Genomic DNA, 144,179 nt, shown 5'->3' with positions numbered 1-144,179 from the left:
CGCTCAATATGGCCCTGTTCATGGAGCTTCATGGCAATCCACGTTTAGGGACTGCAGAAGGGCCCTCAAGGCGGCCATTAGGGATAGCAAGCGCCAGTGCTTTCTCAAGCTATGCGACTCTGCGGAGCAGGACCCATGGGGAAGGGCGTACAAGTTGGTGACGAACAAACTTTGCGCCAAGAGGCAGGCACCCCCATCGGACCCCGACACGACAAGATCCATCGTGGAGGAACTCTTTCCGCACAGGGCTGACCACATCGGGGATGTCCGTTGCCTCACACTGCAACCGTACAGTCAGGCACACATCGAGTAGGTGTCACTCGAGGAAGTCGAACGCGCAGCCAGGAGCATCAGCCCGAACAAGGCTCCTGGGCCGGACTCTATCCCGAACAGAGCCCTCTTGCTCGCCCTCTCCACGCGTCCGGACATCTTTGCGAAGCTGCTAAATCAGTGCCTTCGGGAAGGAGTGTTCCCTGTGAGGTGGAAAATACAGAAGCTAGTGCTTATTCCCAAGCCAGGCAAGCCGCCGGGGACAGCGTCGTCGTATAGGCCTATCTGCCTGATCGACACCGCGGGTAAACTGCTTGAGAAGGTGGTTTGCGCGCGACTGAAACGCTCCATCGCGGAGGCTGGCGACCTCTCACCGCACCAATACGGCTTTCGCAAGGCCCGATCCACGATAGACGCCGTTCGCAAGGTGGTGGACATTGCCTCCGGTGCAATTGCCGGCACTCGGGGGAAAGGCGGCGGGAAAGAGTATTGCCTAGTAGTCACTCTAGACATTAAGAACGCGTTCAACACGGCGAGGTGGAGCTGCATCCTAAGGGCGCTGGAGAGTTTCGACACACCCAGGTACCTGCAGCGGATGGTACAAAGCTACTTTGAGAGAAGGCTGCTTTTGTACGACACGCAGTCTGGCACGGAGGAATACGAGGTATCGGCAGGCGTCCCGCAGGGTTCAGTGCTTGGCCCCACTCTGTGGAACGCAATTTATGACGGCATCTTGCGACTCAGCCTCCCCCACGGAGTACACATGGTGGGTTTTGCAGACGATGTGGCTGTCCTAGTGGTGGCAAAAGACCTGTCCGTCGTGGAAACGACCTGCAACCAAACGATAGCGCGCATTCAACAGTGGCTGGACCTGGTCGGGCTCGAGCTCGCACCCCACAAAACAGAGGCAGTGTTGGTATCCAGCTGGAAGAAAGTCGAGACGGCCAACATCTCAGTGGCAGGTACCCTGGTTTCGTCTAAGCGCGCTATCAAATACCTTGGTGTCCTGGTGGACACACGTCTCTGCTTTCGGGAGCACTTGGCCTACATGGGCACGAAGGCGGCGACCACCAACGGTGCGCTCTCGAGGCTAATGCTGAACACCCGAGGACCAAAGCAATGGCGGCGACAACTGCTAACGAGGGTCACGAGATCGGTGATGCTATATGCGGCGCCAATCTGGGCAAAGGCCCTTCGAACAGCGAGCTACGCACGGGGTCTGGCAGCCACGCACCGCCTCTCTTCGATTCGGATCACCAGTGCCTTCCGAACGGTCACGGACGAGGCAGCACACGTGATCGCGGGCATAGCACCCCTGGAATTCCTGGCGGAGGAACGGTCCACATACTACCAGGAAACACATGGCAGAGGAATGGACGCGGCGGCGAAAAGGCAGGTACGCAAACAGGAGAGTCTCAGAAGGTGGCAACAGCGGTGGGGGGGGACGACCACTAAGGGGCGTTGGACCCACCAGCTTATCCCGTCCATCGACGCGTGGGTAAGCAGGAAGCACGGGCAGGTCAACTTTTACCTGACTCAGCTCCTCAGTGGTCACGGCTGCTTCCGAAGCTACCTTCATCGCTTCGGGCACGCGGACTCCGCTGAATGCTCTTGGTGCGGGCACTACGTGGAGGAGGATGCCGAGCATGCGATATTTTCGTGTGGCAGGTTCGCAGCGCAGCGCCAGCGGCTAGAAGAAGCGCTGGGTGGAGCCATAGTCAAGCAGAGCTTGGTGCCGTGCATGCTCCTGTCCCCGGAAAACTGGGAGGCGACGAGCTACTTCGCGGCGACCATTAAGAAGGAACTGCGCGCTGTTGAGCACCAGACAAGAGTCCAGTTAGTCTAAACGAAGCCTGCACATGTGTGAAGCATTGCTTCACGGCCGTACCTTACATGTTGGGCTTGTATAGCCTAACCTTTAATATAGTTTGCTTTAAGTATAATTAAATGGAATTAAAAAAAAAAAACACACGTATACACATACACACGTACGGGAATGCAACAAGGGGGCAACGAGCGCAATTGACTGGCTACAAAGAAGCAACGCTAGATACAGACGCGCTTCTAACAGCAGCAGAGAACCTAGCTGCCGCCGGGGACGCCGAAACAAGCGCGAGATCCATCTCCAGGACCGTCGTAGCGGCATGTGATGCAGCTATGCAACGAAGGAAGCTAGGAGGAAGTAGACACCGCCCAGTACCATGGTGGAATGAGCACATCGCCCAAGCAAGGAGGGAGTGCTGCGCAGCGCGACGCGCGTACCAGCGATCCAGAGGTACACCACAGTTTGGGATCAAAGGGGCGGCAGTCAAGGCAAACCGGAGAGCCCTTAGAGACGCCATTAGAAGCAGCAAGGCCAAATGCTTCCAGCAGCTCTGTGAGGCGGCAGATTCAGAACCCTTCGGAGGGGCATACAAGTTGGTCATGGGAAAGCTCTGTAGGCAACCTACCCCCAAGTGCCCTGTCCTCCTGAGGGAAATAGTCTGCGCACTCTTTCCCCGGCAACCACCACTCCAGGAGGCAGACAGCGTCGAAGATCAGGCACAGGCGGCCACCACCACCTTCTCGGTGAAGGAGGTGCAGGAGGTCACTGCCAAACTGAAGAACGGCAAGGCGGCAGGACCCGACGGAATCCCCAACGCGGCCCTGAAATGCTTGGTCAGTGCCCACCCAGAGGTATTCACACGGATGTACAACCAGTGCATCCAGGAGTACGTACCACTAGCATGGAAACGCCAGAGACTTGCCCTGGTACCCAAGTCAGGCAAGGACCTAAGCGACCCATCGGCATACCGACCACTATGCATGCTAGATGGTGTGGGTAAGATCTTCGAGAGGCTGGTATGCAACCGACTCGAGGCCGAGCTGACGCAACGGAATGGCCTCTCCACCCTCCAGTTCCGATTCAGGAAGCAGAGGAGCACCATCGACGCCATCCAGATGGTTACGAGCTTGGCCAGAGAAGCCATTGCAGGAACGCGATGGGCAGGAGGCTCGAAGGAATACTGCCTAGTGTGCACGCTAGACGTGCGGAACGCCTTCAACTCGGCCAGCTGGAAGAGCATCCTCGATGCACTGGCGTGGAGAGGCACACCCCAATACCTCATCCGGACGCTCCGAAGTTATTTGACGGACCGCGTATTGCTGTACGACACGGAAGATGGAGCGAAGCAGCACATAATCACCGGTGGCGTTCCACAGGGTTCGGTCCTAGGGCCGATCCTGTGGAATGCGATGTACGACGACATCCTGCGTCTGGAACTACCGGAAGGCTGCACGCTAGTGGGCTTTGCGGACGACATCGTGCTAGTGACGGTAGCAAAGCACATCAGCGGAGCAGAGCAAAGATGCAACGCAGCAGTGGAAAAATAACATCATGGCTCACAGCCACCCACAAAACGGAGGCGGTGCTCATAAGCAGCAGGAAAGTAGTGGAGACGGCCACGATCCGAGTAGGAGACTGCACTATTAGATCCAGTCCAAGCCTGAAGTACCTGGGGGTCAAGATTGACCACAGACTCAGCTTCAAGCATCACATGGCGTATGCAAGCAGCAAAGCAGGAAAGACGGCAGTGGCCCTATCCCGCATCATGGCCAACACCGGAGGCCCGAAACAGCCAAGGCGAAAGCTACTAGCGAGCGTAGTTGGCTCAACGCTAATATACGCTGCACCAATATGGGTTGATGCAATGAAGCATAAAACATATGCCCGAGGACAGTCCGTCCCTAGCGGAGAAGAAAACGGAGGCTGTGCTCATAAGTAGCAGGAAGGTGGTCGAATAGGCGTGCGTGATGGTTGGCAGCACCGCCATCAGGACCAAGCCCGCCCTAAAATACTTAGGGGTAGTACTCAACCAGCGACTTACATTCAAGGCGCACCTGGAGTACGCAAGCGCGAAGGCAGCCACAGCAACAGCGGCCATCAGTAGGATGATGGCCAACACTGGAGGGCCAAGACAACGCAGCAGACAGCTCATCGCCGGAGTTGTCACCTCCATAATCCCATATGGATCGGTTGTGTGGGCACCAGCAATGAGGGTGCCGTCATACAGCAGGGACAGCAGAGGCGCATACAGACGCTGCGCCCTCAGGGTTGCATGCTGCTTCCGGACGGTGTCAGAGGACGCCGCACTTGTGGTGGCAGGCATGGTCCCGCTGGACCTCCTGGCGGACGAGCGGCAGAGCGGCATGGCAGTCGGTAGCGAACGCCGCGAGGGCACTATAGAACGCTGGCAACGGCGATGGGACCAAGCCGAGAATGGAAGATGGACGAGACGGCTAATCCCCCAGCTGAGACCATGGATGCAGCGGAAGAGAGGCCAGATTGACCACTACCTCGGACAACTGCTAACGGGGCATGGCTGCTTCAAAAAATACCTATACCGCTTCAAGCACGCCGATGACCCGTACTGCAGCTACTGCGGGCCAGGAGATGCAGGAGATGAAGACGCGGAGCACGTCTTCTTTTCCTGTCCCCGCTTTCGTCGGGAACGAGAGATGCTAGGAGAGGCGAGCCCAGGTGTAAGCGCAGACACCCTCACCGAGCGGATGGTAGCCGACGAGCAGACGTGGCACGCGGCTGCCAATATGGCAGCAAGCGTCATAAGGGAGCTGCGTAGGCTGGAGCGATGCCGAACCAACTAGACACCAAGCTCCGCACCGCGAAGTAATGCCTAGCGGCAGTCCCGCGGGAGCGGACCTACCCTCAACATTCCCATTCCAACAACCCATCCCCCCCCCACCACCCACTATTGTTAATTTTGTTTCCCCAATAAAAAAAAAAAAAAAAAAAAACATACACACGTATCTATCGATGGCACCCGATGGATGTACGGGACCAAAGAGTATTGCATAGAGGCAACACTCGATGTCCAAAATGCATTCAACTCTGCCAATTGGGATCACATACTAGAAGAATTGAGAAACTTTCAAGTACCGCCGTATCTGCAGAATGTCATCGCGGACTACCTAAGAGACCGAGTGCTCATATATGAGACGGATAAGGGGACACGTGAGCACCAAATCACTGGAGGAGTTCCCCAAGGATCGGTCCTCGGCCCGCTGCTGTGGAACATCATGTATGATGGAATCCTCAAGATGGATATGCCAATGGGCGCCACGGTGATAGGCTTTGCCGACGACATAGCAATAGTCGTAGTGGCGAAACAGAAAGAAGCGGCGGAAGAAATCTGCAACGACGCGGTAGAGAGAGCCAGAACATGGCTATCAGGGAGGGATCTCTCATTAGCCACCCACAAAACGGAGGTGGTGCTCATAAGCAGCAGGAAAGTAGTGGAGACGGCCACGATCCGAGTAGGAGACTGCACTATTAGCTCCAGTCCAAGCCTGAAGTACCTGGGGGTCAAGATTGACCACAGACTCAGCTTCAAGCATCACATGGCGTATGCAAGCAGCAAAGCAGGAAAGACGGCAGTGGCCCTATCCCGCATCATGGCCAACACCGGAGGCCCGAAACAGCCAAGGCGAAAGCTTCTAGCGAGCGTAGTTGGCTCAACGCTAATGTACGCTGCACCAATATGGGTTGATGCAATGAAGCATAAAACATATGCCCGAGAATGCAACGCAGTCCAGAGGCTGTGTGCCCTGAGGGTGCGTTGCGCATTCAGAACGGTATCCCAAGACGCCGCACTAGTGGTAGCAGAAACGATTCCCATCCATCTGCTGGCAAGAGAAGCCGCAGGAATCAGGGCACAGTGAACCCTGGGGACTACGGACCAGGACACCAGAGGTGCCTTAAGGCAGCGCACAATCCTGTAATGGCAAGATTCGTGGGATAACAGCAGCAAAGGGCGATGGACCCATAGGCTAATCCCAGACCTGAAGAGTTGGCTGAACCGTAGCCATGGACAAGTGGAGTATCACCTGACACAACTGCTGACAGGACACGGTTGCTTTAAAGCCTACCTGCATAGGTTTAAGCACGAGGACGACCCCTTCTGCGTGGTCTGCGCAGGGGTCATCGAAGACGCAGAGCACTGCTTCTTCGAATGTCCAAGATTTCGGCAAGATCGAGAGGATCTAAGCAACGAGCTTGGAAGAATGCCAGCGGTGACAAACCTGGCAGAATGCCTGCTGGAGTCGGAAGAAAACTGTGCTGCGATTAGATTCATGGCCGTAACTATGGCTACCAAACTGCGTCGCGAAGAAAGACCACGCAATGCAAGGAGATAAAGGATAAAGGAGATTATTAAGAGAAGAGCCCTACGGGCATCTCCCCCTGGCGAAGTAATATCTCGCGACAGTACCGCCGGGATCCGGGATAGGTGTGGTTGGCTTAAGAGCGGTTAGAGTCCCTCACTTCGGCTTCGGCTGAGTCGGCATGAAGCTTTCCTGTAGTCACACAAAAAAAAAAAAAAAAAAAAAAAAACACACACGTATACACACATATATTAACCATTCACGAACCGAAATCTGCAATCAGCTGTTTCAGTTGCAGAAGATTAACCCTTAGTGGGTGTTGAGAAATGAGCCTCGTAGTTTTGTAGTTCAATGTTCATGTATATTACAACTGCCCTATTCATACGCTCATGATTGTATTGCACCGCTTAAGCAACTTTTTTTACGCGCATAGCTGTGTTGTTATTGCTTGTGTCCAAAACATAGCTGTAATGTTCTCACGTATAGCTAAAGCCAGAAGCTGCACACGCATACAACGATGTGTACCGTTTTGAATTGGACCGTCGCATCGCCTGATATTTCGATTCCCTTTTGGATCGACTTCTTTTGTGGAGTGGAAGTCAATCGAAATCTCTAGATGGAACCAACCGCACGCATAGTTTATACCGCCGCATCATAGACAACCCCCGCTATTCATATACATGTGTAACATAACCGCCAATCTTAAATACTCAATATATGTAAATAAATAAGCTCAATATATTAAGTGATTATACAGTCCACTAGTTCATAACCATAGCAAATTTTGGTCCTTCGAGCCGGATCACCGCGTTTGAGTTTATTTATATACATATTGAGTGATATAGTTGATCGCTATTCGCCATGAAGGCCCTAGTGCATCGTCTAATTCAGCAACGTGGTGCCTGCAAATCCCAACTAAATCGCGTGGCTACGTAGGCTCAAGAGTTTGTACAGTCATGTACTTCTGTGCAAACATTAGAGCACAAGTTGAACCGACTGGTTGCAACTTTCAACCGCTTTATGGAGCTCTCTGAAGAGCTGGTCCAATATAATGATGAAGATGAATACGTGGATCCGGATTAGGATATCCCCGAATATGAGAAACGGTTCTTTAGTGCGCATAGTATTTTCACTGAAGCCATACGTGACCGGAGCAGTCACGATAATGAGCACGACAACTCAAATCTACTGCTGTCGAACACTGTGGAACGCTTATTTTAGGGACAAACTCAACTTCTGGAGAGGATTCGGGACTCATCGGGAACCACAGAGCTGCAGTTCGAGAAAATACGTATTCCGACGTTTTCGGGCAGATTCGAGGATTGGTGTCAGTTTAGTGACTTGTTCTTAGGCTCAGTCGACAAGAAGAGTAGTCTGTCCAAGTGCCAAAAGTTTCATTATTTGAAATCCTATCTGGATGGTGAAGCGTTGTCTCTGATAAAACATATTCCCGTATCGGATGAATTACCAGGACGCATGGGAGAGGCTCGAAAATCGCTATAACAAAAAGTCACTGATTGCTCGTTCGTTCATTCAAACCTTTCTTTCGTTGCCAACCGCAAAAGGTTCAAACATCGCCGAGTTGCGTAAAATAGTCGACACCGCCGACGAAAGTATACGTGGTCTACATGCACTGAGCTGCGACAGCCGCGATGTGTGGCTGATCCATATCTTGCTCTCAAAGCTAGACCCTGAATGCAAGGAAGCTTGGGCCACCTCCAGTGAAACGTGCAAGGAAAATGTGACCATAAATGACCTGTTCGGCTTTGTCTTCGCCCGTTGCGATGCACTTGAGTCTTGTCAAGATCCAAAGCTACTCCAGAATACACACACTGTGCTGGATAGAGGTCATGCAGTTTCTCATCATGTGGACGTGCCAAAGACGCATGTTCGCGATTGTGTATATTGTCACGGGCAACACATTATTTATGCGTGTACTCAATTCAAGGCTCTTGATGTTGTGGACCGCCGCACGTTCGCAATGGATAATAATTTTTGCTTCAATTGTCTAAGCCGATCTCATCAAGTAAAGCAGTGTAATTCCATAAACACGTGCCGTCTGTGTAAGTTGAGGCACCACACTCTTGTCCATCCAGAGGATATACGCTCTGTCCCGGTTTCCGCTGCTGTCAATACATCCGCTGACTCAACCTCCCGCTCGTCCAGTTTCCCTGCTGATGCTGATCCTGCCGTGGTCAGCCATCATACATTGGAGAGGAAATTCGTAGCCAAGAGTCAGGCCATATTGCCAACGATTTTGGCCACTATAGTCGACTCCTGGGGCAACGAGACAACCTGCAGGATACTGCTGGATACTGGTTCAACTATAACGATGGTCGCCGAATCATATATTCAACGAATTGGATTGCCGCGCACGCATGCTCATATACCAGTGGTTGGTCTAGGCGCAAACCCTGCTGGGGTTACTAGAGATCGCGCCACATTCACGTTGCTCTCCCGCACAAGCTCAGCCTCAGTGGTGGTCACAGGTCTGATTATGAACACTTTAACCTCCTCGATTCCAGCCCAGCGGATCGAGTCGAACACTCCGATGTGGGAAGAGATTCGTGATCTACCCTTAGCGGACCCTACATTTGGTAAACCAGGCGAAATCGACGTGATTTTAGGAGCTGATCAGCTTTGGAACATTTACACTGGATAACGCAAAGAGTTTGGCTTAGAATATCCTATTGCACTTCATACTAATTTTGGTTGGGTCATTACAGGCAGCTACCATCTCAGTAGTGATGCTTACACCCACGCATCAGCACATCACGCTCACGAGGATCTGGACACTTTGGTTCGATCGTTCATGGACATGGAACGAGTTCAACCAAGTGACGCTACCATTGACGCTAGTGATCCCGCTGAGCAACATTTCGTTCACACGCACGCCCGCTGAAACGATGGCGTGTACATCGTCCAATACCCGTTTAAGGAATCTGCCCCTCCGATAGGATCTACACTGCCAAAAGCACTACGCCGCTTTTCTTCTCTCGAGCGGAAGTTTCGAAAATTTCCTGCGCTCAAACAACAGTATGTCGACTTTATGGAGGATTTTATACAACGAGGACACATGGAGGTGATTCCTTCTACTACCGTCGAAAACGATCCCGCCAACCACAATTACTTAGCACACCACGCAGTATTGAAACCAGATAGCACCACCACGCAATGCCGAGTTGTATTCGATGGCTCTGGGGAGGACTGCAATGGATCTTCACTTAATTCACGACTACACATCGGACCACCTATTCAAAGGGATTTACTTGGAGTATGTCTACGTTTCCGTCAGCATCGCTATGTGTTTTGTACGGACATTGAGAAAATGTTTAGAGGCATCATGGTTTCAGAAGATCACACGCATTACCAACGGATTGTCTGGCGAAAGGAGGAGACGATCATTATCGACTGCTGACCGTGAAGTATGGTTTAGAGTCTTCACCGTTCTTGGCTGTTCGAGTTCTCAAGCAGATCGCGCAAGATCATGCCGATTTGTATCCGAAGGCTGCTGCTGTGCTTGTACGAGACGCGTACGTGGATGATATTCCTACTGGTTGCGATAATATCGACGATCTCATTGCACTCAAAGATGAATTAATTTTACTATTGAGCCAAGCTCAGTTTAAACTTCGAAAATGGAGTTAAAACTGTTGGTCACTACTCAATTCGCTGCCAAAGGACATTTGTGAGTATCCACTTGAAGCCCTAGAGGGAGATAGCCCAACTCAATATGTCAAGGTTCTTGGAATACGCTGGAACCCGGCTGTGGACGAGCTTTCCTTCAAGTTGACCATTCCTGACGCCACAAGGGTTCTGACAAAACGGATTTTGCTGTCTGAGCTTGCCAAGATCTACGATCCACTGGGGTTGCTTGCCCCCACAACTGTATTTCTAAAGGTTCTCTTTCAAGATAGTTGGCTGAGCTCGGTCGAATGGAACGAACCACTACCCGCGCAGCTATGCGCACGGTGGCAACAGTTTGTAGCTGAAGTTCATTTACTGGAACGCTGTCGCATACCTCGCTACCTCTCCTCGCCACGTCAAGCAACGGAGCTGCATGGATTCGCCGATGCTTCATCTCATGCATACGCCGCTGTCATCTACAGACGCGTGAGATTCAATAATGACTATGCTGTAACACTGATCGCCGCAAAAACCCGTGTGGCACCCATCAAACCTATCTCCATCCCACGGCTCGAATTGAATGCCGCCCATCTTCTGTCGAAATTGATGTCTCTGGTTAAGAAAGCTCTAACTATTCCTATTTCCAGTACTTCGTGTTGGTCAGACTCCGAAATTGTACTACATTGGCTCTCATCACCCCCACGGACTTGGAACACTTATGTTTGTAATCGCACTGCTGAGATCTTGGAAGCTTGCCCACGTAGCTGCTGGCAACACATTCGCAACGAGGACAATCCCGCGGACTGCGCATCACACGGACTTCTACCAAAGGATCTAGTAGAACATCAACTGTGGTGGAATGGACCACCGTGGCTTTCCCAATCACATCGTACTTGGCCACCTGCTAAGACAAAGTTCGCACTGTCGACTGAGGACGCTGAGCGGATGGAAGTAAAGGTCAAGCCCCAAGTTAATCTACACATTACCGATGAAGGGAATGATCCTAATTGTATGATCAAAAAGGCTTCCTCCTGGTCACATCTCTTGCGGACAATTAGCTATTGCTTTCGTTTTGTGCATCGACTTCGTTGCAAGGACCGCCTGTCATCGTTTTTATCGTCATGGGAGCTTGAATATGCCCGCTCTAGGGCAATCAAGCATGTCCAGATGGAGTTCTTCCAAATGGAGTACAAACAGCTGAGCACTGGACAAGCCCTTTCTCAAAAATCCAAGTTGATTCACTACACTCCATTTATTGACGACCAAGGAATTCTGCGCGTAGGAGGACGCATTGGAAATTCGATGGCAACCTATGATGCAAAACATCCCATACTTCTTACAAAGGAATCACCAGTCGCTGTTTTATTAGCTAGACACCAGCACGTCACATCCTTACACGCTGGAGTCGAATTTATGTTCCACACGTTGAGACAGAAGTATTGGATCCTTGGAGCCCGTAACATAGTCCGCAAAATTTTATTCAACTGCAAGCTATGTTTCCTCCAGCGCAAAGGAACAGGCACACAACTCATGGCTGATCTTCCCGCCTTTCGCGTTCAGCCCACCCGCTGCTTTCTACATTCTGGATTGGATTACGCTGGACCAGTTACCATCAAGACATCAGCAGGTCGGACACCGAAGTTTGGCAAAGCTTGGTTTGCCATCTTTGCTTGTCTGTCCACCAAAGCAATTTATATCGAGCTCGTCAGTGATTTGACGACTCCTGCATTTATCGCCGCCTTCAAACGGTTTTGGTCTCGACGTGGCCCCATATCCGATTTCTACTCAGACAATGGCACAACATTCCATGGAGTCAGAAAGGAACTAACGGAGATGCAACGGATAGCTGTATCTCAAAGTCAGGACGAGGAAATTGCTAATTTTCTGACGGGTCAGGAAATCAACTGGCACTTCATTCCGCCGTCTGCCCCGCATTTTGGAGGTCTTTGGGAGACAGGCGTACGATCTATCAAACTCCACCTTCGCCGAGTAATTGGTAGCAGTGCGCTGACTTTCGAGGAATATTCAACAATTTTAACTCAGATTGAAGGTTTACTCAACTCTCGCCCACTGTGCGCGCCCAGCGATCACAGCTTGGACCCCCTTACCCCCGCTCATTTTCTTACAGGTCAACCTCACATGTCGGTGCCGGAGCCGTCCTGGTTAGACGTCAACATTAATAGACTGTAGAGTTGGAGACAACTGCAAGCCAAGGTTCAAGGATTCTGGAATCGTTGGAGTCTGGAATACCTTACTTTCTTGCAACCTCGCACGAAATGGCAGCAGGAGTCCAACGACATAGCCGTGGACACTCTTGTGGTACTGAAGGAGCCGAATCAACCGCCTAGCAAGTGGCTGCTTGGGCGAATCACCGAAGTTCATCCTGGCCAAGACGAGAGGGTTCGAGTGGTCACCGTAAAAACAGCCCGAGGAGCTATTACCAAACTTGCTGTGCTTCCCTTGTTCTGAACAGTCGTTCAGGGGGGCCGGTATGTTGAGAAATGCGCCTCGTAGTTTTTAGTTCAATGTTCATGTATATTACAACTGCCCTATTCATACGCTCATGAGTGTATTGCACCGCTTAGGTAACTATTTTTACGCGCATAGCTGTGTTGTTATTGCTCGTGTCAAAAACATAGCTGTAATGTTCTCACACGTATAGCTAAAGCCCGCAGCTGCACACGCATACAACGATGTGTACCGTTTTGCATTGGACCGTCGCATCGCCTGATCTTTCAATTCCCTTTTGGCTCGACTTCTTTTGTGGAGTCGAAGTTAGTCGAAATCTCTAGATTAAACCAACCGCACGCATAGTTCATACCGCCGCATCATAGACAACCCCCGCTATTCATATACACGTTGTAACATAACCGCCAATCTTAAATACTCAATATATGTAAATAAATAAGCTCAATATATTAAAAGATTATACAGTCCACTAATTCATAACCAGCTAATAATGGTACTTATGTAGTTACAAAAGGAGGAAAGAAGAGAAGTTAAAAGTTTGTTAAATTTAAGTGATTATAAATATTACATTCTATTAGATTAAGGGATAGTTTAGGCGATAAGGTATGACAGAGGGAGTAATAGTTATGGCATATAACCCTAAAAGGTTAATGTTGGGCATAATTAGACCTTCATATGGGTAAGCGGATTGGAACGACGAAGTCAATCTGACCCAAGAGAGTTTTGGAGTCAACAATCCCGAGAAGGAGCTTGTGCACGCACATTACGCCATTGCATATTCTGCCTTGGTGCAACGACGACAGGTCAATTAGATTTAGTCTAGACCGGTAGTGTGGCAAGATTCTACCCGAGTCCCAGTTAAAGTTACGAAGGGAAAAAATTATAAATTGCTTTTGCCCGGATTCAACCTGCTGCTCTTTATACTTTAGAAAGGTTCAGAAAAAGAAGATTAGTTGAACACCACAATAGTAGTTCACTTAGATCCAGTTGAAGGCGTGTGTGCAAATACCAATCCGAGTGAGAAAGACAGATTTTAACATCATCAGCATACATTAGTGTAGTAGAGTATGTTATAACTTGAGGAAGGTCATTCACAAATAAAATAAACAGAAGCGGGCCCAGATGACTTCCCTGTGGCACACCTGAAGTAACATTAAGAGTATTTGACAACACGTTAGAAAACAAAACACGTTGAGTACGGCTAGAGAGTTCGAAAAAAATCCAATCTAGAAGATTCGTTGGGAACCCTAATAAAGAGAGATTGTGAATAAGCAGAGCATGGCTCACAGAATCGAATGCCTTGCTGAAGTCCGTAAACCACTTTGAAAACCACGGTGGATTAGGTTAGAAAACTCAAGAAGGTTAGTCGATGTTGAACGTTGTCTGAAAAAACCGTGTTGCGACGGAGATATCAAGCTGCAACAAAGATGTTGCAGTTGCCGGGTGACCAGGAACTCAAGAAGCTTCGGGATGGCGGAAAGCTTTGCGATACCACGATAGTTTTCAATGTTTGATCTTGAACCTTTTTTGTGAAGCGGAATGATGTAGGACTCATTCCAAATTACTGGGAGACAAGACTGTTCCAAGGAGAGGTTGAAGAGAAAGGTCAAGGGTTTGCAAAAGGACTGGGCACAGTGTTTTAAGATGCAACTTGGTACCTTATTTGGACCCGCAGAAAACGATATGTCCATAGATGACAAACCTTCCAGAACAACGCTTTCCTCGAAAAAGGGCAGAAAAATGCTGTTAGCTTGAGGTAGCTGGTACGGATACGGAGTGGATGCGTTGTAAATATGAGACGAGTACGTTGTTTGGAAAAAGGTAGCGAATAAATTTGCAATACCAACAGCAGAAGCTTCTGTTTTGTTCTGGTAATGAAGGGACGGAGGAAAAGCGTTGGACTTACGCTTAGAGTTAGAGAACGAATAGAATTTTTCAGGATCACTACGAAAGTTTCTACTACATTGTGAAAGGTAATGATTATAACACTGACTATTAACGGCAAGGAACAGAGAGCGAGCGGAGGAGTATAGAGCTAAGGCCGACGTGGAGCCCGACTTCTGGTGCTTTTTATAGAGCCGGGATTTATTGTTTTTTAAGTATGACAAATACTTGGAGAGCCAGGGAGGTTTGGACGATACGGGTACAGTGATATCTGGAACAAATGTATTAAGGGCGGAGTACATAGAGCTATAAAACGAGCTTACAGTTGCATCTATGTTCGGTAATGAATAAAGAAACGACCAATCAACACGCGATAGATGTAGATCTAAATCGATAAAGTTTGTTTTGCGAAAACACTTTATGTGACAAGGAGCCATGGAATTGTCAGCACCACCAGATCGGGTACACTCCAGGGATATCGACAAAGTTGGATGGTAAGGATCTTCAGGGAATGATATTGGCTTGCTCTGGATACCGTAGCAAGAGAAGCATCGTTAACAAACATGAGATCAAGAAGTCTGCCCCTAATGTTTTTAACGGCATTAATTTGGACAAGGGAAATATCCGTTAGCCCATTGATAAAGTCATCGTGGCAATTGGGAAACAACAGATTAGCGTCATCGCAAGGCAGCCAAGGAAGAAATGGGAGGTTAAAGTCCCCCATGACAATAATATGATCATTGTAACCTAATGCAGATACGACAGTATTAATTGCTGAGAGGTGGTGTAAGTAAAGCTCAGCATCAGACCTGGGAGGAATGTAGGAGTAGGTTAAATCGAAAAATACCGAACCAACACGAACTTTGACTGCAAAAAATTCAATTCCATGGATGTTATTGAATGGGAATAACTCAGATGAGAAATCAGATTTGACTGCAACCAGAACCCCACCAGCGAAAGATGGGCGGTCCATTCTATAAATAGGGTAATTGTCAATGAAAATTTGATGATCATTGACAGAAGAGTTAAGCCAGGTTTCGGTAAAAGCTATGGCGTCGAAATCAAAAAACCCACTATTAGTTTGAATTTGACGCAATTTGCCCAACAAACTGCGAACGTTCTGATAGTGAATAGAAAAATGGTACATCATTTTTTTGGAGCAGCAGGTTCAGTAATTCTGGGACTCGGGCTCGTATCTTTGTGAAGGAACTCATGCATAGTTGTATGCTTAGGCCATATTGACGGTTCAAGAGATTTAGATAGTAAAGAATCAGGGAGAAGAATTTTTAAGGATGATATGTTGCGCCTATGTTTAAATGTAAATTTAGTCACAACTATATCATCAGAAGCGTTAAGTTTAGAGGAAAGATGTTGTTTAACATCCTCCGTTGTAGCCTCAGGAATAAGACGGGAAACAAATATTGCTTTCCTAGGGACCACTGCTCTAAGTTGAAGTCCCGAGCGAGAGCGTGATGGTGGAGCTACTCCAAAAAGAGATCCCGGTCGTGAGGCAGAGGCATTGGCAGCAACGGGTGGAGCAGGAATTGGCAAGACATCACCAGCAACCAACACACCTGCACTAGGAGCACTCACCAGGTCGGTAGTGATGGGATTGATGCTGATGGGAACTTGGATGCTCGAAGAAATTGCCCGGTGTAAAAAACACCGGAGCTGCCGTTGGCGGATTTACTGCTAACGGCGAGGCATGACCACACGGATTAACAAATGGTTCCGATGGATGGAGGTGGGAAGCAGGCATACCAATCGGATTAGGTTGCAAGATCATTGGGCGTTTGAGCCCAAGAAACTGCGATTCTAGGGCTAGAAATTTCTCGTTGAGAGCCACGAATTGTTTCCGTTCATCCAGAAACCCAGTTCGAGTCTGTGTCATGGCCTCAATCTCCCGACAAGCCAGACATGACCAAGACAGGCCCATACGTTTCGAGTTCAGATCGCTTAGTCGGCCAAAATTTCCACCACCAGCACATTTTATGTGGGCAAAATTGTCGCACAGCCAACAGGTAAGGAATGAATCGACAATAATTACACCACCGATTTCACATTTCTTTGCACTGCAAACAATTGCAATTACTGATAGCAGTAGAATCACTGTGCACGAATAATAAAAGCACAGATTAAGAGCGCAGGCGAAATGGGAGAGCAGACAGCAGAGCGAGCCCGACAATAAGCAGCAGCGGCATTAATTCAGAGCAGACGATCCAACAAAGTGCAGGGAACGAGCAGTAGGCCCGCTTATGCTTTCGAGAGAGTGTAGGCGATGCAAACGCTGATGCGCGAGAACAGTGAACACCGATGAAACGATAACCAAAAGCAGACTGGGTAAAAGAAATAAAAAAATTGCTTGCACGAGTCCGTTATTACGTTGCGACATTGTATTTATATTAAACACTTGTTTACAAACGGAACACTGGTGATACTCAAAAAATATAATCAATATTAAAGAGATTCGATGATATACCAAAACAAAATGACAACAATGTTGTATGATATTTAAACAAAGGACAGAGAATGCAGGAGCAAGAAAAACACGACCGGCTTAAGCAAGAGCTAGAAGCGGTCAGGCGGTTACGGTCAAGCGCGGAACCAAAAAATATTCTCCCAACACCAACAACCCAAGCAAACGGTGGAGAAGTGAAAGTGAAAAGAAAAACGAAAAGAATGCACCGCTGCTGCTGCTTGTATTTACTTTTGGACGTTGACATGCAATGACTGCAACTTTCAAGAGGCGATGCAGTTACTGCACCGTCAAGTGGCCCGTGTGACACCAGCAGAAGGCTGTTACGCGCGGATCCCAGGCAAAACGCAGCCCTCCTCCCGCCCAACCGACCGAGGGGCGCTGCCGCATGACGCGCGGTGCGTAGCCGAACCAAACGCGAACATGCAAGAAAGATAGCTATTAGACTAACATTCGAGGAAAATTAGTACTAAATTTACTAAGAAACTAAGCATGCAATCAAAGTACAAATACCACTACAGTTACTAATTAATAGAAAGGTGTGTAAGGATTAATAAGGTGGTGGATATAATATGGTAGAGGGAATTATAATCCGAGCATAAGACCCTAAACGGTTCATGCAAGGAATAATTCGATCTACAAAGTGGAAGGAACAACGGTATAAAATTTCTAGTCAGTCTAATAGGAATCGTGAAGTTTATGCGGCTCAACAGATCAGGGCTGTCTATGTCACCCCTGATCAAGTTGTGCATAAATATCACACCAAGCATTTTTCTACGGTTAACTAAGGATGGGAGGTTTACTAATAGTAGTCTACTAGAGTAAGATGGGAGTCTTACACCCGCATCCCAGTTAAGGCCCCGCAGAGCAAAGAGTAAAAAGTTTTTCTGTACTGATTCTATACGGTCCTGGTGTACTTTGTACTGAGGGCACCATACACAGGAGCCGTATTCTAAGATCGGACGAACAAGCGAGGTATAGAGAGTCTTTGTTATATAGGGGTCGTCAAATTCCTTTGACCACCTCTTTATAAACCCAAGCACGCCCATGGCCTTATTTACCATGGTAGAAATGTGTTCGGAAAACTTTAACTTGGGGTCTAACATAACACCCAGATCATCCACCAGGGTAATTCTCTCAAGAGAACCACCAAATAGGGTGTAGGGAGCCAACAAAGGGCTAGAACGATGAAATGTCATAACTTTGCATTTCGAGGCATTAAGGTGTAACAAGTTTGCACAACACCATGACTGAAAGTTATTGAGATCGGATTGCAAGCGAGAATGAAATGAAATGTCCTTGTACTGGACACAGAGTTTAACATCATCCGCATACATAAGTACTCGAGAGTATGTTAATACTGAAGGTAAGTCAGTAATAAAGAGTGTGAAGAGTAAGGGGCCTAGATGGCTGCCTTGTGGTACTCCCGAAGAAACCTTTACTGGTAAAGTGAGGGAGTTTTTGAAGAGGACTCTTTGAGACCTAGAACAAAGATAGCTAGAAATCCATCTCAGGAGGTTGGGCGGAAACCCTAAAAGGTCAAGTTTATGCGCTAAAAGGGAATGGTTTACAGAGTCTAATGCTTTACTAAAGTCGGTGTAAATAACATCCGTCTGTAAGTTACATTGAAAGCCTTTAATAATGCAAGAGGTAAACTCTAACAAGTTCGTGGTGGTTGATCGCCGCCTTATAAATCCATACTGAGTTGGAGATATAAGTGACTTGCAGAGATGTTGCAAGTGCGGAGTTAAAACCTTCTCAAACATTTTAGGAATAGCGGATAACTTTGCTATACCTCTATAATTTTTTGCATCAGACTTGCTACCTTTTTTATGGAGAGGAATTATAAACGATTCCTTCCAGATCGGGGGGAAGCAAGAAGAATCAATGGACAGGGTGAATAGTTTAAGCAAAGGTCCACACAGAGCCTCGGCGCAGTACCTGAGTACACAACCTGGAACCCCGTCTGGACCCGGTGAAAACACCGGCTTAACTAGTCGAAGATCATGAAGTAGGGACCATTCATTTAACAAGGGACTGAAAATGCCGTTCGACCTCGGTAAACCGTATGGGTACGGATGACCAGAGTAGCTTTCCTCAGAATAGGTGGTTTGGAAAAATTGGGCAAAAAGATCGGCAATTGCCTGATCATTATTTGCCGACGTATTACAAAATGATAGCGAAGATGGGTGTGTGGACGTTCTACGCTTACTGTTTACGAAGCAGTAAAACTGTTTAGGGTCCTGAGAAAAACGTATCCTGCATCGAGATAGGTAGTTCTTATAGCATTGAGCATTAAGAACTGAAAAGTTTGACCGAGCTAATACATAGCGAGAGTGAGAAGGAAGGAAGGAGGTAGGAGAACCCACTTCTTGAAATTTTTTATAAGGTCTTGATTTTAAGTTTTTTAGACTGGATAACTCTTTGGTAAACCAAGGGGGTTTTCCAGATCTAGTCGGACAAGAAAGCGGGACACAAGAATCGAAAAATGTGCCAAGAGCATTGTAAAAAATGTTTGTGCCTTTTATGATATCAGTGCACAAGTACAAAGCGGACCAATCAAAATCCCTAATGAGGTTATTAAGCTTCGCAAACTCGGCTTTACGAAAGCAGCGGACACGTTCGGGCAGCCTACTCGACCGATCCAATACAGTTGGTCCTATATCTAGCGACACCTCGAAAGTAGGGTGGTAGGCGTCTTCAGGTATAGTGAGCGGAAGGGCTCGGGTTAACAACACTATGGTCGGATCCGATACAAGGCACAGATCAAGCAATCGACCCAAGGAATTTTTCACATGGTTGAATTGAGACAGGGATAGGTCAAGCAAGCCGTCAACAAAGTCATGTCGTGACATGGGCACTAAGATACTAGACTCGTTTACCGAAGACCAAACAGTTCCTGGCAAGTTGAAGTCACCAAGAACTATCATACGATCTTTATCAGATAGCGAGGAAGAAACAGCGGTTAAAGCGGACAAGTGCTGCTCATAAATTGAAATATCCGAAGAAGGTGGGATATACGAGCAAGTAATGAATATAGCGAAAGCGTGTATGTATGGCCGTAAGTGCTACCACCCTTTGTTAAAGTCTACAACATTAAAACGGTATATAACCGTTTTAAATACAATATATATATTTGCAAGAATATGCAAATTTAAAATGCGTACGTATATGTATGATAATTGCATATGTGGCGTATGTATAGAATCGTGTGTTATTTTTATTGGCAATATAATAAGTTAAATAAAGAGATGCAGTGATTTGTTATTCTATGTATATCTTTATAAAACCGAAAGAACTATAGAACGTTGAGCATACACGGAATGAACAACAAAGTAATTGCAAGAATATGTTTTTATGTATGTTGCCAGCCGCTTGGATTGCGTTGCTTGCACATACATACATATGTTTATATGCATGTGCATATATCATCAACGAAAGCTCAGCTGGTAGCTGGGCGCGTTGGCAGAACGAAGTATGGTTTAATCTGAAGCTTGAGCGAGAAATGAATGCATATGTATGTATGTATGTACATATGCAAAGGGAATTCGGACTGGGATGGAAACTCACGCAAAATCACTGCGCTGGTGTTGGGCACAATCGAAGAGTCGTACTTATCTTGCAATTGAAGCGATCCGCCGATGCTGGCTGCGGTGAGCTTCTCCTTATGGGGAAGACAAAGGTGTAGTTTCTCCAAGGGTATGATTCAGTGTATTATCGTGTAATGTATAATTGTGTATGAATATGTGCGAATATGTGCACGATGCGACAGCTTGTAGCGGGGGTGGATTCGTAACTAAAAACTAGCTTAAACGCTATGTTGCGGTGAACACCGTGTGCGCGGCAATCATTTGCTGCTGCCCTGAACAGGATATAGCATCCAACTCTAATGGAACCTAGCACCTAATATAAGCATGTGATATTCGATATTCTTATAGCTACAGGGTATTGATATATATAATATAAGGGGAAAAAAGTATAATATGGGCGAGGTAAGGTATAATTATTTAAAGACTTTAAAAATGGCTATAAGTATGTACGAGTAAAAATGTTTAAAAATATTCATACTGGCGGATATTTTCAAGAACTAGATTAAGTGTTTATAAGTAGGAACAAGAAATAATTTAGACTTCATTATTTAAACTTGCTAAATACAAAACCAGACAAAAACCGGGAATATGGTCCTAGGGAAAGTCCCTCTATGGCAAAGGTAACATGTGTATACGGCCTGGGGCATGGTTAAGGACCAGCGAATAGTTACCGTACATTCATTTCTTATACGGCTTACGTTTTGCTATGTTAATCACTTACGATACGAATAGTTACTTTGGCTTCCACGCAGAAAGAACTTCCGTTGTGTAGATGCAACCAAAATCAAAACTGTAAAAATAATCGTCTTAGACCATGGACAGGAATTCCCTTTTTATTTTATACCGGACCTAACTGGCTCTTGCACATTTTTGTCGTATCAAAACACTTGTATCAGGACTTTTTCTGTTATACAGAGCACAGCCACAGCAATATTGGTCGCAAAATAGATTGTGATAAGCTTTATCAAAGCTCCCAAGATCATCACCTTGCATTTTTTTCACGGCCTAGTTTTGGGCGGTAATTTGGAGCTCAGCCGTTGGCTTTTCAAATTAGAAAAGCCATGACAAGCGTCGAATATTTCATAATATAATGCCTCCTCGCATACTACGGCTGAGCTCCGATCACGGGTAGGTTTAGTAAAATTTATTCCTGGGAAATACGAACAACTGAAAAAATATTTAAGCCAAATCGGCCCAGCCTATCTCACTTGATGAAATCCCATACATTTTTCAGTCCTTCCTCCAGAAGGAAGCGTTTCCGACTCTGTAAAGTATACATATCTTTTTGCTTAGCCACTCCAAATAGACTTGTTCCTTTTGGTTATAATAATGATCAGATCTAATTCAGATTCGGCAGTCTGATCGATATGGTCATTCTCTACGATTCTGCATTTTTGGTTTTCTGATATCATTAAAATTGTGGATGCTGCAGACTTTCGTCCTTTGCGTGGCAAAATTTTGAAACAAACTTGATTCAGAGTGACATCACTCAATTTCGGTGCTCTAGCCCATGTAGTCTCCGAGAACTAGGCCCCAAAAAAGGCGGACGGACAGACAGACATGGCCCTATTGATGCTGATCAAGAATATATATACTTTATGGGGTTGGAAACGCTTCCTTCCGGACGTTAAACATATCCATTTTACCCACAAATCTAATATACCCATATACTCATTTTGAGTATCGGGTATAAAAAACCACACATCTAATATACCCCTACTCAATTTGAGTATCAAGTATAAGAACAACTACTGCGCTGTCTTAACTAGCTTAACTGGAAAGCCAGCTAATGCGTATATTTCTCTCGCTCTCCCAGCATGCTTTTCCCCTGAGGCTACCTCTGTTTTTGCATTTATTCAGTTAGCAAAGTCTAACGTCACAACACCATTAATGTCCATGAGTCACCAATTAATTCAAACTAAAAATTCTAATTTTGGTCAGAGGACTTCCATCAAATTACATTTTTGAAGGAAACATATTTAGCTTGACCAGCAGAAACCAAGAAGTATTCTAAGGTTGTTCTCCCCATATATGTATGTAGTATGTACATATATACGAACATAGGATGGTATGGTCTGACTTTTACAAAGTCTTACTAACTTTAAATTAAGGACTTCGCATTTCGATGCAATAAAATGTAAAATATACAAACAGTTGGAACGGTCGGAACGGGTTTATCAATTAAGCCTGTGATGCTAATTAAGAATTAAGGTATGTTATGAACATTATGGCGTTGAAGATTCTTTCATATATCCGTTCCAAACATTTATAGAAAATTATCTTAAATTATGGAAAAAAAAATTGTACGTAAATATACATACATATATAGATATATGTAAATATGTACCTATATTTCGGAAGAGAAACTCGTATCTTGTACTGCTGATTGGGATATTATATCGAAAATCTGAGTCCGCATTGTTATCAGCAAACGAAGTATATTAAAAAGATAAGGCAGTTGAATAATGTTGCGTCCGTCGTATTTATTTCAGATCGGTGAGTTTAGTCGTTCAAATGCAGGAAAAAAAACCCAAATATTCAAAAAACAGATTTTACAAATTCTTACAAGGGTAATGTAACATTGATTTTGAATGAAATTTTGCTAAATTTGGTGTACTGCTTTTTATTTATAAAATCTTAAAAAGTTCAATTCAAATTTTATAAAACCGTATTTGTATGAATGTAAGATTTAGTATTTCGTATATATTAAAAATAATAACTTTATAATAATTTTATGCATTCGGTTGTTTTAAGAGTTTTTGTCGGGTTAATCTTGCAGGATAAAAGTGTTTTTTTTAAATGTAGAAAATTATTTTCATTTTTAGTCGCCATTGCAATTGTGAGAAAAAATTTTCTTATGAGGATCACCCAACGGATGATGGCCGATAAAAAAAATATATCTGGGCCCTTCAGTAACTTATAGACCAGCGTTTCAATAGAATTGTACCACTATTTGGGGGCGAGGAACGAGGCTTGGACTACCAGGTACAGCAGCCCACGTTTTTCCACTTGTATCAGGACTTTTTCTGTTATACAGAGTCCAGGCACAGCAATATTGGCCGAGTCGATAGGGTCATGTCTGTCTGTCTGCCCGTCCGTCTTTTTTTGTATACGCGCGGATCCCAGGCAAAACGCAGCCCTCCTCCCGCCCAACCGACCCAGGGGCGCTGCCGCATAACGCGCGGCGGGTAGCCGAGCCGAACGTGAGCATGCAGGAAAGATAGCTGTTAGACTAACATTCGAGGAAAATTAGCACTAAACTTGCTAAGAAACTAAGCATGCAATCAAAATACAAATACCACTACAATTACTAATTACTAGAAAGGTGTGTAAGGATTAGTGATTTAATAAGAGGAAGAGAATAAGTGGTGTATATAATATGGTAGAGAGAATTATAATCCAAGCATAAGACCCTAAACGGTTCATGCACGGAATAATTCGATCTACAAAGTGGAAGGAACAACGGTATAAAATTTCTAGTCTGTCTAATAGGAGCCAACAAAGGGCTAGAACGATGAAATGTCATAACTTTGCATTTCGAGGCATTAAGGTGTAACAAGTTTGCACAACACCATGACTGAAAGTTATTGAGATCGGATTGCAAGCGAGAATGAAATGAAATGTCCTTGTACTTTACACAGAGTTTAACACCATCCGCATACATAAGTACTCGAGAGTATGTTAATACTGAAGGCAAGTCATTAATAAAGAGTGTGAAGAGTAAGGGGCCTAGATGGCTTCCCTGTGGTACTCCCGAAGAAACCTTTACTGGTAAAGAGAGGGAGTTTTTGAAGAGGACTCTTTGAGACCTAGAACAAAGATAGCTAGAAATCCATCTCAGGAGGTTGGGCGGAAACCCTAAAAGGTCAATTTTATGCGCTAAAAGGGAATGGCTTACAGAGTCGAATGCTTTACTAAAGTCTGTGTAAATAACATCCGTCTGTAAGTTACCTTGAAAGCCTTTAATAATGAAAGAGGTACTAACAAGTTCGTGGTGGTTGATCGCCGCCTTATAAATCCATGCTGAGTTGGAGATATAAGTGACTTGCAGAGATGTTGCAAGTACGAAGTTAAAACCTTCTGAAACATTTTGGGAATAGCGGTTAACTTTGTTATACCTGTGTAATTTTTTGCGTCAGACTTGCTACCTTTTTTATGGAGAGGAATTATAAACGATTCCTTCCAGATCGGGGGGAAGCAAGAAGAATCAATGGACAGGGTGAATTGTTTAGGCAAAGGTCCACACAGAGCCTCGGCGCAGTACCTGAGTACACAACATGGAACCCCGTCTGGACCCGGTGAAAACACCGGCTTAACTAATCGAAGATCATGAAGTAGGGTACATTCATTTAACAAGGGACTGAAAATGCCGTTCGACCTCGGTAAACCGTATGGGTACGGATGACCAGAGTAGCTTTCCTCAGAATAGGTGGTTTGGAAAAATTGGCCAAAAAGATCGGCAATTGCCTGATCATTATTTGCCGACGTATTACAAAATGATAGCGAAGATGGGTGTGTGGACGTTCTACGCTTACTGTTTACGAAGCTGTAAAACTGTTTAGGGTCCTGAGAAAAACGTATCCTGCATCGAGATAGGTAGTTCTTATAGAATTGAGAATTAAGAACTGAAAAGTTTGACTGAGCTATTACATAGCGAGAGTGAGAAGTAGGAGAACCCACTTCTTGAAATTATTTTAAAGTCTTGATTTTAAGTTTTTAAGACTGGATAACTCTGTGGTAAACCAAGGGGGTTTTCCAGATGTAATCGGACAAGAAAGCGGAACACAAGAATCAAAAAATGTGCCAAGAGCATTGTAAAAAATGTTTGTGCCATTTATGACATCAGTGCACAAGTACAAAGCCGACCAATCAAAATCCCTAATGAGATTATTAAGCTTCGAAAGCTCGGCTTTACGAAAGCAGCGGACACGTTCAGGTAGCCGACTCGACTGATCCAATACAGTTGGTCCTATATCTAGCGACACCTCGAAAGTAGGGTGGTAGGCGCCTTCAGGTATAGTGAGCGGAAGGGCTCGGGTTAACAACACTATGGTCGGATCCGATACAAAGCACAGATCAAGCAATCTACGCAATGAATTTTTCACATGATTGACTTGAGACAAGGACAGGTCAAGCAAGCCGTCAACAAAGTCATGTCGTGACATGGGCACTAGGATACTAGACTCGTTTACCGAAGACCAAACAGTTCCTGGCAAGTTGAATTCACCAAGAACTATCATACGATCTTTATCAGATAGCGAGGAAGAAACAGCGGTTAAAGCGGACAAGTGCTGCTCATAAATTGAGATATCCGAAGAAGGTGGAATATATGAGCAAGTAATGAATATAGCGAAAGCGGGAAGAATCAGTTTTACACACAGGAATTCCAGTTCCTGTTGGACTTGGACTGTGAAGTGTTCCGACGCGAAGTTAGAGTTCACTGCAATCAGAACCCCTCCTGCACGACGAGACGAACGGTCTTTCTAAAAGTTGTGTACCGGCCTGTTAAAACCTCGGAACTAAGAATGTCCGGCTTTAACCAGGTTTCGGTAAGCACAATAACGTGGGAAGCAAATGCAAAACTATCCCGGAAAAGAATGCTGAGCTTACTACGCAAGCCTCTAACATTCTGATACGTTACTAAAAGAGAAGTTAGTTTTTTGAAAAGGTGTAAGCAAGGAAGCAGTTGAGGAAGAGGAAATTGAGGTTGAGGTTGAGGATGGCACACTGGAAAGATTTTTAAGGGATATGGGGGGCCTATTCTTCTTCTTAGCCTTAAACTCCTTCACTACCAAATGCTCCGGCCAAAACTTAAACGAGGCTATCTCCCTGGCATAAGAGAAGTTGAATTTCTCCACCTTTAAGCCCACGGCTTTTATTTTGCTTTAAATAAAAGCAATTACATCATTAGATGTGAGGTCAGGGGCCAGCCGTGAAACAAAAACTTGTCGTTTTGGTGGGACTCCCACCAGTGGTTTAGTCACCACAGGCCTAGTACCTGTGGTGGCAATATCCGGAGGTCCGGAACGTCTATTTACTGGTGGGATCGGGATAGACGGGACAACTAGCGAACTTGCGGACACCACAGACACAAACGCTGAGGACGTACTTGGCTGCACATTCTCCGAGGCGATGAATTCGGCTACCGAATCTGCATCGCCAGCAGCTGTCTTTGCCCTTGGAGTGGCAAACGAGCGCTTCTTACAGGTTTTTTTTGGAGATTTATTTATTTGCTCAAGAAAATTTACGAAAAAAAAAGAAAATTTCCAAAACAAATTGGTATCAGACCAATGTGCCAGACAACGCTCAAAGTGGAATTGGTAAAAAATGAGAGCAGAGTGGAGACCGCTTATAGCGAGCGGTACTGAGTAGAGAGCGCTATTGCTCAGAAAGTTTAAAGAGAGAGAGAAAGAACAGTTATTGAAGTTGAGGTGATAGCGAGAGAGTGATAAAACAACAAAAGCTACAAGACGAGAGACGAGATCTGTAATGCAATGTAATTTACTCACTTAAACAACACAAACACAACAACCCGACGCCGAACAATTTTAAGTTCAATAAATAATAATTAAACACAAATAAAAAGGCATGCACTAGCGGAATAGAATAGGTTTCCAGATAGTAGGTAGATTAGGAAGGTATTTAATGTTTATTTAAGAAAACACCGGTTGTTTATGTAAAACAAAGGGAAAATATGCGGAGCGCAAAACAAAAACGCGTCTGATCTACGAAAGATAACGAACGAATGAGCGCCTAGATCTCAGGGTTTTGCTTAGCCACTCCAAATAGATTTGTTTGTTTTGGTTATAATAATGATCAGATCTAATTCAGATTCGGCAGTCTGGTAGTAATGGTAATTTTCTACGATTCTGCATTTTTGGTTTTCTGATATCATTAAAATTGTGGATGCTGCAGACTTTCGTCCTTTGCGTGGCAAAATTTTGAAACAAACTTGATTCAGAGTGACATCACTCAATTTCGGTGCTCTAGCCCATGTAGTCTCCGAGAACTAGGCCCCAAAAAAGGCGGACGGACAGACAGACATGGCCCAATTGATGCTGATCAATAATATATATACTTTATGGGGTTGGAAACGCTTCCTTCCGGACGTTAAACATATCCATTTTACCCACAAATCTAATATACCCATATACTCATTTTGAGTATCGGGTATAAAAAACCACACATCTAATATACCCCTACTCAATTTGAGTATCAAGTATAAGAACAACTACTGCGCTGTCTTAACTAGCTTAACTGGAAAGCCAGCTAATGCGTATATTTCTCTCGCTCTCCCAGCATGCTTTTCCCCTGAGGCTACCTCTGTTTTTGCATTTATTCAGTTAGCAAAGTCTAACGTCACAACACCATTAATGTCCATGAGTCACCAATTAATTTAAACTAAAAATTCTAATTTTGGTCAGAGGACTTCCATCAAATTACATTTTTGAAGGAAACATATTTAGCTTGACCAGCAGAAACCAACAAGTATTCTAAGGTTGTTCTCCCCATATATGTATGTAGTATGTACATATATACGAACATAGGATGGTATGGTCTGACTTTTACAAAGTCTTACTAACTTTAAATTAAGGACTTCGCATTTCGATGCAATAAAATGTAAAATATACAAACAGTTGGAACGGTCGGAACGGGTTTATCAATTAAGCCTGTGATGCTAATTAAGAATTAAGGTATGTTATGAACATTATGGCGTTGAAGATTCTTTCATATATCCGTTCCAAACATTTATAGAAAATTATCTTAAATTATGGAAAAAAAAATTGTACGTAAATATACATACATATATAGATATATGTAAATATGTACCTATATTTCGGAAGAGAAACTCGTATCTTGTACTGCTGATTGGGATATTATATCGAAAATCTGAGTCCGCATTGTTATCAGCAAACGAAGTATATTAAAAAGATAAGGCAGTTGAATAATGTTGCGTCCGTCGTATTTATTTCAGATCGGTGAGTTTAGTCGTTCAAATGCAGGAAAAAAAACCCAAATATTCAAAAAACAGATTTTACAAATTCTTACAAGGGTAATGTAACATTGATTTTGAATGAAATTTTGCTAAATTTGGTGTACTGCTTTTTATTTATAAAATCTTAAAAAGTTCAATTCAAATTTTATAAAACCGTATTTGTATGAATGTAAGATTTAGTATTTCGTATATATTAAAAATAATAACTTTATAATAATTTTATGCATTCGGTTATTTTAAGAGTTTTTGTTGAGTTAATCTTGCAGAATAAAAGTGTTATTTTTAAATGTGATCAACACAGAAGAAACCATCTCCATAAGAAAATGATTTTCATTTTTAGGCGCCATTGCAATTGTGAGAAAAAATGTTCTTATGAGGATCACCCAACGGATGATGGCCGATAAAAAAAATATATCTGGGCCCTTCAGTAACTTATAGACCAGCGTTTCAATAGAATTGTACCACTATTTGGGGGCGAGGAACGAGGCTTGGACTACCAGGTACAGCAGCCCACGTTTTTCCACTTGTATCAGGACTTTTTCTGTTATACAGAGTCCAGGCACAGCAATATTGGCCGAGTCGATAGGGTCATGTCTGTCTGTCTGTCCGTCCGTCTTTTTTTGTATACGCGCGGATCCCAGGCAAAACGCAGCCCTCCTCCCGCCCAACCGACCCAGGGGCGCTGCCGCATAACGCGCGGCGGGTAGCCGAGCCGAACGTGAGCATGCAGGAAAGACAGCTGTTAGACTAACATTCGAGGAAAATTAGCACTAAACTTGCTAAGAAACTAAGCATGCAATCAAAATACAAATACCACTACAATTACTAATTACTAGAAAGGTGTGTAAGGATTAGTGATTTAATAAGAGGAAGAGAATAAGTGGTGTATATAATATGGTAGAGAGAATTATAATCCAAGCATAAGACCCTAAACGGTTCATGCACGGAATAATTCGATCTACAAAGTGGAAGGAACAACGGTATAAAATTTCTAGTCTGTCTAATAGGAGCCAACAAAGGGCTAGAACGATGAAATGTCATAACTTTGCATTTCGAGGCATTAAGGTGTAACAAGTTTGCACAACACCATGACTGAAAGTTATTGAGATCGGATTGCAAGCGAGAATGAAATGAAATGTCCTTGTACTGGACACAGAGTTTAACACCATCCGCATACATAAGTACTCGAGAGTATGTTAATACTGAAGGCAAGTCATTAATAAAGAGTGTGAAGAGTAAGGGGCCTAGATGGCTTCCCTGTGGTACTCCCGAAGAAACCTTTACTGGTAAAGAGAGGGAGTTTTTGAAGAGGACTCTTTGAGACCTAGAACAAAGATAGCTAGAAATCCATCTCAGGAGGTTGGGCGGAAACCCTAAAAGGTCAATTTTATGCGCTAAAAGGGAATGGCTTACAGAGTCGAATGCTTTACTAAAGTCTGTGTAAATAACATCCGTCTGTAAGTTACCTTGAAAGCCTTTAATAATGAAAGAGGTACTAACAAGTTCGTGGTGGTTGATCGCCGCCTTATAAATCCATGCTGAGTTGGAGATATAAGTGACTTGCAGAGATGTTGCAAGTACGAAGTTAAAACCTTCTGAAACATTTTGGGAATAGCGGTTAAGTTTGTTATACCTGTGTAATTTTTTGCGTCAGACTTGCTACCTTTTTTATGGAGAGGAATTATAAACGATTCCTTCCAGATCGGGGGGAAGCAAGAAGAATCAATGGACAGGGTGAATTGTTTAGGCAAAGGTCCACACAGAGCCTCGGCGCAGTACCTGAGTACACAACATGGAACCCCGTCTGGACCCGGTGAAAACACCGGCTTAACTAATCGAAGATCATGAAGTAGGGTACATTCATTTAACAAGGGACTGAAAATGCCGTTCGACCTCGGTAAACCGTATGGGTACGGATGACCAGAGTAGCTTTCCTCAGAATAGGTGGTTTGGAAAAATTGGCCAAAAAGATCGGCAATTGCCTGATCATTATTTGCCGACGTATTACAAAATGATAGCGAAGATGGGTGTGTGGACGTTCTACGCTTACTGTTTACGAAGCTGTAAAACTGTTTAGGGTCCTGAGAAAAACGTATCCTGCATCGAGATAGGTAGTTCTTATAGAATTGAGAATTAAGAACTGAAAAGTTTGACTGAGCTATTACATAGCGAGAGTGAGAAGTAGGAGAACCCACTTCTTGAAATTATTTTAAAGTCTTGATTTTAAGTTTTTAAGACTGGATAACTCTGTGGTAAACCAAGGGGGTTTTCCAGATGTAATCGGACAAGAAAGCGGAACACAAGAATCAAAAAATGTGCCAAGAGCATTGTAAAAAATGTTTGTGCCATTTATGACATCAGTGCACAAGTACAAAGCCGACCAATCAAAATCCCTAATGAGATTATTAAGCTTCGAAAGCTCGGCTTTACGAAAGCAGCGGACACGTTCAGGTAGCCGACTCGACTGATCCAATACAGTTGGTCCTATATCTAGCGACACCTCGAAAGTAGGGTGGTAGGCGCCTTCAGGTATAGTGAGCGGAAGGGCTCGGGTTAACAACACTATGGTCGGATCCGATACAAAGCACAGATCAAGCAATCTACGCAATGAATTTTTCACATGATTGACTTGAGACAAGGACAGGTCAAGCAAGCCGTCAACAAAGTCATGTCGTGACATGGGCACTAGGATACTAGACTCGTTTACCGAAGACCAAACAGTTCCTGGCAAGTTGAATTCACCAAGAACTATCATACGATCTTTATCAGATAGCGAGGAAGAAACAGCGGTTAAAGCGGACAAGTGCTGCTCATAAATTGAGATATCCGAAGAAGGTGGAATATATGAGCAAGTAATGAATATAGCGAAAGCGGGAAGAATCAGTTTTACACACAGGAATTCCAGTTCCTGTTGGACTTGGACTGTGAAGTGTTCCGACGCGAAGTTAGAGTTCACTGCAATCAGAACCCCTCCTGCACGACGAGACGAACGGTCTTTCTAAAAGTTGTGTACCGGCCTGTTAAAACCTCGGAACTAAGAATGTCCGGCTTTAACCAGGTTTCGGTAAGCACAATAACGTGGGAAGCAAATGCAAAACTATCCCGGAAAAGAATGCTGAGCTTACTACGCAAGCCTCTAACATTCTGATACGTTACTAAAAGAGAAGTTAGTTTTTTGGAAAGGTGGAAGCAAGGAAGCAGTTGAGGAAGAGGAAATTGAGGTTGAGGTTGAGGATGGCACACTGGAAAGATTTTTAAGGGATATGGGGGGCCTATTCTTCTTCTTAGCCTTAAACTCCTTCACTACCAAATGCTCCGGCCAAAAATTAAACGAGGCTATCTCCCTGGCATAAGAGAAGTTGAATTCCTCCACCTTTAAGCCCACGGCTTTTATTTTGCTTTAAATAAAAGCAATTACATCATTAGATGTGAGGTCAGGGGCCAGCCGTGAAACAAAAACTTGTCGTTTTGGTGGGACTCCCACCAGTGGTTTAGTACCTGTGGTGGCAATATCCGGAGGTCCGGAACGTCTATTTACTGGTGGGATCGGGATAGACGGGACAACTAGCGAACTTGCGGACACCACAGACACAAACGCTGAGGACGTACTTGGCTGCACATTCTCCGAGGCGATGAATTCGGCTACCGAATCTGCATCGCCAGCAGCTGTCTTTGCCCTTGGAGTGGCAAACGAGCGCTTCTTACAGGTTTTTTTTGGAGATTTATTTATTTGCTCAAGAAAATTTACGAAAAAAAAGAAAATTTCCAAAACAAATTGGTATCAGACCAATGTGCCAGACAACGCTCAAAGTGGAATTGGTAAAAAATGAGAGCAGAGTGGAGACCGCTTATAGCGAGCGGTACTGAGTAGAGAGCGCTATTGCTCAGAAAGTTTAAAGAGAGAGAGAAAGAACAGTTATTGAAGTTGAGGTGATAGCGAGAGAGTGATAAAACAACAAAAGCTACAAGACGAGAGACGAGATCTGTAATGCAATGTAATTTACTCACTTAAACAACACAAACACAACAACCCGACGCCGAACAATTTTAAGTTCAATAAATAATAATTAAACACAAATAAAAAGGCATGCACTAGCGGAATAGAATAGGTTTCCAGATAGTAGGTAGATTAGGAAGGTATTTAATGTTTATTTAAGAAAACACCGGTTGTTTATGTAAAACAAAGGGAAAATATGCGGAGCGCAAAACAAAAACGCGTCTGATCTACGAAAGATAACGAACGAATGAGCGCCTAGATCTCAGGGTTTTGCTTAGCCACTCCAAATAGATTTGTTTGTTTTGGTTATAATAATGATCAGATCTAATTCAGATTCGGCAGTCTGGTAGTAATGGTAATTTTCTACGATTCTGCATTTTTGGTTTTCTGATATCATTAAAATTGTGGATGCTGCAGACTTTCGTCCTTTGCGTGGCAAAATTTTGAAACAAACTTGATTCAGAGTGACATCACTCAATTTCGGTGCTCTAGCCCATGTAGTCTCCGAGAACTAGGCCCCAAAAAAGGCGGACGGACAGACAGACATGGCCCAATTGATGCTGATCAATAATATATATACTTTATGGGGTTGGAAACGCTTTCTTCCGGACGTTAAACATATCCATTTTACCCACAAATCTAATATACCCATATACTCATTTTGAGTATCGGGTATAAAAAACCACACATCTAATATACCCCTACTCAATTTGAGTATCAAGTATAAGAACAACTACTGCGCTGTCTTAACTAGCTTAACTGGAAAGCCAGCTAATGCGTATATTTCTCTCGCTCTCCCAGCATGCTTTTCCCCTGAGGCTACCTCTGTTTTTGCATTTATTCAGTTAGCAAAGTCTAACGTCACAACACCATTAATGTCCATGAGTCACCAATTAATTCAAACTAAAAATTCTAATTTTGGTCAGAGGACTTCCATCAAATTACATTTTTGAAGGAAACATATTTAGCTTGACCAGCAGAAACCAAGAAGTATTCTAAGGTTGTTCTCCCCATATATGTATGTAGTATGTACATATATACGAACATAGGATGGTATGGTCTGACTTTTACAAAGTCTTACTAACTTTAAATTAAGGACTTCGCATTTCGATGCAATAAAATGTAAAATATACAAACAGTTGGAACGGTCGGAACGGGTTTATCAATTAAGCCTGTGATGCTAATTAAGAATTAAGGTATGTTATGAACATTATGGCGTTGAAGATTCTTTCATATATCCGTTCCAAACATTTATGGAAAATTATCTTAAATTATGGAAAAAAAAAATTGTACGTAAATATACATACATATATAGATATATGTAAATATGTACCTATATTTCGGAAGAGAAACTCGTATCTTGTACTGCTGATTGGGATATTATATCGAAAATCTGAGTCCGCATTGTTATCAGCAAACGAAGTATATTAAAAAGATAAGGCAGCTGAATAATGTTGCGTCCATCGTATTTATTTCAGATCGGTGAGTTTAGTCGTTCAAATGCAGGAAAAAAAACCCAAATATTCAAAAAACAGATTTTACAAATTCTTACAAGGGTAATGTAACATTGATTTTGAATGAAATTTTGCTAAATTTGGTGTACTGTTTTTTATTTATAAGTTCTTAAAAAGTTAAAAAATTAAATAAATTCGTATTTGTATGAATGTAAGATTTAGTATTTCGTATATATTAAAAATAATAACTTTATAATAATTTTATGCATTCGGTTGTTTTAAGAGTTTTTGTCGGGTTAATCTTGCAGGATAAAAGTGTTTTTTTTAAATGTAGAAAATTATTTTCATTTTTAGTCGCCATTGCAATTGTGAGAAAAAATTTTCTTATGAGGATCACCCAACGGATGATGGCCGATAAAAAAAATATATCTGGTCCCTTCAGTAACTTATAGACCAGCGTTTCTAATACTAAGCAGAAAGAAAGCAAAATTTTCCAACGGGGCGCTGTAGCTGGATGGACATTACCTCAAGAGAATTGTACCACTATTTGGGGGCGAGGAACGAGGCTTGGACTACCAGGTACAGCAGCCCACGTTTTTCGACTTGTATCAGGACTTTTTCTGTTATACAGAGTCCAGGCACAGCAATATTGGTCGCCACTTGGTCGCAAAATAGATTGTGATAAGCTTTATCAAAGCTCCCAAGATCATCACCTCGAATTTTTTTCACGGCCTAGTTTTCAAATTAGAAAAGCCACGACAAGCGTCGAATATTACATAATATAATGCCTCCTCGCATACTACGGCTGAGACAAAAAAAATAATCAGAAAAAAAAATGTTTCCCGATCACGGGTAGGTTTAGAAAAATTTATTCCTGGGCCTAGATCTCAGGGTTTTGCTTAGCCACTCCAAATAGCCTTGTTCCTTTTGGTTATAATAATGATCAGATCTATTTCAGATTCGGCAGTCTGGTCGATATGGTCATTTTCTATGATTCTGCATTTTTGGTTTTCTGATATCATTAAAATTGTGGATGCTGCAGACTTTCGTCCTTTGCGTGGCAAAATTTTGAATCAAACTTGATTCAGAGTGACATCACAGGAGTCTGGCTACAATTTCGGTGCTCTAGCTCATGTAGTCTCCGAGAACTAGGCCCCAAAAAAGGCGGACGGACAGACAGACATGGCCCAATTGATGCTGATCAATAATATATATACTTTATGGGGTTGGAAACGCTTCCTTCCGGACGTTAAACATATCCATTTTACCCACAAATCTAATATACCCATATACTCATTTTGAGTATCGGGTATAAAAAACCACACATCTAATATACCCCTACTCAATTTGAGTATCAAGTATAAGAACAACTACTGCGCTGTCTTAACTAGCTTAACTGGAAAGCCAGCTAATGCGTATATTTCTCTCGCTCTCCCAGCATGCTTTTCCCCTGAGGCTACCTCTGTTTTTGCATTTATTCAGTTAGCAAAGTCTAACGTCACAACACCATTAATGTCCATGAGTCACCAATTAATTCAAACTAAAAATTCTAATTTTGGTCAGAGGACTTCCATCAAATTACATTTTTGAAGGAAACATATTTAGCTTGACCAGCAGAAACCAACAAGTATTCTAAGGTTGTTCTCCCCATATATGTATGTAGTATGTACATATATACGAACATAGGATGGTATGGTCTGACTTTTACAAAGTCTTACTAACTTTAAATTAAGGACTTCGCATTTCGATGTAATAAAATGTAAAATATACAAACAGTTGGAACGGTCGGAACGGGTTTATCAATTAAGCCTGTGATGCTAATTAAGAATTAAGATATGTTATGAACATTATGGCGTTGAAGATTCTTTCATATATCCGTTCCAAACATTTATGGAAAATTATCTTAAATTATGGAAAAAAAAAATTGTACGTAAATATACATACATATATAGATATATGTAAATATGTACCTATATTTCGGAAGAGAAACTCTTATCTTGTACTGCTGATTGGGATATTATATCGAAAATCTGAGTCCGCATTGTTATCAGCAAACGAAGTATATTAAAAAGATAAGGCAGCTGAATAATGTTGCGTCCATCGTATTTATTTCAGATCGGTGAGTTTAGTCGTTCAAATGCAGGAAAAAAAACCCAAATATTCAAAAAACAGATTTTACAAATTCTTACAAGGGTAATGTAACATTGATTTTGAATGAAATTTTGCTAAATTTGGTGTACTGTTTTTTATTTATAAGTTCTTAAAAAGTTAAAAAATTAAATAAATTCGTATTTGTATGAATGTAAGATTTAGTATTTCGTATATATTAAAAATAATAACTTTATAATAATTTTATGCATTCGGTTGTTTTAAGAGTTTTTGTCGGGTTAATCTTGCAGGATAAAAGTGTTTTTTTTTAAATGTAGAAAATTATTTTCATTTTTAGTCGCCATTGCAATTGTGAGAAAAAATTTTCTTATGAGGATCACCCCACGGATGATGGCCGATAAAAAAAATATATCTGGTCCCTTCAGTAACTTATAGACCAGCGTTTCTAATACTAAGCAGAAAGAAAGCAAAATTTTCCAACGGGGCGCTGTAGCTGGATGGACATTACCTCAAGAGAATTGTACCACTATTTGGGGGCGAGGAACGAGGCTTGGACTACCAGGTACAGCAGCCCACGTTTTTCGACTTGTATCAGGACTTTTTCTGTTATACAGAGTCCAGGCACAGCAATATTGGTCGCCACTTGGTCGCAAAATAGATTGTGATAAGCTTTATCAAAGCTCCCAAGATCATCACCTCGAATTTTTTTCACGGCCTAGTTTTCAAATTAGAAAAGCCACGACAAGCGTCGAATATTACATAATATAATGCCTCCTCGCATACTACGGCTGAGACAAAAAAAATAATCAGAAAAAAAAATGTTTCCCGATCACGGGTAGGTTTAGAAAAATTTATTCCTGGGCCTAGATCTCAGGGTTTTAACTTAAAGTTGTCATATGGTTTACTTTTCAAAATTTCGGAAACTGCTTTGATCATCGTATCCGCCTGCTGGGCTTTCCTAATTCTTGCTGTGACTTCCGAAGATACCATCATAACATCAATTGGGTACCTACTCAGGCAATCCACATGCTTCAGCCGTTCTCCTGGTCTGTGTTCCACTTCAAAGTCGTAGTCCTGCAGGTACAGGACCCATTGGGCTACCTCCCGCGGAACGTCCTTCTTGCCTAACGTTTGCTTGAAAGCAGCGCAATCCGTTACGAGTTTAAGGTTGGTTCCAAGTATGTACTGACGAAATTTGTTGCACGCTACGAAAAGTGCTTTGGCTTCCTGTATATAGCTATGCTGTCGTGCTTCAGACTCCGAGGTTTTCTTACTCCAGAATAAGATCGGATGCAATTGTCCTTCGTGCCATTGTAACAACGCCGCTGCAAACCCGTCCTTTGACGCATCAGTGTGTATCTCGGTTTTTGCATTCCTGAGATAAAGTTTCAAGACCGGCTCTTTCACCAATGCTTCCTTTAATGTAGCGAACGCCTGCTTTTTCGCAGCAGATTGGTCAGTGGTTTGGCGATTAGCGAATAGTTTCTTATGAGTTTACGGAAAAACCCAGTTAATCCTAAAAACGACTGCACAGCCTTTATGTTTTTCGGCATCGGGAACTTGCTGACGGCTTTGGTTTTCTCCAATCCAGGCTTGATTTCACCTCCTCCAACTTGATGACCCAAAAATGTAATGGTCGACTGCAGAAATCGGCACTTCTTCCACTTCATCTTCAGCCCGTATTCAGCTGCTGCATCAAAAACCTTCTTCAGCTGCTGCATCAAAAACCTTCTTCAGCTTTCCCAGGCATTCCTCGGCGGTTTCAGCGTGTATAACGATATCGTCCATGTACAGGTCAAGAATGTTTTCATTTATAAGGTTTTGAAATACAAAACTTATAAAACGGATGAAAACTGCTGGTGAATTGCAAAAACCGAAAGGCGCACGGTTGAACTCAAAGAAGCCTTCCTTCGTTATTAACGCCGTATATTTTTTGCTGCTTTCTTCCACAGGAACGTGGAAAAACCCATTTTCTAAGTCCATGATGGTGAACACCTTAGCATTTTCCAGTTTTTCCAGCGCCTCTTCAACGATTGGAACGGGAAAGCAATCTTTCAAGACTATCTTGTTCAACTGACGATAGTCCACACAGACCCGGCTGCTCCCATCCTTTTTCTTGACAATTACAGTCCGACTGGCGAAATTTGATGATGAGCGTCGTATTATCCCAGCGTTGGCCCATTCATCGATCTGCTGCTTGACAACGTCGGCTTCGCTGATGGCCACTCGACTTGGCGAATGTCGAAACGGCGCTATTTTCTCGTCCGGTACGATCTTCAGCATGATCAGACACACTGCAGTCTGCTTCTTTTCAGTAAACTCCAGAATCATTGATTGGACGGCATCTCTGAACTGCGATGGAATGTTTATGTCAGTATTTGCTTCGACCACGTTGTAAATACTTATCTGTTTGGTCCTCAGTTTCCTCCCCCGGCAGGGGAGAAAACTTATATCCTCCTGGAGTTGATGTCATTGTGAACTTGGATATAAAGTCGTGTCCAAGCAACAATTCGCATCCGACGGCATGATCGGCCAACACAAGAAATTTGTGTGCCAGTCGCATTCCGTCGATCTCCACTTCTGCCGTAAACTGCCCAGCGGAGCGTGTGATGTTGTTTCCAAGTCCCCTCAAAGTTGACGAACTGGCTTGCAGATGGACACCACTCGTTTTCCCGAACACTGACATCTTTAATAGGGAAACATCTGCACCGGTGTCTATGAGCCCCTTGACTTGCACGTCGTTAATTTTTAGAGACTTCAGGCGTTTTTCTTCGTATGCAACGTTTACGGCAGCAGCACTCGGGCAATCCTTAGACATGTGTCCAGTCTGATTGCAGCGGAAACACTTTAATGCAGCTCGGCAATCCTTGCGTAGATGCTACTGGGATCCGCAATTGTAGCAGTGTTGCTTCCTTTCATATTTGGTGAAATTGGACTTCTTTCCGAACGGCTGTGAGTCTTTTTGTTTCGTGGCCAAACCCCCATCAACCGCGAGCGTTCTTTCGTAGATTTCCTACTTCTCTCGCAGCTGCTTGTATGAGCTGCATCCATACAAGGTGTACTTATAATCCGTTTTTAAATTCAGTCCGTCGACAATGTATCGAATCACCGACTCTGTGTCTGTTGTCCCACGCGCAGCAATGCGTTTCATCTGCAGTATATATTCATGAAAACTTTCGCCGGCAGTCTTCACTCGCAGAGACAATTGATTGTGAATTTGCGCACTGCATAAACGCTCACACTCGAACTCCTGTAAAAGTTGGTGAAGCAATTGGCCGTACTCATACACTGCAGTGGACTCGAGAAAAAGAGCGGCTGTACCTGTCATTTTTGCTCGGGCTTGCACGTATTTTTGTTTGTCATTTAGTCCGTATGCTTCAGCGTTTAGCTCGAAGTTAATAAACCACTGCTGTACCGACATATTTTCTCCGTCGGATTCTGGAATAATTTTGGCAAAATTTTCCACTACCAGCTTTGCATAATTTTTCTTGTCTATTTCATCAGCATTTATTTTCATCGAGAGCAGTTGAACCAGCTGTTGGAGCGTCTGTATGTTTTCTTCTAGGAGTGTTGACCTCATCGCTTCCTCGTTCGCGTTTTGCTGGCGATTGATCCTGTTTGCTTCTGATCCACTTGGGCCTTCGTTTTGCTGCATATTCCCGGCTGGTGGTCCACTTGTATTTTCTATTATAATTCTACTGCGCAATACTCTTGTGGGCAGCCGGCTTGAAACAACCCTTTTTTCTCGGTTCTTCTTTTCACCCACTCGCTGTCTCGCTTCCTCTGCTTGCGGCTTCTGAGAGTCTAATGCGCAGTTTTTTGCACCGAATTTTCGTTTTTCCGTCTCGTTTCGTCTGCTGCCGGCTTCTGAACATGAAACACACCATTTTTGATTTTTTTCACTTTACACAGGCAGTACGCGACTGGTTGAGCCTCCAAATGTAAGATATTATTTAGAGCATTGTTTATTCGTATTATTATCGCGGTGGCATGGTAGGTGTGCTTACAGAAGTTCCTAATGTTACGGCTTATTTCTGCTGATTTTCTGCTGCTGCTTGAGTCGCGTCCGTATGCTGCTGTTCTCTCCTTTTCACTGCTTCGCTCGGTTCCTCTTCTTCTCTGTCCGCTGTTGATCTGCTGCTGTTACTACTGCTGTTGCTGCTGCCGTTACTACTGCTGTTGCTGCTCATCAGCTGTTCCTCTGCTGCTGTTATTACTGCTGTTGTTTATCCCCGCTGCCCCCTCAATAGGCCAGCTGGCCCACTCCTTCTTACATGTATGTATGTAGTATGTACATATATACGAACATAGGATGGTATGGTCTGACTTTTACAACTTACTGACTTTAAATTATGGACTTCGCATTTCGATGCAGGTTAGGTTAGGTAGAGGCGACTGCCAGGCTCGCTCGGAGACCGGCACACTTAGGCCGGTTTCGGCCCGTTTTTATATTTCTTGGACGTTGACATGCAATGACTGCATCTTTCAAGAGGCGATGCAGTTACTGCACCGTCAAGTGGCCCTTGTGAAACCAGCAGAAGGCTGTTACGCGCGGATCCCAGGCAAAACGCAGCCCTCCTCCCGCCCAACCGACCGAGGGGCGCTGCCGCATGACGCACGGTGCGTTGTCGAACCGAACGCGAACATGCAAGAAAGATAGCTATTAGACTAACATTCGAGGAAAATTAGCACTAAACTTACTAAGAAACTAAGCATGCAATCAAAATACAAATACCACTAGAATTACTAATTACTAGAAAGGTGTGTAAGGATGAGTAATTTAATAAGAGGAAGAGAATTAGTGGTGGATATAATATGGTAGAGGGAATTATAATCCGAGCATAAGACCCTAAACGGTTCATGCAAGGAATAATTCGATCTACAAAGTGGAAGGAACAACGGTATAAAATTTCTAGTAAGTCTAATAGGAATCGTAAAGTTTATGCGGCTCAACAGATCAGGGCTGTCTATGTCACCCCTGATCGAGTTGTGCATAAATATCACACCAAGCATTTTTCTACGGTTAACTAAGGATGGGAGGTTTACTAATAGTTGTCTACTAGAGTAAGATGGGAGTCTTACACCCGCATCCCAGTTAAGGCCCCGCAGAGCAAAGAGTAAAAAGTTTTTCTGTACTGATTCTATACGGTCCTGGTGTACTTTGTACTGAGGGCACCATACACAGGAGCCGTATTCTAAGATCGGACGAACAAGCGAGGTATAGAGAGTCTTTGTTATATAGGGGTCGTCAAATTCCTTTGACCACCTCTTTATAAACCCAAGCACGCCTATGGCCCTATTTACCATGGTAGAAATGTGTTCGGAAAACTTTAACTTGGGGTCTAACATAACACCCAGGGTAATTCTCTCAAGAGAACCACCAAATAGGGTGTAGGGAGCCAACAAAGGGCTAGAACGATGAAATGTCATAACTTTGCATTTCGAGGCATTAAGGTGTAACAAGTTTGCACAACACCATGACTGAAAGTTATTGAGATCGGATTGCAAGCGAGAATGAAATGAAATGTCCTTGTACTGGACACAGAGTTTAACATCATCCGCATACATAAGTACTCGAGAGTGTGTTAATACTGAAGGCAAGTCATTAATAAAGAGTGTGAAGAGTAAGGGGCCTAGATGGCTGCCTTGTGGTACTCCCGAAGAAACCTTTACTGGTAAAGAGAGGGAGTTTTTGAAGAGGACTCTTTGAGACCTAGAACAAAGATAGCTAGAAATCCATCTCAGGATGGGATCTCACCGCTTGGGATCATTCCATCCCTGCTGTGAGATTTCATGTCAACAGTTGTCCCATCCAGATGCTCTTATAAAGTTTGCGATCTTTCTGGGACACAGCGTGGACATCTCCGAGATGTCGTTCAGAAAGGCGAAGCCCAAGTGATGCAGCCTCCTCCTGTTGAGAGCTGGACAGGAACAGAACTGGTGTCTCTCGTCTTCGTCTATGCAGCTGCGGCAGAAATCATTGTATGGGGCACCCAGCCTACTAGCCAGTGTCCTGTGAGGGAACGTATGACCGCGCTGCACCTTTCCCTGCCATGTTTGCCGAGCTGTGGCCCTATTTGCCACTTGTTCTCTGTTAGTCGCATGTACTGCTCTTTTATGATGAGCTTGCAGGTGGCCATAGGCATACAAATATCCTCCTTATCTTGGAGAAGGGGGGTCGTAGTACCACATCTGGCCAGCTCGTCCGCTATGCAGTTGCCCTCGATGTCCCGGTGGCCCGGGACCCATATAAGGCTGATAGCAAATTGCTGAGCCATTTCATGAAGAGATCTGTGGCACTTCGCCACAGTAGCCGAGTTCGAGCAGATCGCGTTAAGTGATCGCAGCTTGGCTATCGCTGTAGATGTTTAGATTGGTTGCCGTGGTGATAACCGTTTGAAGGCAGTACAGAGCTTCCCTGATTGCTGTAACTTCCGCTTGGAAGACGCTACAGTGATCCGGAAGCCTGAAAGATTGCCTTATGTTTAGCTGTTCAGAGTAGATTCCTCCTCCAACCCTGCCGTCCAGCTTTGAGCCATCCGTGAAGATGATTATGGCCCCGTCTGGGCCGGGGAGTCCCTCGAGCCATTCGTCTCTATGAGGGATAATTGTGCTGAATGGAGTCTCCGTGTTTTCCCTTGGAACTTGATAGTCCGTTCTTGCTGGGACCATGTTGTTTTTATTTAGTATAGATGAGTGACCTATGTGTTGAGGTACTAAGACGTATTGCTGCCATTTCTGCCCGCTCCTTTCCTGCAAGGTCAAGGCTCTGGAGGCATAACATGGCGCTTAGCGCATCATTTGGTGTAGTTCGAAGAGCTCCACTGATGCAGAGGGCGGCCGTTCGCTGAACCTTGCCCAGCTGATTGGTGATCGTCCTTTTTGTTAGGGCAGGCCACCAGACAGTAACTCCGTAGAATATTATAGGTCTGACTATTGCCAGATATATCCATAGGACTATGCTTGGGTTCATGCCCCACTTTGGGCCGATAGCTTTTTTGCAAGTGTAGAGTGCTGTCGTTGCCTTCTTCACCCTATCCTTGACATTCAGATTCCAGTTAACCTATTTGTCAATTACCAACCCTAAGTAACTGGCACTGTCGCTGAAGGAGAGCCTGTATCTATTTAGTATAAGGGGGTTGAGGGGCGGGACCTTGTATTTTTTTGTGAATAACACGAGTTCCGTTTTCGAGGGATTTAGTCCCAATCCGCGCGATTCTGTCCATCCGGACAATCGAGCAAGCTTTGCGGTCATTAGGTCGCTTAGTGTTTGGGGGTATTTCCCCGCGAAGATAATTGCAACGTCGTCCGCGTATGCCACTACTTTACAGCCCCCCTCTTCCAGGTCGCATAGAATCTTATTGACTGCCATGTTCCACAGAAGAGGAGACAGAACTCCACCTTGCGGGGTTCCTCTGTTGACATACCTTGACTGGGTGGACGATCCCATCGATGATGTCACCGTCCTGCGTATGAGCAATTGAGCATCACCAAGTGACGGTCCACCCCCAGGTCAGTCAGGGCTTCGGTAATGGCGCCCGGTGTGACGTTGTTGAAGGCTCCCTCGATATCGAGAAAAGCTATTAATGAGTATTCTTTGAGATGCAGCGATTTTTCTACACTCGAGATCACTTCATGAAGTGCCGTTTCCGTGGATTTTCCTTTCCGGTAGGCATGCTGCGCACTTGAGTACAGCTGGGGACTTATGGTTGTCCGTAATTGTAACCCGATAAGTCTCTCAAAGGTTTTTAATATGAAAGACGATAAACTGATTGGTCTAAAGTCTTTTGGGGTTGAGTGTGAGGCTTTGCCTGCTTTAGGGATGAAAACTATCCTAGCCTTAAGCCATGCTTGCGGTATTGTGCATACCGCCAGTATCTTCCGGAAGATACAATGTAGCCAGTTGATGGCCGTATCCCCGGCCTTCTGAAGTTGGGCCGGGATTACCTGGTCCGGGCCTGGCGACTTAAACGGGTTGAAGCTGTTTACTGCCCAACTTATGTACCGTTTTGTAAGGATATGGTCCATCGATTCTACCGATCCCTCTCTTTGGAGGTGTGTCGGCTCGGTGGTTGTGCATCCGGGGAAATGCGTGTCGAGCAGAATGTGTAGGGACTCCTCACTGGAGTTGGTCCACGTACCATCATTTTTTTTGAGGTAACCTACCGAAGGGGTAGTTTTTGAGAGAACTTTCTGGAGCCTTGCGGCCTCCGAAGTTTCCTCGATTTCGGAGAAAAATTTTTGCCAGGAGGCTCTTTTAGCCTTCCTCGTTTCCTTTTTGTATAATGCTAGACTGGTTTTATAGTCTGCCCAGTGAGTATCCTCCTTAGCTCTTGTGGCTCTATTGAATAGAGTCCTACAAGTTCTACGAAGGGTGTCTAGTTGCTTAGACCACCAGGGGGGTTTCTTTTTCCCCCTTGGTCTGGTAGAAGGGCATGCTGCCTTGCAGGCTTTGTTGCACGCATCCGTAAACCTGTTCACAAGACGGTTTAGGTTGTCTTCCGTGTTCGGGCAATTAGAGGCGTTAGGAGGGTGTAGTTTCTCCAGGGCTGTGCTCTATTTTTTTCCAGTTGGCTTTTCTGGGGTTGATATAGTCGGTGGGTTTGGGGATCTCGAAGGATAATATCGCCTCGATATACCTGGGGTCTGAGAAGGAGTGGTCTCCTAGGACTTTCCAGCTCTTGATTGTGTCTAGCAGTTTGTTTGACACTAGCGTGAGGTCAATGACCTCCTGCCGATTTTTAATTATAAACGTGGGGTCGTTGTCCCGATTGCAAATGAATAAATTTGAGTTCAGGATGAAGCTAAACAGTGACTCACCCCTTACATTCGTGTCCTTGCTCCCCCATTGGGTGTGGTGGGCGTTGGCATCACAACCTATAAGTAGGTCTTTGCCCGTCCTTTCGCTGCCGCTGGCTATTTTGCGAACAAGGTCGTTGGGAGGATCATCCTCCGCGTGGGCCATATAGGACCTGAGAAGCCTGAGATGATTCCCGTTTAGCTCTGGGAAATATTATTTGCCCCATCAAGGAGTCATAAGAGATTCCAGTCTAACGACAAAGCTGAGGGTGGTTTTCGATGCTTCAGCAAAATCCACAAACAATAAAATCTTAAATGATATCATGTGGGTTGGACCAAGAGTCCAAAAAGATATCTTCGATATTATGGTGAAATGGCGTAATTGGCCATTTGTTTATCTGCGGACATTAAAAAAATGTACCGGCAAATTAATGTTGATAAAGAAGATTAACAATATTTGCATATAATTTGGAGAGATAATGTAAACGAAATGTTAAAGCAGTATAAACTCACAACCGTTACGTACGTTACAGCTTCAGCACCCTACTTAGCAACCAGGGTGCTTGTTGCAATAACAAATAATTGCAAAAATCAAGCAATTAAGGAAATTATAAGGAATGATTTGGATACTGGATTCTAAAAAGTATGTAAAGGAAGTTACCCGGGAGTTTGATAAGGTTGGGTTTAACTTAAGAAAGTGGATAACAAATATCCCAGATATTATAGAAGGCATTAGAGATGACCAAGAAAATAAAGTATTAACCATTGAGGAGAATGAATCCGTCAAAACAGACTCCAATGGGAATCGGTTAAAGACGAGTTTAGGTTCGATTTCCATTATGAACCAAATAAGAAAAATAAAAAGAGAATAGTATTATCCACTTTAGCCAAAATGTATGACCCGTTAGGCTGGTTGTCTCCAGTGACACTTGTCGGAAAATTGTTTATTCAAAAACTTTGGCTAGCATACAAAAATTGGGATGAAGAATTATCGGAACAGGATACTCGGGAATGGAATTCGTTTAAAGATAGTTTAACCGAATTAAAAAAATTCGGATACCAAGATGGCTAAATTATCAGTACAATAAGTCGATGCAAATTCATGCGTTTGCCGATGCATCAGAAAAGGCATATGCCGTAGTGTATGCCAAGGCAAATGGTTCTAAAATCATAATAGCCAGCAAAAGTAAAGTTAAACCGAAGAAGAATCGGAAAAGTATTATTTTAAATTATAACTTTGTGCAGCACATCTTCTGGCAAAATTAATTCAACGGGTGAAAGTAGCGGGTGGAATTAATGTAGAATGTTATGCCTGGAGGTATTCTACGATTACTCTAGCCTGGATAAAGAATGGAGACAATAAAGATAAGTTTATCAGGCGTCGAACTGACGAATGAAGAAAAATTTAAGAAATTAAATGTTGGCATGTTAGAGCTGAAGACAATCCAGCAAATGTAGCATCAAAGGGCATTAGTGCAGATAAGTTAAAAGATTTTAAAATTTAGTAGAAAGGGCCACAATGGTTGACAAAACCTAAGGAACATTGCCTAGAAGAGGAAATTGAAGAAAAATTAGTTGTTGGCGCAACAATTGTAATAGCCAAAAAACATTTTTTTATGAATTATTACTGTGAGGGAGCGTACGCTCCACCCACATTTTTTCATCCCACCATTCACTCTCGTTTTCTTTCCCACTGGAGCGACCCTAAGTTTGCCATTCGGCTCGGTTAACTATTGGAATTAAGTTACGATTACCTATTAGAATTAAGTTACTGACCTTTCATATTTTTCTATTTCTATTTTTCATTAATTTCCATATTACACGGCCCGAGGGAGTCGCTAAGCCCGCACGTAGTCTCTTATCTTTATACAAGGGGGGGGGAAGGTCGTGATCATGGCAGGCGCCACTGGCTTTTCGGGTTTATTTGCTGGTTATAACAGCAAACAACGAAACAACAACAACGCAGCAGCAGCAGAAGAGAGACGACGAAACGCCGAGAACCGTAAGCTATAAGCGACGACGCGCCAGCAGCGGAGCAAGAAAGAGCAGAACGCAGCAGTGGCAGAAGAGAGACGAAAAAACGCCGAGAACCGTAAGCGATAAGGCAAGCCAACAGAAACGACGCAGCAGCGGCAGAAGAGAAACGACGAAACGCCGAGAATTGTAAGCGATAAGGCAAGCCAACAGCAACGAAGCGCCAGCAGAATGCCAGTTTTGGAGTTGGGGACAATGCAGAGAAGTAAAGCTTGAGAGTGCCGAGAGAGAGAGACGTGTTCACGCTTGAAATTCAAGATCGAGCGGCTGGAGAAAGTTTAAAGCACAAGTGGAACGGGATCCACACCAACGCGAAAGTTACGCCAGTGGTACGAGCACAGATCCTGTACCAACGCCGCGCCTACGTAGGAGAAGGAGCATCCAACAACGATAAGCGTGGGAGTTCAGGGGTAAGCGAGTCTCTCGTCGTGTACACGGGCTGCTGAGCGGTGCGATAGGCAGGAAAGTAAAAGAATAAAGGAGAAAAGAATATAATGAACACATAACCCAGTCACTAACGGTTCGTATCCATTCCCTGCGAAAACTGGATGTCAGGGGTCTCGTCTTCTCTCTCCATCCTTACGTCGCTTTCCCGAGTCCCCCTTTTTACCCCATCCACGTGGTGATCCGTATTCGTTACAGATGCCCGTCGGTAAATTCGCATGATTACCTCCATTAGTTCTTAGTCCAACAGGATCCCAAAGCCGCTTTCCGGCGATTGCGTACGCGCTCTCAGTGATGTCTGTCGGCACTCTCGTACGATTCTTCCAATAGTTCGTTGTCCAGCAGGATCCCAAAACTGCTATCCGACGATTGCCTAAGCGCTCCTGGTGACGTTTGTTGGTGTCCCGCATGATCCCAGTAGTTCCCCCAGGGTCCCGAAAGTGCTATCCGGCGATTGCATAGGTACTCTCAGTGATACTTGTCGGTATCCCCGCGTAGCAATGACCTTCGTAGTAATTCTAAGTCCGATAGGGTCCCGTAAGTGTTATCCGGCCATCGCCTAAGCACCCTCGGTGACACTTGTCGGTATCCCGCGTAGCAAAGACCTCCGTGTTAATTCGTAGTCCAATAGGATCCCGAAAGCGCTATCCGGCGATTGCTTAAGTGCTCTCGACGATACCTGTCGGCGGCGACTCCAGTAGTAGCCCTTAGTCTGATAGGACCCCGAAAGCGAGGTCTGGCGATTGCCTAAGTGCTCTGGGCGAGATTCGTCTGCACGCCTCGTGAGGTTCCGTCAAGGCCTTGAAGTCGGCCGCCCCCACACTCGAAAGGGCTACTTGGTTGTCCCCACCAGCCTTTTCAGGGCGCCCTTTGTGGCCCCACGCCCCCCTCGCCTCCGTCATCCCCCTCGTGGGACAGGTCCGCCGTCAACCATTGTAGTTCTGAGAATGGGAGTCCCGGCAAATTCCAAATATGGCTGTAGTTTCGACCCTGGAGTAGACTGAGATGTGTACCCCAGCCAGGATCGCTTCCTTACATTACAAAAATATTCGTGTATGCATAAACTAGAAAGAGTCATTGCATATGTATTGAGGTTTATTCAAATCCAAACCAAAAAGAAAGAACTTCCTCCATTTTTGACAGTGAAGGAGATTAAGAGCGCCAAAGTGTTAGTAGTAAAACAACAACAAGCTATCCAACTCAGTTCCGAAATAGCTAGCCTAATTAATAAAAAGGAAATAGAAACAAAAAATAAACTATTAAGCTTAAATCCGTTCTTAGATAAAGACGGATTGTTACGAGTTGGAGGTAGATTGAAAAACTTCAACTCGGAATTTGAGGTTAAACATCCCTTGATTTTAGATAAGTGTCACTTGACGTCTTTTATTATCAAGATTGCACATAAACATTGCACGGTGGAATTAATCCGATGCGAAACTATATCCAGCGAAAGTTTCGGATATTTCGGATCGGCTAAGAAATTGCTTAAAGAAAAAAAACTTAAAGACTGTGTCAACTGTGCTATGTACGTGTGCGACAGAATACTGCAGAGCAAATTAGGGGAAATCTGCCGAAACACAGAGCTACAATGTCGCACCCGTTTACAAATACAGTGGTAGACTTTGCCGGACCTTACCACATCCGATGCTCTAAAAACCGGGTGCAGAAATCCTATAAGGGATATATTGCCGTATTCGTGTGCATGGCGACAAATGCTATTTATTTGGAAGTAGTCAGCGATCTTACTTCAGATGCATTTCTAGCTGCGCTTAGAAGATTTTTCTCAAGAAAAAGGAAATGTGCAAAAATCTTTTCCGATAATGGAACCAACTTTGTGGGAGCCTCGCGCAAATTAGACGAGGAATACCAAAGAGCCCTTAAGGACAACATAGAAGTGGTGCCAATATTAGAAAGAGAACAGATCGAGTGGCACTTCATTCCCCAGCAGGACCTCACTTCGGAGGTATTTGGGAAGCTGGGGAACATCAGTGAAATATCACTTAAAAACATTAATTGGGGACAATTATTTAACCTATGAGGAAATGGCAACTCTATTATGTCAAATTGAAGCGGTACTAAATTCACGCCCTTTGTATACAGCTACAAATGATATTGACGATCTGGATATATTAACACCAGGTCATTTTATTATTGGAAGGCTAATATTTGGCCCGATGGAGACAATTTCAGAGGAACAAATCGGGAATCTGGATAGGTGGAGATTAAATCACAAAATGAAAAGAGATATGGAAAGAAGATTATTTACACACACTGCAACAAAGAAATAAATGGAAAATAGGAATGCAGAATATTAAATAAAAAAAGGACAGATTGTATTAATAAAAGATCAAACCTGTCAACCAGTTAGATGGCCCTTGGGAAAAATAGAAGAAATACATAAAGGTAGGTACGATAGAGTCAGAGTAATAACTATAAAACATCAAGATGGGTTGATAAAACGACCTATAACCATAACTCGCCAACAACGGTCAACACTTTTTCCCTTTGCTGTCTCGTTACTGACGAAACAGAAAAAGACCACGCAGACACGGTCTCTCACTGAGCGGAACACTTTTTGTATCTTCGCTTGTGTTATGTGTTTCGTGTTTTCGGTTGAGCCCGACACACGATCGTGTCTCTCAATAACAACTTAGAGAGACACTTTTGATCAAGCGCTCACAGCAAAACTGTCTTCACACGAGCAGAACCAAAAATGTGTCTGAGTAAAGTGTTTTTAATAAATAAATATTATTATTCATGTTTTTCGAATCTTGTATTGTAATATTTATTTTCAGTGTGTAAAGAGTTTCTTGACATACTGTATATTTATTTGCAAACTGAAAAGACATGATTAAAAAGAGATGTGATGATAATGGAGGTATAGCCGTTATAAATTATTTTGTACATATGGATGTATGTAGATAAATTTTTTTTAAATAAAAATTAAGCTTAACCACTAACAAGGAGTTAATATTAGTTAATAATAAGCTCTTGCTTAAGCCGGTTGTGCTTTTTCTCCTGCATTCTCCGCCCTTTGCCTAAATATCATTCAACATTGTTGTCATTTTCTTTTTTTCTTGGACGTTGACATGCAATGACTGCATCTTTCAAGAGGCGATGCAGTTACTGCACCGTCAAGTGGCCCGTGTGAAACCAGCAGAAGGCTGTTACGCGCGGATCCCAGGCAAAACGCAGCCCTCCTCCCGCCCAACCGACTGAGGGGCGCTGCCGCATGACGCACGGTGCGTAGCCGAACCGAACGCGAACATGCAAGAAAGATAGCTGTTAGACTAGCATTCGAGGAAAATTAGCGTTAAACTAACTAAGAAACTAAGCATGCAATCAAAATACAAATACCACTACAATTACTAATTACTAGAAAGGTGTGTAAGGATGAGTGATTTAATAAGAGGAAGAGAATAAGTGGTGTATATAATATGGTAGAGAGAATTATAATCCAAGCATAAGACCCTAAACGGTTCATGCACGGAATAATTCGATCTACAAAGTGGAAGGAACAACGGTATAAAATTTCTAGTCTGTCTAATAGGAGCCAACAAAGGGCTAGAACGATGAAATGTCATAACTTTGCATTTCGAGGCATTAAGGTGTAACGAGTTTGCACAACACCATGACTGAAAGCTATTGAGATCGGATTGCAAGCGAGAATGAAATGAAATGTCCTTGTACTGGACACAGAGTTTAACACCATCCGCATACATAAGTACTCGAGAGTATGTTAATACTGAAGGCAAGTCATTAATAAAGAGTGTGAAGAGTAAGGGGCCTAGATGGCTGCCCTGTGGTACTCCCGAAGAAACCTTTACTGGTAAAGAGAGGGAGTTTTTGAAGAGGACTCTTTGAGACCTAGAACAAAGATAGCTAGAAATCCATCTCAGGATGGGATCTCACCGCTTGGGATCATTCCATCCCTGCTGTGAGATTTCATGTCAACAGTTGTCCCATCCAGATGCTCTTATAAAGTTTGCGATCTTTCTGGGACACAGCGTGGACATCTCCGAGATGTCGTTCAGAAAGGCGAAGCCCAAGTGATGCAGCCTCCTCCTGTTGAGAGCTGGACAGGAACAGAACTGGTGTCTCTCGTCTTCGTCTATGCAGCTGCGGCAGAAATCATTGTATGGGGCACCCAGCCTACTAGCCAGTGTCCTGTGAGGGAACGTATGACCGCGCTGCACCTTTCCCTGCCATGTTTGCCGAGCTGTGGCCCTATTTGCCACTTGTTCTCTGTTAGTCGCATGTACTGCTCTTTTATGATGAGCTTGCAGGTGGCCATAGGCATACAAATATCCTCCTTATCTTGGAGAAGGGGGGTCGTAGTACCACATCTGGCCAGCTCGTCCGCTATGCAGTTGCCCTCGATGTCCCGGTGGCCCGGGACCCATATAAGGCTGATAGCAAATTGCTGAGCCATTTCATGAAGAGATCTGTGGCACTTCGCCACAGTAGCCGAGTTCGAGCAGATCGCGTTAAGTGATCGCAGCTTGGCTATCGCTGTAGATGTTTAGATTGGTTGCCGTGGTGATAACCGTTTGAAGGCAGTACAGAGCTTCCCTGATTGCTGTAACTTCCGCTTGGAAGACGCTACAGTGATCCGGAAGCCTGAAAGATTGCCTTATGTTTAGCTGTTCAGAGTAGATTCCTCCTCCAACCCTGCCGTCCAGCTTTGAGCCATCCGTGAAGATGATTATGGCCCCGTCTGGGCCGGGGAGTCCCTCGAGCCATTCGTCTCTATGAGGGATAATTGTGCTGAATGGAGTCTCCGTGTTTTCCCTTGGAACTTGATAGTCCGTTCTTGCTGGGACCATGTTGTTTTTATTTAGTATAGATGAGTGACCTATGTGTTGAGGTACTAAGACGTATTGCTGCCATTTCTGCCCGCTCCTTTCCTGCAAGGTCAAGGCTCTGGAGGCATAACATGGCGCTTAGCGCATCATTTGGTGTAGTTCGAAGAGCTCCACTGATGCAGAGGGCGGCCGTTCGCTGAACCTTGCCCAGCTGATTGGTGATCGTCCTTTTTGTTAGGGCAGGCCACCAGACAGTAACTCCGTAGAATATTATAGGTCTGACTATTGCCAGATATATCCATAGGACTATGCTTGGGTTCATGCCCCACTTTGGGCCGATAGCTTTTTTGCAAGTGTAGAGTGCTGTCGTTGCTTTCTTCACCCTATCCTTGACATTCAGATTCCAGTTAACCTATTTGTCAATTACCAACCCTAAGTAACTGGCACTGTCGCTGAAGGAGAGCCTGTATCTATTTAGTATAAGGGGGTTGAGGGGCGGGACCTTGTATTTTTTTGTGAATAACACGAGTTCCGTTTTCGAGGGATTTAGTCCCAATCCGCGCGATTCTGTCCATCCGGACAATCGAGCAAGCTTTGCGGTCATTAGGTCGCTTAGTGTTTGGGGGTATTTCCCGCGAAGATAATTGCAACGTCGTCCGCGTATGCCACTACTTTACAGCCCCCCTCTTCCAGGTCGCATAGAATCTTATTGACTGCCATGTTCCACAGAAGAGGAGACAGAACTCCACCTTGCGGGGTTCCTCTGTTGACATACCTTGACTGGGTGGACGATCCCATCGATGATGTCACCGTCCTGCGTATGAGCAATTGAGCATCACCAAGTGACGGTCCACCCCCAGGTCAGTCAGGGCTTCGGTAATGGCGCCCGGTGTGACGTTGTTGAAGGCTCCCTCGATATCGAGAAAAGCTATTAATGAGTATTCTTTGAGATGCAGCGATTTTTCTACACTCGAGATCACTTCATGAAGTGCCGTTTCCGTGGATTTTCCTTTCCGGTAGGCATGCTGCGCACTTGAGTACAGCTGGGGACTTATGGTTGTCCGTAATTGTAACCCGATAAGTCTCTCAAAGGTTTTTAATATGAAAGACGATAAACTGATTGGTCTAAAGTCTTTTGGGGTTGAGTGTGAGGCTTTGCCTGCTTTAGGGATGAAAACTATCCTAGCCTTAAGCCATGCTTGCGGTATTGTGCATACCGCCAGTATCTTCCGGAAGATACAATGTAGCCAGTTGATGGCCGTATCCCCGGCCTTCTGAAGTTGGGCCGGGATTACCTGGTCCGGGCCTGGCGACTTAAACGGGTTGAAGCTGTTTACTGCCCAACTTATGTACCGTTTTGTAAGGATATGGTCCATCGATTCTACCGATCCCTCTCTTTGGAGGTGTGTCGGCTCGGTGGTTGTGCATCCGGGGAAATGCGTGTCGAGCAGAATGTGTAGGGACTCCTCACTGGAGTTGGTCCACGTACCATCATTTTTTTTGAGGTAACCTACCGAAGGGGTAGTTTTTGAGAGAACTTTCTGGAGCCTTGCGGCCTCCGAAGTTTCCTCGATTTCGGAGAAAAATTTTTGCCAGGAGGCTCTTTTAGCCTTCCTCGTTTCCTTTTTGTATAATGCTAGACTGGTTTTATAGTCTGCCCAGTGAGTATCCTCCTTAGCTCTTGTGGCTCTATTGAATAGAGTCCTACAAGTTCTACGAAGGGTGTCTAGTTGCTTAGACCACCAGGGGGGTTTCTTTTTCCCCCTTGGTCTGGTAGAAGGGCATGCTGCCTTGCAGGCTTTGTTGCACGCATCCGTAAACCTGTTCACAAGACGGTTTAGGTTGTCTTCCGTGTTCGGGCAATTAGAGGCGTTAGGAGGGTGTAGTTTCTCCAGGGCTGTGCTCTATTTTTTTCCAGTTGGCTTTTCTGGGGTTGATATAGTCGGTGGGTTTGGGGATCTCGAAGGATAATATCGCCTCGATATACCTGGGGTCTGAGAAGGAGTGGTCTCCTAGGACTTTCCAGCTCTTGATTGTGTCTAGCAGTTTGTTTGACACTAGCGTGAGGTCAATGACCTCCTGCCGATTTTTAATTATAAACGTGGGGTCGTTGTCCCGATTGCAAATGAATAAATTTGATTTCAGGATGAAGCTAAACAGTGACTCACCCCTTACATTCGTGTCCTTGCTCCCCCATTGGGTGTGGTGGGCGTTGGCATCACAACCTATAAGTAGGTCTTTGCCCGTCCTTTCGCTGTCGCTGGCTATTTTGCGAACAAGGTCGTTGGGAGGATCATCCTCCGCGTGGGCCATATAGGACCTGAGAAGCCTGAGATGATTCCCGTTAAGCTCTGGGAAATATTATTTGCCCCATCAAGGAGTCATAAGAGATTCCAGTCTAACGACAAAGCTGAGGGTGGTTTTCGATGCTTCAGCAAAATCCACAAACAATAAAATTTTAAATGATATCATGTGGGTTGGACCAAGAGTCCAAAAAGATATCTTCGATATTATGGTGAAATGGCGTAATTGGCCATTTGTTTATCTGCGGACATTGAAAAAATGTACCGGCAAATTAATGTTGATAAAGAAGATTAACAATATTTGCATATAATTTGGAGAGATAATGTAAACGAAAAGTTAAAGCAGTATAAACTCACAACCGTTACGTACGTTACAGCTTCAGCACCCTACTTAGCAACCAGGGTGCTTGTTGCAATAACAAATAATTGCAAAAATCAAGCAATTAAGGAAATTATAAAAAATGATTTGTATATGGACGACCTTATGACAGGTGCCGACCCGATACTGGATTCTAAAAAGTATGTAAAGGAAGTTACCCGGGAGTTTGATAAGGTTGGGTTTAACTTAAGAAAGTGGATAACAAATATCCCAGATATTATAGAAGGCATTAGAGATGACCAAGAAAATAAAGTATTAACCATTGAGGAGAATGAATCCGTCAAAACAGACTCCAATGGGAATCGGTTAAAGACGAGCTTAGGTTCGATTTCCATTATGAACCAAATAAGAAAAATAAAAAGAGAATAGTATTATCCACCTTAGCCAAAATGTATGACCCGTTAGGCTGGTTGTCTCCAGTGACACTTGTCGGAAAATTGTTTATTCAAAAACTTTGGCTAGCATACAAAAATTGGGATGAAGAATTATCGGAACAGGATACTCGGGAATGGAATTCGTTTAAAGATAGTTTAACCGAATTAAAAAAATTCGGATACCAAGATGGCTAAATTATCAGTACAATAAGTCGATGCAAATTCATGCGTTTGCCGATGCATCAGAAAAGGCATATGCCGTAGTGTATGCCAAGGCAAATGGTTCTAAAATCATAATAGCCAGCAAAAGTAAAGTTAAACCGAAGAAGAATCGGAAAAGTATTATTTTAAATTATAACTTTGTGCAGCACATCTTCTGGCAAAATTAATTCAACGGGTGAAAGTAGCGGTTGGAATTAATGTAGAATGTTATGCCTGGAGGTATTCTACGATTACTCTAGCCTGGATAAAGAATGGAGACAATAAAGATAAGTTTATCAGGCGTCGAACTGACGAATGAAGAAAAATTTAAGAAATTAAATGTTGGCATGTTAGAGCTGAAGACAATCCAGCAAATGTAGCATCAAAGGGCATTAGTGCAGATAAGTTAAAAGATTTTAAGATTTGGTGGAAAGGGCCACAATGGTTGACAAAACCTAAGGAACATTGCCTAGAAGAGGAAATTGAAGAAAAGTAGTTGTTGGCGCAACAATTGTAATAGCCAAAAAACATTTTTTTATGAATTATTACTGTGAGGGAGCGTACGCTCCACCCACATTTTTTCATCCCACCATTCACTCTCGTTTTCTTTCCCACTGGAGCGACCCTAAGTTTGCCATTCGGCTCGGTTAACTATTGGAATTAAGTTACGATTACCTATTAGAATTAAGTTACTGACCTTTCATATTTTTCTATTTCTATTTTTCATTAATTTCCATATTACACGGCCCGAGGGAGTCGCTAAGCCCGCACGTAGTCTCTTATCTTTATACAAGGGGGGGGGAAGGTCGTGATCATGGCAGGCGCCACTGGCTTTTCGGGTTTATTTGCTGGTTATAACAGCAAACAACGAAACAACAACAACGCAGCAGCATCAGAAGAGAGACGACGAAACGCCGAGAACCGTAAGCTATAAGCGACGACGCGCCAGCAGCGGAGCAAGAAAGAGCAGAACGCAGCAGTGGCAGAAGAGAGACGACAAAACGCCGAGAACCGTAAGCGATAAGGCAAGCCAACAGAAACGACGCAGCAGCGGCAGAAGAGAAACGACGAAACGCCGAGAATTGTAAGCGATAAGGCAAGCCAACAGCAACGAAGCGCCAGCAGCCCACGCTAACGCTGGTTTGGCAGAGCCAGCAGAATGCCAGTTTTGGAGTTGGGGATAATGCAGAGAAGGAAAAGCTTGAGAGTGCCGAGAGAGAGAGAGACGAGTTCACGCTTGGAATTCAAGATCGAGCGGCTGGAGAAAGTTTAAAGCACAAGTGGAACGGGATCCACACCAACGCGAAAGTTACGCCAGTGGTAAGAGCACAGATCCTGTACCATCGCCGCGCCTACGTAGGAGAAGGAGCATCCAACAACGATAAGCGTGGGAGTTCAGGGGTAAGCGAGTCTCTCGTCGTGTACACGGGCTGCTGAGCGGTGCGATAGGCAGGAAAGTAAAGGAATAAAGGAGAAAAGAATATAATGAACACATAACCCAGTCACTAACGGTTCGTATCCATTCCCTGCGAAAACTGGATGTCAGGGGTCTCGTCTTCTCTCTCCATCCTTACGTCGCTTTCCCGAGTCCCCCTTTTTACCCCATCCACGTGGTGATCCGTATTCGTTACAGATGCCCGTCGGTAAATTCGCATGATTACCTCCATTAGTTCTTAGTCCAACAGGATCCCAAAGCCGCTTTCCGGCGATTGCGTACGCGCTCTCAGTGATGTCTGTCGGCACTCTCGTACGATTCTTCCAATAGTTCGTTGTCCAGCAGGATCCCAAAACTGCTATCCGACGATTGCCTAAGCGCTCCTGGTGACGTTTGTTGGTGTCCCGCATGATCCCAGTAGTTCCCCCAGGGTCCCGAAAGTGCTATCCGGCGATTGCATAGGTACTCTCAGTGATACTTGTCGGTATCCCCGCGTAGCAATGACCTTCGTAGTAATTCTAAGTCCGATAGGGTCCCGTAAGTGTTATCCGGCCATCGCCTAAGCACCCTCGGTGACACTTGTCGGTATCCCCGCGTAGCAAAGACCTCCGTGTTAATTCGTAGTCCAATAGGATCCCGAAAGCGCTATCCGGCGATTGCTTAAGTGCTCTCGACGATACCTGTCGGCGGCGACTCCAGTAGTAGCCCTTAGTCTGATAGGACCCCGAAAGCGAGGTCTGGCGATTGCCTAAGTGCTCTGGGCGAGATTCGTCTGCACGCCTCGTGAGGTTCCGTCAAGGCCTTGAAGTCGGCCGCCCCCACACTCGAAAGGGCTACTTGGTTGTCCCCACCAGCCTTTTCAGGGCGCCCTTTGTGGCCCCACGCCCCCCTCGCCTCCGTCATCCCCCTCGTGGGACAGGTCCGCCGTCAACCATTGTAGTTCTGAGAATGGGAGTCCCGGCAAATTCCAAATATGGCTGTAGTTTCGACCCTGGAGTAGACTGAGATGTGTACCCCAGCCAGGATCGCTTCCTTACATTACAAAAATATTCGTGTATGCATAAACTAGAAAGAGTCATTGCATATGTATTGAGGTTTATTCAAATCCAAACCAAAAAGAAAGAACTTCCTCCATTTTTGACAGTGAAGGAGATTAAGAGCGCCAAAGTGTTAGTAGTAAAACAACAACAAGCTATCCAACTCAGTTCCGAAATAGCTAGCCTAATTAATAAAAAGGAAATAGAAACAAAAAATAAACTATTAAGCTTAAATCCGTTCTTAGATAAAGACGGATTGTTACGAGTTGGAGGTAGATTGAAAAACTTCAACTCGGAATTTGAGGTTAAACATCCCTTGATTTTAGATAAGTGTCACTTGACGTCTTTTATTATCAAGATTGCACATAAACATTGCACGGTGGAATTAATCCGATGCGAAACTATATTCAGCGAAAGTTTCGGATATTTCGGATCGGCTAAGAAATTGCTTAAAGAAAAAAAACTTAAAGACTGTGTCAACTGTGCTATGTACGTGTGCGACAGAATACTGCAGAGCAAATTAGGGGAAATCTGCCGAAACACAGAGCTACAATGTCGCACCCGTTTACAAATACAGTGGTAGACTTTGCCGGACCTTACCACATCCGATGCTCTAAAAACCGGGTGCAGAAATCCTATAAGGGATATATTGCCGTATTCGTGTGCATGGCGACAAATGCTATTTATTTGGAAGTAGTCAGCGATCTTACTTCAGATGCATTTCTAGCTGCGCTTAGAAGATTTTTCTCAAGAAAAAGGAAATGTGCAAAAATCTTTTCCGATAATGGAACCAACTTTGTGGGAGCCTCGCGCAAATTAGACGAGGAATACCAAAGAGCCCTTAAGGACAACATAGAAGTGGTGCCAATATTAGAAAGAGAACAGATCGAGTGGCACTTCATTCCCCCAGCAGGACCTCACTTCGGAGGTATTTGGGAAGCTGGGGAACATCAGTGAAATATCACTTAAAAACATTAATTGGGGACAATTATTTAACCTATGAGGAAATGGCAACTCTATTATGTCAAATTGAAGCGGTACTAAATTCACGCCCTTTGTATACAGCTACAAATGATATTGACGATCTGGATATATTAACACCAGGTCATTTTATTATTGGAAGGCTAATATTTGGCCCGATGGAGACAATTTCAGAGGAACAAATCGGGAATCTGGATAGGTGGAGATTAAATCACAAAATGAAAAGAGATATGGAAAGAAGATTATTTACACACACTGCAACAAAGAAATAAATGGAAAATAGGAATGCAGAATATTAAATAAAAAAAGGACAGATTGTATTAATAAAAGATCAAACCTGTCAACCAGTTAGATGGCCCTTGGGAAAAATAGAAGAAATACATAAAGGTAGGTACGATAGAGTCAGAGTAATAACTATAAAACATCAAGATGGGTTGATAAAACGACCTATAACCATAACTCGCCAACAACGGTCAACACTTTTTCCCTTTGCTGTCTCGTTACTGACGAAACAGAAAAAGACCACGCAGACACGGTCTCTCACTGAGCGGAACACTTTTTGTATCTTCGCTTGTGTTATGTGTTTCGTGTTTTCGGTTGAGCCCGACACACGATCGTGTCTCTCAATAACAACTTAGAGAGACACTTTTGATCAAGCGCTCACAGCAAAACTGTCTTCACACGAGCAGAACCAAAAATGTGTCTGAGTAAAGTGTTTTTAATAAATAAATATTATTATTCATGTTTTTCGAATCTTGTATTGTAATATTTATTTTCAGTGTGTAAAGAGTTTCTTGACATACTGTATATTTATTTGCAAACTGAAAAGACATGATTAAAAAGAGATGTGATGATAATGTAGGTATAGCCGTTATAAATTATTTTGTACATATGGATGTATGTAGATAAATTTTTTTTAAATAAAAATTAAGCTTAACCACTAACAAGGAGTTAATATTAGTTAATAATAAGCTCTTGCTTAAGCCGGTTGTGCTTTTTCTCCTGCATTCTCCGCCCTTTGCCTAAATATCATTCAACATTGTTGTCATTTTCTTTTTTTCTTGGACGTTGACATGCAATGACTGCATCTTTCAAGAGGCGATGCAGTTACTGCACCGTCAAGTGGCCCGTGTGAAACCAGCAGAAGGCTGTTACGCGCGGATCCCAGGCAAAACGCAGCCCTCCTCCCGCCCAACCGACTGAGGGGCGCTGCCGCATGACGCACGGTGCGTAGCCGAACCGAACGCGAACATGCAAGAAAGATAGCTGTTAGACTAGCATTCGAGGAAAATTAGCGTTAAACTAACTAAGAAACTAAGCATGCAATCAAAATACAAATACCACTACAATTACTAATTACTAGAAAGGTGTGTAAGGATGAGTGATTTAATAAGAGGAAGAGAATAAGTGGTGTATATAATATGGTAGAGAGAATTATAATCCAAGCATAAGACCCTAAACGGATCATGCACGGAATAATTCGATCTACAAAGTGGAAGGAACAACGGTATAAAATTTCTAGTCTGTCTAATAGGAGCCAACAAAGGGCTAGAACGATGAAATGTCATAACTTTGCATTTCGAGGCATTAAGGTGTAACGAGTTTGCACAACACCATGACTGAAAGTTATTGAGATCGGATTGCAAGCGAGAATGAAATGAAATGTCCTTGTACTGGACACAGAGTTTAACACCATCCGCATAAATAAGTACTCGAGAGTATGTTAATACTGAAGACAAGTCATTAATAAAGTGTGTGAAGAGTAAGGGGCCTAGATGGCTGCCCTGTGGTACTCCCGAAGAAACCTTTACTGGTAAAGAGAGGGAGTTTTTGAAGAGGACTCTTTGAGACCTAGAACAAAGATAGCTAGAAATCCATCTCAGGAGGTTGGGCGGAAACCCTAAAAGGTCAAGTTCATGCGCTAAAAGGGAATGGTTTACAGAGTCGAATGCTTTACTAAAGTCGGTGTAAATAACATCCGTCTGTAAGTTACCTTGAAAGCCTTTAATAATGAAAGAGGTACTAAAAAGTTCGTGGTGGTTGATCGCCGCCTTATAAATCCATGCTGAGTTGGAGATATGAGTGACTTGCAGAGATGTTGCAAGTGCAAAGTTAAAACCTTCTGAAAAATTTTGGGAATAGCGGCTAACTTTGTTATACCTCTGTAATTTTTTGCGTCAGACTTGCTACCTTTTTTATGGAGAGGAATTATAAACGATTCCTTCCAGATCGGGGGGAAGCAAGAAGAATCAATGGACAGGGTGAATTGTTTAGGCAAAGGTCCACACAGAGCCTCAGCGCAGTACCTGAGTACACAACCTGGAGCCCCGTCTGGACCCGGTGAAAACACCGGCTTAACTAGTCGAAGATCATGAAGTAGGGAACATTCATTTAACAAGGGACTGAAAATGCCGTTCGACCTCGGTAAACCGTATGGGTACGGATGACCAGAGTAGCTTTCCTCAGAATAGGTGGTTTGGAAAAATTGGGCAAAAAGATCGGCAATTGCCTGATCATTATTTGCCGACGTATTACGAAATGATAGCGAGGATGGGTGTGCGGACGTTCTACGCTTACTGTTTACGAAGCAGTAAAACTGTTTAGGGTCCTGAGAAAAACGTATCCTGCATCGAGATAGGTAGTTCTTATAGCATTGAGAATTAAGAACTGAAAAGTTTGACCGAGCTATTACATAGCGAGGAGAACCCACTTCCTGAAATTTTTTTAATGTCTTGATTTTAAGTTTTTAAGACTGGATAACTCTTTGGTAAACCAAGGGGGTTTTCCAGATCTATTCGGACAAGAAAGCGGGACACAAGAATTTTGATATATCATCGAATCTTTTTAATTTTATTATAATTTTTGTTAATCACCAGTGTTTCGTTTGTAAACAAGTGTTTAATATAAATACAATGTCGCAACCTAATAACGGACTCGTGCAGGCAATTTGTTATTTCTTTTACCCAGTCTGCTTTTGGTTATCGTTTCATCGGTGTTCACTGTTCTCGCGCATCAGCGTTTGCATCGCCTACACTCTCTCGAAAGCATAAGCGGGCCTACTGCTCGTTCCCTGCACTTTGTTGGATCGTCTGCTCTGAATTAATGCCGCTGCTGCTGATTGTCGGGCTCGCTCTGCTGTCTGCTCTCCCATTTCGCCTGCGCTCTTAATCTGTGCTTTTATTATTCGTGCACAGTGATTCTACTGCTGTCAGTAATTGCAATTGTTTGCAGTGCAAAGAAATGTGAAATCGGTGGTGTAATTATTGGCGATTCATTCCTTACCTGTTGGCTGTGCGACAATTTTGCCCACATAAAATGTGCTGGTGGTGGAAATTTTGGCCGACTAAACGATCTGATCTCAAAACGTATGGGCCTGTCTTGGTCATGTCTGGCTTTTCGGGAGATTGAGGCCATGAGACAGAATCGAACTGGGTTTCTGGATGTCCGGAAACAATTCGTGGCTCTCAACGAGAAATTTATAGGCCTAGAATCGCAGTTTCTTGGGCTCAAACTCTTGAGCGAATCGCCTAGACGGAAAATTCCAAATTATGATACCAATCGCTTGCAACCTAATTCGATTGATATGCCTGCCTCCCACCTCCATACATCGGAACCATTTGTTACTCCGTGTGGTCAGGCATCGCCGTTAGCAGTAAATGCGCCAAAGGCAGCTCCGGTGTTTTTTACACCGGGCAATTCCTTCGAGCATCCAAGTTCCCATCAGCATCATTCCCATCACTACGCACCTGGTGAGTGCTCCTACTGCAGGTGTGTTGGTTGCTGGTGATGTCTTGGCAATTCCTGCTCCACCCGTTGCAGAGAACGCAAACCTGTTGTTTCCCAATTGCCACAATGACTTTATCAATGGGCTAACTGATATTTCCCTTGTCCAAATTAATGCCGTTAAAAAGATTATGGACAGATATCTTGACCTAATGTTTGTTAACGATGCTTTTCTAGCAACGGTATCCAGAGCAAGCCCAATATAATTTTTTTTTTTTAACTTTTATAAACAAAAATGTATTTGCAATAGTTTCAGGTAATACGGAATTGCCAGGAAATCCAATTCGTACCAAAATGATGGCACACACCGCGGTATTGGAAGATCCACGGCATGTTTCGGGTTAGAGTGTGCTTAGCTTATTTTTACTGCCACAACAGGCTCAGGATGGACAATGGTGGCATCCCGGGCTCGGCTCCCTTTGAGAATCCCAGATAAAGCACCATTGGCACGAATCCCCAGTGGAATGTCGTTTGGACCACGCCGACGACCACTCCCAAACGCTCCTTGACTCCTTCGGATAGCTCCATTTCTTGAAGATCCTGAAGATCCTTAATATCCAACTTTGTCTATATCCCTTGAGTGTACCCAATCTGGTTGTGCTGACAGTTCCATGGCTCCTTGCCACATAAAGTGTTTTCACAAAACAAACTTTATCGATTTAGATCTACATCTCTCGCGTGTTGATTGGTCGTTTCAATATTCATTACCGAACATAGATGCAACTGTTAACTCGTTTTTTAGCTATATTTACTCCGCTCTTAATACATTTGTTCCAGATATCACTGTACCTGTATCGTCCAAGCCTCCCTGGTTCTCCAAGTATTTGTCATACTTAAAAAATAATAGATCCAGGCTCTATAAAAAGTACCAAAAGTCGGGCTCCACGTTGGCCTTAGCTCTATACTCCTCCGTTCGCTCTCTGTTCCTTGCCGTTAATAGTCAGTGTTATAATCATTACCTTTCACAATGTAGTAGAAACTTTCGTAGTGATCCTAAAAAATTATGTTCGTTCGTTAACTCTAAGCGTAAGTCAAAAGCTTTTCCTCCGTCCCTTCATTACCACAACAAAACAGAAGCTTCTGCTGTTGGTATTGCAAATTTATTCGCTACCTTTTTCCAAACAACGTACTCGTCTCATATTTACAACGCATCCACTCCGTATCCCTACCATCTACCTCTCGCTAACAGCATTTTTCTACCTATTTTCGAGGAAAGCATTGTTCTGGAAGGTTTGTCATCTATGGACATATCGTTTTCTGCTGGTCCAGATAAGGTACCAAGTTGCATTTTAAAACACTGCGCCCAGTCCCTTTGCAAACCCTTGACCTTTCTCTTCAACCTCTCATTGGAACAGTCTTGTCTCCCAGTAATTTGGAATGAGTCCTACATAATTCCGCTTCACAAAAAAGGCTCAAGATCAAATATTGAAAACTATCGTGGTATCGCAAAGCTTTCCGCCATCCCGAAGCTTCTTGAGTTCCTGGTCACCCGGCAACTGCAACATCTTTGTTGCAGCTTGATATCTCCGTCGCAACACGGTTTTTTCAGACATCGTTCAACATCGACTAACCTTCTTGAGTTTTCTAACCTAATCCACCGTGGTTTTCAAATTGGTTTGCAGACGGATGTAGTTTTTACGGACTTCAGCAAGGCATTCGATTCTGTGAACCATGCTCTGCTTATTCACAAGCTCTCTTTATTAGGGTTCCCAACGAATCTTCTAGATTGGATTTTGTCCTATCTCTCTAACCGTACTCAACGTGTTTTGTTTTCTAACGTGTTGTCAAATACTGTTAATGTTACTTCAGGTGTGCCACAGGGAAGTCATCTGGGCCCGCTTCTGTTTATTTTATTTATGAATGACCTTCCTCGAGTTGCGGCCTTGATTATCGCAATCATAATAATAATAATATTAATAATCTATACCATAAGAATTAAAGTAGCACGAAGACTGCAAGTTGTTGCACTTCCCTACCCACTGTAATTGACTTTAAATGATTATCTGTACTTGTAATTATAGCTATAAAGAAAATTATAGCTAATAAGAATTAAAATACAAAACCCTGCCACTTTCGGACCTTTGCAGAATGTTCAAATATGAACATATTATCGTCAAAACCATGCCACTTTCGGCCCCTTGCAGAATGTTCAAACATAAACATATTTTTGTACACATTCACTCATGAATCCAAAAAACTGATCTCTAAAGAAATTACATGAAGTAGACAAGTGATGACTGTTCGGGTGTAAACAAAGATCTGTAACCCATTAAAAGACTACAACAAAACACAAGTGGAGAAAACACTTAACCAATGCAGTCCTAAAATAGCACTAATGTAAGCATGCAGTCAAATAGACACAGGCAGTAAAGTGTATCCTTTGCGTAGGTCTAACAATAATTATAGAATACAAAATTGTACCTCCTACCTCATTTTCAAATCACATATAAGGCTCTGATTATAAGAATATAATTTAGTTTGAATTTATAACTCAACTCACAAAATTTCTAGACTTTTTTTTTAAGGTCTTAACAACCGCTAATGGAGAGAGATTACAAAACATGCAAAATAGCTAAAACAAACAAAGATGCTCTATGGCATTTACTTTAGGAAAATTCTGCGCCGTTCTGCTCAATGGTTAATTTATCATATAAGTTGCTCGGCAGTCTGGTATAAATTATTCGATGTGGATAAATTATAGTTCTATAACCTATCTATGTCTTCAAATCCATTTTGAATATTGTCTTGATAAGATTGAGATATGATTGGTTCGTCTATTACTATAGGCTCGGGTTAACAACACCATGGTCGGATCCGATACAAAGCACAGATCAGGCAATCAACCCAGGGAATTTTTTACATGATTGACTTGACACAGAGACAAGTCAGGCAACCCGTCAACAAAGACATGTCGTGACATGGGCACTAGGTTACCAGACTTGTTTACCGAAGACCAAACAGTTCCTGGCAAGTTGAAGTAACCAAGAACTATCAGATGATCTTTATCTGATATCGAGGAAGAAACAGTAGTTAAAGCGGACCAGTGCTGCTCATAAATTGAAATATCCGAAGAAGGTGGAATATACGAGCAAGTAATGAATATAGCAAAAGCGGGAAGTATCAGTTGTACACACAGGAACTCCAGTTCCTGTTGAACTTGGACTGTGAAGTGTTCCGACGTGAAGTTAGAGTCCACTGCAATCAGAACCTTTCCTGCACGTCGAGACGAACGGTCCTTTCTAAAAGTTGTGTACCGACCTGCCAAAACCTCGGAACCAAGAATGTCCGTCTTTAACCAGAATTCGGTAAACACAATAACGGGGGAAGAAAATGCAACACTATCCCGGAAGAGAATGCTGAGCTTACTATGTAAGCCTCTAACATTCTGATAAGTTACTAAAAAAAGAAGTTAGTTTTTTGGAAGGGTGGAAGCAGGACGGATAGATGAGGATGAGAATGGCACATTGGGATGATTTTTAAGTGTTATGGGAGGCCTATTCTTCTTCTCAGCTTTGATTTCATCAGTAGGCTCTTCGCGCCAAATGATGCATTGCAGATATTCATCCGGGTGAGCCATCCGAATACAGCGATACTTAATGCAGATATCTCCACAAAGTGCAATCCTGAAGAACCTAAACCGAAGCAATGTGTTGAATTTATTAATAAGTCACTGAGGACTTAGTCTTTGCAGATCCATCAAAAACAAAACGTAATTTCGTTCTGCTGCTGTCGAGTTTCTGCAATGCTGCGGCAAGAAAAGCTACACTAATTTTTGAGTGGCAGAAGCCAACGACATGTGCTCAAAGTCCAGATATTCCTGAAGGAACGCTCTATATTAATGCTTCAGCAGAGGCCTCACTCACCCAGCCGCACTCGATGAAACTGCTTCCGATGAGTAACAGTTCCGAAGTTCCGAAAAACGCTTCACAGCCTCAGAGAGAGAATCCTTGTCTTCCTTTGGTCCGTGCAGTCAAGCTGCCGTAGCCAAAACGCAGCGATTGTTGGTGGTGTGAGCTAGTCCTGAAGAGACGATCCAAACAAGTTTGGTGTTCTGGAGCGACGGCAACGTATCAGCCAACTGGATCTGTCTAACAGAGTTCAAGTCAAAATTAATATCGTAATGCGGTTGATAGTCTGTGATGACCGTAACGACCGCCGTGAATGATGAGCAATAGCTGCCATACTGAGCGACGATTCTCCAATGCAAGATATCGAAACGGGCGAGTGCCGATGATTTACTTGTTACCCCCATATGGGACGAGTTTTCCAGAGCGATATTTAGTAACACGTAACTGTTCGAAATACTGGGAATAGGTGGAGGGTGAGGTTACGAGGCTGAGCATGAAATCAATGCTGAAATTATTGACGATGCAACCGGGCTTTGACTCAAATGAAGCAACGTATGATAATTCATATAACACTGCTTGCAGCGTACAGACGTGCTCTGCAAACCGTGGCCCTTCCGTGAATGCATAGAGGCATTATCTTTGCTACCTTATAGAGCAACGTAACGCCAAGTTTAACACCTTGTTGCATTTTGCTAAGGTATGGTCCTTTCCATCACAAAACCTACCAGCAGTGTTATTAATGTTAGTAGATAAGGCAAAGAGTACAGCCGAAAGCTCAGATCAAAAGCAAAAACGTCAAAGACACCAAAGCGTAAACTTTATTGGGATGAGCGCTTATGAAGAGAGATTACAAAACATTCAAAATTGCCAAAACAAACAATGATGGCATTTATTTTAGGAAAATTCTGCGCCGTTCCGCTCCGAACAGAAGCAACGGTTAATTTATCAGCTCGGCTGTCTGGTATAAATTATTCGATGTTGATAAATTATAGTTCTGTACCCTATCTATGTATTCAGATCCACTTTGAATATTTGTCTTGCTAAGTTTGAGATATGATTGGTTCATCTATTATTATATGGATATACATATATATATATAAATTAATTAATTACACAAACAAAGCGCGTTGGTGAATTAAGTTCTTTATTGATTACGTTAGTTACAATCCCTTAGAAGAGTAGCTAGCTAAGAATATTGGATATAATTGATTGGGTTGTAACTGATATCAAATTCGGTAGCGGTAGCTGGCCGATATGAAGAATGAGAATTAGTTATCTACTGCGAGCGATACGCTGCGCTTTCATTAGATTCTAACTTGAGACGAATCATAAATTAAATAAAATGTTATGATTGCAGCCGGCTTCGCGGCCGGTGCTGCCGCGGCGCTGCCGTCGCCGCAGAACCGTCGCCGCCGTTCCAGGAACTCCACCGTCGCTAGCAGCTGTTCGGCACCCGTGGGAACTGCTGACTTGCGCCTTGTGGGTGGTGTCGGATTGCTGCAGCGGCTGCCAATATTGTTGCGACACATCAGCCGTGCCTGTGACCCTGGTCGTGGACCTCGCTAATATGCTAAATCAGCACACGTCCAGTGTCGGTGGTTAACTACTCCCCCTCTCAAGATCGACCGCCCTCGGTCGCGTCATAGTTCTCGACTATTTCGGAGACTTGTAGATGAGGTTTGTTCCACGGAGCAGTCGTCATAGCTGATGGTGGCGCTACAATCGTTTACGATGATGATGCCGTCGTCGACCACAGTGACAGGGTCCAGGTGGCTTGGTTGCTTCTGACAGTGAGCGATGTCTCCTGAATGGAGACCTTGCGCACAGGTAACGTTCTCTGACCCTTTGCAGAATGTGGCTGTCGCTGTTTGGGTGCAATTTGTCGCGGCCATGACCTTTCCGTTGCATTCGGCTACCAGGTCGTCCTGGTAGCTGGAGTACCAGCCCGTTGTGCGCGACTAGGTAGATGGTGATCATCCTGCATAGCTTGCTTACAATGGAGAAATTGGATTATAAAATTGTTGATGTTTTCTTTACGATCTATCTTAATATTAGATACTTTCATTAAATCGGTAATATAGGTCTCTGTGACTTGATCAGTGGTTTTTGGTCTATGATTTCTGGATTAATTACGTTAACTTGTTCATGAGGGCTCATTAATCATTGAGAGCTTCCAATTCGGTTATTAACATTCTATTGCGTGTAGTGAGGGTCTCAAACAAGTGACCCGTGTCCACCTGTTGGTCCTTTGTGGTCTTCAGAATTTTATTGACTATGTCCGTGAGTTGATTAATCTTTTCTTGCGTTCTGGTGCTAATGCCGATTTGTCTATTGTTTACAGTGACTAGCTGCGTCTGTATTCGTTCTATATTCTTCAGGTCATTTGAGTTGGCGTACGCTCTACAGCCTTAAAAGCTGTACCTAGGAAGTCAAGGCTTCTTACCCTTCTGTGGTGAATGTCGAGAGCAGTTAGCATGTCTCGTACGTGTCCAGTGTCTATCTCCAACAACTTCCTCATGTGGTACTGTGGAAACAAGTTTGTCAATTTCATTGTCTGGTCGGTCATGGATCTGTGGTCGGTGAGGTTGATTGAGTGTCGTAAGTATCCGTACTGGTCCCAAAGCAGTATGTCGCCGTCCACGATAGGAATATAGTTTGCGTGCGTGTAAAATTATATGCCAAAATTATATGCCTAAAATGATATAAAGAAAAAGGGATTAAAATTATCTTCCTCTACCTTTTTTTCAATGCCCTGGATACATTCCGGCGAAGCGGTGGTTACGACATCCTTGGGGCTTTGCTCGGTTACCAAATGAATAGAACTGTTAGTAATACAGTAGCCTGCAAGATAAGATCGACTGTGCCTATGATTCCTCTTTGGAGTTTCAGGTAGCTGGCTATTTCTAACAGGGTGCTGTGGAACCGTTCCACCTGGCCGTTCGATACGCTGTGGAGTGGTGGTTCGTTTACGATGTTTACATCATAATTGTTAAAATGAAGAGACCTTATGGTCTCGGACTTAAGAGCACGCTCATTATCGCAATAGACTTGCTTTGCCCTGGGAAAGACGTTCATTAGTATCAATAGAGGGGGTCGTAAGTCCTCTATTGTACTGGATTCAATGGGTTGCAGCATTGCGAACTTGAATAGTTTGTCTACGCAGGTGAGGAAGAACTTTTTGTCTGTGGAAAAGATGTCAACGAGTAACATCTCTCCAGCCTGTGAGGGAATCAGCGTTTGGCCGAGCCCTTGGTTTTTTGGTTGCCTACCGTACTTTTCCCTTGCGCAAACCTTACAATTTAGGACCACCACGTTGGCTAGTATAGACATTTTTGAGAAATAATAATCTGTCATTAATTGTTTCTCCCTTTTACTGCGCTGCCCTGTGGCTGGGAAGGCTTTTATCACCTCGTGTTGGATTTTTCCCAGTTTTGCCAGGCTGCAGTGAATCGCATTCACTTCGCCTCGGTTGATGACAGACTTGACTGTCTCCACTAAGGTTTCTTTGTCAATGAAGTTTATCAAGTGGCAAGTTTTTTCCCCGAACAAGATAAAGTTCTTTTTCAGCGGATGCCGGTTACAGATCGCGCTTTCCAGCGTTTGATTTTGGCATTTGGGTTGCTCTCGGATACCGAGAACGAACTTTTCAAACGCTTTGCGTTGGGCCTCATTAAACTGTACCTGGATCTTTTTTGACCTGTACTTGGTGCCGGATCCGTTTTCTCCTTTCAGAATGTCGGAGATTAGTTTCGCGATTACTGCGAAATCCTTAATGAAACAACGGCAAGAGCTGGCTAGACCCATGAATGATCTGACGCTTAATACCGTTTTGGGCTCATCGTAGTGCTGAATGGCTTTCACCTTTTCAGGGTCCGTTTTTGCGCCGTGCTTAGTAACGACAAGGACCTCGGCTTTGTCGCTCTCAACTCGACGCTCTCTTTAACAAATTGTGACTTTTCGCGGGCCACCCTAATGTTCACACTATGAAGGTTCTTTTATACCCAGCCGACGTGTTTGACGTGATCCACCTCATCTTTGGAGAAGACGATGACATCGTCAACGTACACGTAGCACGTAACATTATCGATCGTGCGCCGAAAAATACTTCCAGCATTTTTTAAGCCAAAGGGGAGTCGACAAAATTCGTACTTCCCCCCGTAAGCTGAGAACGCCGTTTTCACTCGATCAGATTCGGCCAGAGTGATCTGGTGGTACCCTGATTTGAGATCGAGAGCAATTGCCAGTATCATTTTAATCATGGTGATGCTCAGCACGGGGTATGTGTCTGAGATGGTTTTTAGATTCAGTTTCATGAAATCGATAACCAGGCGTTTCTTCCTATTGCCCTCTCGTCCGTTCCCTTTTTGTTTAATGTTTAAACAAACATACCAGATTGTTATATGGAGATCTGGACTTTCTGATGATGTCGTTTCGTAAGAGATCGGTGACCTCTGAAGTTACGAAATCTTCGACACCTTTGGGGTATGGATACAGCTTTGAGTAGACCGTATTTTCGTCGGTCGTACGGATTGTAGCCACTACGGCTGTATTATACGGCAGCGACTCGTTAGAGTCTGCGAAAGCCTTTTGGTAGCGGTCAAGCATTTTTAGGAAGTTAGGTTTCACTGCAGGTGGTGCTTGTATATTTTCGTTTTTGGTGTGGTTGACGTTAGTACACTTGAGGCAGCGCCTCCGAAGTTGCACCTATTTATACCCGACATTCAAAATGAGTATTGGGGTATATTCGATTTGTGGTGAAAATGGATGTGTGTAACGTCCAGAAGGAATCGTTTCCGACCCCATAAAGTATATATATTCTTGATCAGCATCAATAGCCGAGTCGATTGAGCCCTGTCTGTCTGTCCGTCTGTCCGTCCCTATGAGCGCCTAGTGCTCAAAGACTATAAGAGCTAGAGCAACAACATTTTATACCCGGACTTCTGTGGATGAATCGTAGAGGATAATTATGTCTTCTAGAGTGCAAAATCTGAACCAGATCATATAATTATTATAGCCAGAATCAAGAAAACAATTTCATTCTCTCTCCCTCTCTCTAACACACAGGTTTCATGGTCGGCTTTGCCTATTGCAAAATGTGAGTTTAAGGATCTCAGAGACTATAAGAGCTAGAGCAATCAAATTTTTGATCCACACTCCTGTGATATCGGACCTTGACGAGTTAGTTAGAACTCACTATAAATCGTATATTTCAAAATTTCGCCCCACCTCCTTCCGGCCCCACAAAGAACGAAAATCTGTGGCATCATCAATATGAAGATACGAGAAAACTCAAACAATCATAAAAAATTACGATATCTACCAGATTGCTGAATCTGGATCAGATCGGATCATTTTTATAGCCAAAATGAAGAAATCAATTTTCAGTGGCTACGCAGCGCCCGACTACACGTTCAGACACGTTTTCTGTCTCTCCCGCTCGCAACCATTGTCGCTCATTGTAGCCATACTGACTATGTATCGGGTAGAAATGTAAAGTTGTGGTCGTCGCAGCAACTTACAACGCTCCCCCTCGTTTTATTGTGCCTTCATCAAATCATAATACCGCCCCTACTTGTTTTAGTAGGTCAAGTCCTATGATCCCATCGAATGTAGTCATGGAATCTAATAGGAAGAAAAAGTTGTCGGGTCCAAACATGGGTATCTGCGTGGTGTTGTTTGAGCCATGGATGGAGTGCACGGCGAAAGGGGATTCGACAGGGGTAACGTTCTTTAGCCGTTCGTTTCGTCTGATATAATTTTTGGCAGAACCCGTGTCGATTAGAAAAGACATGTCCATCCCTGCTATTCTTCGCCGAATGAACGGCAGCAGGGACCTTCCCCTAAAACATTAGCGTTGTCGCTATCTGTGTCAGAGTCGTTGCCGTCGTCTATTTCGGCTACCGCTCCCTGTGCTACTTGTGCGTAGTTTGCCTCTTGTTCAGCGACTGCCTTTAAGGTTTATTTTTTTCCGCCATTGGCCAGTTGCACGGTCGGAACCGGCGGGGCGTGGTGGGGCGGTGAGCGGAGAATAGTACGTCCTTCAAGCTACGCTTCAGCCCAGAGATGAATACACGAAGTGCGTCGCCTCTGAACTTTTTGCACATGCCCTTTGCCAAATTACTGTCGTAGGTCATGTGGGCCTTGTTGGTCAACAAGGTATGTTTCTTTTCTACCTCATCATAATACTGCAGAATTGACATTCCGCCTTACCTCAGCGTGTCCATTTCTTATTCAATGACATGTATAGGTCTCTTATCGCTGTATGAGAAGTCTAGCCTTGCGATGACGGCCTCAACTGTGTGTTAAATGATGCCAAGACGCATCTGCTGGGCCCCTAATCTTACTCCGGATTATGAATATGGCCTGGTAATGACGGGAGCTTCCGTCATACATTTTTTAAAATTTTGTATGCGGCATGGGCCGCCTTTTTTTATGCCACTTTTTATGTCGTTTGCAATCGTTTGCAGTATCTACTTGGATCCACGGATAAGACGAGTATTGCTGCAGAACCCAATAAGCCTGATGCTCGCCAGAGCTCAGTTAAAGCAGCTTTTCTTGCAGCTTTTTAGTTTGAAAGAACCCGTTAGTATTTATATCATTTATATACATATACCATAACATATTAAAAATTAATATTTCAGACTAGTGCAATAGCACAGCCTTGCTCAAGCAGCTCAAGCGCGACAACTAATTAAACGTATTTCCGACAACAAAACCAAAAATAACAAAAAATTTTAATGTATTTTCAAAAAGAAAATTTTAGCGCAGGGTGTAGCTTTGTGGTCCTTTGACAAGGATATGCAATAATATTGGCGAACATTCTAACACAGAAGCCGTAAATTCCTGTTGAGTTTTATTTTAAGCGAAAAAAATAAAAATCATAGATAATCATTCTTTTTGAGTTTTATTTTTTTTTATCAAGAATAATGATTAAGTCTAAGTTCTATCAAATTACTCAAAAATAATGATTATCTGTGAAGAAAATCGTAAAAAATCAAAAGTTTACAAATCATGGCGGCAATGTAGAGATTGTACAAAAACAAAGATTTTGGTGTAAATAGTGTTTTTCTAGGTCCATTAAAAACAAGAGATTTTTTTATTAAAAAAAAAAAAAATAATGATTATTTACGGTCCCTGATTTTTATCTATTTTTATCTTTATTTATTGTGTTCTTTGTTGTTTTCACACACAACAAAAAAAAAAATTTATTATTTTTTTTTTTATACCCGATACTCAAAATGAGTATTGGGGTATATTAGATTTGTGGTAAAAGTGGATGTGTGTAACGTCCAGAAGGAATCGTTTCCGACCCCATAAAGTATATATATTCTTGATCAGCATCAATAGCCGAGTCGATTGAGACCTGTCTGTCTGTCCGTCTGTCCGTCCCTATCAGCGCCTAGTACTCAAAGACTATAAGAGCTAGAGCAACGACGTTTTATATCCGGACTTCTGTGATATGTCACTATTACAAGTATATTTCAAAACTTTGCCCCGCCCACTTCCGCCCCCACAAAGAGCGAAAATCTGTGGCATCCACAAATTCAAAAATACGAGAAAACTGAAAACGCAGAATCGTAGAGGATGACTATATGTTCTAGAGTGTAAAATCTCAACCAGATCGTATAATTATTATAGCCAGAGTAAAAAAAACAATTTCATTCTTTCTCGCTCTGTCTCTCTCTAACACACAGGTTTCATGGTCGGTTTTGCCAATTGCAAAATATGAGTTCAAGGATCTCAGTACCTATAGGAGCCAGAGCAACCAAATTTTTGATCCACACTCCTGAGATATCGGACCTTGACGAGTTTGTTTCAAAATTTTGCCACACCCCCTTCCGCCCCGCAAAGGAAGAAAATCTGGGCCACCCACAAATCTCAGAGACTATTAAGGCTAGAGTAATCAAATTTTGTATCCACACTCCTGTTTGATCTCACTATAAAACGTTATCTCGAAATTTCGCCCCACCCCCTTCCGCCCACAACAAAGGACGAAAATCTGTTGCATCCACAATATTGAGGATACGAGAAAACTAAAAACGCAGAATCATAGATAATGATCATATATATCAGATTGCTGAATCTGGATCAGATCATTTTTATAGCCAAAAGGAACAAATCAATTTGCAGTGGCTACGCAGCGCCCGACGTCACGCACAGACTGATTTTCTGTTATTTTTGAGTTTTCACAAAAAACGAGGGGGAACGTTGTGAGTTGCTGCGGAGACCGCAACTCTAAATTTATAGCCGATACTTGGTCGGTATGGCTCTCCTCCGGCAGACGCTGCTAATATTAAACGAAACGACACAGAGTGCGTGCGAGAAAGACAGAAAATCAGAATGAGCGTGACGTCGGGCGCTGCATAGCCACTGCAAATTGATTTGTATGGTCATTATCTATAATTCTGCGTTTTCAGTTTTCTCGAATCTGCAATATTGTGGATGCAACAGATTTTTGTCCTTTGTGGGGGCGGAAGGCGGTGGGGCGAAATTTTGAGATATATGTTTAATAGTGAGATCTAACAGGAGTGCGGATACCAAATTTGGTTACTCTAGCGTTAATAGCGTTAAGCCTCTGAGATTTGTGGGTACCCCCATATTTTCGTCCTTTGCTGGTGCGGGAGGGGGTGTGGCGAAATTTTGAAACAAACTCGTCAAGGTCCGATATCTCAGGAGTGTGGATACCAAATTTGGTTGCTCTAGCTTTTATAGTCTCTGAGATCTAGGCGCTAATGTTTTACGCTAAGCAAAGCCGGCTATGCTACGTGTGTGTTAAAGAGAGACAGGGCGAGAAAAAATGAAATTGTTTTCTTAATGCTGGCTATAATAACGATTCCATTCAATTCAGGCTCTGCCGTCTAAAAGATATGGTCATTCTCTACGATTCTGCGTTTTTGGTTTTCTCGTATCTTTCAAATTGTGGATGCCACAGATTTTCGTCCTTTGTGGGGGCGGAAGTGGGCGGGGCGAAGTTTTGAAATATTCTTGTAGCAGCGACATATCACAGAAGTCTGGATCCAAAACATCGTTACTATAGCTCTTATAGTCTTTGAGCACTAGGCGCTAATAGGGACGGACAGACGGACAGACGGACGGACCCTAAAAGGTCAAGTTTATGCGCTAAAAGGGAATGGTTTACAGAGTCGAATGCTTTACTAAAGTCGGTGTAAATAACATTCGTCTGTAAGTTACCTTGAATGCCATTAATAATGAATAATGTTAGACGGTTCTGCGGCGACGGCAGCGCCGGCAGCGGGCTGCAATCATAACTTTTTATTTAATTTATAATCAGTCTTAAGTTTGAATCTAATTAAAGCGCAGCGTATCGCTCGCAGTAGATAACTAATTCTCATTCTTCATATCGACCAGCTACCGCTACCGAATTTGATATCAATTACAACCCAATCAATTATGTCCAATATTCTTAGCTAGCTACTCTTCTAAGGGATTGTAACTAACGTAATCAATAAAGAACTTAATTCACCAACGCGTTGTGTTCGTGTAATTAATTCCGAACACAAACAAAAGTGTGAATTTTTACACCCGATACTCAAAATAGGTATAGGGGTATATTCGATTTGTGGTGAAAATGGATGTGTGTAACGTCCAGAAGGAATCGTTTCCGACCCCATAAAGTATATATATTCTTGATCAGCATCAATAGCCGAGTCGATTGAGCCCTGTCTGTCTGTCTGTCCGCTTGTCCGCTTGTCCGTCCGTCCGTACGTCTATCCGTCCCTATGAGCGCCTAGTGCTCAAAGACTATAAGAGCTATAGCAACGACATTTTATATCCGGACTTCTGTGATATGTCACTGTTACAAGTATATTTCAAAACCTGGTCAAAAAGACAGTTAATGGTAGAAATACTAGCCTGCATATTCATTCATAACCGACGACATAATTAAGGTAGCGCGAAATGGAAAATGATTCTGATATGGAGTGTACCTGATCAAATGGATTCATTAGTACCTAACTTTTTAGCAGTTTTTCAACTTTGACTGAATTTTACGAAAATTTGTCCCTAAATTTTCCCGAGTTTTTTTTTGTATATGTTCTTTGAACTATTTATTACCTAAGTCTAAAAGCGCATTCTACGCTTTGGAACCGTTTTGGTTCTATACCAATTTATCTGCGACACCTTCGCACGAAAAACGGTAAAAACATGATTTTTTATGGGACTTTAGAGCTGTGATAGCCGTTTTTGGATAATTCTCTATTAGATGCGTGTATTTATTGTATCCAAAGTGCTAAAAAAAATCTTAAGCTTTTTCCACTCTTTTCGTGTGATTCGCCACTGTGCGGCTTCGGTAACATTCCATCGGCGTTTTCGTGCATATCCATTCCGTCATTCATAGGACCCTGTTGGTGACGTAATTTTGGTTATGCACCGGTCCGCTGCCGGCCCCATCTCGCCGTTCCCGGTCTCTCATGGAGACGCCCGCGAGCGTCACTCCTTGCGCGCTCCTCCAGTCCATACTCCCGTAACGGGATCAGGCCGATGGCGTGATCTCATGACAATACATGGTCATGCGTTAGACCACTGACGGCCCGATCCCGCCGGTCCCTCTCTGTCTCACCAGCATTTACTGGAGAGCAAGTTGAGGTCTCCAAATGCGAAGTTACGGGACCTGCTTAAAAGCGCAGCTCTATTCAGTTCTCGTTATAGACTGACGGAAATCCTCTAGCTGAAGCCTCCACGAGGGTGCCGGCTGTGCAATAGCCACTGTATTACCCTGGACTGGTTAATGCATTATCGCTTGCTAAGACTGATGTAATGCAGTCTCTAGCTAAAGCAAGGTTCCAGAGTCTTCCTACGGTCTTCCAGATGCCTGAGGCATGAAACGCGAGGGGGTGATTTTCCAGAAAAATATTAATTACGTATGGACTTTCGGGATAAATATCGATCAGACGACAGTTGAAACACGGGTTGGGATGTCAACCCAAATGTCGATGAAAAGCGTGATTGCTATCACCGGCGAGAACGGGGAGGACGGTCGCCGACGGTCACACCTTTGCCATGACAGTTGCAAAGCTACTCCTACAAAACTGACTCACTCCAAACTGAGCCGCACGGATGCCGTGATCAAAGCAGATCTGGAGAGCGTGCTCTAAATGAGCAAAACGGAGGAAGAGAGCCTTCCCTGCTTGTCAGAACCAGGTATCTCACTCACTGCTTCGGGAAGGTTCAAAGTGTTCTAGCGAGGGAATGCAGAGGTGGACAGGGAGCTAATTCCGACCATACCAAAGGCGAAGATACTTGTGGAGCGATGAAGCTGATACGGGGGCAAAGCCCAGAAGTGCAAAAGGACAACAAGAAGATTTTGCGCTTTGGGGCCCGCTAACCAACGAGGGGGGCCAATTTTTCAACCTCCACATTAACAAGCAGGCGCAGGATCTTCTATGCCCCAAATTCGGGAAGATGGCGTGCCGCATGGGTAGTGTATACCTACGCCTCAAGAAGCGCCAAAGACAAAGATGCGCACGCAACATGTCCTTATGAGAAATTCGTACCGCTGCGTAAATTAAAGATTGCATCAAGGATAAATGCATGGTTCAACCAATGTATTGCACATAATATATCGTTAAGGAACAAAGCATATCACAAATGGAAACGCAACAGAACGTCTGTTTATTTCAGCTAAAAAGATTTTTATTCTGTGAGGTTTCAAAGTGCAATATCAATAAGAAATCTTGAAAACTTGGGAATAGCGAAGAGGACAAATAATAGTATATGATTATCTTGACAATAGTTCTTGTGACTTTAGCTTAATCTTGAATCTTGGATCTGTGCTTCATATTAAGTCAAACGTAATGGGACTGGACGAAATTCATCCAATATTTATAAAAATTTTGCTTTCGAAAATATTGCCCTATGTGACTTATATTTGCAACACTGTTCTTACAAAATCCATATCCAAATAAATGGAAGCTTGCGAAAATAGCTTCGGTCCCCATAGGAAAAAATGAGAATAGACCTATAGTGATAATCAGTCGTGTTACAGAAGACAAAGAAGCTGTACTTCAGCAATAGTAAATATAACGAAAGATATTAGATTAAAACAAGATGAAGGAAATGTGACTTTAGTAAAGCATTTTACACGCTTAACCGCGAAATTTTATTCAGTAAATTAGTCAACTTTTTCAATTTTAGTAATGTAGCTATAAAGCTATAAAGCTATTTAACTGAAAGAAGACAGGCAATAGTCAGTGAAAATAGAATTTCGTCAATGATGAGCAAACGTGTTGTGCCTTAAGGTTCAGTTCTTGGACCGCTTTTGTGTGCATTATATGTAAATGACCTGCCAGACGTCCTGTTAAATTGTAAAAGTCATATGTATGCGGATGTCGTCCAAATGTATGTTAGTCGTCCTTTGAGTAATATTGATGAGTGTATAAGTATGTGTTACCGTGATTTGTTCAATGTGAGTATCTGGCGCGGAGCGTAATAGATTGACACTCATTCCAGTTAAATGTAAATGTAAATGTATAATAATACACCAGGAGCAACTAAATACGATAGACTATCCGAAACTTAAAATGGAAAGAAAACTATTCAATTATGTACGTAGATCATGTGGAAAACTTGGGATTAACATTAACAATACACTTTACACCCACCTTATTCTATGGAAATGAAATATTTGGAAATAGTGATGCTGAAACAAAAAAAAAACTAAAAATGTGACACTTCACAGGATTGCCTATTATTATTATAGTATATATAAAATTCTCCTGTCACAAGCTTTGTTGCTAAACTACTTCGAAATGGCTCTACCGATTTTCGTAAAATTTTGTGTGCTTATCGCGCCAATCACAATTCGTTCTCTTTCGTAGTGATCAGAGGCGTTTTTGTTTTACGCTCCGCATTTTTTTCCTTTTGTTTTGAATAAACAGCCGGTGTTTTCCTAAATAAACTTTAATTAACTTCCTAACCAGCCAACAATCTGGAAAACTATTCTATTGAACTTGGAGAAAGAAATGGTAGCTTTTATGAGGCAGACGCGGAGTGGCTTTAAGGAGCTGACCGTTGGTTTTAAAAACCAATACAATCGGCTCCTAGCCATGGAGGCTCAGTTTTTCTTAGACGTTGACATGCAATGACTGCATCTTTCAAGAGGCGATGCAGTTACTGCACCGTCAAGTGGCCCGTGTGAAACCAGCAGAAGGCTGTTACGCGCGGATCCCAGGCAAAACGCAGCAGTTTAGCGGTTTAAAACTGCTGAATGAGTCTCCGAGGCGCAAAAAGGTCACTCCGCGGGATCTGGAAGTGCCAATAGTCGCTCAGCCGCTCGTTGCCGACAATCGGACTCCGACCACTCAAAGTGTACAGCAGCTGATTTCGTTTGCCACCCCAAGGGCAACGACAGCTGCTGGCGATGCAGATTCGGTAGCCGAATTCATTGCCGCGGAGAATGTGCAGCCAAGTACGTCTGCAGCGTCCGTGTCCGTGGTGTCCGCAAGTTCGCTAGCTGTCCCGTCTATCCCGATCCCGCCAGTAAATAGACGTTCCGGACCTCCGGATATTGCCACCACAGGTACTAGGCCTGTGGTGACTTAACCACTGGTGGGAGTCCCACCAAAACGACAAGTTTTTGTTTCACGGCTGGCCCCTGACCTCACATCTAATGATGTAATTGCTTTTATTCAAAGCAGAATAAAAGCCGTGGGTTTAAAGGTGGAAAAATTCAACTTCTCTTATGCCAGGGAGATAGCCTCGTTTAAGATAAGCATCTCCCCAACTCAATTTGACACCGCCAAATTTTGGCCGGAGCATTTGGTGGTGAAGGAGTTTAAGGCTAAGAAGAAGAATAGGCCCCCCCAATATCCCTTACAAATCTTTCCAGTGTGCCACCCTCAACCTCAACTTCCTCTTCCTCAACTTCCCGTCTTGCTGCCACCTTTTCAAAAAACTAACTTCTCTTTTAGTAACTTATCAGAATGTAAGAGGCTTGCGCAGCTCAGCATTCTTTTCCGGGATAGTGTTGCATTTGCTTCCCACGTTATTGTGTTTACTGAAACCTGGTTAAAGCCGGACATTCTTAGTTCCGACGTTTTGGCAGGTCGGTACACAACTTTTACAAAGGAACGTTCGTCTCGACGTGCAGGGGGGGTTCTAATTGCAGTGGACTCTTTCTTCACGTCGGAACACTTCACAGTCCAAGTTCAACAGGAACTGGAATTCCTGTGTGTAAAACTGATTCTTCCCGCTTTCGCTATATTCATTACTTGCTCGTATATCCCACCTTCTTCGGATATTTCAATTTATGAGCAGCACTTGTCCGCTTTAACCGCTGTTTCTTCCTCGCTATCTGATAAAGATCGTATGATAGTTCTTGGTGACTTCAACTTGCCAGGAACTGTTTGGTCTTCGGTAAACGAGTCTAGTATCCTAGTGCCCATGTCACGACATGACTTTGTTGACGGCTTGCTTGACCTGTCCCTGTCTCAAGTCAATCATGTGAAAAATTCCTTGGTTCGATTGCTTGATCTGTGCTTTGTATCGGATCCGACCATAGTGTTGTTAACCCGAGCCCTTCCGCTCACTATACCTGAAGACGCCTACCACCCTACTTTCGAGGTGTCGCTAGATATAGGACCAACTGTATTGGATCGGTCGAGTAGGCTACCTGAACGTGTCCGCTGCTTTCGTAAGGCCGAGCTTTCGAAGCTTAATAATCTCATTAGGGATTTTGATTGGTCGGCTTTGTACTTGTGCACTGATGTCATAAAAGGCACAAACGTTTTTTACAATGCTCTTGGCACATTTTTTGATTCTTGTGTTCCGCTTTCTTGTCCGATTAGATCTGGAAAACCCCCTTGGTTTACCAAAGAGTTATCCAGGCTAAAAAACTTAAAATCAAGACTTTATAAAAAATTTCAAGAAGTGGGTTCTCCTACTTCTCACTCTCGCTATGTAATAGCTCGGTCAAACTTTTCAGTTCTTAATGCTCAATGCTATAAGAACTACCTATCTCGATGCAGGATACGTTTTTCTCAGGACCCTAAACAGTTTTACAGCTTCGTAAACAGTAAGCGTAGAACGTCCGCACACCCATCCTCGCTATCATTTCGTAATACGTCGGCAAATAATGATCAGGCAATTGCCGATCTTTTTGCCCAATTTTTCCAAACCACCTATTCTGAGGAAAGCTACTCTGGTCATCCGTACCCATACGGTTTACCGAGGTCGAACGGCATTTTCAGTCCCTTGTTAAATGAATGTTCCCTACTTCATGATCTTCGACTAGTTAATCCGGTGTTTTCACCGGTTCCAGACGGGGTTCCGTGTTGTGTACTCAGGTACTGCGCTGAGGCTCTGTGTGGACCTTTGCCTAAACAATTCACCCTGTCCATTGATTCTTCTTGCTTCCCCCCGATCTGGAAGGAATCGTTTATAATTCCTCTCCATAAAAAAGGTGCAAATCTGATGCAAAAAATTATAGAGGTATAGCAAAGTTATCCGCTATTCTTAAAATGTTTGAGACGGTTTTAACTCCGCACTTGCAACATCTTTGCAAGTCACTTATATCTCCAACTCAGCATGGATTTATAAGGCGGCGATCAACCACCACGAACTTGTTAGAGTTTACCTCTTTCACAAACGGGCCCGAAACCGGCCTAAGTGTGACGGGTTCCGAGCGAGCCCGGCAGCCACCTCAACCTAACCTAACCTAACCTTACCTCTTTCATTATTAAAGGCTTTCAAAGTAACTTACAGACGGATGTTATTTACACCGACTTTAGTAAAGCATTCGACTCTGTAAACCATTCCCTTTTAGCTCATAAACTTGACCTTTTAGGCTTTCCGCCCAACCTCCTGAGATGGATTTCTAGCTATCGTTGTTCCAGGCTTCAAAGAGTCCTATTCAAAAACTCCCTCTCTTTACCAGTAAAGGTTTCTTCGGGAGTACCACAGGGCAGCCATCTAGACCCCTTACTCTTCACACTCTTTATTAATGACTTGCCTTTAGTATTAACATACTCTCGAGTACTTATGTATGCGGATGATGTTAAACTCTGTGTCCAGTACAAGGACATTTCATTTCATTCTCGCTTGCAATCCGATCTCAATAACTTTCAGTCATGGTGTTGTGCAAACTTGTTACACCTTAATGCCTCGAAATGCAAAGTTATGACATTTCATCGTTCTAGCCCTTTGTTGGCTCCATATACCCTATTTGTTGGTTCTCTTTAGAGAATTACCCTGGGTGTTATGTTAGACCCCAAGTTAAAGTTTTCCGAACACATTTCTACCATGGTAAATAAGGCCATGGGCGTGCTTGGGTTTATAAAGAGGTGGTCAAAGGAATTTGACGACCCCTATATAACAAAGACCCTCTATACCTCGCTTGTTCGTCCGATCTTAGAATACGGCTCCTGTGTATGGTGTCCTCAGTACAAAGAACACCAGAACCGTATAGAATCAGTACAGAAAAACTTGTTACTCTTTGATCTGTGGGGCCTTAACTGGTAGAAATTTTATACCGTTGTTCCTTCCACTTTGTAGATCGAATTATTCCTTGCATGAACCGCTTAGGGTCTTATGCTCGGATTATAATTCCCTCTACCATATTATATCCACCACTAATTCTCTTCCTCTTATTAAATTACTAATCCTTACACACCTTTCTATTAATTAGTAATTGTAGTGGTATTTGTATTTTGATTGCATGCTTAGTTTCTTAGTAAGTTTAGTGCTAATTTTCCTCGAATGTTAGTCTAATAGCTATCTTTCTTGCGTGTTCGCGTTCGGTTCGGCTACGCACCGTGCATCATGCGGCAGCGCCCCTCGGTCGGTTGGGCGGGAGGAGGGCTGCTTTTTGCCTGGGATCCGCGCGTAACAGCCTTCTGCTGGTTTCACACGGGCCACTTGACGGTGCAGTAACTGCATCGCCTCTTGAAAGATGCAGTCATTGCATGTCAATGTCCAAGAATCTGAGCCAAATAGCAATTAATGTAAATGTGGCATCATAAATTTCAAAAAAAAAATATTAAATTACCAAAAAAAAATATTTAGTCGAAAGCACATAAAATTTCAAGAAAATCGGTCGAGCCATTTCGGAGAAGTTCCATAAAAAACATTGTAACCGGAGAAGTTCCATAAAAAACATTGTAACCCGAGAATTTAATATATTTGAGCAATGCCAATAAGACGCAGAGCGGCCAATTTGAACCGTCAAACGATCAAGTCTAGAACCATGCGAGATATAAGAGTACGAATTTTAGATGAGCTGGCGCAGTTACGTGAAATTTTGAAGTATACGTGTTATAGTGAGATCTTACAGGAGTGTGAATGCCAAATTTGGTTACTCTAGCCTTAATAGTCTCTTAGAATGATTTTCGTCCTTTGCGGGGGCAGAAGGGGGTGTGGCGAAATTTTGAAACTAACTCGTCAAGGTCCGATATCACAGGAGTGTGGATCAAAAATTTGGTTGCTCTAGCTCTTATAGTCTCTGAGATCCTTGAACTCACATTTTTCAATAGGCAAAGCCGACCATGAAACCTGTGTGTTAGAGAGAGAGAGAGAGCGAGAGAGAATGCAATTGTTTTCTTGATTCTGGCTATAATAATTGTATGATCTGGTTCAGATTGGGTACTCTAGAAGACATAGGGACGGACAGACGGACAAACGGACGGACAGACAGACAGGGCTCAATCGACTCGGCTATTGATGCTGATCAAGAATATATATACTTTATGGGGTCGGAAACGATTTCTTCTGGACGTTACTCACATCCATTTTCACCACAAATCTAAATTTAGGGAAAATTTAGGGGTATATTTTTGCAAAGTGCAGTCAAAGTTGAAAAACTGCTTAAAAGTTAGGTACTAATGAATCCATTTGATCAGGTACACTCCATATCAGAATAATTTTACATTTCGCGCTACCTTAATTATGTCGTCGGTTATGAATGAATATGCAGGCTAGTATTTCTACCTTAAACTGTCTTTTTGACCAGGTTTCGCATGCAAGAATTAGATGTATGAAGTTCATTTTAAGACTTGCATATACATCCGCGTTCCGTTGTCTTTTGACTAGGAACAAAATTATTCTTATTAAATTAAATTAAATTATTATTACTATTATACACTGAAGGTGCGCTGCGCCAAACAAAGATTTGGAAACACAAACGATGGAAACTCATCACCCACCGACATTTTTGAGAAAAACGAAATTATTGCAGAAATAACTGGGGTGGATAGTGACATTATCCAAAGATTGGGTCTTATTTTGAATATTGTTGCTTGACCTTCATCTAATCGTCATAATATTTGAATTGTTTATTTTTATCGTAATTATGAAGTCTAGTGTAAGTTAAGCTAGGGCAAAGCGGGAGCGCAATAAAAGCTCGCTCTCTCGCTCCTGGCGAAGTCGCCCCGCTTTGCCCCCGTAGGTTAGCTAGAATCAGAGATTGATTTGAAGAAAACATAGTCTATCATTAATATTGAAAGAGATCGAGCGCAATAATTTTCGCCCCGCCAAATACATATAATTAAATAGTCACCCAAAGTTTTCGGTAATTTTTTGTTTAGAAAAAGTCTTCTATCTTTTCATGGCGCCCCCGGGTGGACTGTAAATTTGATTATAGGCAACAACAATAAGTGACAGTGACACAAGAAATTGCAGTATATGCAAACATAATCGTTGCCCGCGTTGTGGTCTGTGTGTGTCCAACCAATCTCGCCAATCCTAATTGTTGTGCAAAATTTCTGCTACCGCCGAGGGATTCCCTGCGATAAAGCCAGGAAAGTAGCAGTTGGATTCAAAGATCCAAAAGAGGAATCAGAGGTATTTGTGCAAAACATTTAAGGCAGAGCAAAAGACGTTCAGATCTTTCTGTGAAGTGTCTAGTGATGAAAAAATTGCACATCGCTTTCAGTTTTAGGCACAGACTTATGATACATAGTAGAGCTTGATTGAATGCATTTTATTAATAATTGCATATGAATATAACTAAATACACATAATTGCGAACATATCGACACATACAGACATATGTGAACCGCTATTTGGACGCAAGAGTTATCATTGTTAGTTCTACCTTCCTCGTCGTTAGAACCTCACCAGAAAGTTTGTTCGTTCGTTTACCCAAGCCAGGGCGTATAGAAAGTATCCACACATACATACAAGCGGCATCACCGGTGCATTATTTCGTTTTCGCTTCTTCACCGCTGCTTGCGTTGTATTTGTTGGGAGAATTTTCGTTGCCGCTCTTAAGCTTAACGGTGCGCCAAGTGACGCGCTACCCTATTTCTAAGGGGTATATTCATTTCGACTGACGCGCTACCCTATGTTTAAGGGGTATATTGTTATCGAACGTTACTCGCAACTACTCTTCCCCTTGATACCTCGTGCCTCGACATTCAATAGTACAATTCGTTTTCGATTATCGTTCTCGTTCAAATATTTACAAAAAATATTAATATTAAATAAATAAATAAAAATTAATATAGTGGTTTGTTGCGTAAATTTAACATTAGTATTATGGCAGAAAACAGTAAATCCATTCTTAAAGACTTAAAGATTAAGCTCAAAAGTCGAGTTAAAAGCATTCGTCGCTTAGAGGATCGATGAGACCAAGGGTCGATTCCGTTACAATTACCGGAATTACAATCTAGATTAGATTGTTCGAATGCTTCAAATGAAAAGGCGAACCATTTGCAAGAGCAAATCGAGGAGATAACAGGCGATGATGCATATGCACCGAGTTGGAAGAGCTGACGATTGAAACCAAGGGAAAGATAATGTCACTTATCGCCGCCTTTGATGCAGCAAGCGATACGAAGCCAGTGTCTTCTTCAGTGAAAGTGACTGATTGGGGAATCCCAGAGAACCTACCACTGGCAGACCTTTATTTCTACAAGCCACAAAAAATAGATATGCTGATAGGAGCATAATCGTTCTTTGAATTATTAGCTGTTGGTCAAATTAAGCAAGTTCCTGACTTTCCAACTCTTCAGATAACCCATCTTGGCTGGGTTGTTTCGAGAAAATATGTTACCAAAAGTTCTGCTCTTCACATTACAAATAGTTTGAGATGCATTGAAGAGTTGCTAGTATCCATCAATCGGACCTTGAAAAAGTTTTTTTCACTGGAAGAAACCAAGAAAATTGCCACACCTGAGCACAAGCTATGTGAAGAACACTATCGTAAGACGACTCAGGTACTGTCATCAGGTCGGTTCGAAGTAAGGCTCCCGTTTAAATCAGATCCAAGTTGTTAAGGCAACTCCTTTGAGGTTGCTAAACGGCGATTTTTATCGCTTGAAAAGAGATTGCATCGTGACCCTGAGTTGAAGAAAATGTACTTGGAATTCAAGGCAGAGTACCTCTCCTTAGGTCATATGTCTCCTAATGACAATAAGATTCTTTCTACTCCACAATACGTAATTCCTCATCAGTGTGTCCTGAGGCCCCAAAGTACGTCTACCAAACTCCGTGTCGTGTTTGATGCTTCATCCAAGACGTCCTCACAGGTGGCCTTGAATGATATTCTGATGTTCGGACCTACCATTCAAGAGGAACTATACTTGACACTGCTCCGTTTCCGTCTGCTCAGGTTTGCCATGACTGCCGATGTCAAAAAGATGTATCGCCAAGTGATGGTGAATGAAGTGAATCGGCAGTTATAGCTCATAGTTTAGAGAAGAGACCCTTCTGAGTCCTTGAGAATATACCAGCCCAATACCGTAACATATAAGACTGGACCAACCCTATTCTTGGCTATCCTGTGTTTGAAAAGGTTGAGTGAGCTCTCATTCCAGAAAGCTGCTAACGTTATTAGGTCCAACTTTTACATCGATGACTTCTTGGCGGAACATACTATCGGTAACATCTAAGTTGTCTGAATCCCTTGGTTTGCTATGTCCCATCGTCACAAAAGGCAAGATCCTATTGCAGGATCTTTGGCTTAACAAACTAGATTGGGATGAATCGATTCCGCTGCATTTGGAAACAGCATGGAATAAGTTTAAAAAAAAACTGTCTCAATTGGAAGACATATCCATATCTCAGTTTGTGTCTTCAGATACGATGTCACCGGTTCAAATACATTCCTTTTCTGACCCCTCCATTAGAGCCTATGGAGCGTCATAGACGTAGCAAAACTGCAGAAGGTTTAAAAATATCGGAGTTGACTTCCAAATCTAAAGTAGCGCTGGTCAAGACCAAAACACCCCCAAGGCTTGAGTTATTTGCCGCTCACCTTCCCGCAGATCTATGCCACAGAATCATGCCTCTGTTAAACGTTCCCATCGAAATAGTCGTTTATTGGTCGGATTCAGAAGTAACTCTTCATTTGATACGGTCTCATCCATCATCGTTGTCGACTTCCGTTTCGAATATTGTGGCCGAGATTCAAAAGTGGTCAGATGATGTACCCACGAAACAGAACCCAACAGATATTGTCTCAAGAGGTTGTGACGTCGACGAAATCTTTCAGTCAATTTGGTTCGAAGAACCATAATTTCTGAAAGAGGAAGAAGAAAACTGGCCCAAGAACGCTCATTTCGAACCTTCCGAGGATCTTCAGCTGGAAAAGAGGAGACTGTGGTCGGGCTGACCGCTGCCGTTCCAAGTTCGGAGCTGTTACCCTCAAGTTTGGTGAATATGCCGCGAAGACTGCAGAGCTGTTACTGGAAAAATATCCTGAGAAGAAGCTAACTCCCACGCTTCATACAAATTTGGCACATGGTCAAATTTTAATTTAACATCAGAGCCTACCAATTGGAAAGATATCAGAGGAAGCCCAGGAAACGAGAAACAAAGATTGGAAAAAATACAGGAATATGAATTTGAGCAAGACATCACGAATTAAGCAAAATCAAGATCTTATCAACATGTTGTGATCATCTTCCACCCAGATCAATATTAGATCCATATTTCATCCATTAGATATGTGAGATCGCAAAATAAGTCGGCAAGCAGTTATTCTTCAGAAATCATAAGTTTATTAGATATTCCTCCCACTAAGCAGGAAGTGGAGGACTATTTTACAGAAACAAAACAATTCAACCAACTTTCAGAATAAAAACAAATTGTTTGTTAATTTAAATTTTGTAAAATTACGTACGCTAAGTTAAAAATTAAATGAAAAATAATATTTTATACTACAAAAATACAAATTGAGCATTTTACATAGGAAAATATGTACCGGCAACTAAGTTAAACTTTAACCCATTATTGTGAAGCGTGTAGACATTGAAGCATAATTTACTTAATCAAATTGAATTTTAAAGGATTTTTTTCGCAAGAAGATATCTTCTTGCGTTCTATCGTTTTTTTCATGAAGATATCTTTATTTGTTTAGAAGTTACTAACTTAGCAAGCTGAAACGGCGAAATGTCCCACTGTGCGCCGAGTGGGATATGTACCGCTTCTGCAAGGCAGCGACGTCGTGGCCCGCGCTATGAGAGGTTATAAAAAAGAGGCCACGGCGACAGCCCGGGACTGAAAAGTGCGGAATGTAAGACCGAGTGCGGGAAGTATCAGCGAGTGCGATTGAAATCGGTAAATGAAGGCAGCCAAACCAAAGTGCGAAGGTACAGTCAAAGGTGCGGAGGCGGTCGCCGAGTCAGAGCCCCAGCCGTTGCCCAAAGGAACCACGCTTGGAAAAATGCACTGAGCGGGTCGAGCGAGGCAGACGTGCACATAAGGGAGGTCACCGAGAAGCCCCCAGGTAACGCTCTCATTATAAAGCGATTCACAGGAGGCCAGAAACCGCTGTTTGCCCTGTTAGTTCTAAGATTCCCCGACATTCTAGCCGATAAGATATACCTAATATACCATGAAACAGCTGTAATTAAACCCACCCAGTGCAGTTGTACTTGTCGTCGAGCCAACATACAAATTTTTTGCAGCGATCCCACCGACCGCTGAGCCAGCCAAGTTGAATCAGCCGAACAGGAAGGTTCGTTAAAATATATATGTAATTCATGGGGTAAAAACGCTTCGTTTTGACATTTACTATTTCGTTGTACTCTTTGAGTATCAGGTATAAAAATAGCGTAAATCCAAAATAATTTAACTTAACATTTTCTTTCCAGCACTTCGAACAATGTAAATAACTTCTGTATTCTAATAATGGCTTGGATGCTTTTAACTATCGGACTATGTATTATAGTGACTGCTTCACTAAGATATAGCAACGCATACGATGACAATACAAGAAAAGAAAGATCAGATGATCAAAATTATATGCACAACATTGACAGTAAAAAGGAAAATGAAGAAAATTTTGAATTATCATCACAAGTGCAACGGTAAAAAATTCTATATAAACTAGAAACAATATATTATTAAAATTTGAAATATGTGTATATAATTAAAATTTCAGTAAAACTTCTTATAATATATCCAGTACCAGCGCGATCGGATGCACGGAAATATCTTGTAGAATTTCCTGTTCAAACAACAAAGATGTATACGGAGACATATCTGCTGTAATGAACTCGAGCTCGTGTGAAATTATCACATCAATAATTATCTCCAATCAATTCAGACATTGTCTTGAAAACAATTGGATATATAAAGATGTGGATGTGTTAGATATTATTATAAGCAACAGCCACTTGACTGAAATCAAAAACGCTTCATTTAACGTACCTTTATTTGCGAAGGTGATTCACATGTCCTGGGTAAACCTGAAACTCCAAGAAGTCGACAGTGGAGCTTTGCTTGGTTTATACTCGTTAATAAAACTGGAGATAGATTCGAAACTTCCAACCATGAGTAGGACATTTTTACAGCCAGTGCAGACCACGCTAACACATCTGAAATTGAATGTTCAATTAATATTTTACAGTAACTTGACTCTTTTTGAGAATATTTATCTTGAAAGACTAACTTATTTGGACCTCAGCTACAATAGATTTCTTGGTCCTCTTACCAGGCAAATATTCAATGCCGTGCCTAACACAACTTACCTCTACTTACAGCATTGTGCGATAACTGCTATAGAAGATAATGCTTTTAATGATATAGCTCATAATTTAAAGATTGTTAATTTGGCAAATAATATGCTTTCTACTATCAGTTCTATTGTGCTAACTGGAATTAATCCTATATATATTGAGCTTGAGCCCAACAATTGGCTTTGCGATTGTGAACTTTTGTCCTTGATACATTTCGTCTCTAAGCACTCTAGGCTATTTATAAATGTGCCATATTGTCGCATGCCCTACTACTTTTTTGGTATACTCTTTAACGACCTAGACAGCAGTAAAATAAATTGTTCTACAGGTAATGAACCTATTACTACTACCCAAAAAACATATATTTCAACTACGACTGCTGAGAAAACAAATCAAACTACAACAGGCTGGCAAGATGAACTTTCAACACTAACTACAATAGGGAGTGGTAAATACACTGGTTCTTTTACAAATGAATATGCTTACAGTCCTATACTACAGTTTAGTTGTTCCCAGGCTGTTGATTTAAATGAAAGTGTGCGCCTTACTAACCATTCCCAGAGAGGCATAAACACAAATAAAGTCGAACCAAATCAAGCAAACTATGCCAATGGCATTTTTGTTTTTCAACCCCCCACCTATGACCTCTATTTAGAGTTATCAGATGACCTTAGTCTACAAGTACGAATTGATAACTATAATGATGCAGACCAGATAAACATTATTTGGTTCACAGAACTGTTCGATAGCAATAAAGATGTATTTGATGTAGATTACACATACAACTGTATGCAATATTCTGTCCCGTTTTTAACCATTGCTTCACTTCATGGAAATCATACATATACTTTTTGTATGATGCCGACAGATAACGTAGTTATTTCCCCGCTCTTTTGTCAACCACTCTATGTACCTATGGTTGGAGAGAAAACTCATAATGCGACGGATTCCATTCAAAACACTAGCAATAATAAGCAGTTTTCGGTCGCCATGCTGGTCTTAATTCTTTTTGTTTCCACAATTTTTGGAGCAATAATTGCATATCTTGGTATCAAAGCCTACCCGGATCTTTTAGAGGGCTCAAAGAACGTATTAATAATTAAAAAGTTGGATAAAACATGCTATATATCAACAATAACAGAATCCGAATACACAATAGATGAAAAAAAAAGAAAATACTTTGGTGCAAAAATTTTCAATGATAATCAGCAGTAAGTAATCCAATTGTTTTTTAAGAAAAATAACATTTAAATACAAAATATTTTTTTTCAGTCCTTTTTCAGAAGAAACAGTTGTGGATACTAGAAGTGTTCTAGGCAAGGTTTATAAAGTAGACGAGTATGAAATGCCTAAAGAACTGGATTATTCAATAAAAGAGTATAGTGAACTCAGTTATGGAAGTACCCTCACCATTCCCCCACCATTACCAAAGCGTAATTCTAATAATTTAATATTCAATTAAAACAAGAAATAATAAAAGTTCACAATGGATTATTGGATGGGTATATTGGAAATTGCGTCATAGATATTCATTAACAAATTTATAGATGTTAAATTTAACATGAAATTTGCCATCCCCAACAGTTATTAACATTTAAAATGTCATGTACCAGCAAAAACGACAACGATCAAATGCTCCTAAATGTTCAGGACATAGTCTTGAGGTGAATAGATCATTAATCGTTGTGCTGTGCCAACTATTCAACAAGCAAGGTAGTCGATTGTAAATAGCAAAAAAGGTGAGGCATTTCAACTTCAGCGTCACGTGAATCAGTCCTTTTTGTATTGTTGTCTGTCTTGTTGACCCCACCAGGCGTTTAATTTAAAACTATCGATTATTTGTGGCGAAACATCGATGTTTAGTTGTATGTCTTGTCCCGTCTCTATGAAAGAAAAAACTAAAGAGAGAAGGAGAAGCACGAGAGGTACGCACTTGGTTGAGCTATTTTATTTTCGTTGTTAAAACAATCTTTTAAATATATAGGTGGGTTGGCTTGGATGTGTTGGCAAAAGTACAATTAAGCGATGGCAAAATTTAAACAAGCACAGGGCGTTGAGAAGCCGTTGGCATTGATTCAGGAAGTGCAAACTCGTTGGAACAGTGCGTTAAATAAATAATTCAATTTTTAGAGGAATACAGACGGAATTATGCCTTTTAAAGCTGCTGCCCAAAAATATCTGTGCGTCCCGGCCACGGCCTGCGAGTCTGAGCGAATGTTCAGCAAGGCCGGTCAAATTATTTCTGATCGTCGTATTCGCCTAAAGCCGAAAGTAGTAGATCAGTTAATGTTTCTAAACAAAAATCAGGACTTGTTTTAAGATATAATCTAGGGAATTTACTTTTTTTATGTTGCTGGACTAAAGCTATGAGCTATTGAAAGTGAAATTATCTCCAATTAAAATGATCTCTAATAAAAATATATTTTTAATAACTTTAATCATATTTGTGCAGCTTAATGTGTTTTATTTTTTTGCAACTGTTAGCTTGAAAAACATCGATGATTCATCATCATCATTCTACAAGCATCGAAAACATCGATGTCTTCAAACATCGATGTTTTTCCACCCTCTACCTCCGAGGGGCTCGTTGTGCTACCTCCCGAGATAGAGAGCCCCTCCTTGAAGATGGTTATCTTTCAGATATCAGTGTATATATGGAGCGGACTTACAAGTCCATAGCAGCCCATTCCAAGTCATTCCTAAGTGGAAAGACGGAATGGTTCATCGTCGAGACGTAAACCCTAAGGTTACTGAAATCTATCTGACGAGTTACGCCCAATTTTCTGAGTAATTTTGCCACATAGGTAATCGAAAGCAAATAAGATAGACAACGAATGTGAGCTCCATATGCTCCATATAGAGGGATATGTCCGGCAGCATACGAAACGAGGAAATGTTAACTTTTGAACGATGCGTAATTGAGATGTCAGATCAGACCACTCTGCCGACAAAGATACAGGCAGTGTAGCATCCCATCCTAAATCGTCCTCCCATAAGCTTAGAAAGAATATTTTGACTCTGACCAGAATAGGTGCTATCAAACCGAGCGGATCATAGAATCTGGCTCAAGACGACAGGACTGTACATTTGCATACCAGGCTCCTCCTCCAGCACTCTAGGCTCCTTGGAGCACCATTTGCGTATAGGTATTGTGTCATCACTAGATATGAGATCGTCGACGTAGAAGTCCCGTTCCGCAACTTTGGCTCTTATGTTATTTGGTGGGACCCCCACCATACCAGCCCCAACACCCTCGCTATGTCTGTTCCATTATGGAACTTGCGCTTCCTTTCTTCCTCAGGCCCTTCCTCAAGCAGTATAGGCTAGTGCAGGACCTCTATGCTGGACCACTTTTACTTAACGACGCGATGGATGAGACCGGATCCAATGAAGAGTTACCTCTGAATCCGACCAATGAACAACTCTTCGATGGGGACGTTTAATAGAGGCTTGACTCTGTGACAGAGATCTGCGGGAAGGTGAGCGGCACATAACTCAAGCCTTGGAAGTTTTTTGGTCTTGAGCGGCGCTACTTTAGATTTGGAAGTCAACTATGATATTTTTCAGCCTTCTGCAGTATTGCTACGTATATGACGCACGCTCCATAGGCTCTAATGGAGGCGTCAGCAAAGGCATGTATTCGAACCGGTGACATCGGATCGGAATACAAAAACCGTATATGGATATGTCTTCCAATTGAGACAGTGGTCTGATCGTGATAAAAAATATATAAGCACACAAAATTTCACGAAAATCGGTAGAGCCATTTCGGAGAAGTTTATCAACAAAGACTTCCCAAAAAAAGGACATACCCAATAAGTGGTCTGATCGGGATAAAAAATAGCTGTTGGTCGATGCGCACACTTAATCGATAAGCACACAAAATTTCACGAAAATCGGTAGAGTCATTTCGGAGGAATTTAGCAAAAAGCTTTTGACACGAGAATTTAATATATTAGAATATACAAATTTTCAATAAAAATTTCAAAAACAAATTTGTATCAGACCAATCGCTTTGTTTGGAAAATTTTCGTGGCCGCTCTTGAGCTTAGCGGTGCGCCAAGGGGTATGTAATTTACGGCTGTTGCTTGCCAAGTGACACGCTACCCTACATTCTAAGTGTATATTGCTTTCAAATGTTACTTGCAACCACTCCTTCTCTTGATACCTCGTGCCTCGACATTCAATATTACAATTCATTTTCGATTATCTTTCTCGATCAAACATTTTATTTTAAAAAAATAAATAAATAAATATAAATATAGTGGCTTGTTGCGTAAATTCTACATAAGTATTACGGAAGAAAACATTAAATCCATTCATGAACACTTAAAGATTAAGCTCAAAAGTCGAGTAAAAAGCATTCAACGCTTAGAGGATCGATTAGACCAAGGGTCGATTCCGTTACAATTACCGGAATTACAATGTAGATTAGTTTGTTTGAAATTGAAATTGAAAAGGCGAATCATGTGCAAGAGCAAATCGAGGAGATAACAGGTGATGATACATATGCAGCCGAGTTGGAAGAGCTAACGATTGTAACCAATTCAACCAATTCAAAAATGTTATTAGCCTTTTCGAGAGACTAGTTAGTTCATAGCGACGCTTGTATACCAGTGATCAAAAAATGTAATCATTTGATTTCGTGCCTCTCTGATGATGCATTAGGAACAATAAAGGCGTCCCAAGTCACCGAGGCAAAATATGAAAAGGCCATGGCCGGCCTATAGCGATTATATGACGCGTTTATGATTTTCACGAATAATATCTCCACACTGTTCAATCTGCCGAGAATATCGTATCAGTCCGCATCGTCCCTAAGAAATCTAATCGATACTGTTTGTAGCTACTGCAATTCAGGAGACCATGTAGTGTCAAATTGCCCTCCATTTTCGCTTCTCTCGGTGATGCAAAGTTTTTAGTTTGCCAATTCGGCATCCTTTACATTAATTGTCTGCGAAAAGGCCACGCTGTTTGTAAAATGCAAAGTGTGCAATGCATGTTCTGCATCCGACATCGTTGGACAGGGTAATTCTGGCTACATCGATCGTAAGCGTCCGAACTAGGAGTGGTGAAAACTTTTTGGCCAGAGCTCTGCTCGACTTTTGCATCCTGAAATTAATTTCAGGTTATCACCCTGACCAGTCAGTGAATGTTACTGACTGGGGAATCCCAAAGAACCTACCACTGGTAGACCCTTATTTCTAAAAGCCACAAAGATAAGATATACTGATAGGAGCATAATCGTTCTTTGAATTATTAGTTGTTGGTCAAATCAAGCAAGATCCTGACTTTCCAACTCTTCAGAAAACCCTTCTTGGCTGGGTTGTTTCGGGAAAATATGTTTCCAAGAGTTCTGCTCCTCAAATTAAAAATAGTTTGAGTATCCATCGATAGGGCTTTGAAAAACTTTTGGTCATTGGAAGAAATGCGATCTCCTGTCATCAGGTCGGTTCGAAGTAAGGCTCCCGTTTAAATCAGATCCAAGTTGCTTAGGCAACTCCTTTGAGGTTGCTAAACGGCGGTTTTTATCTTTTGGAAAGAGATTGCATCGTGATCCTGAGTTGAAGAAAATGTACTTGGAATTCATGGCAGAGTACCTCTCCTTAGGTCATATGTCTCCTAATGACAATAAGATTCCTTCTACTCCACAATACGTAATTCCTGATCAGTGTGTCCTGAGGCCCCAAAGTACGTCTACCAAACTCCGTGTCGTGTTCGATGCTTCGTCCAAGACGTCCTCACAGGTGGCCTTGAATGATATTCTGATGGTCGGACCTACCATTGAAGAGGAACTATACTTGACACTGCTCCGTTTCCGTCTGCTCGGGTTTGCCCTGACTGCCGATATCAAAAAGATGTATCGCCAAGTGTTGGCGCTCAGCTCATAGTTAAGAGAAGAGACCCTTCTGAGTCCTTGAGAATATATCAGCCCAATACCGTAACATATAAGACTGGATCAACCATATTCTTGGCTATCCTGTGTTTGAAAAGGTTGAGTGAGCTCTCATTCCATAAAGCTGCTTACGTTATTAGGTCCAACTTTTACATCGATGACTTCTTGGCGTTAGGAGTCTCATGGTTATCTACTGACGATGCCTTTAAGTTCAAAATTGAAAATTCAGTTATGGGTCTCCGAGCGACAAACTAGATTGTGATGAATCGATTCCGCTGCATTTGGAAACAGCGTGGAATTGGTTGAAAAATGCACTGTCTCAATTGGAGGACATATCCATATTTTGGTTTGTATATTCCGATCCGATGTCACCGGTTCAAATACATGCCTTTGCTGACGCCTCCATGAAAGCCTATGGAGCGTGCGTCTATATACGTAGCAGAACTGCAGAAGGTTTAAAAATATCATTATTGACTTTCAAATCCAAAGTAGCGCCGCTCATGACCAAAACGCTCCCAAGGCTTGAGCTGTGTGCCGCTCACCTTCCCGCAGATCTCTGCCACAGAATCATGCCTCTGTTAAACGTTCCCATCGAACTAGTTTATTGGTCGGATTCCGAGGTAACTCTTCATTGGATCCGGTCTCATCCATCGTAGCAATAAAGATGTATTTGATGTAGATTACACATACAACTGTATGCAATATTCTGTCCCGTTTTTAACCATTGCTTCACTTCATGGAAATCATACATATACTTTTTGTATGATGCCGACAGATAACGTAGTTATTTCCCCGCTCTTTTGTCAACCACTCTATGTACCTATGGTTGGAGAGAAAACTCATAATGCGACGGATTCCATTCAAAACACTAGCAATAATAAGCAGTTTTCGGTCGCCATGCTGGTCTTAATTCTTTTTGTTTCCACAATTTTTGGAGCAATAATTGCATATCTTGGTATCAAAGCCTACCCGGATCTTTTAGAGGGCTCAAAGAACGTATTAATAATTAAAAAGTTGGATAAAACATGCTATATATCAACAATAACAGAATCCGAATACACAATAGATGAAAAAAAAAGAAAATACTTTGGTGCAAAAATTTTCAATGATAATCAGCAGTAAGTAATCCAATTGTTTTTTAAGAAAAATAACATTTAAATACAAAATATTTTTTTTCAGTCCTTTTTCAGAAGAAACAGTTGTGGATACTAGAAGTGTTCTAGGCAAGGTTTATAAAGTAGACGAGTATGAAATGCCTAAAGAACTGGATTATTCAATAAAAGAGTATAGTGAACTCAGTTATGGAAGTACCCTCACCATTCCCCCACCATTACCAAAGCGTAATTCTAATAATTTAATATTCAATTAAAACAAGAAATAATAAAAGTTCACAATGGATTATTGGATGGGTATATTGGAAATTGCGTCATAGATATTCATTAACAAATTTATAGATGTTAAATTTAACATGAAATTTGCCATCCCCAACAGTTATTAACATTTAAAATGTCATGTACCAGCAAAAACGACAACGATCAAATGCTCCTAAATGTTCAGGACATAGTCTTGAGGTGAATAGATCATTAATCGTTGTGCTGTGCCAACTATTCAACAAGCAAGGTAGTCGATTGTAAATAGCAAAAAAGGTGAGGCATTTCAACTTCAGCGTCACGTGAATCAGTCCTTTTTGTATTGTTGTCTGTCTTGTTGACCCCACCAGGCGTTTAATTTAAAACTATCGATTATTTGTGGCGAAACATCGATGTTTAGTTGTATGTCTTGTCCCGTCTCTATGAAAGAAAAAACTAAAGAGAGAAGGAGAAGCACGAGAGGTACGCACTTGGTTGAGCTATTTTATTTTCGTTGTTAAAACAATCTTTTAAATATATAGGTGGGTCGGCTTGGATGTGTTGGCAAAAGTACAATTAAGCGATGGCAAAATTTAAACAAGCACAGGGCGTTGAGAAGCCGTTGGCATTGATTCAGGAAGTGCAAACTCGTTGGAACAGTGCGTTAAATAAATAATTCAATTTTTAGAGGAATACAGACGGAATTATGCCTTTTAAAGCTGCTGCCCAAAAATATCTGTGCGTCACGGCCACGGCCAGCGAGTCTGAGCGAATGTTCAGCAAGGCCGGTCAAATTATTTCTGATCGTCGTATTCGCCTAAAGCCGAAAGTAGTAGATCAGTTAATGTTTCTAAACAAAAATCAGGACTTGTTTTAAGATATAATCTAGGGAATTTACTTTTTTTATGTTGCTGGACTAAAGCTATGAGCTATTGAAAGTGAAATTATCTCCAATTAAAATGATCTCTAATAAAAATATATTTTTAATAACTTTAATCATATTTGTGCAGCTTAATGTGTTTTATTTTTTTGCAACTGTTAGCTTGAAAAACATCGATGATTCATCATCATCATTCTACAAGCATCGAAAACATCGATGTCTTCAAACATCGATGTTTTTCCACCCTCTACCTCCGAGGGGCTCGTTGTGCTACCTCCCGAGATAGAGAGCCCCTCCTTGAAGATGGTTATCTTTCAGATATCAGTGTATATATGGAGCGGACTTACAAGTCCATAGCAGCCCATTCCAAGTCATTCCTAAGTGGAAAGACGGAATGGTTCATCGTCGAGACGTAAACCCTAAGGTTACTGAAATCTATCTGACGAGTTACGCCCAATTTTCTGAGTAATTTTGCCACATAGATAATCGAAAGCAAATAAGATAGACAACGAATGTGAGCTCCATATGCTCCATATAGAGGGATATGTCCGGCAGCATACGAAAAGAGGAAATGTTAACTTTTGAACGATGCGTAATTGAGATGTCAGATCAGACCACTCTGCCGACAAAGATACAGGCAGTGTAGCATCCCATCCTAAATCGTCCTCCCATAAGCTTAGAAAGAATATTTTGACTCTGACCAGAATAGGTGCTATCAAACCGAGCGGATCATAGAATCTGGCTCAAGACGACAGGACTGTACATTTGCATACCAGGCTCCTCCTCCAGCACTCTAGGCTCCTTGGAGCACCATTTGCGTATAGGTATTGTGTCATCACTAGATATGAGATCGTCGACGTAGAAGTCCCGTTCCGCAACTTTGGCTCTTATGTTATTTGGTGGGACCCCCACCATACCAGCCCCAACACCCTCGCTATGTCTGTTCCATTATGGAACTTGCGCTTCCTTTCTTCCTCAGGCCCTTCCTCAAGCAGTATAGGCTAGTGCAGGACCTCTATGCTGGACCACTTTTACTTAACGACGCGATGGATGAGACCGGATCCAATGAAGAGTTACCTCTGAATCCGACCAATGAACAACTCTTCGATGGGGACGTTTAATAGAGGCTTGACTCTGTGACAGAGATCTGCGGGAAGGTGAGCGGCACATAACTCAAGCCTTGGAAGTTTTTTGGTCTTGAGCGGCGCTACTTTAGATTTGGAAGTCAACTATGATATTTTTCAGCCTTCTGCAGTATTGCTACGTATATGACGCACGCTCCATAGGCTCTAATGGAGGCGTCAGCAAAGGCATGTATTCGAACCGGTGACATCGGATCGGAATACAAAAACCGTATATGGATATGTCTTCCAATTGAGACAGTGGTCTGATCGTGATAAAAAATATATAAGCACACAAAATTTCACGAAAATCGGTAGAGCCATTTCGGAGAAGTTTATCAACAAAGACTTCCCAAAAAAAGGACATACCCAATAAGTGGTCTGATCGGGATAAAAAATAGCTGTTGGTCGATGCGCACACTTAATCGATAAGCACACAAAATTTCACGAAAATCGGTAGAGTCATTTCGGAGGAATTTAGCAAAAAGCTTTTGACACGAGAATTTAATATATTAGAATATACAAATTTTCAATAAAAATTTCAAAAACAAATTTGTATCAGACCAATCGCTTTGTTTGGAAAATTTTCGTGGCCGCTCTTGAGCTTAGCGGTGCGCCAAGGGGTATGTAATTTACGGCTGTTGCTTGCCAAGTGACACGCTACCCTACATTCTAAGTGTATATTGCTTTCAAATGTTACTTGCAACCACTCCTTCTCTTGATACCTCGTGCCTCGACATTCAATATTACAATTCATTTTCGATTATCTTTCTCGATCAAACATTTTATTTTAAAAAAATAAATAAATAAATATAAATATAGTGGCTTGTTGCGTAAATTCTACATAAGTATTACGGAAGAAAACATTAAATCCATTCATGAACACTTAAAGATTAAGCTCAAAAGTCGAGTAAAAAGCATTCACCGCTTAGAGGATCGATTAGACCAAGGGTCGATTCCGTTACAATTACCGGAATTACAATGTAGATTAGTTTGTTTGAAATTGAAATTGAAAAGGCGAATCATGTGCAAGAGCAAATCGAGGAGATAACAGGTGATGATACATATGCAGCCGAGTTGGAAGAGCTAACGATTGTAACCAATTCAACCAATTCAAAAATGTTATTAGCCTTTTCGAGAGACTAGTTAGTTCATAGCGACGCTTGTATACCAGTGATCAAAAAATGTAATCATTTGATTTCGTGCCTCTCTGATGATGCATTAGGAACAATAAAGGCGTCCCAAGTCACCGAGGCAAAATATGAAAAGGCCATGGCCGGCCTATAGCGATTATATGACGCGTTTATGATTTTCACGAATAATATCTCCACACTGTTCAATCTGCCGAGAATATCGTATCAGTCCGCATCGTCCCTAAGAAATCTAATCGATACTGTTTGTAGCTACTGCAATTCAGGAGACCATGTAGTGTCAAATTGCCCTCCATTTTCGCTTCTCTCGGTGATGCAAAGTTTTTAGTTTGCCAATTCGGCATCCTTTACATTAATTGTCTGCGAAAAGGCCACGCTGTTTGTAAAATGCAAAGTGTGCAATGCATGTTCTGCATCCGACATCGTTGGACAGGGTAATTCTGGCTACATCGATCGTAAGCGTCCGAACTAGGAGTGGTGAAAACTTTTTGGCCAGAGCTCTGCTCGACTTTTGCATCCTGAAATTAATTTCAGGTTATCACCCTGACCAGTCAGTGAATGTTACTGACTGGGGAATCCCAAAGAACCTACCACTGGTAGACCCTTATTTCTAAAAGCCACAAAGATAAGATATACTGATAGGAGCATAATCGTTCTTTGAATTATTAGTTGTTGGTCAAATCAAGCAAGATCCTGACTTTCCAACTCTTCAGAAAACCCTTCTTGGCTGGGTTGTTTCGGGAAAATATGTTTCCAAGAGTTCTGCTCCTCAAATTAAAAATAGTTTGAGTATCCATCGATAGGGCTTTGAAAAACTTTTGGTCATTGGAAGAAATGCGATCTCCTGTCATCAGGTCGGTTCGAAGTAAGGCTCCCGTTTAAATCAGATCCAAGTTGCTTAGGCAACTCCTTTGAGGTTGCTAAACGGCGGTTTTTATCTTTTGGAAAGAGATTGCATCGTGATCCTGAGTTGAAGAAAATGTACTTGGAATTCATGGCAGAGTACCTCTCCTTAGGTCATATGTCTCCTAATGACAATAAGATTCCTTCTACTCCACAATACGTAATTCCTGATCAGTGTGTCCTGAGGCCCCAAAGTACGTCTACCAAACTCCGTGTCGTGTTCGATGCTTCGTCCAAGACGTCCTCACAGGTGGCCTTGAATGATATTCTGATGGTCGGACCTACCATTGAAGAGGAACTATACTTGACACTGCTCCGTTTCCGTCTGCTCGGGTTTGCCCTGACTGCCGATATCAAAAAGATGTATCGCCAAGTGTTGGCGCTCAGCTCATAGTTAAGAGAAGAGACCCTTCTGAGTCCTTGAGAATATACCAGCCCAATACCGTAACATATAAGACTGGATCAACCATATTCTTGGCTATCCTGTGTTTGAAAAGGTTGAGTGAGCTCTCATTCCATAAAGCTGCTTACGTTATTAGGTCCAACTTTTACATCGATGACTTCTTGGCGTTAGGAGTCTCATGGTTATCTACTGACGATGCCTTTAAGTTCAAAATTGAAAATTCAGTTATGGGTCTCCGAGCGACAAACTAGATTGTGATGAATCGATTCCGCTGCATTTGGAAACAGCGTGGAATTGGTTGAAAAATGCACTGTCTCAATTGGAGGACATATCCATATTTTGGTTTGTATATTCCGATCCGATGTCACCGGTTCAAATACATGCCTTTGCTGACGCCTCCATGAAAGCCTATGGAGCGTGCGTCTATATACGTAGCAGAACTGCAGAAGGTTTAAAAATATCATTATTGACTTTCAAATCCAAAGTAGCGCCGCTCATGACCAAAACGCTCCCAAGGCTTGAGCTGTGTGCCGCTCACCTTCCCGCAGATCTCTGCCACAGAATCATGCCTCTGTTAAACGTTCCCATCGAACTAGTTTATTGGTCGGATTCCGAGGTAACTCTTCATTGGATCCGGTCTCATCCATCGTCGCTGTCGACTTTCGTTTCAAATAGAGTGGCTGAGATTCAAGAGTGGTCGAAACAGAACCCAGCAGATTTTGTCTCACGAGGTTGTGATGTCAACGAAATCGTTCAGTCAATTTGGTTCGAAGGGCCATAATTTCTGAAGGAGAAAGAAGAAAACTGGCCCAAGAACTCCCATTTCGAACCTACCGATGATCTTCAGCTGGAAAAAAAAGGAAGACTGCGGTCATCGAGGAATTTTCGTCACACCTCAAACAGTTTAGAGTGCTCGTGTATGTGTTCCGCTTTATAAGAAAATGTAAAGACCCAAGTCTAAATTTCGAAAAAACTATCTCACCGACCGAATATAATGAAGCCTTTTATAAAATTGTCGAACTCGTCCAGCATCAGGTGTATCAAGGAGAAATCGAAAAGGTTAGGAAAGATCTACAATTGGTCCTAGTCTTCAGCGGTTGAACCCATTCATGCATGAAGACACAGGGACTTGGTGTAACTTTTTGTTGTTGCGAGTGGGGGGGCGACAAGCCAAAGCTCCTATATCATACCGTGCCAAGTTTCCGCAGCTTTTGGCTAAAGCTCGCAATTCGCTCGAAGCTATATTCGTCATCTGAACCATTTGAATTTTGATGTCGGACCACGAGCACTTGTGAGCATTCTTGGACAAAGTGTATGGATAGTGCACGCTCAGGAGGTCTACAGTCAGACAGTTTGATCGAATATGCGCTGTTTTAAATGCAAGCCTCGATTGTGGACGATACTCATGAGGAATTTACCCGCAGATCGACTCCGTGTTCTCCGCCCACTTTCATTTTCCGTGGACCAGTGCTCACGACATTGTAAATTCGCGGAAGGCCGACCGAAGGACCGCTTTTTGTTTGTTTTGCGTCCACAACGCCCTAACACCCGGGCATCTGCTTAAAGGCGGGTCGCTCATTGCCCCCCCAGCACTGCGGACTCCGGACCAGGAGATTCTCAGTTGCTTGCGGCGTTTGCGACTTGTCTCGTCAGTCAGGCAAGCGTTTTGGCAGCGATGGTCCCGCGAATATGTCCTGGGGCTACAAGTTCGGAGCAAACGGCACCAGCGACAACCCAACCAAGAGGAAGGAGACCTCGTCCTCGTGGCCGAGGACAATCTGCCGCCGCAGAAGTGGCTCGTTTTCGGTTATTTTGTATTAGAAAAACTCTTCAAATTTTTCAATACTCATTTATTTATTTATTTAATTAACGGGAAACAGGGTTTAAAAGAAGGAAAGAAGATAAGTGACAAGTTTGTTAAATTAAGGTGATTATAAATATTGCATGCTATTAGTTTAAGGGATAGGTTAGGGGACAAGGTATGACAGAGGGAGTTATAGTTATGGCATATAACCCTTAATGGTTCATGTTGGGCATAATTAGACCTACATATGGGTAAGCGGATTGGCCTTAAAGTACGGGTAGGTCTAGATGGAACGGCAAAGTCAATCAGACCCAAGAGAGTTTGGGAGTCAACAATCACGGGAAGGAGCTTGTGCACGAACATTACGCCATTGCAAATTCTGCGATGGTGCAACGACGGCAGGTCAATAAGATTTAGCCTAGACCGGTAGTGTGGCAAGATTCTACCCGAGTCCCAGCTTAAGTTTCGAAGGGCAAAAATTAAAAATTGCTTCAATTTAATTATTTAATTTATGATTCAATAACAACCTGCTGCTCTTTATACTGCGGGCTCCACACACAAGAACAATACTCCAATATCGAACGTACTAACGGAAAAAAACAGTTGTTTTGAAACGTACGGGTCGACAAACTCTTTGAGAAAACACCCTTAGCTTTATTTACCGTTGCAGCTATATGGCTGTTACAACAAAACTTATGATCAAATAGGACTCCTAGGTCATTTGAACTCGAAATTCGTTCCAGGACATGATTTACTAACACATATGAGACAAAATGTGGAGCGCGACGGTAAAATGTCATAAGTTTGCATTTAGAGAGGTTCAGAAAAATCAGATTAGAATAGAAGTTCACTTAGATCCAGTAATATCAGAGTATGTTATAACTTAAGGATGGTCATTCACAAATAAAATAAACAGTAGCGGGCCCAGATGACTTCCCTGTGACACTCCTGAAGTAACATTAACAATATTTGACAACACATTAGAAGACCCAACACGTTGAGTACAGTTAGAGAGATAGGACAAAATCCATTTTAGAAGAATCGTTGGGAACCCTAATAAAGAGAGTTTGTGAATAAGCAGAGCATGGTTCACAGAATCGAATGCCTGAAGTCCGTAAAAACTACATCCGTTTGCAAACCAGTTTGAAAACTACGGCGGAAAAGAAGGTTAGTCGATGTTGAACGATGTCTGAAAAAACCGTGTTGCGACGGAGATATCAAGCTGCAACAAAGATTTTGCAGTTGCCGGGTGACCAGGAACTCATGAAGCTTCGGGATGGCGGAAAGCTTTTGCGATACCACGCTAGTTTTCAGTATTTGATCTTGAACCTTTTTTGTGAAGCGGAATGATGTAGGACTCATTCCAAATTACTGGGAGACAAGACTGTTCCAAAGAGAGCTTGAAGAGAAAGGTCAAGGGTTTGCAAAGGGACTGGGCACAGTGTTTTAAAATGCAACTTGATACCTTATCTGGACCAGCAGAAAACGATATGTCCATAGATGACAAACCTTCCAGAACAACGCTTTCCTCGAAAATAGGTAGAAAAATGCTGTTAGCGAGAGGTAGCTGGTACGGATACGGAGTGGATGCGTTGTAAATATGAGACGAGTACGTTAATTGGAAAAAGGTAGCGAATAGTTTTGCAATGCCAACAGCAGAAGCTTCTGTTCTGTTCTGGTAATGAAGGGACGGAGCAAAAGCGTTTGACTTACGCTTAGAGTTAACGAACGAAAATAATTTTTTAGGATCACTACGAAAGTTTCTACATATCCAATATCGAATGATTTCGTAATGATTATAACACTGACTATTAACGGCAAGGAACAGAGAGCGAATGGAGGAGTATAGAGCTAAGGCCGACGTGGAGCCCGTCTTCTGGTACTTTTTATAGAGCCTGGATCTATTGTTTTCTATGTTCGCTAATGAATAAAGAAATGACCAATCAACAACCGAGAGATGTAGATTTAAATCAATAAAATTGGTTTTTCGAAAACACTTTATGCGGAAAGGAGCCATGGAACAGTCAGCAACATCAGATCGGGTACACTGTAAGGAAGTTCTCAGGCCGAGGTACAGCTTCTCAGTCTGTCCAGGGCCCGGTCCTTCCCCACAGCAAAATTTGTCGTGTGAGGACCTAAGGGGAGAGCCGTTCGTGGCGAAAGCGCACCCGTGGGGTGGATCGTGGGACGGTCGGGCCTGGCCCGGCCACGAGGCGTGGGTGAACCCATGCTTGTGGAGCTGCAGAGACGTGCGTTGGGGGTCATGCGTGGCGGGAGAAGGGGTTTGGGTCAGGGATCGGAAGGGTATGGGAGAGGGGAGCCCAGCTTAGCAGATGCCGCATGATCCACGCTCACATCTGCGTCGCCGGGTCCCCAGGGCGAGGGTGTAGGAGAGGGAACCCAGCTTTGCGGATGCCGCGTGAATCCACGACTCACATCCAGCATCGCCGGGTCCCCAGGGGAGAAAATTATAGGAAAGGGAAGCCCAGCTTGGTGGATGCCGCATGATCCACGACTCACATCCACTTCGCCGGGCCCCCAGGGAATAGGGAAGAGAGGGGGAGGGGGTGAGGGACTCCTACGGGCGAAAGTTCGGAAACCGGCGGGTTGAGGTGGGTGTCTTTATTGTGGGGGAATACGACAAAAATATCATAGACACCATGTCGATATCGATATGCATTTAACACTGTGGGAAACTTCTGCTCCTGAGCTTCTACCCTGCCTACTGCACCGATCTATCCCCCCAGAGCTCACATACGTGAGGTGGCTCACCCTTGTTTCCCTTCTTTGGGTCCTGCGGCGGGTCCTCGTCACGGTGGTCACGTCTTACTTTTCACTTCGCGCGGGGTCGGGGCACTCATTATTTGGTACAACCGTTCTGGCTTAGCCCGAACGCTTTTCTGCTTTTCTTTTTGCAGCTTCTCTGCCGCTTCGCTGCTGCGCAGCTTTCGGCTGCCGGCCTCGGCTCGGGGGTGTATGCATGCTTCGCCGTCGGCTCTCTCCCTCGGCTGCGTGGGCGTAAGACCGATCGACGGCTTCTCTGCCGCTTCGCTCTCTTCCATGCTGGCTCTCTTTGCTGCGTGGCCGTAGTATGCGTCTCTCTTCCGTGTTGGTTCTCTGAGCTGCGTGGCCGTAGTATGCGTCTCTCTTCCGTGTTGGTTCTCTTAATTCTACTACTAAGTAAAAAGGCCTCACTATTTTGGGGTTCTCTTAGCCTATTTCTTACTTTAATTTGGGAAAATAAGGATAACAGCATTAATTTAAACAAGAGAAATATCCGTTAGCCCATGGATAAAATCATTGTGGCAATTGGGAAGCAGCAGGTTAGCTTCGTCGTAAGGCACCCAAGAAAAAAATGGTAGGTTGAAGTCCCCTATGAAAATAATTTGATCATTGAACGTAATGCCGATACGACAGTATTAATAGCTGAGAGGTGATTAAAGTAAACCTCAACATCAGACCTGGGAGGAATGTAAGGAAAAATGCCGACACAACACGATCTTTGACTGCAACAAATTCTATTCCATGGATGTCATTGAATGGGAATAACTCAGATGAGAAATCAATTTTGACTGCAATCAGAACCCTGCTAGCAAAATATGGGCGATCCATCCTATAAATAGTGTAATTATCAATGAAAATTTAATGATCATTGATATAAGAGTTTAGACATGTTTCAGTAAAAGCGATGGCGTCGAAATCAAAATACGCACTATTTGTATGAATTGTACGCAATTTTCACAACAAACTGAACAAAATGGTTCATCAGTTTTTTAGAGCAGCATGTTCGGTATTTCTAGGACTTAGGTTAGAATCGCTCAAGAGATTTAAAAAGAAAAGAATCATGGAGACATGTATTTGCGTATTTATGTATAATTATGTATAAGTAGGTTCGAGTATGTACAACGAAGCGGCAGCTTGTATCGGGGGTGGAAGCGTAACTGATTCTAGCTTACATGCTAAGACAACGGTGAGCGACGTGCGGATCGTAAAAGAGCACAGAGCCGGGAGAGCGAGAGCGAGGCAGAGGGCGATGTAACTGGCTGTTAACTGAGTGCAGTACGCAGAAGCGATAATATACTGTTAGCCTGGGGCGCGGTTAATATTCAATATTAATGAGATTCTATAATATACCAAAACAAAATAACAATAATGTCGTATGATATTTAATCAAAGGGTAGAAAATGCAGGAGCGAGAAAAAAAATTTCGACGTCTATACAACCATCGAGCTGGCGCATCTCCCTAGTAACTTCGATGGAATACATCCTTACAAAACGGAACATAAGCTAGGCAGTAAACAGCTTCAACCCGTTCAAATCGCCAGGTCCGTACCCAGTAATTCCGGCCCATCTTCAAAGGCCGGGGAAATGTCCATCAACTGGCTACAATGTACAATGATTCCCAGGCCCACAGAAGGATCGAAGCTGGACAAGCTGGTCTTCCAAGCAGAGGTCATATTGATCAGGGAAGCTCTGAACTGCCTTCAAGCTGTTGCCGTTATGTCAGCTCGGATAAACATTTGTAGGGACAGCATAGACGAATTGGCCAGATCTGGTGGAGGAGGCAGTGGAACAACTGTTCTGCTCCTGTCCAGCTCTCGGCAGAAGAAGGCTACAACACTTGGGCTCGGTCTTTCTAAATGACATTTCAGAGATGTCTATACTATGTCCCAAAAGGAACGCTAACTTCGTGAGCGCATCTGGATGGGATAATTGCTGACATGAAACAAACTTTTTCTAAAAGATTTGGAGCTTTAATTTGTTGTTCCTTTATATTTCACATAACTTAAGAATCTGGTTGAATTGGACCCAAACATTTTGTAGCTTAGCTTACCGTCTGGGAAATATTAAGCTCTCAAATGCAAAGTTTTGACTTTAAAAACTCCGGAAAAGTCGACAAATATAATAGGCGTTCAAGCTATCGTTGAATACCATTCGGTACCTTCCCAAATTCTCTTGACAGTTAATAACTGTTACAAACACAAAATTTTGGTATTTTTTTTTAAATAAGGTTTGATTCCTTAAACGGAAGAACAAAAAAATGTTGGGCCATTGGACTTTTCTTTGTATCGATTACACAAATATGTAGACGATGTTGCTAGATAATTAAATGATTAGTGTTGCCCCAGGTGTGTTGTCGCAAGTTTCCCTAGAATATAATAGCATAGATAGCAGCAAAAAAAAAATATTAGCTGCCGACATTGAAAAAATTATCATCCATATTATCGGTAATTGTTGAGGTACTATTTTCTAAAAATATAACCTTGTCTACTTCAAACACCCTTCTGTTCTCAAAGGGACTTGCCTTGACACGGGCAACATCCCCTTGGTCGCAATAGTAGAAACATGAACGCGAACAGGAACACAGCACGATTCATTTCAATTCAGTAAAATTTCATTGTGATTAAAGGAGAGAACAAAAAAACTGAAATCAAAAAGTTATATATTTAGTTTTTTTAATTACTACTTGGATATGATAATAAGTACTTAACAAATATCCAAGAAAACCACGATTAATCAATTTGATTTCCACATGTACAATCTTTTTATTCGTAATTTGCATATGATTCTACAGTTGAGAGCCAATATTTCATTATCAATAGTTCGACTTAACTTTTTGGAACACTAATTGGACATTTTATATTGAAAGGTGTGCTCTCATACATTAGAAGACACACAATTCATTCTAAATCATATAGATGTATACTTACAAAAGTAAGTTACGTTACGAGCATAGGTTGATCATTGCATCTACTTAGATCTAATTTAACTTATTCTAGCGCTAAAATCGAATTATTAGCTACACGTCACAATCATCAATTTGTATATTTTAAAATCAGTTTCAATTTTTCTGACTTATAAATACACTCGTTTTACGAATTAAACTTACTAATAGGATAGAAGCATTAAAAATCGAAGCTATTTTACGCTGAATACAAATTATTACGAATATAGTTTTTTCAAAAAGTAGTTACATACATGCTTAATTTCGAATTCGGATGAAAGCGCATGTTACAATATTTTCCCAATTCGTGAGGCAAAATATATATATGAAATAAAGCAACCTTAATTTTAACTATCGTTAAATAGTCTAAGTTAACTCTATAGGTATTTCGCAGGAATGAAAATCGAATGATTTAGTAACCTGTTTAATTGTTAAAAAATAAATACCAGAAAGCAGAATGCTCGATTTTGTAACTTATTGATTTCAATAAATAATTTTTGTAAGTATGCATAAGGTCGCTGCTCCGTCGCTGCTACTTTGCTGCTCTGTCGCTGGTGCCGCTTTGTCGCCGTCGCGTGCCAAAGTTTTAGGCGCGGTCCGCGGCCATTTTTTCCCGGCACGCGGTGTCTTCGGCGTCTCTCCCCGTCTCTTTCTACTGCGTAGGTGGCTGGCTGCGTGGTTTTCCGCGTGGTTTTCGCAGGCGCGTCTGGGACACGTGCCGGCGGCTGTTGCTTGGGGGGATATTAGGTAAACCAGCCTTAGCTGTACACAAGTCGAGGGATCAAAGATTGGTGCTGGCTATTCGCCGGGGCTCTGATTTTGGGCTGCCAATCCCTGATTTGAAGATTTCTGCTGCTGCTTAGTTCCCTTTTCACTTTTCACTGCTTTTAACTTATTCCCTATGCTCACCGACTCTCCCCTCGTGAGTCCCTGCTGGGGCGCCATCTGTAAGGAAGTTCTCAGGCCGAGGTACAGCTTCTCAGTCTGTCCAGGGCCCGGTCCTTCCCCACAGCAAAATTTGTCGTGTGAGGACCTAAGGGGAGAGCCGTTCGTGGCGAAAGCGCACCCGTGGGGTGGATCGTGGGACGGTCGGGCCTGGCCCGGCCACGAGGCGTGGGTGAACCCATGCTTGTGGAGCTGCAGAGACGTGCGTTGGGGGTCATGCGTGGCGGGAGAAGGGGTTTGGGTCAGGGATCGGAAGGGTATGGGAGAGGGGAGCCCAGCTTAGCAGATGCCGCATGATCCACGACTCACATCTGCGTCGCCGGGTCCCCAGGGCGAGGGTGTAGGAGAGGGAACCCAGCTTTGCGGATGCCGCGTGAATCCACGACTCACATCCAGCATCGCCGGGTCCCCAGGGGAGAAAATTATAGGAAAGGGAAGCCCAGCTTGGTGGATGCCGCATGATCCACGACTCACATCCACTTCGCCGGGCCCCCAGGGAATAGGGAAGAGAGGGGGAGGGGGTGAGGGACTCCTACGGGCGAAAGTTCGGAAACCGGCGGGTTGAGGTGGGTGTCTTTATTGTGGGGGAATACGACAAAAATATCATAGACACCATGTCGATATCGATATGCATTTAACACTGTGGGAAACTTCTGCTCCTGAGCTTCTACCCTGCCTACTGCACCGATCTATCCCCCCCAGAGCTCACATACGTGAGGTGGCTCACCCTTGCTTCCCTTCTTTGGGTCCTGCGGCGGGTCCTCGTCACGGTGGTCATGGCTTACTTTTCACTTCGCGCAGGGTCGGGGCACTCCTTATTTGGTAAAACCGTTCTGGCTCAGCCCTCGGAGATCACTCCCGAGCCTGGCCCGCGCTGGACCGTGGCAGGCCTCTGCTTTTCTTTTTGGCAGCTTCTCTGCCGCTTCGGTGCTGCGCAGCTTTCGGCTGCCGGCCTCAGCTCGGGGGTGTATGCATGCTTCGCCGTCGGCTCTCTCCCTCGGCTGCGTGGGCGTAAGACCGATCGACGGCTTCTCTGCCGCTGGTGTTGTGGTCAGGTTTTTGTGGAGGCTTATGCCTTCACACTCCCTTCCTACTTCGGGGTGGGGCGCGGTGAAATGCGCACCAAATTTCCGCTGATGGATACGCGGAAGCGTTGGCCGTCGTGGTATTCTAGGCTGCGGATCCGGCTGCGCCCGTGCCGCGCCGCGTTTGCCTGAGCGCTGGCGCCTTCCAGCAGGCTTTGCGGGATGCGGCGGTCAGGCGTGCTTACCCGCCAGGCGACTGGGGCGATTGGCCATGCCTGTTCTGCCTGCAACACGTTCAGCTCGGGCATCTCCTTGAACGCTGTGAGCAGTACGCCAGCCTCTGCCTCTCCCAAGCCCAATGACAGGTCGCTGTCTTCCTTTGGTTGTCTCGGGTTTCCTGGTTCGGCCTCTCGGGCCGTGCAGCTCGTCGGGGCCGGGTTCGGGGCGTTGTGGTCGGTGGGAACTGGCAATAGCCACTTCATTGGTGCGTAGTCCAGCGGTTGCCAATCGAGATTCTCCTTTCTTTCCGGGGCTGCCGCCTCCTCCTGCGCGTCCCACTCCTGCAGTTGGGCGTGCCAACCGTCGTCCCAGCTGGTGTCCGGGATCGCGCCGTTTGGGTTCTCCTGCCCTCCCAGAATCCGGGCTACCTCCTCGTCCCCGTCATCCCTGGGTATCGGGGACACGGGTCCGTCCTCCAGGCCGAGTTCCTGGAGTAGCTGGGGCAGCTCATTTCCGGTTACGCGTCTCGGTGGCTCGTCCTCGCCCTAAAGGGCGAGGTTCCGGAGCCGTCGGGGCAGCGCTTCGTCCAGACTGCCGTCGCGGATCCGTAGCGGAGTGGTGTCGTCCTCTCCTAGGAGCTGTACCTCGTCGCCGCTTGCTGTGTCGTTGTCCGACGCAGGGATGATCTCCCTCTCGGGCCTTGGTGGGGTGATGGGTCGTGGATGGGCGAGCAGCCGCTGCAGGGTCTTGTCGGCGTCCTTCCAGGTGGTCCAGGGTGCCACGTCAACCGCGATGTTGGCTGGAGCGCTCTTCTGGCAATCGGCCGGCCCATCTTCGTCCTCGCTCACGTCCGAGTATGGGCCCGTCGTGGCGCGCTCGGCCTTCAGTTGGCGGTTTAGGTCCACGACGGAGTGCTTGACCCATGGGCGGCCACCCGCTTTTCCGAAACGTCGGTCGTGCAAGACCTCTTCACCGGTGCTTGCCAGGTGGGTCGGCTCCCAGTGCTTGTCGGCCTCCATCGTCGGGCTGGTGAACCCCTCGTCGGAGCTGCTGTCGTAGTTCGGCCGTGGGGTCTGCGGGTCTCCCATGCTGTACAGGTAATAGAGCGGTGGTGGTGGAGACCGCAGCCGTAGTTTGTGCGCGACTGGGGAGCTGTTCTGCACCTCGGAGTTGGGGTCCAGGTCGACGTGTCCTGGCTCGACGCGTCTTCGAGTCGCGCGTGGGGTGACGGCGGTGCCTGCTCCTTGGCCTGGATGCTTGCGGCGACGTGGGCGTCTGGGGGGCTCCTGCTGGGCCCGGCCTGCTCGGACCTCCTCGTCTGAGTCCGATGATCGCATCGCCTCCACTGTGATGATCCCAGACGGGTTTTTTTCGCGACGTGGCTCGTTCCGTGGGGTTTTGTTGTGGGGTATAGGGCGCCGTATACTCCAATTCCATGCCTGCTAGTTTGCAAAACTTTCGGAAAGAGCGACTTGTGAATTGGGTCCCGTTGTCGCATACGAATTTCCGTGGGGTTCCGAAGCGGCTCAGGATCCGTTCCCGGAAAGCGGTCTCCAGTAGTGCGGTGGTGGCCTTGCGGAGGGGGACCAACTCCACCCACTTGCTGCAAGCGTCGAAAAACACCAGCAACATAGTATTGCCGTGTTTGGATCGGGGCAATGGTCCGATGAAGTCGGCGCAGACGATGTCCAATGGTTCTTTGGCTTGGCGGGTGTGCATCTTCCCTCCTGGTTTGGTTTGGCTTACCTTGTACTGCTGGCACTTGGCGCACTGCCGGATATATCGGGCGATATCTCGTTGCAGTCCGTGCCAGTAGTACCTCTGGGCAATTCGTGTCGCTGTCTTCCTGATCCCGAGGTGTCCTGCTGTCGGATGGTCGTGGCACTCTTCTAGCACGCGTCGGCGGTGGTCCCTGTGGACACATAGTTTCCATTTGATAGGGTCTTCTTCGCTGGTTCTGCTGCTGGCTCGTTTGTATATTTGGTCGCTCTCGATGATGAACTCCGGAGAGCTTCTGCAGCTAGGGTCAGGGGCAGGGGTCCCGGTCCTCGTCCACTCGCTGCAGTGTTTCTACTGGCTGTCGTGAGAGGGCGTCAGCCACAACGTTCTGGCTTCCTCGACGGTAGTGGATGTCAAACCGATATTGCTGGAGCTCCAAGGCCCAGCGGGCGATGCGTCCCGTTGGATTATCGATGGAGTTCAACCACTTCAAGGCGAGGTGATCCGTGATTACATCGAAGTGGTATCCTTCCAGGAAGCATCGGAGCTTCCGGATTGCCCAGACTATGGCAAGGCACTCTTTCTCAATGGCCGAGTAGTTTTCCTCTGCCTTGAGTAGTCGACGGCTTGCGTAGGCGATGACTCTTTCTGCTCCGTCGATCTGTTGTGTCAACACTGCTCCGAGGCCATACGAACTGGCGTCCGTTTGGAGTACGAATCGCTCGGCGAAGTCGGGATCGGATGCCATCCCGATGCAGCGTCACAGTTCTTTCAGTGTGGTGGGCGGTGCTAGTTTCTGGACTGCGCTGACCTTGTCTGGGTACGTGTGGATGCCTTGTTCGCTGATGACATGGCCGAGGTAGACTAAACTCTTCCTGAAGAAACTACACTTGTTTCGGTTTAGTCGGAGGTTCGCCTCTCGCAGCCTCCTGAAAACCTCGCGAAGGTGGTCGATGTGTTCTTCTAGCGTGGCTCCGATGGCGATGATGTCGTCGAGATACGCGAACGCGTACGGCTCCATGGTGGGTCTGATGACGCTGTCCAAGGCTCGCTGGAACGTCGCTAGGGCTGAGTGCAGGCCGAAAGGCATGACCTTCCACTGGAAGAGTCCTCTGCCGGGGACGGTAAATGCTGTTGCCTCTCTGCTGCTCTTGGCCACCGGGATCTGCCAGTATCCGTTTTTGAGGTCCAGCGTGGAGATGTAGCGAGCGTGGCGTAGTCTCTCGAGAATGTGGTTAGTCCGTGACAGCGGATACGCGTCAGGCACCGAGCGGGCATTTAGCTGGCGATAATCCACGCATATTCGCATTTCTCCGGTCTTCTTTCCTACCAAAACGATTGGGGCACTGTGGGGACTTCGGGATGGTTCGATCCTTCCGTCCCGGAGCAGCTCGTCCACCTGTGCGTTGATGATCTTCTGCATGGCCGGGTTCTTCGGGAAATAGCGCTGCTTCACGGGCCTGTTGTCTCGCATTGTTATCGTGTGTTCGGCGATGAGGGAGACTCCAGCTAGTCCGTCGAATTTCGCCAATTCTTCTTCCAGAAACTTGCCTGCCCACGACGTGGGGGGTGGTTCGGGGTCTGGGTCTTGCTGCCACGGCGATAGGTCCTCCAGTTCCAGGGCGGTAATGGCGGCCAAGATCGCGTTCTCGTAGTCATCCGAGTCGGCTGGGCGAAACGGGTTGCGTTCCCGAGCTATCTCGGCGTCGGCTAATTGCTCCAGTTGGTGGTTCGTCGTCGGGGTTTCTGTGATCTCGTACTGTGGTATCGGGGTTCGTGGCTTGCGTGATGTCTGTCGTGTTGGGTTACTACGTGGTGACTCCCGGTTCGATGAGCTGGCCCTGGATTGATCCCGCGGGGCCGCAGCTATCTTTGCTGGAGTATCCTGGTGATTCCTGGGTCCTGTTGCTGACTCCCGGTTCGGTGAGCTGGCCCTGGGTTGGTCCAGTGGAACCGCAGCTATCTCTGCCGAAGTCTTCTGCTTTCTGCGGTGTCCTGTTGGTGACTCCTGGTTCGACGAGCTGGCCTTGGATTGATCCCGCGGGGCCGCAGCTGTCTCTGCCAAAGTCCTTTGTTTCCTGCGGTGTCCTGTTGGTGACTCCTGGTTCGACGAGCTGGCCCTGGATTGATCCAGCGGAGCCGTAGCTGTCTCTGCCAAAGTCTTTTGTTTCCTGCGGTGTCCTGTTGGTGACTCCTGGTTCGACGAGCTGGCCCTGGATTGATCCAGTGGAGCCGTAGCTGTCTCAGCCAAAGTCCCTTGCTTCCTGCTGTGTCCTGTTGGTGACTCCTGGTTCGACGAGCTGGCCCTGGATTGATCCAGTGGAGCCGTAGCTGTCTCTGCCAAGGTCCTTTGCTTCCTGCTGTGTCCTGTTGGTGACTCCTAGTTCGACGAGCTGGCCCTGGATTGATCCAGTGGAGCCGTAACTGTCTCTGCCAAAGTCTTTGTTGTGTTGCGTTGTCCTGTTGGTGTCGGGATTCGTGCCGGGGAACTGGCCATGGTTGGATCCATCGGTGTCGCAGTTCTTTCCGTCGTAGCTTTCTTCGTGTCCTGTTGTGGTGGCGTAGTCCTGGGGTTGTTGCTTGATCTTGTCTGGTAAGGTCTTGTTGTCGCGGCGGTTGGATGGTTCGTGGTTGGCTGTGGGGTGTTGGTCTGGGGCTGGTCTCGGATGGCAGTGGAGTCCGCAAACGTGACGGCCTGTGGGCGTGGCTGGGCGCCCGTCCCGGCGGGTTTCTGCTGCAACTTCAGCTGTAGATATGCCCGTCCACAGTGGATTCTTGCGCGGATGCCACAGAGGAAGTCGAGTCCCAAGATGAAGTCGTCTAATACCGTGGGGAGTATAAGAAGAGATACCTGTGTTTCTTGTTGATCCAGGCGCACTGTGACTGCTATCGCTTAGTTGATCTTCTTCCTGGTTCCATCTGCCAGGCGGATCCTGGTCCTCACCTCTCGCCTGTTCTTGGTCGTCCCTATCTCCTTCGCCAGCCGCTCACTGATGAGCGCCACCAGGGCAGCGATCCTTTCTCCGGTCATGCTTAATGGGTGGGTTTCTCCTGTTCCTGGGTGCGCGCCTCCGTCCATGTCCCAGTTGGGCGGAGACCCGACCCGTTTCCCGACGCGGGTTTCCGGCAGCAGTTGATGGTCCGGACCCCTCGGTGGCCACATTCCCAACAGAACAGCTTCTGTCGGTTTGTGAACGCACCACTGAAATGGCCGTTTTCCCCGCAGTTCCGGCAGGCTCGTTGTACATCGATCGCTTGCTCTTCCTCCTGGCCGATTCCTCGGTTGGCGATCTCGGTTTTCCCGGGTGTCTCGTGTGTGTTGCCTAGTTGGGGGTTGGTTCCATTGCCGGTATAGGCAGCACGGGGTCGATGGTTCTGCGCAGTCCCGATGCTGCGGAGTGCTTCTCGGTCCCGCGCGGTTTCGTAGGCAGAGACGAGCTGGGTCAATTCTGTGAGGAATCGGAAATCCTGTCTGCGCGTGTACATTTGATACTCCGGGCGGAGATTTTCGTAGATCCGCTCGAGTTCCTGTTCCCGAGTATACTGGGCTCGCTGCATCATCAGACGTAACTCATTAAGGTAATCCCGGAAGGATTCCTTGGGTTTTCTGTTCCCGACTTCGTATGGTGTCTTCCAGTCGCTGGAAGTATCTGGGGGGCAGGAAGAACTCTGGGAATTCTTTCCGAAAGTCTGTCCAATTCTGTCCCTGCATCGGAAAAGTTCGGAACCATCCTTCGGCCTTACCTGGAGATGGTAGTCAGGTCCAGTGGTAGTGGGTCCTGGCTCGTGGTTCTTGCTGGACGCCTCTGGTCTGGTTCCTTGGAGTGGTCCTTGGGCAGCTCGTTGTGGTTGCTCGTCCTGGGCGGCCGGTGTCTCGGTTGCTGTCTCGCGGTATCCTTGGGTGGATCCTTGGCTCGTGCTGGGCAGCTCGGGTATAATCCATCACAGTTTTGGTCCCTCCTTGCTGTCTTCCATCTTCGTCCGGCTCCCTGGCCCGGGTGACGTGGCTGGGCTCCGGTGGTCCCTGGGGCTCGGTATGTTCCCAAAGTGCGTAGCCAATTCGTCCAGCCTTGCCTGCACTAATCGGGGCACCGGTGCGAGTCGTTTTCAGCACGGTACTGGGTCGGGGGCTCCTGTACTAGGATACACGGCACTGGGTGGGAAGTCCTGTCGAAGGATACGTGGCAAGGTACTGGATCGGTGATCCTATACTAGGAGACACGGCACTGAGGTGGGGGGTCCTGTTCAAAGGACACGCGGCACGGTACTAGATCGATGATCCTGTACTAGGATACACAGCACTGGGTTGGATGATCCTGTCGAAGGATACGTGGCACGGTACAGGGAACGGTTCCTGTGGAAGCTTGATTGTAACTCTCTGACTGGTCGATATTAACTGTCTGACTGTTCGGTGGTGACTCCTCCCGTGGCCATTCCTTTGTGACCGAGGGCTCCTCTGCCATGTAGCTGCTCCTCTGCGTTCGCCGGCTGTCCCTCGCTGCTCCGTTGTTCTACCGCTGCTTCACTGCTTGGCTTCTCTGTCACTGTCCCGCTGCTCTGTCGCGGCGCCTTCTCCGCTCTGCCGCTGCCTCGCTGCTCTGTCGCTGGGACGCCGCTGCTGCTTTGCTGCTCTGCACTTCTCCGCTCTGACGCTGTTTCGCTGCTCTGTCGCTGCTGCTTTGCTGCTCTTCTCCGCTCTGCCGCTGTCTCGCTGCTCCGTCGCTGCTGCTTTGCTGCTCTTCTCCGCTCTGCCGCTGGCTCGCTGCTTTGTCGCTGCTGCTTTGCTGCTCTTCTCCGCTCTGCCGCTGTCTCGCTGCTCCGTCGCTGCTACTTTGCTGCTCTGTCGCTGGTGCCGCTTTGTCGCGGTCGCGTGCCAAAGTTTTAGGCGCGGTCCGCGGCCATTTTCTCCCGGCACGCAGTGTCTTCGGCGTCTCTCCCCGTCTCTTTCTACTGCGTAGGTGGCTGGCTGCGTGGTTTTCCGCGTGGTTTTCGCAGGCGCGTCTGGGACACGTGCCGGCGGCTGTTGCTTGGGGGGATATTAGGTAAACCAGCCTTAGCTGTACACAAGTCGAGGGATCAAAGATTGGTGCTGGCTATTCGCCGGGGCTCTGATTTTGGGCTGCCAATCCCTGATTTGAAGATTTCTGCTGCTGCTTAGTTCCCTTTTCACTTTTCACTGCTTTTAACTTATTCCCTATGCTCACCGACTCTCCCCTCGTGAGTCCCTGCTGGGGCGCCATCTGTAAGGAAGTTCTCAGGCCGAGGTACAGCTTCTGAGTCTGTCCAGGGCCCGGTCCTTCCCCACAGCAAAATTTGTCGTGTGAGGACCTAAGGGGAGAGCCGTTCGTGGCGAAAGCGCACCCGTGGGGTGGATCGTGGGACGGTCGGGCCTGGCCCGGCCACGAGGCGTGGGTGAACCCATGCTTGTGGAGCTGCAGAGACGTGCGTTGGGGGTCATGCGTGGCGGGAGAAGGGGTTTGGGTCAGGGATCGGAAGGGTATGGGAGAGGGGAGCCCAGCTTAGCAGATGCCGCATGATCCACGACTCACATCTGCGTCGCCGGGTCCCCAGGGCGAGGGTGTAGGAGAGGGAACCCAGCTTTGCGGATGCCGCGTGAATCCACGACTCACATCCAGCATCGCCGGGTCCCCAGGGGAGAAAATTATAGGAAAGGGAAGCCCAGCTTGGTGGATGCCGCATGATCCACAACTCACATCCACTTCGCAGGGCCCCCAGGGAATAGGGAAGAGAGGGGGAGGGGGTGAGGGACTCCTACGGGCGAAAGTTCGGAAACCGGCGGGTTGAGGTGGGTGTCTTTATTGTGGGGGAATACGACAAAAATATCATAGACACCATGTCGATATCGATATGCATTTAACACTGTGGGAAACTTCTGCTCCTGAGCTTCTACCCTGCCTACTGCACCGATCTATCCCCCCCAGAGCTCACATACGTGAGGTGGCTCACCCTTGTTTCCCTTCTTTGGGTCCTGCGGCGGGTCCTCGTCACGGTGGTCACGTCTTACTTTTCACTTCGCGCGGGGTCGGGGCACTCATTATTTGGTACAACCGTTCTGGCTTAGCCCGAACGCTTTTCTGCTTTTCTTTTTGCAGCTTCTCTGCCGCTTCGGTGCTGCGCAGCTTTCGGCTGCCGGCCTCGGCTCGGGGTGTATGCATGCTTCGCCGTCGGCTCTCTCCCTCGGCTGCGTGGGCGTAAGACCGATCGACGGCTTCTCTGCCGCTTCGCTCTCTTCCATGCTGGCTCTCTTTGCTGCGTGGCCGTAGTATGCGTCTCTCTTCCGTGTTGGTTCTCTGAGCTGCGTGGCCGTAGTATGCGTCTCTCTTCCGTGTTGGTTCTCTTAATTCTACTACTAAGTAAAAAGGCCTCACTATTTTGGGGTTCTCTTAGCCTATTTCTTACTTTAATTTGGGAAAATAAGGATAACAGCATTAATTTAAACAAGAGAAATATCCGTTAGCCCATGGATAAAATCATTGTGGCAATTGGGAAGCAGCAGGTTAGCTTCGTCGTAAGGCACCCAAGAAAAAAATGGTAGGTTGAAGTCCCCTATGACAATAATTTGATCATTGAACGTAATGCCGATACGACAGTATTAATAGCTGAGAGGTGATTAAAGTAAACCTCAACATCAGACCTGGGAGGAATGTAAGGAAAAATGCCGACACAACACGATCTTTGACTGCAACAAATTCTATTCCATGGATGTCATTGAATGGGAATAACTCAGATGAGAAATCAATTTTGACTGCAATCAGAACCCTGCTAACAAAATATGGGCGATTCATCATATAAATAGCGTAATTATCAATGAAAATTTAATGATCATTGATATAAGAGTTTAGACATGTTTCAGTAAAAGCGATGGCGTCGAAATCAAAATACGCACTATTTGTATGAATTGTACGCAATTTTCACAACAAACTGCGTACGTTCTGACAGTGAATAGAAAAATGGTTCATCAGTTTTTTAGAGCAGCATGTTCGGTATTTCTAGGACTTAGGTTAGAATCGCTCAAGAGATTTAAAAAGAAAAGAATCATGGAGACATGTATTTGCGTATTTATGTATAATTATGTATAAGTAGGTTCGAGTATGTACAACGAAGCGGCAGCTTGTATCGGGGGTGGAAGCGTAACTGATTCTAGCTTACATGCTAAGACAACGGTGAGCGACGTGCGGATCGTAAAAGAGCACAGAGCCGGGAGAGCGAGAGCGAGGCAGAGGGCGATGTAACTGGCTGTTAACTGAGTGCAGTACGCAGAAGCGATAATAGACTGTTAGCCTGGGGCGCGGTTAATATTCAATATTAATGAGATTCTATAATATACCAAAACAAAATAACAATAATGTCGTATGATATTTAATCAAAGGGTAGAAAATGCAGGAGCGAGAAAAAAAATTTCGACGTCTATACAACCATCGAGCTGGCGCATCTCCCTAGTAACTTCGATGGAATACATCCTTACAAAACGGAACATAAGCTAGGCAGTAAACAGCTTCAACCCGTTCAAATCGCCAGGTCCGTACCCAGTAATTCCGGCCCATCTTCAAAGGCCGGGGAAATGTCCATCAACTGGCTACAATGTACAATGATTCCCAGGCCCACAGAAGGATCGAAGCTGGAAAAGCTGGTCTTCCAAGCAGAGGTCATATTGATCAGGGAAGCTCTGAACTGCCTTCAAGCTGTTGCCGTTATGTCAGCTCGGATAAACATTTGTAGGGACAGCATAGACGAATTGGCCAGATCTGGTGGAGGAGGCAGTGGAACAACTGTTCTGCTCCTGTCCAGCTCTCGGCAGAAGAAGGCTACAACACTTGGGCTCGGTCTTTCTAAATGACATTTCAGAGATGTCTATACTATGTCCCAAAAGGAACGCTAACTTTGTGAGCGCATCTGGATGGGATAATTGCTGACATGAAACAAACTTTTTCTAAAAGATTTGGAGCTTTAATTTGTTGTTCCTTTATATTTCACATAACTTAAGAATCTGGTTGAATTGGACCCAAACATTTTGTAGCTTAGCTTACCGTCTGGGAAATATTAAGCTCTCAAATGCAAAGTTTTGACTTTAAAAACTCCGGAAAAGTCGACAAATATAATAGGCGTTCAAGCTATCGTTGAATACCATTCGGTACCTTCCCAAATTCTCTTGACAGTTAATAACTGTTACAAACACAAAATTTTGATATTTTTTTTTTAAATAAGGTTTGATTCCTTAAACGGAAGAACAAAAAAATGTTGGGCCATTGGACTTTTCTTTGTATCGATTACACAAATATGTAGACGATGTTGCTAGATAATTAAATGATTAGTGTTGCCCCAGGCGTGTTGTCGCAAGTATCCCTAGAATATAATAGCATAGATAGCAGCAAAAAAAAAAAATATTAGCTGCCGACATTGAAAAAATTATCATCCATATTATCGGTAATTGTTGAGGTACTATTTTCTAAAAATATAACCTTGTCTACTTCAAACACCCTTCTGTTCTCAAAGGGACTTGCCTTGACACGGGCAACATCCCCTTGGTCGCAATAGTAGAAACATGAACGCGAACAGGAACACAGCACGATTCATTTCAATTCAGTAAAATTTCATTGTGATTAAAGGAGAGAACAAAAAAACTGAAATCAAAAAGTTATATATTTAGTTTTTTTAATTACTACTTGGATATGATAATAAGTACTTAACAAATATCCAAGAAAACCACGATTAATCAATTTGATTTCCACATGTACAATCTTTTTATTCGTAATTTGCATATGATTCTACAGTTGAGAGCCAATATTTCATTATCAATAGATCGACTTAACTTTTTGGAACACTAATTGGACATTTTATATTGAAAGGTGTGCTCTCATACATTAGAAGACACACAATTCATTCTAAATCATATAGATGTATACTTACAAAAGTAAGTTACGTTACGAGCATAGGTTGATCATTGCATCTACTTAGATCTAATTTAACTTATTCTAGCGCTAAAATCGAATTATTAGCTACACGTCACAATCATCAATTTGTATATTTTAAAATCAGTTTCAATTTTTCTGACTTATAAATACACTCGTTTTACGAATTAAACTTACTAATAGGATAGAAGCATTAAAAATCGAAGCTATTTTACGCTGAATACAAATTATTACGAATATAGTTTTTTCAAAAAGTAGTTACATACATGCTTAATTTCGAATTCGGATGAAAGCGCATGTTACAATATTTTCCCAATTCGTGAGGCAAAATATATATATGAAATAAAGCAACCTTAATTTTAACTATCGTTAAATAGTCTAAGTTAACTCTATAGTTATTTCGCAGGAATGAAAATCGAATGATTTAGTAACCTGTTTAATTGTTAAAAAATAAATACCAGAAAGCAGAATGCTCGATTTCGTAACTTATTGATTTCAATAAATAATTTTTGTAAGTATGCATAAGGTCGCTACTCCGTCGCTGCTACTTTGCTGCTCTGTCGCTGGTGCCGCTTTGTCGCCGTCGCGTGCCAAAGTTTTAGGCGCGGTCCGCGGCCATTTTTTCCCGGCACGCGGTGTCTTCGGCGTCTCTCCCCGTCTCTTTCTACTGCGTAGGTGGCTGGCTGCGTGGTTTTCCGCGTGGTTTTCGCAGGCGCGTCTGGGACACGTGCCGGCGGCTGTTGCTTGGGGGGATATTAGGTAAACCAGCCTTAGCTGTACACAAGTCGAGGGATCAAAGATTGGTGCTGGCTATTCGCCGGGGCTCTGATTTTGGGCTGCCAATCCCTGATTTGAAGATTTCTGCTGCTGCTTAGTTCCCTTTTCACTTTTCACTGCTTTTAACTTATTCCCTATGCTCACCGACTCTCCCCTCGTGAGTCCCTGCTGGGGCGCCATCTGTAAGGAAGTTCTCAGGCCGAGGTACAGCTTCTCAGTCTGTCCAGTGCCCGGTCCTTCCCCACAGCAAAATTTGTCGTGTGAGGACCTAAGGGGAGAGCCGTTCGTGGCGAAAGCGCACCCGTGGGGTGGATCGTGGGACGGTCGGGCCTGGCCCGGCCACGAGGCGTGGGTGAACCCATGCTTGTGGAGCTGCAGAGACGTGCGTTGGGGGTCATGCGTGGCGGGAGAAGGGGTTTGGGTCAGGGATCGGAAGGGTATGGGAGAGGGGAGCCCAGCTTAGCAGATGCCGCATGATCCACGACTCACATCTGCGTCGCCGGGTCCCCAGGGCGAGGGTGTAGGAGAGGGAACCCAGCTTTGCGGATGCCGCGTGAATCCACGACTCACATCCAGCATCGCCGGGTCCCCAGGGGAGAAAATTATAGGAAAGGGAAGCCCAGCTTGGTGGATGCCGCATGATCCACAACTCACATCCACTTCGCAGGGCCCCCAGGGAATAGGGAAGAGAGGGGGAGGGGGTGAGGGACTCCTACGGGCGAAAGTTCGGAAACCGGCGGGTTGAGGTGGGTGTCTTTATTGTGGGGGAATACGACAAAAATATCATAGACACCATGTCGATATCGATATGCATTTAACACTGTGGGAAACTTCTGCTCCTGAGCTTCTACCCTGCCTACTGCACCGATCTATCCCCCCAGAGCTCACATACGTGAGGTGGCTCACCCTTGTTTCCCTTCTTTGGGTCCTGCGGCGGGTCCTCGTCACGGTGGTCACGTCTTACTTTTCACTTCGCGCGGGGTCGGGGCACTCATTATTTGGTACAACCGTTCTGGCTTAGCCCGAACGCTTTTCTGCTTTTCTTTTTGCAGCTTCTCTGCCGCTTCGCTGCTGCGCAGCTTTCGGCTGCCGGCCTCGGCTCGGGGGTGTATGCATGCTTCGCCGTCGGCTCTCTCCCTCGGCTGCGTGGGCGTAAGACCGATCGACGGCTTCTCTGCCGCTTCGCTCTCTTCCATGCTGGCTCTCTTTGCTGCGTGGCCGTAGTATGCGTCTCTCTTCCGTGTTGGTTCTCTGAGCTGCGTGGCCGTAGTATGCGTCTCTCTTCCGTGTTGGTTCTCTTAATTCTACTACTAAGTAAAAAGGCCTCACTATTTTGGGGTTCTCTTAGCCTATTTCTTACTTTAATTTGGGAAAATAAGGATAACAGCATTAATTTAAACAAGAGAAATATCCGTTAGCCCATGGATAAAATCATTGTGGCAATTGGGAAGCAGCAGGTTAGCTTCGTCGTAAGGCACCCAAGAAAAAAATGGTAGGTTGAAGTCCCCTATGACAATAATTTGATCATTGAACGTAATGCCGATACGACAGTATTAATAGCTGAGAGGTGATTAAAGTAAACCTCAACATCAGACCTGGGAGGAATGTAAGGAAAAATGCCGACACAACACGATCTTTGACTGCAACAAATTCTATTCCATGGATGTCATTGAATGGGAATAACTCAGATGAGAAATCAATTTTGACTGCAATCAGAACCCTGCTAGCAAAATATGGGCGATCCATCCTATAAATAGTGTAATTATCAATGAAAATTTAATGATCATTGATATAAGAGTTTAAACATGTTTCAGTAAAAGCGATGGCGTCGAAATCAAAATACGCACTATTTGTATGAATTGTACGCAATTTTCACAACAAACTGCGTACGTTCTGACAGTGAATAGAAAAATGGTTCATCAGTTTTTTAGAGCAGCATGTTCGGTATTTCTAGGACTTAGGTTAGAATCGCTCAAGAGATTTAAAAAGAAAAGAATCATGGAGACATGTATTTGCGTATTTATGTATAATTATGTATAAGTAGGTTCGAGTATGTACAACGAAGCGGCAGCTTGTATCGGGGGTGGAAGCGTAACTGATTCTAGCTTACATGCTAAGACAACGGTGAGCGACGTGCGGATCGTAAAAGAGCACAGAGCCGGGAGAGCGAGAGCGAGGCAGAGGGCGATGTAACTGGCTGTTAACTGAGTGCAGTACGCAGAAGCGATAATAGACTGTTAGCCTGGGGCGCGGTTAATATTCAATATTAATGAGATTCTATAATATACCAAAACAAAATAACAATAATGTCGTATGATATTTAATCAAAGGGTAGAAAATGCAGGAGCGAGAAAAAAAATTTCGACGTCTATACAACCATCGAGCTGGCGCATCTCCCTAGTAACTTCGATGGAATACATCCTTACAAAACGGAACATAAGCTAGGCAGTAAACAGCTTCAACCCGTTCAAATCGCCAGGTCCGTACCCAGTAATTCCGGCCCATCTTCAAAGGCCGGGGAAATGTCCATCAACTGGCTACAATGTACAATGATTCCCAGGCCCACAGAAGGATCGAAGCTGGACAAGCTGGTCTTCCAAGCAGAGGTCATATTGATCAGGGAAGCTCTGAACTGCCTTCAAGCTGTTGCCGTTATGTCAGCTCGGATAAACATTTGTAGGGACAGCATAGACGAATTGGCCAGATCTGGTGGAGGAGGCAGTGGAACAACTGTTCTGCTCCTGTCCAGCTCTCGGCAGAAGAAGGCTACAACACTTGGGCTCGGTCTTTCTAAATGACATTTCAGAGATGTCTATACTATGTCCCTGGTTATGAATTAGTGGACTGTATAATCGTTTATATCTTGAGCTTATTTATTATTTATTGATTATTTAATATTGGTGGTTATAGTACAATTATATTACAAGAATAGCGGGGGGTTCGATTCTGCGGCGGTACAAACTATGCGTGCGGGCGGCTTCGTCTCGAAGTTTCTACTGCATCAACTCCGCGAAAAGAAGTCGAGCAAAAGGGAATTGAAAGATCACGCGATAAGACTCGACGCGACGGTTTCAATGCAAAACAACGGAACGCATCGCTGTGTGCGTGTGCAGCTGCGGGTCTGGCCATGCGTGTGAGAACATTACAGCTATGTTCTGGACCCGAGTAAACAACAACACAGCTATGCGCGTAAAAATAGTTACTTAGGCGGTGTACTACAATCATGAGCGTGTAAATAGGTCAATCGCAATATACATGTAAAAACTACGAGGCTCATTTCTCACCATACCGGCCCCCCTGAACGACTGTTCAGAACAAGGGAAGCACAGCAAGTTTGGTAATAGGCCTCTTGTACACTCCTCGGGCGGTTTTGACGGTGACCACTCGAACCCTCTCGTCTTGGCCAGGATGAACTTCGGTGATTCGCCCAAGCAGCCACTTGCTAGGCGGTTGATTTGGCTCCTTCAGTACCACAAGAGTGTCCACGGTTATGTCGTTGGACTCCTGCTGCCATTTCGTGCGAGGTTGCAAGTGTAGGCCGTCTAACCCGGGAATTGTAGTGACCAATATCGGTGCGTGAGTGAACTGTATAGGTATAAAAACACAAACCCGGTGATTTAATGTAACTCTTTTTTATTAGCTGCGCGTCCGTCTCTCACAATCGCCATTTACAAAGTGCACTCACTCTCTTCTCGATGTTTCTTATCCGATATCTCACTATTGGTATTTCCCACCGAGTGTATCGATGGTGCGGTAAATACCAATGCGCGCTGTATGCTATTTTAAATACTAGTTGAATGCCTCACTAATTATTACCTTGCTACAATTCGGCCATCCTGACCGGAGTGCTCCTGAACTCCTTACATTTAATTTAGTTTCTAGATAGGTTGATTTATTACAGTTGGGTGTGGTTTACTCTTAATATTCTAAGTTTACGTGTTACAATCATTTTCTTCATTTTGATTCCCTGTGACATTTGCATAATTACCATTTTCAATCCACGGCTTCATATTTGCCACCGCCCAAACTCCTTTATACGGGATCCTTGATTGTTGAAACCCCTCTACATCTTCTAGCAAATACCTATCATTTTTTAACACCTTTGATATCTTATAAGGTCCTTTGAACTTCGGGATAAGCTTTTTAGACACCCCTGTATGAGTGTCGAAATTTCTCACCATAACTAGATCATTATCTACGTACACGTGTGGCTCCCTTCGCTTTGAATTTGTTGCTTGTTTGTTATAAGACTGTATTTTTTCCTGATGAGTGCCTGCTACTGCTCTAATCTTTTCTATATCCCTTGTTGCCCGCTGTTCGGTTAGTTCGTCTAGATGATCTTTTAGTAAATCTGAAACCTTTCCTTTTTGTACGACCCCAAACAACATTCTGCTCGGGTGTTCATTAATTGTTCTTTGAATTGTGTTGTTCATCGCGTGTTCTACTGTTTCCACTACCATATCCCAATGTAATCCTTTTTCCGGGTCAACAAGCTTTGCAATCATGGGTCCCAAACTTCTGTTCACCCTTTCTACCTGCCCGTTGGCCTGTGGCGACCCTGTTGCTATCTTTACGTGTTTAACATTGCTCTGTTCTAAGAATTCTTCAAACTCTTTTGACGTGAAACAGCTTCCTCTGTCTGACACAATGCATCTGGGTCTACTGTAAGCTCGGAAATAATCTTTCATTGCAATTACTGCTTCCTTTGTGCTAGTGGTTTTGGTCGTATAAAGTCTTACGAATTTGGTGAACGCGTCTATTACTACTAAAACATGTTTGTTGGCCCTGCCTTTGTCGACTGGCCCGAAATGGTCGATATGTACTACCTCGAATGGTCCTGACCCTTTTGGTATGTTGTGTAAAAACCCTTCCTCTTTTCCGTGTTTTGCTGAGTACGCTATGCATTTTAGACAGTTTTCAATGTGTCGCTTGGCTTTATACCTTACGTTTGAGATCCAGTAGCTTTTCGATATAGCGTCGGTCATCTTGTCTATACCGACGTGCCCTAGTTCATCGTGGTACTTATAGAGTACGTGGCCTTCCATTTCCTCGGGTACGCAGAATAGGATAGTATTGTTATCTTTTTTCCTGTATATTATTCCGTTTCTCATCTCATAATGTTTGTGTTCTGATTTCTGTAACGTTTCTCTCAGCTCCATCAGTTTGTTATCTCTGTTTTGGCATATAATTAAATTTTCTTCAAAGGTGTTTGTGTCTACCGTGAGTATCTGAACGGCTCTGCTTAGCGCATCTACGTGTTGCATTCTACTTCCTGACCTGTGTTCTAACTTGTAGTCATAATTTTGTAACTCTAACGCCCAGCGGGCAATGCGTGGATTGAGTTCTTTTTTGTTTAGAGTCATAGTTAGCGCGTTGCAGTCTGTCACTATTTTGAAGGGTATGCCTTGCACGTATACTCTAAACCGTTGTAGTGCATAAATTATCGCTAGTGTCTCCAGTTCAAAGCTGTGGTATTTTGCTTCGGTAATTGTTGTCCGCTTGGAGAAATAAAACACCGGGTGCATTCTGCCATCACCCTTCTTCTGCATTAGAATTGACCCGAAACCTAACGAACTTGCATCGCAATGTAATTCTGTCGGATCTCTGGGATTGTAAAGTGCCAAGATCGGTGCTTCCAACAAATTACTTTTGAGTTGTTCGAAACATTCTAGTTCTACGATACCGAATTCAAACTTCCTGTCTTTTTTGACCAAATCATAAAGGGGCTTAGCTTTCGTAGAAAAATCTTTTACGAACCGTCTAAAGTAAGAACATAACCCTAAGAAACTCTGCACTTCGTTCGTTTTCGTGGGGACTGGGAACCCTTTTACTGCCTGTAATCCCTTCGTATCTGGTTTAATTCCGTTACCCGATATGGAATAGCCCAGGTACTTAACTTCTGACTGTAAGAATTCGCATTTATCAATCCTTAATTCAAGTTTATTCTCTACCAATCGTCTCATCACTTCTTGTAAAATTTCCATGTGACTATCACTATCTTTTGTTGCTACCATAATATCGTCCATGTATATTATAACTTTGTCTTCCTTTACCATATCTGCAAAAATGTTGTTTGTGAATCTTTGAAACACCGCCGATGCATTTCGTAACCCGAACGGCATCCTCAACCATTCGTATTGTCCCATGGGGGTCGTGAACGATGTGTATTTAACTGAATCTTTATGCATAAATACGTGGAAGTATCCATTCTTCAGGTCTAACTTGGTGAAAAGTCTTTTCCCTGACAGTTTATCTAGTAGGTCGTCTATCAGAGGTGTTGGGTAATTGTCCTTTATCATACCTTTATTAAGTGTGCGATAATCGACGCACAGTCTCAACTCTCCCGAATTCTTTTTTACCAGTACTATAGGCGAAACGTATTCTGACTCACTGGTTCTGATGTAACCTTTTTCTGTGTATTCGTCTATCATTTTCTGTACTTGGGCTTTTTCGCTATACGACAGTCTTCTAGGTGGGCAATGAAACGGTTTTTCGTGTTCGAAATTCAACTTCATTTCCCACTTGGTTTGTGGTAAGTTTGGTCTTTCTGCGTTTACATACGCTGTCCTAAACATGTATTTAAGCCGTCCTGCGAGTTCTTGGCTACAATCTGTCCCTACTTTCAACTCCCAGTCGTTTTCTTTGTCTGGATACTGGCTTGGTAGTTCGTTGAAATTGGTTTTTACGCTCTCGCAGGTATCGCTGTCTTCCAGACACTCAACCATTGCAGAACACTCATTTTCTACCTTGCCTCCACTTTCTACTTCATGCTTATTCTCTTTATCACCCTCATCTTTAACTTCACATTCATATTCTCCTAAACACTCATTCTCTATTTTCCACTCATTTTTTTCTAAACACTCATTTTCTCCTAAACACTCATTTTCTTCTAAACACTCATTTTCTCCTAAACACTCATTTTCTTCTAAACACTCATTTTCTCCTAAACACTCATTTTCTTCTAAACACTCATTTTTTTCTAAACACTCATTTTTTATTTCACACTCGTTTTTTGTCTCACTCTCCTTCTCCTTGCAAATGTCACTTACAATTTTAAATTTGCATAAATTCATAAAATCCCTACCTAACACAGCCTCATAGCCCATCGACTCGTCTGCCACTACTAGTAATTCAAAGTTGATTCGATTTTTGTTAATAATTAGAAAACTGGGTATTTTACCAAAGATGTTAAGTTTGCTATTATTTAGTCCAACATAAGCGTAATCCGCATTTTTATTCAAAATAAATTCAATTTCTCTGTTTTTCTTGTCTTTGTTAAACTTATATAAACTTAAATCATCTTCTTTGATTTCGTTCGAACTTAATCGTGAGCGCTCTTCCACTTTATTTAGGTTATTTTCCGACTGGTGCTCTAGACACGATAACTTCATAAAACTTATTGGGCTCCCTGAGTCGATGAGGCAATCCAAGGACAAGCATTTGTTATTGTAATTGCTAATGTATATATTAAATTTGTAATTATAATCGTTATGTACCTTGTACTTCTTTTCGTCACAGTGTGACACCTGGTGACTCATGCTGCCGCATCCGTAGCACGCTCCTCTTTCGCGCTTGGGCTTGCGGCACTCCCCTGCCACGTGGCCCAAAGAGTTGCAGTTGTAGCAGCGAATGGGTGTTGGCGAGGCTCCAGTGTTTGCCCCTTCAGTTGAACCGTACTTCTTTGGCAGCATGATCTTCTCGAACGCCTTGAGTAGTTGATATGGAGCGCCAAAGCACTGCATGTGGGCTTGCCTACGCAGGCCTACATCTGGGATACCTTCGATGACTCCGTCAATAAACTCCTCGTCGTCAATGACTATGCGGGATGCCAGCGACACTTTGGCGTTGAAGTACATCGAGAACTCCTCGCCACGTGCCCATGAACGGGACTCGAACTTGCGACGGAGCAACAGTTTGCTTTCCTTGGGATGGAAAGTGTCTTCCATGACGTTCAACAATTGATCGATTGGCAGCGACATGTGCTCCGGACTCGAATGCAGCCACACCAATGCTTTGTCCTTAAGCTTCGACATTAGCAGCATTAGTAGCTTCTCATCCTTCAGTTTGTTCACTTTTGCGACGGCCTTAAACTGCGCGATCCAAGTTGTGACGTCATCGTTGTTTCCAGAAATGTTGCCATGATATGTTGGCAACATGTCTTTGGCGGCATTTAGCAACATGACGCCAGCGTCATTGCTGGCGGCTGGTGTTGTGTTCTCTCCTCTCCCTTCCTTCTCCCTCTCGCTCTGCAGCTTCAGCAGCTCGATTTGCAGTTTTAACATTTCAACCTCTGCTCGATATTCGCCATGGTTGTTGTTGTGCCCAGGCGCTTGCGGTGCTTTTTCGTTCTTCTCTTTGCGTTCGCTCTTCGTCGAGTCTTGATCTGCGGCCGCCTCATCTTCCCTCTCGTTCTCGCATGTTTCGGCTGCCGGTGGTCCCTGTCCCCGCAGCTCAACTGGTATTTCGTTAAGTCTCGCTGCCATGGCAGCTTTGCTTCCACCTTTTGGTAGATTGAGGGACTCCAGCCATTCGCGCAGCTGGGCGGCCGAGAACTCCTCCGTGCCGACCAAGTCCGACATGTTTTTTTTTTCAGCGATGGCGTCTTCGACGGACGAGATAATAAAAATTTTCGCTATTTTTCACTGGCGGCGATTGATCGTATCCCACTTCTGAAATTGTAGGCCGTCTAACCCGGGAATTGTAGTGACCAATATCGGTGCGTGAGTGAACTGTATAGGTATAAAAACACAAACCCGGTGATTTAATGTAACTCTTTTTTATTAGCTGCGCGTCCGTCTCTCACAATCGCCATTTACAAAGTGCACTCACTCTCTTCTCGATGTTTCTTATCCGATATCTCACTATTGGTATTTCCCACCGAGTGTATCGATGGTGCGGTAAATACCAATGCGCGCTGTATGCTATTTTAAATACTAGTTGAATGCCTCACTAATTATTACCTTGCTACACAAGGAAGTAAGGTATTCCAGATTCCAACGTTTCCAGAATCCTTGCACCTTGGCTTGCAGTTGTCTCCAACGCTGCAGTCTGTTAATGTTGACGTCTAACAAGGACGGCTCCGGCACCGACATGTGAGGTTGACCTGTAAGAAAATGAGCGGGGGTAAGGGGATCCAAGCTGTGATCGCTGGGCGCGCACAGTGGGCGAGAGTTGAGTAACCCTTCAATCTGAGTTAAAATTGTTGAATATTCCTCGAAGGTTAACGCACTGCTACCAATTACTCGGCGAAGGTGGAGTTTGATAGATCGTACGCCTGTTTCCCAAAGACCTCCAAAGTGCGGGGCAGATGGCGGAATGAAGTGCCAGTTGATGTCCTGACTCGTCAGAAAATTAGCAATTTCCTCGTCTTGACTTTGAGATACAGCTATCCGTTGCATCTCCGTTAGTTCCTTTCTGGCTCCATGGAATGTTGTGCCATTGTCCGAGTACAAGTCGGATATAGGGCCACGTCGAGACCAAAAACGTTTGAAAGCGGCGATAAATGCAGGAGTCGTCAAATCACTGACGAGCTCGATATGAATTGCTTTGGTGGACAGACAAACAAAGATGGCAAACCAAGCTTTGCCAAACTTCGGTGTCCGACCTGCTGATGTCTTGATGGTAACTGGTCCAGCGTAATCCACTCCAGAATGTAGAAAGCAGCGGGTGGGCTGAACGCGAAAGGCGGGAAGATCAGCCATGAGTTGTGTACTCGTTCCTTTGCGCTGGAGGAAGCATATCTTGCAGTTGAATACAATTTTGCGGACTATGTTACGGGCTCCCAGGATCCAATACTTCTGTCTCAACGTGTGAAACATAAATTCGACTCCAGCGTGTAACGATGTGACGTGCTGGTGTCTAGCTATTAAAACAGCGACTGGTGATTCCTTTGGAAGAAGTATGGGATGTTTTGCGTCATAGGTTGTCATCGAGTTTCCAATGCGTCCTCCTACGCGCAGAATTCCTTGGTCGTCAACAAATGGAGTGTAGTGAATCAACTTGGACTTTTGAGAAAGGGCTTGTCCAGTGCTCAGCTGTCTGTACTCCACTTGGAAGAACTCCATCTGGACATGTTTGATTACCCTAGAGCGGGCATATTGAAGCTCCCATGACGATAAAAATGATGACAGGCGGTCCTTGCAACGAAGACGATGTACGAACCGAAAGCAATAGCTAAGTGTCCGCAAGAGATGTGACCAGGAGGAAGCTTTGTTGATCATACAGTTAAGACCTTCATTGGAAATGTGTAGACTAACTTGGGGCTTGACCTTTACCTCCATCCGCTCAGCGTCCTCAGTCGACAGTGCGAACTTGGCCTTAACAGGTGGCCAAGTGCGATGTGATTGGGAAAGCCACGGTGGTCCATTCCACCACAGTTGATGTTCTACCAGATCCTTTGGTAAAAGTCCGCGTGATGCACAGTCCGCGGGATTGTCCTCAGTGCGAATGTGTTGCCAGCAGCTACGTGGGCAAGCTTCTAGAATCTCAGCCGTGCGATTACAAACATAAGTGTTCCAAGTCCGTGGGGGTGATGAGAGCCAATGTAGTACAATTTCGGAGTCTGACCAACACGAAGTACTTGAAATAGGAATAGTTAGAGTTTGCTTAACCAGAGACATCAATTTCGACAGAAGATGGGCGGCATTCAACTCGAGCCGTGGGATGGAGATAGGTTTGATGGGTGCCACCCGGGTTTTTGCGGCGATCAGTGTTACAGCGTAGTCATTATTGACTCTCACGCGACTGTAGATGACAGCGGCGTATGCATGAGATGACGCATCGGCGAATCCATGCAGCTCCGTTGCTTGAAGTGGCGAGGATAGATAGCGGGGTATGCGACAGCTTTCCAGTAAATGAACTTCAGCTACAAACTGTTGCCACCGTGCGCATAGCTGCGCGGGTAGTGGTTCGTTCCAGTCGACCGAGCTCAGCCAACTATCTTGAAAGAGAACCTTTAGAAATACAGTTGTGGGGGCAAGCAACCCCAGTGGATCGTAGATCTTGGCAAGCTCGGACAGCAAAATCCGTTTTGTCAGAACCCCTGTGGCGTCGGGAATGGTCAACTTGAAGGAAAGCTCGTCCACAGCCGGGTCCCAGCGTATTCCAAGAACCTTGACATATTGAGTTGGGCTCTTTCCCTCTAGGGCTTCAAGTGGATACTCACAAATGTCCTGTGGCAGCGATTTGAGTAGTGACCAACAGTTTGAACTCCATTTTCGAAGTTTAAATTGAGCTTGGCTCAATAGCAAAATTAATTCATCTTTGAGTGCAATGAGATCGTCGATACTATCGCAACCAGTAGGGATATCATCCACGTACGCGTCTCGTACAAGCACAGCAGCAGCCTTCGGATACAAATCGGCATGATCTTGCGCGATCTGCTTGAGGACTCGAACAGCCAAGAACGGCGAAGACGCTAAACCATACGTCACGGTCAGCAATCGATAATGATCGAGTGTAGCAGTCTCCTCCTTTCGCCAGACAATCCGTTGGTAATGCGTGTGATCTTCTGAAACCAGGATGCCTCTAAACATTTTCTCAATGTCCGTACAAAACACATAGCGATGCTGACGGAAACGTAGACATACTCCAAGTAAATTCCTTTGAATAGGTGGTCCGATGTGTAGTCGTGAATTAAGTGAAGATCCATTGCAGTCCTCCCCAGAGCCATCGAATACAACTCGGCATTTCGTGGTGGTGCTATCTGGTTTAAATACTGCGTGGTGTGCTAAGTAATTGTGATTGGCGGGACCGTTTTCTACGGTACTAGAAGGAATCACCTCCATGTGTCCTCGTTGTATATAATCCTCCATAAACTCGACATACTGTTGTTTGAGCGCAGGAAATTTTCGAAATTTCCGCTCGAGAGAAGAAAAGCGTCGTAGTGCTTGTGGCAGTGTGGACCCCATCGGAGGGGCAGATTCCTTGAACGGGTATTGGACGATGTACACGCCATCGTTTCTGCGGGCGTGCGTATGAACGAAGTGTTGCTCAGCGGGATCACTAGCATCAATGGTAGCGTCACTTGGTTGAACTCGTTCCATGTCCATGAACGATCGAACCAAAGTGTCCAGATCCTCGTGCGCGTGATGTGCTAGTGCGTGGTTGTGAGCATCACTACTGAGATGGTAGCTGCCTGTAATGACCCAACCAAAATTAGTATGAAGTGCAATAGGATATTCAGAACCAAACTCTTTGCGTTGTCCAGTGTACAGGTTCCAAAGCTGATCAGCTCCCAAGATCACGTCGATTTCGCCTGGTTTACCAAATGTAGGGTCCGCTAAGGGTAGATCACGAATCCTTGTCCACATCGGTGTGTTAGACTCGATCCTCTGGGCTGGAATCGAGGATGTTAAAGTGTTCATAATCAGACCTGTTACCACCACTGAGGCCGAGCTTGTGCGGGAGAGCAGCGTGAATGTGGCGCGACCTCTAGTAACCCCAGCAGGATTTGCGCCTAGACCAACCACTGGTATACGAGCGTGGGTGCGCGGCAAACCAATTCGTTGAATAAATGATTCGGCGACCATCGTTATAGTCGAACCAGTATCCAACAGTATCCTGCAGGTGGTCTCGTTGCCCCAGGAGTCGACTATAGTGGCCAAAATCGTTGGCAATATGGCCTGACTCTTGGCCACGAATTTCCTCTCCAATGTATGATGGCTGACCACGGCAGGATCAGCGTCATCAGGGAAACTGGACGAGCGGACGGGTGAGTCAGCGGAGTTATTGACATCAGCGGAAGCCGTGACAGAGCGTATGTCCTCTGGATGAACAAGAGTGTGGTGCCTCAGCTTACACAGACGGCACGTGTTTGTGGAATTACACTCCTTGACTTGATGAGATCGGCTTAGACAATTGAAGCACAAATGACCATCCCTTGCGAACTTGCGGCGGTCCACAACATCCAGAGCCTTGAATTGAGTGCACGCATAAAGGCTGTGTTGCTCGTGACAATATACACAATCACGAGCAGACGTATTTGGCACGTCCACATGATGAGAAATTGCACGACGTTTATTCAGCACCGTGTGTGTATCCTGGATTAGCTTTGGATCTTGACAAGACTCAAGTGCATCGCAACGGGCGAAGACAAAGCCGAACAGGTCATTTATGGTCACATTTTCCTTGCACGATTCACTGGAGGTGGCCCACGCTTCCTTGCATTCCGGGTCTAACTTTGAGAGCAAGATATGGATTAGCCACACATCGCGGCTGTCGCAGCTCAGCGCATGTAGACCACGTATACTTTCGTCAGCGGTGTCGACTATCTTACGCAACTCGGCGATGTTTGAACCCTTTGCGGTTGGCAACGAAAGAAAGTTTTGAATGAACGAACGAGCAATCAGTGACTTCTTGTTGTAGCGATTTTCGAGCCTCTCCCATGCGTCCTGGTAATTGGCATCCGATACGAGAATATGTTTTATCAGAGACAACGCTTCACCATCCAGATAGGATTTCAAATAATGAAACTTTTGGCACTTGGACAGACTACTCTTCTTGTCGACTGAGCCTAAGAACAAGTCACTAAACTGACACCAATCCTCGTATCTGCCCGAAAACGTCGGAATGCGTATTTTCTCGAACTGCAGCTCTGTGGTTCCCGATGAGTCCCGAATCCTCTCCAGAAGTTGAGTTTGTCCCTCAAATAAGCGTTCCACAGTGGTGGATAGCAGTAGATTTGAGTTGTCGTGCTCAGTCTCGTGACTGCTCCGGTCACGTATGGCTTCAGTGAAGATACTATGCGCACTAAAGAACCTTTTCTCATATTCGGGGATGTCCAAATCCGGATCCACGTATTCCTCTTCATCATTATATTGGACCAGCTCTTCAGACAGCTCCATAAAGCGGTTGAAAGTTGCAACAAGTCGGTCCAACTTGTGCTCTAATGTTTGCACAGAAGTACATGACTGTACAAACTCTTGAGCCTCCGCAGCCACGCGAGTTAATTGGGATTTGCAGGCCCCACGTTGCTGAATTAGACGATGCACTAGGGCCTTCATGGCAAACAGCGGGTAACGGTATCACTCAATATGTATATGTATAAATAAACTCAAACGCGGAGATCCGGCTCGAAGGACCAATTTTTGTTATGGTTATGAATTAGTGGACTGTATAATCGTTTATATCTTGAGCTTATTTATTATTTATTGATTATTTAATATTGGTGGTTATAGTACAATTATATTACAAGAATAGCGGGGGGTTCGATTCTGCGGCGGTACAAACTATGCGTGCGGGCGGCTTCGTCTCGAAGTTTCTACTGCATCAACTCCGCGAAAAGAAGTCGAGCAAAAGGGAATTGAAAGATCACGCGATAAGACTCGACGCGACGGTTTCAATGCAAAACAACGGAACGCATCGCTGTGTGCGTGTGCAGCTGCGGGTCTGGCCATGCGTGTGAGAACATTACAGCTATGTTCTGGACCCGAGTAAACAACAACACAGCTATGCGCGTAAAAATAGTTACTTAGGCGGTGTCCTACAATCATGAGCGTGTAAATAGGTCAATCGCAATATACATGTAAAAACTACGAGGCTCATTTCTCACCAGTCCCAAAAGGAACGCTAACTTCGTGAGCGCATCTGGATGGGATAATTGCTGACATGAAACAAACTTTTTCTAAAAGATTTGGAGCTTTAATTTGTTGTTCCTTTATATTTCACATAACTTAAGAATCTGGTTGAATTGGACCCAAACATTTTGTAGCTTAGCTTACCGTCTGGGAAATATTAAGCTCTCAAATGCAAAGTTTTGACTTTAAAAACTCCGGAAAAGTCGACAAATATAATAGGCGTTCAAGCTATCGTTGAATACCATTCGGTACCTTCCCAAATTCTCTTGACAGTTAATAACTGTTACAAACACAAAATTTTGGTATTTTTTTTTAAATAAGGTTTGATTCCTTAAACGGAAGAACAAAAAAATGTTGGGCCATTGGACTTTTCTTTGTATCGATTACACAAATATGTAGACGATGTTGCTAGATAATTAAATGATTAGTGTTGCCCCAGGTGTGTTGTCGCAAGTTTCCCTAGAATATAATAGCATAGATAGCAGCAAAAAAAAAAATATTAGCTGCCGACATTGAAAAAATTATCATCCATATTATCGGTAATTGTTGAGGTACTATTTTCTAAAAATATAACCTTGTCTACTTCAAACACCCTTCTGTTCTCAAAGGGACTTGCCTTGACACGGGCAACATCCCCTTGGTCGCAATAGTAGAAACATGAACGCGAACAGGAACACAGCACGATTCATTTCAATTCAGTAAAATTTCATTGTGATTAAAGGAGAGAACAAAAAAACTGAAATCAAAAAGTTATATATTTAGTTTTTTTAATTACTACTTGGATATGATAATAAGTACTTAACAAATATCCAAGAAAACCACGATTAATCAATTTGATTTCCACATGTACAATCTTTTTATTCGTAATTTGCATAAGATTCTACAGTTGAGAGCCAATATTTCATTATCAATAGATCGACTTAACTTTTTGGAACACTAATTGGACATTTTATATTGAAAGGTGTGCTCTCATACATTAGAAGACACACAATTCATTCTAAATCATATAGATGTATACTTACAAAAGTAAGTTACGTTACGAGCATAGGTTGATCATTGCATCTACTTAGATCTAATTTAACTTATTCTAGCGCTAAAATCGAATTATTAGCTACACGTCACAATCATCAATTTGTATATTTTAAAATCAGTTTCAATTTTTCTGACTTATAAATACACTCGTTTTACGAATTAAACTTACTAATAGGATAGAAGCATTAAAAATCGAAGCTATTTTACGCTGAATACAAATTATTACGAATATAGTTTTTTCAAAAAGTAGTTACATACATGCTTAATTTCGAATTCGGATGAAAGCGCATGTTACAATATTTTCCCAATTCGTGAGGCAAAATATATATATGAAATAAAGCAACCTTAATTTTAACTATCGTTAAATAGTCTAAGTTAACTCTATAGTTATTTCGCAGGAATGAAAATCGAATGATTTAGTAACCTGTTTAATTGTTAAAAAATAAATACCAGAAAGCAGAATGCTCGATTTTGTAACTTATTGATTTCAATAAATAATTTTTGTAAGTATGCATAAGGTCGCTACTCCGTCGCTGCTACTTTGCTGCTCTGTCGCTGGTGCCGCTTTGTCGCCGTCGCGTGCCAAAGTTTTAGGCGCGGTCCGCGGCCATTTTTTCCCGGCACGCGGTGTCTTCGGCGTCTCTCCCCGTCTCTTTCTACTGCGTAGGTGGCTGGCTGCGTGGTTTTCCGCGTGGTTTTCGCAGGCGCGTCTGGGACACGTGCCGGCGGCTGTTGCTTGGGGGGATATTAGGTAAACCAGCCTTAGCTGTACACAAGTCGAGGGATCAAAGATTGGTGCTGGCTATTCGCCGGGGCTCTGATTTTGGGCTGCCAATCCCTGATTTGAAGATTTCTGCTGCTGCTTAGTTCCCTTTTCACTTTTCACTGCTTTTAACTTATTCCCTATGCTCACCGACTCTCCCCTCGTGAGTCCCTGCTGGGGCGCCATCTGTAAGGAAGTTCTCAGGCCGAGGTACAGCTTCTCAGTCTGTCCAGTGCCCGGTCCTTCCCCACAGCAAAATTTGTCGTGTGAGGACCTAAGGGGAGAGCCGTTCGTGGCGAAAGCGCACCCGTGGGGTGGATCGTGGGACGGTCGGGCCTGGCCCGGCCACGAGGCGTGGGTGAACCCATGCTTGTGGAGCTGCAGAGACGTGCGTTGGGGGTCATGCGTGGCGGGAGAAGGGGTTTGGGTCAGGGATCGGAAGGGTATGGGAGAGGGGAGCCCAGCTTAGCAGATGCCGCATGATCCACGACTCACATCTGCGTCGCCGGGTCCCCAGGGCGAGGGTGTAGGAGAGGGAACCCAGCTTTGCGGATGCCGCGTGAATCCACGACTCACATCCAGCATCGCCGGGTCCCCAGGGGAGAAAATTATAGGAAAGGGAAGCCCAGCTTGGTGGATGCCGCATGATCCACAACTCACATCCACTTCGCAGGGCCCCCAGGGAATAGGGAAGAGAGGGGGAGGGGGTGAGGGACTCCTACGGGCGAAAGTTCGGAAACCGGCGGGTTGAGGTGGGTGTCTTTATTGTGGGGGAATACGACAAAAATATCATAGACACCATGTCGATATCAATATGCATTTAACACTGTGGGAAACTTCTGCTCCTGAGCTTCTACCCTGCCTACTGCACCGATCTATCCCCCCCAGAGCTCACATACGTGAGGTGGCTCACCCTTGTTTCCCTTCTTTGGGTCCTGCGGCGGGTCCTCGTCACGGTGGTCACGTCTTACTTTTCACTTCGCGCGGGGTCGGGGCACTCATTATTTGGTACAACCGTTCTGGCTTAGCCCGAACGCTTTTCTGCTTTTCTTTTTGCAGCTTCTCTGCCGCTTCGCTGCTGCGCAGCTTTCGGCTGCCGGCCTCGGCTCGGGGGTGTATGCATGCTTCGCCGTCGGCTCTCTCCCTCGGCTGCGTGGGCGTAAGACCGATCGACGGCTTCTCTGCCGCTTCGCTCTCTTCCATGCTGGCTCTCTTTGCTGCGTGGCCGTAGTATGCGTCTCTCTTCCGTGTTGGTTCTCTGAGCTGCGTGGCCGTAGTATGCGTCTCTCTTCCGTGTTGGTTCTCTTAATTCTACTACTAAGTAAAAAGGCCTCACTATTTTGGGGTTCTCTTAGCCTATTTCTTACTTTAATTTGGGAAAATAAGGATAACAGCATTAATTTAAACAAGAGAAATATCCGTTAGCCCATGGATAAAATCATTGTGGCAATTGGGAAGCAGCAGGTTAGCTTCGTCGTAAGGCACCCAAGAAAAAAATGGTAGGTTGAAGTCCCCTATGACAATAATTTGATCATTGAACGTAATGCCGATACGACAGTATTAATAGCTGAGAGGTGATTAAAGTAAACCTCAACATCAGACCTGGGAGGAATGTAAGGAAAAATGCCGACACAACACGATCTTTGACTGCAACAAATTCTATTCCATGGATGTCATTGAATGGGAATAACTCAGATGAGAAATCAATTTTGACTGCAATCAGAACCCTGCTAGCAAAATATGGGCGATCCATCCTATAAATAGTGTTATTATCAATGAAAATTTAATGATCATTAATATAAGAGTTTAGACATGTTTCAGTAAAAGCGATGGCGTCGAAATCAAAATACGCACTATTTGTATGAATTGTACGCAATTTTCACAACAAACTGCGTACGTTCTGACAGTGAATAGAAAAATGGTTCATCAGTTTTTTAGAGCAGCATGTTCGGTATTTCTAGGACTTAGGTTAGAATCGCTCAAGAGATTTAAAAAGAAAAGAATCATGGAGACATGTATTTGCGTATTTATGTATAATTATGTATAAGTAGGTTCGAGTATGTACAACGAAGCGGCAGCTTGTATCGGGGGTGGAAGCGTAACTGATTCTAGCTTACATGCTAAGACAACGGTGAGCGACGTGCGGATCGTAAAAGAGCACAGAGCCGGGAGAGCGAGAGCGAGGCAGAGGGCGATGTAACTGGCTGTTAACTGAGTGCAGTACGCAGAAGCGATAATAGACTGTTAGCCTGGGGCGCGGTTAATATTCAATATTAATGAGATTCTATAATATACCAAAACAAAATAACAATAATGTCGTATGATATTTAATCAAAGGGTAGAAAATGCAGGAGCGAGAAAAAAAATTTCGACGTCTATACAACCATCGAGCTGGCGCATCTCCCTAGTAACTTCGATGGAATACATCCTTACAAAACGGAACATAAGCTAGGCAGTAAACAGCTTCAACCCGTTCAAATCGCCAGGTCCGTACCCAGTAATTCCGGCCCATCTTCAAAGGCCGGGGAAATGTCCATCAACTGGCTACAATGTACAATGATTCCCAGGCCCACAGAAGGATCGAAGCTGGACAAGCTGGTCTTCCAAGCAGAGGTCATATTGATCAGGGAAGCTCTGAACTGCCTTCAAGCTGTTGCCGTTATGTCAGCTCGGATAAACATTTGTAGGGACAGCATAGACGAATTGGCCAGATCTGGTGGAGGAGGCAGTGGAACAACTGTTCTGCTCCTGTCCAGCTCTCGGCAGAAGAAGGCTACAACACTTGGGCTCGGTCTTTCTAAATGACATTTCAGAGATGTCTATACTATGTCCCAAAAGGAACGCTAACTTCGTGAGCGCATCTGGATGGGATAATTGCTGACATGAAACAAACTTTTTCTAAAAGATTTGGAGCTTTAATTTGTTGTTCCTTTATATTTCACATAACTTAAGAATCTGGTTGAATTGGACCCAAACATTTTGTAGCTTAGCTTACCGTCTGGGAAATATTAAGCTCTCAAATGCAAAGTTTTGACTTTAAAAACTCCGGAAAAGTCGACAAATATAATAGGCGTTCAAGCTATCGTTGAATACCATTCGGTACCTTCCCAAATTCTCTTGACAGTTAATAACTGTTACAAACACAAAATTTTGGTATTTTTTTTAAAATAAGGTTTGATTCCTTAAACGGAAGAACAAAAAAATGTTGGGCCATTGGACTTTTCTTTGTATCGATTACACAAATATGTAGACGATGTTGCTAGATAATTAAATGATTAGTGTTGCCCCAGGTGTGTTGTCGCAAGTTTCCCTAGAATATAATAGCATAGATAGCAGCAAAAAAAAAAATATTAGCTGCCGACATTGAAAAAATTATCATCCATATTATCGGTAATTGTTGAGGTACTATTTTCTAAAAATATAACCTTGTCTACTTCAAACACCCTTCTGTTCTCAAAGGGACTTGCCTTGACACGGGCAACATCCCCTTGGTCGCAATAGTAGAAACATGAACGCGAACAGGAACACAGCACGATTCATTTCAATTCAGTAAAATTTCATTGTGATTAAAGGAGAGAACAAAAAAACTGAAATCAAAAAGTTATATATTTAGTTTTTTTAATTACTACTTGGATATGATAATAAGTACTTAACAAATATCCAAGAAAACCACGATTAATCAATTTGATTTCCACATGTACAATCTTTTTATTCGTAATTTGCATATGATTCTACAGTTGAGAGCCAATATTTCATTATCAATAGTTCGACTTAACTTTTTGGAACACTAATTGGACATTTTATATTGAAAGGTGTGCTCTCATACATTAGAAGACACACAATTCATTCTAAATCATATAGATGTATACTTACAAAAGTAAGTTACGTTACGAGCATAGGTTGATCATTGCATCTACTTAGATCTAATTTAACTTATTCTAGCGCTAAAATCGAATTATTAGCTACACGTCACAATCATCAATTTGTATATTTTAAAATCAGTTTCAATTTTTCTGACTTATAAATACACTCGTTTTACGAATTAAACTTACTAATAGGATAGAAGCATTAAAAATCGAAGCTATTTTACGCTGAATACAAATTATTACGAATATAGTTTTTTCAAAAAGTAGTTACATACATGCTTAATTTCGAATTCGGATGAAAGCGCATGTTACAATATTTTCCCAATTCGTGAGGCAAAATATATATATGAAATAAAGCAACCTTAATTTTAACTATCGTTAAATAGTCTAAGTTAACTCTATAGGTATTTCGCAGGAATGAAAATCTAATGATTTAGTAACCTGTTTAATTGTTAAAAAATAAATACCAGAAAGCAGAATGCTCGATTTTGTAACTTATTGATTTCAATAAATAATTTTTGTAAGTATGCATAAGGTCGCTGCTCCGTCGCTGCTACTTTGCTGCTCTGTCGCTGGTGCCGCTTTGTCGCCGTCGCGTGCCAAAGTTTTAGGCGCGGTCCGCGGCCATTTTTTCCCGGCACGCGGTGTCTTCGGCGTCTCTCCCCGTCTCTTTCTACTGCGTAGGTGGCTGGCTGCGTGGTTTTCCGCGTGGTTTTCGCAGGCGCG

The 144,179-nt window shown here is 44.0% G+C and overlaps 3 protein-coding genes and 2 long non-coding RNA genes across 8 annotated transcripts; 2 read left to right on the top strand and 3 right to left on the bottom strand.

Moving 5' to 3' along the window:
* Positions 1-62,827: 62,827 nt before the first annotated feature.
* On the bottom strand, positions 62,828-63,147 carry LOC117188144 (mitochondrial import receptor subunit TOM7 homolog). The gene has a single exon (XM_033391534.1). It carries the CDS (start codon positions 63,132-63,134, stop codon positions 62,970-62,972), a length of 165 nt encoding a protein of 54 aa, XP_033247425.1. The 5' UTR covers positions 63,135-63,147; the 3' UTR covers positions 62,828-62,969.
* A 4,441-nt stretch (positions 63,148-67,588) lies between these two features.
* Positions 67,589-91,320, bottom strand: LOC117188323. 2 transcript variants are annotated; one of them, XR_004472552.1, is made up of 3 exons: positions 91,283-91,320; positions 90,062-90,228; positions 67,589-69,146 (listed from the first exon to the last, which is right to left on the bottom strand). It is a non-coding gene; the product is annotated as an uncharacterized LOC117188323 (long non-coding RNA). The 2 variants fall into 2 exon arrangements; XR_004472551.1 differs by lacking the exon at positions 91,283-91,320 and adding an exon at positions 90,382-90,419.
* Positions 89,463-92,357, top strand: LOC117188322. Of its 2 annotated transcripts, XM_033391977.1 has the most exons (3): positions 89,463-89,718; positions 89,793-91,580; positions 91,642-92,357. In XM_033391977.1, exons 1-3 carry the CDS (start codon positions 89,540-89,542, stop codon positions 91,829-91,831), a joined length of 2,157 nt encoding a protein of 718 aa, XP_033247868.1. In that variant the 5' UTR covers positions 89,463-89,539; the 3' UTR covers positions 91,832-92,357. The 2 variants fall into 2 exon arrangements, with proteins under 2 accessions (XP_033247868.1, XP_033247869.1); XM_033391978.1 differs by having other exon boundaries at positions 89,463-91,580.
* Positions 92,358-96,928: 4,571 nt separating this feature from the next.
* On the top strand, positions 96,929-98,568 carry LOC117188176. Its single transcript, XR_004472498.1, has 3 exons — positions 96,929-97,383; positions 97,445-98,097; positions 98,157-98,568. It is a non-coding gene; the product is annotated as an uncharacterized LOC117188176 (long non-coding RNA).
* A 31,841-nt stretch (positions 98,569-130,409) lies between these two features.
* Positions 130,410-132,029, bottom strand: LOC117188325. 2 transcript variants are annotated; one of them, XM_033391981.1, is made up of 2 exons: positions 130,713-132,029; positions 130,410-130,642 (listed from the first exon to the last, which is right to left on the bottom strand). In XM_033391981.1, the coding sequence occupies exons 1-2, from the start codon at positions 131,793-131,795 to the stop codon at positions 130,613-130,615; spliced, it is 1,113 nt and encodes a 370-aa protein (XP_033247872.1). In that variant the 5' UTR covers positions 131,796-132,029; the 3' UTR covers positions 130,410-130,612. The 2 variants fall into 2 exon arrangements, with proteins under 2 accessions (XP_033247872.1, XP_033247873.1); XM_033391982.1 differs by having other exon boundaries at positions 130,410-130,624.
* Between the last annotated feature and the right edge of the window lie 12,150 nt (positions 132,030-144,179).

Source organism: Drosophila miranda, chromosome 3 (assembly GCF_003369915.1).
Source record: "Drosophila miranda strain MSH22 chromosome 3, D.miranda_PacBio2.1, whole genome shotgun sequence".
NCBI lineage: Eukaryota > Metazoa > Arthropoda > Insecta > Diptera > Drosophilidae > Drosophila > Drosophila miranda.
This window is presented reverse-complemented; position numbering and strand designations above follow the sequence as displayed.

Coding starts and splice junctions, on each gene's coding strand:
- LOC117188322 (XM_033391977.1), top strand. CDS start 89,540: ATGGCTTGGATGCTTTTAACTATCGGACTATGTATTATAGTGACTGCT. Junction 89,719..89,792: donor TTATCATCACAAGTGCAACG/GTAAAAAATTCT, acceptor TTAAAATTTCAG/TAAAACTTCTTATAATATAT. Junction 91,581..91,641: donor ATTTTCAATGATAATCAGCA/GTAAGTAATCCA, acceptor ATTTTTTTTCAG/TCCTTTTTCAGAAGAAACAG.
- LOC117188325 (XM_033391981.1), bottom strand. CDS start 131,795: ATGTCGGACTTGGTCGGCACGGAGGAGTTCTCGGCCGCCCAGCTGCGC. Junction 130,643..130,712: donor GTGACGAAAAGAAGTACAAG/GTACATAACGAT, acceptor GCTTGTCCTTGG/ATTGCCTCATCGACTCAGGG.
- LOC117188144 (XM_033391534.1), bottom strand. CDS start 63,134: ATGGAGCTATCCGAAGGAGTCAAGGAGCGTTTGGGAGTGGTCGTCGGC.